The sequence below is a fragment of the Diceros bicornis genome, chromosome 7, assembly GCF_020826845.1.
Source record: "Diceros bicornis minor isolate mBicDic1 chromosome 7, mDicBic1.mat.cur, whole genome shotgun sequence".
Lineage (NCBI taxonomy): Eukaryota > Metazoa > Chordata > Mammalia > Perissodactyla > Rhinocerotidae > Diceros > Diceros bicornis.
In genome coordinates, this window is record NC_080746.1 from 18,065,152 (window position 1) to 18,209,330 (window position 144,179).

General features: G+C 42.8%; 2 protein-coding genes and 1 long non-coding RNA gene across 6 annotated transcripts; 2 read left to right on the forward strand and 1 right to left on the reverse strand.

The window, feature by feature from the left end:
- Positions 1-658: 658 nt before the first annotated feature.
- On the reverse strand, positions 659-29,285 carry CXCR5 (C-X-C motif chemokine receptor 5). Its single transcript, XM_058545082.1, has 4 exons — positions 29,052-29,285; positions 15,866-16,034; positions 11,258-11,377; positions 659-2,093 (listed from the first exon to the last, which is right to left on the reverse strand). The coding sequence occupies exons 3-4, from the start codon at positions 11,312-11,314 to the stop codon at positions 1,026-1,028; spliced, it is 1,125 nt and encodes a 374-aa protein (XP_058401065.1). The 5' UTR covers positions 11,315-11,377; positions 15,866-16,034; positions 29,052-29,285; the 3' UTR covers positions 659-1,025.
- A 23,994-nt stretch (positions 29,286-53,279) lies between these two features.
- On the forward strand, positions 53,280-55,549 carry LOC131408395 (uncharacterized). The gene is made up of 3 exons (XR_009220762.1): positions 53,280-54,229; positions 54,351-54,458; positions 55,289-55,549. It is a non-coding gene; the product is annotated as an uncharacterized LOC131408395 (long non-coding RNA).
- Positions 55,550-77,290: 21,741 nt separating this feature from the next.
- Positions 77,291-110,970, forward strand: DDX6 (DEAD-box helicase 6). Of its 4 annotated transcripts, none has more exons than XM_058545077.1 (14): positions 77,291-77,502; positions 80,792-81,265; positions 83,948-84,011; positions 84,932-85,036; positions 92,570-92,699; positions 94,171-94,317; positions 95,707-95,801; positions 96,921-97,043; positions 97,708-97,836; positions 98,935-99,051; positions 103,146-103,209; positions 106,967-107,068; positions 107,608-107,790; positions 109,056-110,970. In XM_058545077.1, the coding sequence occupies exons 2-13, from the start codon at positions 81,066-81,068 to the stop codon at positions 107,781-107,783; spliced, it is 1,452 nt and encodes a 483-aa protein (XP_058401060.1). In that variant the 5' UTR covers positions 77,291-77,502; positions 80,792-81,065; the 3' UTR covers positions 107,784-107,790; positions 109,056-110,970. The 4 variants fall into 4 exon arrangements, with proteins under 4 accessions (XP_058401060.1, XP_058401062.1, XP_058401064.1 ...); XM_058545079.1 differs by lacking the exon at positions 77,291-77,502 and adding an exon at positions 77,550-77,704; XM_058545081.1 differs by lacking the exon at positions 77,291-77,502 and adding an exon at positions 78,008-78,055.
- Positions 110,971-144,179: the final 33,209 nt, after the last annotated feature.

A 144,179-nucleotide genomic window follows, 5' to 3' on the forward strand; every position in this document is an offset into this window, starting at 1 on the left:
TTCTGACTTTTGTCTAAGTGCTCTGTGTGCTGTGGTCAAGACCCCCTCTGCTGCTCGAGGAGTTTCCCGTGGCTGTGTGCAGGGAGCGGTACCGGGAGGAACGAGTCTGCCTCCTTCCCCATCAGTGCCCAGACCACCAGGGCCCTGGTCTTGCCTCCCCTGGCCCATTCTGGGAGCTCGGCACCCTGGGCAGAGAAGACAGCTGGCTTCGGTTTGTACTTGTCCCTCCTTAGGGCTGGGGAAGGAGAATCTTTTCTTTCCCCTGTTGGGCTCCTCTCTGCTGGCTCCGTCTTAGTTCTTCCTGAGGACACTGCCTGGTCTCTGAGGGCACCTGGAGTCTGTCCTGGGTCTGCGGTCCTCTCAGGGCCCAGTGACAAGGGGCGGGCCCAGTGCTGTTTTGGTCAGAGCCGGAGGCAGCTGCCTGGACCGGGTCAGTCTGAGCTTCCTGCTTGGTCAAGACGCTGCAGGGCTGGTGGCCTGGCTGTGTTTGTTAGGGACTGACACAAGTTAAGGCCACACTCTGTTGCCCGCTGGCCTTACCTCAGCCTTAACCTCCATCGGTCCCCTGGTCCTCAGCTTTTAGCTTCTTTCAGCAGGTGGGGTAGGAGGAGACGTGGGTAGTTGTGGAGGTCAGTGGCCCAAAAGGGGATGGAGTACGTTCTGGGAGGGGACTGACTTTCCCTATTGGCAAGGGCAGAAGTAAAAGTTGTTTCTTGAGCTTTGGATGGTTAACATGAGAGAAGGTGTGAGGCGTCCTCTTGGCCCAAGGTGATGCAGACAGGTACAGGTATCCTTTGCTTTGCCTTTGGGCTGCTTTCTCCTCCCTGGACTCTAGTCTAGCACTTACTCTTAGGTGCTGAGAGAAGAGCTGGCAGGGATGTCCTGGAAAGAGGGGTTGGTTCATCTAGCTGCCCCATATGAGGACACTGGCCAAGATGAGCTCTTAGGATCCCAGCTCCTGTTGGAAGGGGTTCTAGCATCACTGCATCCCCCCAAAGAAAACAGAAACAGAAGGGAGCTGGGAGCTAGAAGGTGGTGAGGGAGGTGGCATTCTCTGACTCAGAGTTACTGCTCTTGCGCCAACTAGGCAAAAACTGGCAGAGGGAGGCGGGGCCGGCACAGCCCAGCTTGGTCAGAAGCCGTGACAGGTCACTCCGGAACTTCACGCCGGCGAAAGTGTAGAGCATGGGATTGAGGCAGCAGTGGGCCAGGCCCAGGAACTCACTCATGGTGATGGCCACAGAGAGATAGCCATTCAGCTCACAGCTATTGCCCATGGCCTTCAGCCTCGCCAGGGTGTCCAGGAAGATGACGATGTGGTAGGGTGACCAGCAGAGAAAGAAGACACTCGTCACCAGGATGGCCACCCTGACTGCCTTCTGTCGCTGAGGGCGTCGCTGGGCCTGGCACAGCCTGTTCACCACCCCTACATAGCACCACCCCATCACCAACATTGGCAGCAGGAATCCTCCGACATGGTAGAGGAAGCGGGAGGTGAACCAGGCATTGGTTTCGGCTTGGTTCTCCTGGGAGAAGGTGCAGCGTGGCAGAGAGTCATTGTGATGGGGTTGGCTGACCTTGGCGAAGAGAAGCTCTGGCAAAGCGAAGAAGAAGCCCGCCAGCCAAATGGTTGCACAGGTGATGTGGATGGAGAGGAGGCGGCGGTGGCGGTAGGCGTGGACGGCATGGACGATGGCCAGGTAGCGGTCCACAGCAATGCAGGCCAGGAGCAGGCTGCTGCAGTAGAAGTTGATCTTGTGCAGAGCAATCACAGTTTTGCAGAGGAAGGTGCCCAGGACCCAGCCTACAGAGCCCTCGGCCACAGCAAAGGGCAGAATGAAGACCAGTAGGAGGTCGGCCACCGCCAGGTGGAACAGGAAGGTCTCAGTGGAGCTGCGTGTTTGCCGGTGCCGCTCCAGGATCACCAGCACCAGGATGTTCCCCATCATACCCAGGAGGAAGATGAGGCCATAGGCCATGGGCATGAACACGGCCTTGAAGGAGCTCAGGAGGGGCCCCTCAACTGTGGAGCAGAGGTGATTTTCCACCGTGGGGGGCTCCGCGCTGTCATTGAAGCTGCCTAATTCCTTGTACTGCAGGGGCAAGGAGACAGAAGGGCAGGGAATTGAGGACCTAGGCTCACTCAAAAGGCTAACTGCTTTTGTCCCTGCACTCCCAATATGTCCCACTGACCCAATCCCAGTTTCCCTTCGTGTGTCCTTGAACAAGTCACTTTGCCTTTTCCAACTGCAGTTTTCGTCTGTAAAAGGGACCAATTCCTCACAGGGTAGTGACGAAGATGAAAGGAGATAGATGGGGAGGACATGCTTCATAAACTCTGAAGGGCTGTGCACCTGTGGGTTATTTTGTGTTTATGTGTCCTCTGGTATGGAAGGCTGCAGGCTTGGGGGCTGGAATCAAGACTTCAATTTTGGGAATGGAGCTGGTTGGGACAAGAAGCCATCTGTTCCAATTCTGAACAGAACAGTGGGCACTAAAACCTAGGATCCCGCTGAGGGGGCGGGTGCTGCGGTGGCCCGCTGGCTTCCTCTTGATTTGTTCCCTATTCCTGACTGTCTTTATTATAACTGAAATTGTGGTAACAGCCTCCTATTTTGTTTAATCAGCACAACAGCCTCAAGGTATGTAATATTTCTATTTTACTGATGTGTCCAGCTAAAGATCAGGTCTGTTTGAACCCACGTTGATCTCACTGCAGAGCCAGTGCTTCCACCACTATGCAGCCCTGCCTAGGCTTCCCTCCCTGCTACTTCCCACCACTGGCAAACTCCCTTCTCTGCTGACAGCAAGGAGAGCTTCAGAAGTGGAAAGCCCAGAGGCAGAAGGAAGTGTAGGGGGAGGCTGTTCCAAGTGAAGGGGATGTGCCAGCTTTGTCTCCGGAAGCTTCCTCCTCCCCAGCCTCCTCCTCCCCACCCCCCCACCCCCCAGCACTCAGGTTGTTTACCCAGCTAACCACAAAGGAAGACACGGTGCCTGTTTTCATACCTTTCACTCACAGCTGTCCCCATGCACCTGCTCCTCCTCATTTCCCAGCTCTGTTCTTCCCACCCCTCCCCAAACCAGATCCCTCCCCACCGCATTTCAAAACCAATTATAACCAACTTATGTGGGTTCAAAAAGACACTTCTACAAATGATGAGGCCCAGGGAGGGAGAGGATGGGAGAGGGTACTCTGCCCCCAGGCTCTGGGTCGTCTCATGCTGCCCTCCTTCCAGGAGAGTGAGGGTCCCTCGCAAGCAGGGAGTTGCACCACCACCCAGAGGCCCCAGTTGTGGGTCCTACACTCACTTTCAGTGGTGGGCAGACCCATTCCCCAATCTGGATCTTTCTTTCTGGTCCCTGGGGTAAGTGGCTTTGGGAGAAGGAGATGGGAGTATACATTAGTGCAATGGGAGAGCCGTCTGCCCACCTCCCACCCCCAACATCCCTCCGCCATCACCTCAGTCCACCCCTTCCTCACCCTAATGCTCAGGACTACTGTCTCTCCACAGGTCCCATTCCCACCAACTTTTGCACTCTTGTCCATCTCTTACACAGAGGACCCTCCAATCCCATCACATCAGTTTCCTGCTTAAAGTCCTTAACTGGTTCCCTGTTACTTATAAACAGTGGTTTTCTTTTCTTTCTGTCTTTATCTTTTTTTTCCTTCAATTTCACATTGAATCGCAAAGCCATTTATAAGAAAAAGTGACGTTTGTGATAAAGTTCATCAGTAGACGATTGGAGTAAGCCAACTCCAGTGCCTTCACACAACAGAAGGCAATGCAGTGCTCAGAAAGAAATGAGGTTCATCTGCATGTTCTCTTAGGGAGAGATGTTTAACACATATTGCTAAATTTCAGAGCCAGTTGCAGGGCGTCCCATACAGCATGATTCCATAGACTTTCGTCACAGGGTTCTCCTGGGGCCAGGGCCGGGGAGGGGGAGGCAGCCTCCAGTCCCCCCTCCTCTCCTTTAAACCAGAGCTCTCCACTTTTGTCTCATGTGGTATTTCACACATAAGCTTTTGTTTAAGAAAATTGTTCTACTTTCGTTTGAAAACCATGGACTTGCAGGGTGAGGTCTAAACTCCCCATTAGACCTCAACCAAAATCCCAACAGAACCTTTAAATTTCTATAAAATGTATATTCCTCTGACCTTCAAACCTCATCTTCTACTTTATCACTTTAGACACCCTACCCTCCAGGTTCATCATTCCACTGGCTGCCTGCCCCCAACACCCCGACACCTTCCTCTCTCCAAAACTTTGCTCAAACCCTTCCTTTTGCTGAGCAGTCCTTTCTTTCCAAGTTTACTATGTAATTCCTATGTCTCCTTCAAGGCCCCACTCAAACCCACCTTCCTACCTCCTTCCTAGCCCTTCCACTTGGAATTGCATTCTCTCTTCGTACATTACGTGTGCCTTTGTTACAGCAGGCAGGGTTGAGATGTCCGTTTCCTCACTAAATGGTGAGCTCCTGGAGGCAGGCCTTCTGTGTCTCCCTACAAGACCACGTGCTTTACACATGATGGACATGAGACAGATGTGTGCTGACCTGCTCTGAGAGCAATTTCCCAGGGAAGGCCAGGGGCGCTTGTATTCCGGGACTTTAGGCAAGTCCTTCTCTGTGCTCAGCGGCGACTCAGACACTGCTTTTTACCCTTCTTCAGTTCCTGCCTCCTCCCAATGCCCTTGACAGCCTAGAGCTTATCTTGGGTTCTCTCTCTGTACTGGGAGCTATTTCCACTATTGTCACTGAAGACAACCATTTGCTCCATCCTGGAATTCAGCAGGAGTTAAAGGGTAAAACAGTGAGATAAGCAGCCTTCATGCAGAGCAAAGCAATTCAGACAGAGGAAGGAGAGATGCAGGGCTTGGGGCAGTCACTGAGGCTGGACTCCACTTTACCTTGGCAGTGTTGGGGGCCTGGCTGTCCCACGGTGCAGTGGAGGGCTTAGGTGCACACAGCCTTTCTGGCCCAGAAGGCCCTTTATGAGAAACACTCAAGTCCTTAGCCTCTAAAGCATCCAAGTTGATTGGTTTATTGCTCATTTAGAGTCAACACAGTGGGACATGTCCCCAGGACCGCAGAGCCCCCATCTCCTGAGAACCCAGGTTTAGAGGAGGGTTGGGTGGGAGGACTGTTTCTTCCTTCTTGCCAAGAGCTATTTGTTTGACAAAGTGGTCAGGCAGAGAGGGGAACATGGGAGGAAGCTGGTCTGAGGGGTGCTGGGAGTTGGCACTACATCTCAGAGGGAGGTGTCAAACAGACATTTTGGGGGCTCGGGAGTGGCACCTGTTAAAGCCACTTCCCACACCCAGGAGATCAGGCACCCCCACCCTTCCCCAAACCATGGAGAGAGGTAATCAAGCAAGGTCAGCTCTGGTCTGGAGTGAAGCTGAGGAATCAGGAATCCTGAATACCGTGGGGAGGGGGGCGCAGAAGGGAGCCCTCTAAAACCCACGCCCAGAGGGAGCACAGTGCAGGAGTCTGGCCGAGTGCTCACTCATTCTTTGACATAAAAAGCTGCGGGAACCCAAGGCCCTCAGCATGCACACACTCTGACGGCAGCATGCACTCTGTATAGACACAGACGTGTGCCCAGGTGGGGCCATGACAGTGTGTGGCATAGGTAGGGACCCAGTGGACAACAGCCTCCACAGGGCCCAGGGACTCACGCCCCAAAGAAGCAAGAAAACACGATGACCAGATGAAGCTGAGCACAGAGCCAGGAATCTAGTAGAAAATTGCTGTGAGCACTGGGGATGGGGCAGTAGGGGCTAGAACATTCTGTGTCCTGGTATTGAGGTCCCAGGAGAAGGGAAGACGGAGGAGGAGATCAAAGTGCTTGGCCCGTGGTGGGATTACAAATGTTCCTCTTCTCCTTCCCTCCATTCCTCCTTCTGCCTGTCTCTTCTTTGCTTTCTCAGGAGCCACTGTAAGACCCAGGCCCCTCCCTGGATAATTAAGGTCTCCGAGCCCCATCTGACTTCTCCAAATGGTGAGGCTGCCTCCCAGCCCTGCTCTGGCCAGTGAGAAGCTCAGCAAACATTTGCTGACTGGTATTCTGTGTCAGCAGGTTGGGCAGGGGGTGTCCAGGGACTTCCTCAGGGGTCTGTCCTGGATCCTCTCCTCTTTTACACTCTCAGCCCTGTCTTGGATGACACAGCTAGGGGACACTTTCAGACAATGCACAGTTCTCCACAACCTGGAACTATGGGCCCGAACTGACCAGATGGATTTGATAGGGAAAAATACAGAGACCTACACTTGGTTTAAAACTTCAACTGTCCAGAGACAAGTTAGGGAAGACCTGGCTTAACGACGATTTATGAGAAAAAGACCCGAGAGTTTGTTGACTGCAAGCTTAAGATGAGTCAACAGGGTGACGTGGCTGCCAGAAGGGCTGCTGTTACCTTATTCTAGGTGAACAGAAACCTGTAGGTGGGCAGCTGGCACCAACTCAGTTTGTTTGGTCTGGACAAGGGTGACCAGTTTGCTGAGGGGTGTGGAAATCCCCGCGGTGGGAGGAAGTCTTCAGGTACTGGGGTGTAGAGTCTAAGGAAGAGAAGACTTGAGTCCGAGAGAGCTGTCTTCTTCAAGGATTGGAAAGAGCCCCCCTGAGCAAGAGGGCAAGATGGGCTTATTGTGTGAGGTTCTAGAGGGCAGGGCAGGAGGAATGGGTCTTTCTCATAGGAGAAAAACCTCTTTTTTTATTTTTTTAAACATTTATTTTGTGTGTGAGGAAGATCAGCCCTGAGCTAACATCCAATGCCAATCCTCCTCTTTTTGCTGAGGAAGATTGGCCCTGGGCTAACATCCGTGCCCATCTTCCTCCGCTTTATATGGGACACCACCACAGCATGGCTTGACAAGCGGTGCATCGGGGTGTGCCCGGGATCCCAACCTGTGAACCCTTGGGCCGCCGAAGCGGAGCACGCACTCTTAACCGCTGCGACACCGGGCCGCCCCAAAAAACATCTTAATAGGCAGAACTGTCCAACAATGGGTTGAGGCCCTTGGGAGGAAGAGGAATGTTTGAGCCCAAGTGTGTGGGAAGGAGGCTGGAAAGGAGGCTGGGCCCTGCCCTCAAATGCCCCTCGCTCACAGCTCCCAGATGCTCGGATTCTCTGGCTGTCACGCCCTGCCCAGGGCTGAGCTGGTTCTCAGCAGGATCTTCATCTAGCTCAGCGCCTAGGTGGGCGCCTCTTGCTTCTCTAGCCTGTCTGTCCTGTAGCCAGTGAATGGCCCCGCCTGATCTTGCTTCTCAGCCGCCAGGAAGGGGGCAGGGCTTCGGAGTGCATGGCTCGTTCAGGCCAAACTCAACTCCAGGACTCAGGGGCCTGAGTCATATTGGCTGCAGGAGGCGTCTGCACACAGATGTGGGTCATCACTCTGGCCATTGGGAGCACAGACAGGCTCCATCTCCTGTATGTCCCTGTCTGGATATTCCCAACCAAGAGTCAGGAGCTGTAAGTGGGGCCAGCCAGGGCGTCTCTCATTCCAGCCTTCAGTGACTTGAGGAGTGCAGGGCTCTAGAGGAATGAGATTGGGCCAAGGGGTGAGGGCAGAGGTCTGTATCCCTTACCTCATTCTTCCTTTAGAGAGCCCACACTCCCTAAAGACCACATGAGACTCTGGCTTGCCATTTGTCACATCTCCCTCCTGTCTCCTCCCCTCCCCTTCGGGAGCAAGCCTCCCCGTCTCCTCTTCTATCTCTATCCAAGAATTTTGGCCTTTAGAAACATGGTACTATTCTGAATGTGGTTCTCTGGGGGAGACTTTAAGCTATCCTTTCCTCTGCACTGAGTATTTAAGTTTAAGGGGGTCCCCACTTGGCACCCCAAATCAATTTGCACTTGGGTGACAGAGTGACACAGCCCGAGGGACAGGTAGACATGCCTCCTAGGTGTGTACAGCAACCTCTTGAAACCATCTCCTGGGTCAGTACTGATTTGAAATATTTTGTCCCATTATTCCTGAAAGAAAACTCATTCTTATGTCCTGATTCTCAGGCCAAATCCATGGCCATTTTTAATGCCATTTTGCCAGAGGAGTGGGATCAGCCAGTCTGTATCCTCAAGGACAAGAGTTCCTGATGTAGACTGTGGTCTGTGTGCGTGAACCCAGATTCACCCCAACACTGCCCCCTCCCCAGGCTGGCCCTGGGTCTCTCCCTGATCCTGGATCCCCTCCCACTAACCCCCACTTGGGGCCTTCTCCACTGGGGTTCCTCTGGGACTTTTGACCTGGTTGGGGTAGGGGGAGGTGGATCCTCCCCTCGCCCAAGGTAAAGCCCAGAAACAGCCTGAGCTGGTTTTGGTTCTTCTTCTTTACGCCTCTTTGATGCAATGAGACAGTGTGATCGGGCGGACAGGTTTTGCAGCCTGTGATGCTCTGATCACACTGAAGTCACGGTTCTTTGGGGGCCGTCACTGGAGAGAGGTTAGGGGAAGCCAGGCCCTGAGGCTGGACCGTCTTCACCCTGCTCTACAGCAGCTTCCCCTCCTGGCTGGTGTGCGGGGTGCAGCTGGAGGTGCAGTTTATGATTGGCCCCTGTAGGTGCCCCAGCCCAGGCCCCGGTTCTGTCAAGAGGAGACTCTACGCACTCAGATGGGTTCCTGTAGATGAGACTTTTCTAGGTCTGCCTAGATCTGCCTTCGCAGCAGGGTTGTCCCAGGCATGCCCACCCCAGCGACCTGACCCCTTGTTCCTGGTACCTAGCCATCTGGATTTTTCTGTTTGGATCCTCCATTCATGGGAGTTACCAGCCGGTCTTAAGAAAATGACCATTTTAAGTGGCTAGAGTTGATCTTAGAATTCAAGAGGAGGAGGGGAAGACAGGATGACCAACACGTGGCTTCTGGCCAAGAGCGCCCAGATATTAACTCAACATTGGAGTGTAGAACCCAGTGTTCTAGGAAAGTGAACCAGTACTTTGTTTTGACAAGGACAAGGTTGGGAATAGGAAGCAAAAGAAATAGAAGCTAGACCAACTTCAGAGAGAAATGATGAACTGAGACCTTCAATACATCACAAATCAATAAATGCTTATTGAGAAGCTACTACTTGCAAGACTCTTCTGCTACTCTGCCATCCCAGGGCCCGTGTGCTGTAAGACACTGTCAGGGAGACCGTCACAACTGCTCAAGGCCCTGCTGTGAGTGGGCAAGGGTAGAGGGAGAGTGTCTGTGCTTCTGAGGGGGCAACAGCCCTAGAAAGAGTGTATAGGAGGTAAGTAAAGGTGGGACGAGGCACTGGGAGCTGGTTGAAGAGGAGCTCCGGAGCCTGGATGGTCCAAGGACTCCTGGGCTCCTGGCTAGACCCTGACTGAAGGGATTCCGGCTTGCTGGGATGCCTGGCCCAACACCACTCATTTGAGGTATGACATGAAGCAAGTCACCAGGTCTCTCTCCCTGGGCTGTAGGTTTTCTTTGATATATGGGACATACCCTGCTGTCCCTCGCCACCACCTGTCTCTAGTAGGTCATGCAGTGGAGTGAGGCGTGCAATTAGGGGAAACTCTTGAGGTTTCTCAGAAGCCAGGACTAGCCAGGTCTTGAGTTGGTTACTACAATATCCAACTGGGTCAGGGCCCGTGGTCAGCTTGAAGCTGCGGGCAGAGAAAGACACCCAGTAACCTAATCAGGTGAGGCCAGGAGCCAGGACTGGGGGCCAGGGTGGGAGCACGTTGCCTTGTCAGGGCAGTGGAGTTTTAGTCTGATGTGGGGCATGGCCCAGACTCTGTGATTGGACTCAGGGCCAGCTTCATGGGTGTGCGACCCATGCAGTCACACAGGACTCTGCACTTAGAAGAGCCCAGGGCTTGGTTTAGTACTCAGCCATTGCTATCTTGAAATTATTAACAATTTTTGAACAAGGGGCCCTGCATTTTCATTTTGCGTCAGGTGCCACAATTATGCAGCTGGTCTGATTAGACTGATGGTTCTGCCTCTGCTTGTACCTGGGGATTGAATCTGAGAGGCTAGACTTTGAGTAGTTAGCCCTTCCCCTCGCCTTACCCCCATGTTCTACTTATACTTCCAAGCCTTGGGATCTGGGCAAGTGAGAGGCAGACTTTTCCAAGCAAGTCTGGGAACATGGTTGGTGGAGTTACAGTACAGACTGTACTGGGGGAGCAAGAGGGAGTAGAGAACATCTCAGGGTGAGTTTAGGGTCAGGAGAGCTGGTGGGTATAAAAGAAAGGGTTTGGATCCTTCATGATCCAGCCCAGAGTGCAGCTCAGAGAAGTCCTTTCCTACAAGTGCCACTGGCCATGGGGGAAAGGGAGAAAAAACCACAAAGAAATTTCCAAAAGATCCTTACAAACAGTGCTCTGCTGCCCGCACACAGAAGCCCTGGGGTCTCTGGTTGAGCTGCTCCCCACACAGGTCCTTTTGGAGCCCAGTGACAACCAAGCCAACTGAACCACTCTGCTTCACCAGAGAGTCTCAGGTGGGTGGCAGAGACTGAAGCGGGGAACCATTTTCTCAGCCCACCCAAGAACACCTTATGTCGAGAGATTCCAGTCCTTTGAGGGAGGCAACAACATGCTCTAAAACCTTTCTAGGATTAACACAGCGTTCTCTCACCAACTGGGCACCCCCCGCCCCCAACTTAGCCCACTGGGTCCTCTCCCTTGCTGACCACCTGGTCTCACGCTTCCTCGGTTTAGCACATAATCATTGTCTGAGAGCATCTGGTGAGCGATTTTTTTCTTCTTGGCTAAACTATAAAGTATTGGAGGGCCAAGACCAATCCCTCAACTTCTCCATCTAACAGAGAGTGTAGCGCTCTGATAATATAATCACAGAGCAAGAGATGAATAAATATACACTGATTGATTGACTAGCAATGCCAGCCTCCTGACATGCAGAAAATCTCCAGAGTACTGTCCCATCTAGCCCCTTGTTCCAGCTCTAAGAGGCAAGAAGAGGATCCCCTATTGAAGAATGGAGAGGCAAAGTGACTTGTTCCAGGTTACACAGCAGTCAGGGATGATGCAGGACCTGAATCCATACTTCCAACCCCCTCTAAAGGCTGTCTATTTAAGGCAGCAGCTCCATTCACCTGCTTCTTCCGTGGAATGGGAAATAAAATGTTAAAAGGCAGATGCCAATGGGCCTGTCTAGATCCTGCTAATCCACAGTGGGAGGAGACTCCACAGCTATCCCCTTTTCCTTGGCCCTGGGCACAGGCTATTTAGAATTCCAAGTAGGGCCTAGGCAACCACAAGCCATCTGTCCCTACTCACCAGGTCCTCCAGATTGTAGTTCGTGAGGTCCATGTCCAGGGTTAGGGGGTAGTTCATGGTTGTAGCTGTACGTCACCAGACTGGTCACCGTCTGATGTTGAGAGGTTCTTTCCCTGGTGCCTATAGAGAGGCGGCAGCCGTCAGCTGCAAATTTAAACAAATGAGCTGCGCACTGTCTCCTGGGTCTGCGTAGGACCCGCTGTCTGCCTTACAACTCATCACTTTTTTTTTTTCCACTGGGTCTTTTCTGTTTTTTTTTTTGAAGAAAAAGGGAAAATCCCCACAGCATCAGTGCTAGTCAAGCATTTCAGCCTCTTTCCCGGCAATAGTTGTCTCGGTTGGGGCTTGTGACTGGTATGAAGGCTGCCCCTCACTTCTCCTCCCTGGACCTCCACCAGCTTCCCAATAAGGAGTCGCACCTTATAATAAAAACCACCACACCAGTCAGCGGGGCCCAGAGAGAATCTCCACATAGAAAGAGAACAGGTGGACAGCGCTTCTAGGACCTCTGCTCCAAGCCACCTCCAAACCTTCATCTTTCTCACCACTAGGGCAACCAATCATCCAGTTTGCCCAGCACTGAAAGTCCCTTGTCCTGGGAAACCCCTCAGTCCCAGGCAAATTGGGACACTTGGCCACCCACTTGCCACCGTCCTTTTGCCCAGGCAAGGGCAAAACCCCTTCTCTTTCCAGCTCAAGTTCAGAAGAGATAAGTAAAAAATTTTCAGAAGGAACAACACTAAAACATTACTGGAAGTCAAAAATGAAATTTCTCAAATTACCAAGCACAAAAAGATAAAGTCACAGAGTCATTTTCTGATTCAAAAATAACGATGTTCTAGCTACAAATTAACTTGGCCAGTATGTAAATTATTAACACCATAGACTACCCAGCTCGAGTAGATTTTCACCCTGGAGGACCCTGAGGACCAGAGAGGGAGAATAATATCCCCAGGATCCACAGCTCACCAGCGGCAGAGCTGGGCCCTGAATCCAGGTTTCCTGACTCTGTATTCAGTGTTTTCTCTACTATACCAGGCTGCCACTCTTACAGGCTCATGGAACCCCTTTCCTTTCCCTCACTGTGCCCTGTCTGAGGACTCTGCTCTTTAAGAAGCCCCTTTGTAGGCATGGATCAATTTACCCCCAAGTCTCATCTCTGTGCTGCATCTTCCAGGAGAGGTCATTTCCTCTCTTGGCCCACAATGATGTGAAACAATGACTGCACACACAGACGCGCCCACACATGATGTGCTGTTTCTCTACCCCACCTCAACCCTTGTTATCATCCTCCTCTTCTGGCCAAATTACCATTCCCTGGGATTCTACCCTTTCTAGTGCCCTCCTTCACATTTTCCTCCGTATTCATCTTCCCCTTTCTCTCCAAACACCTTGCTTAGCATCCCCACTTCACCCCCAACAGATACATCTTTCTTGGGTTTCAACAACTTGAGGAGTTTGCAGCCTCTATTTGTGCTATTGAGGTCTTTCTTTCCTCTCTTCACTCACTGCCTTCAGCAACTGCTTTTAAGGAGGAAGAATCCGAGGACAAGAGGTCTAAGTTCCTCTCTTGCACTTTCAGTCCTGAAACTTTCAGGAAGAAGCTGCCCAATGTCTCCTGTGTCCCAAGTTTGCAGTGTATTCACCATTCTTCCAGCCCCACCCCCTAGTATCCCTGTCCCTCCAATCCACTGAAATATTCAACTTAGCTTTTGCTGCTCTAAGGACATTGATCAGGAAGGAATATAGTATATAGAATCACATAGGAATTGGAAGGGAATTTGGGAGATAAACCAATCCATCCTCATCCCCTCTCCCCCGCCCCCAGCAAATGTTAAGATTCTTGTCACTACATCTTCATCAGATGGGCACCCAGCATTGGTCAAACATCGCCAGGAATGAAAAACTTGTTCCTTTCAGGAGATCATGTTTCAATGTAGGATGATTTAATCATTAGAAACTTATTCCTCATGCTGAGTCAAAATATGTCTCCCTGTAACTCATCCCCAGAGGTCCTGGCTCTGCCTTCTGTCTAGACTGTCTAGCTCCTCTTCCAATAAGTATCCTCTGAAGACAGATAGCACATCCCCATTAGTCTTCCCTTCTCCAGAATACACATCCCTGGTGTCTTCAGCTATTCTTCAAAGGATGTAGTTTCTGGGCCCCTTGCCAGCCTGTTCTTTGACCTCTGGGTGATTTCTGGCTAATAATTCAGATATTATCTGACTAGGACAAAATATAGGAAGATAAAAGTTTCCTTGTTTAAGACTCCATACTTATATAACTGCAATTAAAATGGTTTTTCCTGTGGGCTCCCACTCTCCTTGACAACATGCCTAACAAATTTCATTTTGATGGTTCTAGTCCATCATCTCAGCCTATAAGGGGAAACTTTTGAAATCCTGATTCAGTCATCTGTTGATGTGATGACAACTTAGGTAAGCATGCCATCCTTAGGTCTATCCAAGTCCTGCTGGAAAATATTGACAGGACACTGCCAAAAACAGAACCCTGCTTCATGCCATTAGAGATCTACTATTCTCAAAGGTCGGGGAAGACTTCATGGAAGAAGTAGGACATGAGATGGACATTGAAGGTTTGAATAGAGTGAAGGCCTGATGTGCCTGGAGGGGAGAGTGCATGGTAGGGGGCATGGGAGATGATGAGGACTGCATGAAAAAATATGTGGAGAGGGGGCCGGCCCTGTGGCATAGTGGTTAAGCTCGGGCGCTCCACTGCTGGTGGCCCAGGTTCGGATCCCAGGTGCGCACCAATGCACCGCTTGTCAGGCCATGCTGTGACGGCATCCCATATAAAGTGGAGGAAGATAGGCACAGATGTTAGCTCAGGGCCGGTCTTCCTCAGCAAAAAGAGGAGGATTGGCATGGATGTTAGCTCAGGGCTGACCTTCTTTACAAAAAAAAAAAAAAATACATGGACAGAATTATTCAAGATGTGGATGGTGCGGTTATGGTAGTGATGATGATGATGATGATGTTGGTGGGGGCTGAGAGAGGAGGCAGGAGGAGCTTGGAGTGTACACTGGACAAGGTGGAATTGCTCTTGTGGCCTTCTCCTCTCCTGTTCTTCCACAACTGGGAATGCACAGTTGTCCATTCCCATTGATGTGTTGCAAGCCCAGAAAAGGGGTTTGGGAGGAGGCTCAGGACTACTTCTCAGGGGCAGCAGCAGGCTGTGGCAGTAGTTTCAGCTGTGATGGTGTGGGGCAGTGAGTCATCTACTAGCTTCTCAGTGGCTGACCTGGGTTTTATGAAGCAGAGGAACCTGTGACTCTCACCTGATCTCCTCTCCAGTCCCTTGACTTCCTGGTGCTTCTTGCACCGTGGACCCATTCAGATATCCCTTCCTGTCTCTCCAGATGCTGGCACATACTACACGTTCCCAGGGCTCACTTGACTGAGCCACCGACCTTTGATGGTCAACTCAGTTTGCCCTAAATGGGTAAATACCTACTGACCGTGAGTTCCAGTGTTGCCTTAGAAGGTTCAGAGAGTAACTGCCTCTGGTAGAAAAGATGATCTTATGATCTTCAAACCCATAAGCCAGACTAGCCCCCCAGGATAGCAGGGGCAATGCCTAGGCTGTGATCCCTTGACTTTAAAGATGAGATGGCAGGGGTCCCATCTGTGTGTGATGATCAGATGGAGGGGATGCTTCTAAGAGAGGCAGCCCAAATTTTATTTCAATATGCAACTTGTTTATATTTCTGTGTGGAATCCCAGTCCCCACCTCATGGGCAGCCTACCGGAGGCTGGATTGTTTTCCAGGCTTCTTATCAAAATGACTGCTGGTGGGTCTGCCAAGAGTGGGCTTGTGTCTGCCTTAGGTGGATGGCTGCTTAGCATCAGCTCAGGTGGATTTTCTCAGTACTTTTACTTCACAGTTCATGGATTATATTAAATTTGTATTTATTCCAAATACTAGATACAATCACTTGTCTTGGAGTTCATTTCCCAGATTCCACAGAAACATTAAGTTGTTCCGCAGAGTGTTGGGGTGCAGGGTATGGGTTGGGTTTTATTCCCTTATTACTTCCACTGACCTGGGACACTCTATCTCTCTGACCTGGGCAGAGATCTTCTCTTCTTTCTCTGGGTGCTTCCCAACTGTTCAGAACAGAGCTCCACAAGTCCCTACCTAGTGAGTCAGCCTGCAAAGAGTTGGTCATCCCTCTAGGCACCCAAAGAGAATAACAATAACATTTGCATAGCATTTACCAATCTACAAAGCCCTGCAATTTTTAAATTTAATTTACCTAATCTTCATGTTTAAGTTAATTTCACATTTAATTATATTTAATCCTCAAAACACCTTGTGTGGGAGGTATTGGCATCATCTCTAGCCATATTTCTGGGGGGGACGGGTGAGAAAACAGAGGCTCAGATCCTCACTCATGATTGCAGGGAGAGTAATTGGCAGAGTCAGGGTCTGAAGCCAGCTCGGTGGACACCAATACCTGGGGCTCTCTCCACCAGACCACATAACCTTCTCTCAGAGATTCAGTTTTGCAAAGGACAGGCACTTACCTGGCTACCTAAAGGAAAAACTCTGCTTAAAGCCTTTATGGGTTGTTTATCAGGTACTTACCATGTGCCATGAACTGTGCTAAGCTCTTCACACACATCATTTCCTTTCATCCTCTGAACAGTCTTTAAGTGGTAGGTATTTTTATCACATTATCACATGTGGAAACTGAGCTTCAGGCAGTAGTAGGAAGTAGTTGTGAGTGTTAACACCTCGCTGAGGCACCAGTGACCTAAAAGCACAATACAAATCAACACAGGAAGCGAGGTGGTAAATGTTCTCAGTGCCGGGAGCCAGCACCCACGCATAGCTCCTCTCTCATTAGGTAACAGGTAGGAGTCCTGTGGGGAGGAAATGGGCTGCAGGTGCTAGGTAGGCGCATCAAGGTTACCTCAAGGTTATAGGGGCCATGAGTGTGTCTGGGAACCTTGGCCCGGGGGTGGGCTGTGTGGTGGCCAGGGTTAGAGAGTGAGTCAGGTGCTCGATCAGGTGTTTTCATACTGAGTAGGAGCTGAGCCCCAGCCAGATGGGAGATGTGAAGATCAAGGGAGGCGGGATTCAGGCTCTGCCCTGGGAGCCTTTTGTCTTACAGAGAAGGCCGAACAGACACATGTCCGCAAGTTTGTACACTCATATATACATACGACTTGAGAACATTTTCAATGCAGTACATATATGAATGTACTGCATCAATGAACCTAGTGCGGCCGAGTCCAGCAATGTGGAAGGCATACGGAGTAAGGAGGATAAACCCAGAGTTCTTCACACATAAGTGCTGTGCGTGAATGTGCTGTGTAAACTGTGGAGAAAACGCTGGATTTTATATCAAAAGGCCTGGATTGGAGGCCCAGCACTTTTATTTTCCAACAAGGCTGCTTTTAGACCAGACCCTGCCTAAATATTCTAAGATGCATCAAAGATAGAATGCGAAACAAGGCACTCCCAGGAAGGCGGTTCTCAACCTATAGGCCTCAGAATCACCTGGAGGGCTTGTTAAACACAGATTGCTGGGCCTTCCCTCAGAGTCTCTGAGTCCAGAGGTTTGGGGTGGGAACCTGAGAATCTGCATTCCTAACAAGTGTCCAGGTGATACTGATGTTGACTGCCTGGGAACCACACTTTGAGAACCACTGCCTTAAGCTACACAGAATTGGTACATGGAGATGGCTTGCCCTGACACAGCTGGTGTCCCAAACTGGAGCTCCCAACACCCCCCAGCACTGCTGTCAGCCTCTCCACACAAATGCTGCCGTAGCTGAGGCCTCTCTAGAACAGCTGATAGCACCTCACGCAACTGGCACCACAACCCACAGCTGGTTTCCCCCAGAACACCCGGCTTCCCTGGGGTGCAGGCTGGCACTGCTGAGATTTAGATCATGCCTCCCCAGACCCTGGCTGGCTCCCCGCTCTGGCACTTCTCTGGTCCATCTCAGCCTCCACTCTAATTGGTGGAGGTTAAGCTCTTTTAGTTAACCTTCAGCATGCAATAACCCAGTCATTCTGACCACGGCTGGTAGTAAGAAATAGGGTTTACATCACAACCTAGTTGGCATGTACACACACACACATACACACACACATATATTTAACAAATAATACTTATTCTTAGTATGTATGATATGCTCATATTTTCTACCCTTCCTTTCTTTCTCCCTCCTTCCATGTCTCTGTCTCTCTGTTTCTTTCTTTAATGGAAATCACTCAAACAAATTGCTTTCATGGATCCATAAATAAGTCGCAATCCCCAGGTATATAAATTACAAATAAAACTTCTCTGAGTCCTACTTTCCTAAACTGTACTCTTGTGAAATGCCGGCACGGCCGATCTTGCTGTTGTTTGTCTTGAATAATATCATGTATGTAAAAGTCTTTTTTCCAAACAGAAATCCCCCATAGGTACAAAGAGCTAGTAAACACACACACACATGCTTTTTTAAAGGGAAAGGAAGGAAGTTTAGGCAGAACTTGGAGGGAAGGGAAAAGGGAATGCCTGAGCCCCAGCAGAGGTCTGCAGGCGGTACAAGCATATCTTGGGGAGAGGATGGTGGGCAGTTTGTCTGGACTGGAGCAGAGGAAGATGTGGGAGAAGGACAAGAGGCAAGGAAGGTGGGTGCTGAGAGGCACAGAGAGCCTGTCTGGGCATTTGGATCGCAGACGGGGCAACTGGGAAATACAGCAGATTCTTCAGCAACAGAACTTCACAATGAAGCTGGTATTTTTTTTTTTAATTTATTTTATTTTATTTTTAATTTTATTTATTTTTTCCCCCCAAAGCCCCAGTAGATAGTTGTATGTCATAGCTGCACATCCTTCTAGTTGCTGTATGCAGGATGCGGTCTCAGCATGGCCGGAGAAGCGGTGCGTCGGTGCACGCCCGAGATCCGAACCCGGGCTACCAGCAGCGGAGCGCGAGCGCTTAACCGCTAAGCCACGGGGCCGGCCCCCGGAAGCTGAGATTGAGAGAGGTTTGGGGGCCGGCCCAATGGCGCAAGCAGTTAAGTGCGCGCGCTCTGCTGCGGCGGCCCGGGGTTCACCAGTTCGGATCCCAGGCGTGCACAAGCGCACTGCTTGGCAAGCCATACTGTGGCAGTGTCCCATATAAGGTAGAGGAAGATGGGCACGGATGTTAGCCCAGGGCCAGTCTTCTTCAGCAAAAAAAAGAGGAGGATTGGCAGATGTTAGCACAGGGGTGATCTCCTCACAAAAAAAAAAAAAAAATGAAGGAGGTTTGTTCATTTCAACTTCCAAAAAACATTTATTAATCACCTAGTATGTTCACTTTAGCAGTGAACGAGGCAGACTAGCCTAGTAGATGTCTCTAGTGAGGATGGGTGGTGGGTCCTCAAATAACTTATCAGTTAATTATTCCTTAAGCCTCCATTACATTCCAGGCACTGAACTAGATGTTGGGAAAGTATGAGAAACAAAACTGAACATGACTCCTGCCCTATCGTAGCTTACACTACGGACAGGAGGTAGCCATGAAACAAACACTTCGCTTAGTAATAATGACAACTTATGATTACAAAAATCTGTAAGTGCTACAAAGAAAAGGAACAAGGTGCCAAGAGAGAGAATAACATGAACTCAATCTTCGCAAATAACCACAATCATAACACTTCCAGATTAATTTACACTTTATGAAGCCCTTTCACATTCTTTGTCTCAGGAGGGCTGCATCTCAAGTCTATGGAGAAAGCCAGCCAAGAGTTCTTAGCCTCTTTTATTTGTGAGAACACCAAGGCTCAGCAGTTCTCAGGAGTTGGATAAGTCTAACGATTTGGAATCGAAGCCCAGCCAGTTCTTCTGACTCTGGATCCAGCACTCTGCTCTCCAAGGAGCAAGAGATGAACTGGCCCCTAGTGGGGCAGTTAGCCTGCGTGTTCTAGAGGAGACGTAAAGTGGCAAAAAGTTCATCTTCCCCGTGGCCGTGTCCTCAGATCCTCCATGTGAGGCTAGAGAGAGGAACTGTGGTCCGTAAGGGGGTAGGTTAGAGGTCTGGTCTTGGGTGGCCCAGAGTGGGGCCCGGCAGGACCGAGCAACCTTGAAAGGCAACGGCAGGAAACGGCTGAAGCAGGATCAAGAAACGCATCGTCAAAGGCATCCGCACCGTCTCCGGCAGTGAAAGTGAACCAGGCTCAAGGCGGAGGTGATGGGCCAACGAAACTCACCACTGCCTTCACCTCCTCGACTGGGGACATGGTGAGGCCGGCCCACCTGCCGTATCAGCACCTTGATCACGGAGCTCATCAGAGAGAGGTTTCCAAATGACTCGGCCTGCTGCCCCAGGAAGGAAGCTTTCTGGGCTGCAGTGTGGGGGCTGCTGGGTGTGGGCCAGGCACTTGAAAGACAGTAAATGATGACACAGCAGTGGAGGACAGGGCTGCTGACACTGTGGTACCGGCTCTGGGGAGGAGGCTGGGAGAGGCCGAGATGGAGCAGCCACCTGGCCTTACCCACCAAGGGGGAACATTGGAAAATCCCATCAACAGCTCGCTGTTAGCAAGGAAACAAGCGCCGGACTAGGCAGCTTGGCATTTTAGGTCCCTGTGACCTGGCCCAAATGTACTGTTTTTGTTTTTCAGGTAATAAACATTTACAGAACGTCCACTGTGTGTTTCCAAACTTATATCCTGCTACTCCCCTTCAGGTGCACGGTCCTCCAACCACACGGACTCCTAGAGTCTTCCCTCTTCCCGCTCCCTCCATCCCTTCCTGCCTCCACACCTTTCCTTAAGCTGTTTCCTGAATCTCAGCAGCCCTTGCCCACATCTCTGTGGGACCAAAACCTACATGTTCTCAAGGCCCATCTCAGAGCCACTTCCTCCAAAAGGATTCTCCCAAATCAAAGTAATTTTTCCCTCCCTTGAACTTGATCTAGCACTTTACCTATATTTCTTACTTTTTTGTGTGTGAGGAAGAAATAGCCCTGAGCTAATATCCTATGCCAATCCTCCTCTTTTTTTGCTGAGGAAGATTGGCCCTGGGCTAACATCTGTGCCCATCTTCCTCTACTTTATATGGGACGCCGCCACAGCATGGCCTGACAAACGGTGTGTCGGTGCACTGCCGGGATCTGAACCCCGGGCTGCCACAGCAGAGCTCGCGCACTTAACTGTCTGCGCCGCGGGGCCGGCCCTTATATTTCTTACTTTTTACCGCGCATTGTAGTTATTTATATACTATACTATTTATATACTATTCTCTCCTATTAGGCTATGAGAGCCTTTGGTGACAAAGTCATTTATGATTCATCCTTTCTCCCCTTGCCCCAAGAGCTTTGCACCTAGCAGGTGCTCAATAATTGTCTTTGACTGACACACTGAATGAATGAATGAGTGAAGAGGGAATGGGGGGGCCTGTGGAGGAGTGGTGGGAAGTCTGGTGGGGCCCCAGGGAGTTGGGTTCTCCCTGGTGGCTTTCTGTGGCCTGAGCCTGCAGTGCTTATCCTGGGGCTGCCAGCAAGGTCAGGAGAAAGGACACAGGCTTTGAATCTCAGCTTGGTTCTCAGTAGCGGTGTGACCTTGGGCAAGTCTCTGTCTTCTTTCTCATGTGTAAACGATACAACACCTACTTCCAAAGATTATTGTGAAGATCAATATGTAATCAATACATGAAAACACTCAATACCTAGTAAGTGTTCAATAAAGATTGTTGACCAGTTATCCGAGTGAGAGTAATTTTTAACCTCTTTTTTTAGGTAGGGGCTAGGGTGGGGTGGGCATTTGCCTTACTCCTCTTGGTAGTAGAGACATCTGTGTACTTATCGGTTCTGTCCTGGTAGATTATAACCTAGCACAGCGCCAGGCAAAGAGGGTGGAGTCTGAAGGCCACCGAGGTGTGATGAATGGATGGATGAACATGCGTGACAGCTGAATCAATAGCCTCTGGAGTCTACTTCCAATTAAGCAAGGTGCTCTGGAAACTAAATGAACACAAGCTGTTGATGTCACTGATGTTCTGCCTCAGGCAGAGGAATTCTTGTCCTCTGGGTGGGTGATCCAGTCCAGCGATCCTCCAGGGCCTCCCGCTGCTTGCTGGGGCAGGGAGGGTGGGGTGCCATCGAGGCAGAGCTAAGAGAGAGGCTTGGCTTGTCCACAAGGGCAATCATCCTTTGCTTGATGGCTGATCCAGAAACAAACTGATACTTTTTGCCCTTGTCAGGTCTGGGGTGAGGAGGTGAGGAAGAGAAGGCCACAATACACTGAGCCCTACAAAGCAGCCCGGTGTGTGGAAAATGGACGTTGGCCCAGGCTTTATGGCTATGGAACTCACCATCCTGGAGATGGGCGCGGGAGGCTGAGCCCTCGTCAGCTACAAAGAGAGGACTCCTTGGGCTGGGCAGTGGGGAAAGAGAGTAATTGGGGAGATGCCTGAGGACAGGGAAGAAGGACCCCCAAACTGGCCTTGACAACTTCCCATGTACCCAATTTCTCCTCTGAGATGAGCAGAGTTTGGAACACATCACAGAGAGGTCCTCAGAACAGCAGCACAAAAGGCTTCCAAAGGGCTCCTCTCTGTAATCTGAGGCTACTGCACAGTGACACAGCGTGTGTGGGTGTAGCCTTGAGAGAAACTGGCTTCGCTGCTGCCCAGAAGTGGCTGAGCTGGAGGAATTTGTGGAATTGGAGGACCCTTGGGAAGCCACAGTCTCTCTCCAGTCTTTTTTTCTCCGGGCAGACTAAATCTGTGTGGAACCTGCTTTCAGGGCCCATCCACTCTTTCCTCCCTGTGATGGGGACCTCGGACAGGAGTTTTTTGCAGCCCTGCTGGAAGCAGAGAGAAGAGGAGAGGGTGTTCCCCTCACCCCATAAACCCTCAAACTGGCCGAGGACTTTGGGGTGTGTCACCCAGAGCCACGTCCTCAGCGGGCAGGGGGAGCTCTCCAGGTCTCTCTCCAGCCCCAACATCTGTCCTTAAGAGAAGCAGCCGGAGCGTGGTCAGGAAAAGAAAGAGGAATTTTGCTGCTTTGGGGAGCCTTTAGTTATAGACCACACTTCGTTTTCTTTAAGGATTTTTAAGTGGTTTCTTCTAGCCTTGTTTTTTAAAAAAATCTAATTACACGATATAAGAACCCATTATTTTTTTAAATAATTTTATTTATTTATTTTTTCCACCCAAAGCCCCAGTAGATAGCTGTATGTCATAGCTGTACCTCCTTCTAGTTGCTGTATGTGGGACGCGGCCTCAGCATGGCCAGAGAAACGGTGCGTCGGTGTGCTCCGGGATCCGAACCCGGGCCGCTAGCAGTGGAGCGCACGCACGTAACCCCTAAGCCACGGGCTGGCCCGAACCCATTATTTTTGTAAATGATTTAAACATTATAGAAAAATATTTAATCAATACTGACAACGTGCCCCTCCTTCTCCCCAGGAATGACCACAGCAGCAATGTCAGTGTATCGCTCCAGACCTGTTCTAGGCACGTAGAAAAGGTAAGGTGTTGTTTTGCTTTGTTTTTCCATAAAGGATGTCACGGCGTTCATATTTCAGTAAGTTAAAACCCTATTTTACTTTAAAATCCGCATTACACGTAATTGGAAAATGGCAGATAAAATCGGTCCTGACGCTATGACGAGAGCTGATATAACTTTTGTGCACCATCTTTGCTCTTATACACATCTTGCAAATTTGTAATCATAGTAGACGTGTGATTCTGTAGCCTGCCTTTTCATTTAGTGTGAGCTTACAGACATTCTTTAGAGGTTTTTAGCATGAATTGTCAATGCTTAAAATTGTTCTCATGACTCTTACTGTTTCCAAAGTGTCAAAAGAATAATTAGAGCTAACAGGTATTCATTAAATTTATTCAACCTACTATGTTGAAGGAACCTACTAAGTGCCAGGTTTTGTCCCAGGCTCTGAGGACGTAGCAATGAGCATCCTCAAGTCTTCACGGAGCTTACTCTCTAAAGGGGAAAGACAGATAATCAGCAAAATAAGTAAGTAAATTAAATAGTATATTAGATAAATAGTATCTGAGAAGGGCATATGTGCTATTAAAGAAGGTAAAGCAGGAAAGGAGTATAGGGAGGGCTGGAGGTGTCAGGAAAAACCTAACATTTAGGGGCCGACCCAATGGTGTAGTAGTTAAGTTCGTGTGCTCTGCTTCAGAGGCCCAGGGTTCGTGGGTTTGGATCCTGGGCACGGACCTACACACCACTCATCAAGCCATGCTGTGGTAGGTGTCCCACATATAAAGTAGAGGAAGATGGGCATGGATGTTAGCTCAGGGACAATCTTCCTCACCAAAAAAAAAAAAAAAAAAAAAAAAAAAAAGACCTAACATTTAGAAGGGGCCTTTGTTTAAATAGGCTCCCTCTGGATGCTGCATAAAGAATAGACTAGAGGATGGGACCGGCTCTGTAGCCTAGTGGTTAAGTTCAGCGTGCTCTGCTCCACCGACCTGGGTTCGGTTCCCGGGTGAGGACATATACCACTTGCCAGGGACCATGCTGTGGCAGCAACCGACGTACAAAATAGAGGAAGATTGGCAGAGATGTTAGCTCAGGGCCAATTTTCCTCAAGCAAAAAGAGGAATATTGGCAACAGATGTTAGCTCAGGGCAAATCTTCCCCAGCAAAAAAAGAACAGACTAGAGGGGAATAAAAATGGAAGCAGGGAGGGGCCGGCCCGGTGGCGCAAGCGGTTAAGTGCGCGCGCTCCGCTGCGGCGGCCCGGGGTTCGCTGGTTCGGATCCCGGGCGCGCACCGACGCACTGCTTGGTAAGCCATGCTGTGGCGGCGTCCCATATAAAGTGGAGGAAGATGGGCACCGATGTTAGCCCAGGGCCGTCTTCCTCAGCAAAAAAAAGAGGAGGATTGGCGGATGTTAGCTCAGGGCTGATCTCCTCACAAAAAAAAAAAAAAAAAAAATGGAAGCAGGGAAATAAAGAAGCTATTTCATTAGCACAGGTAAGAGATGATGGTGACGTGGACCAGTGTGGTTACAGTGGAGGTGATGAGAAGTGATCAGATTCCAGGTCTATTTTGAAGGTAGAGCCAACATAATTTGCTAACAGATGACTCCAAGGACTTTGGCCTGAGCAGCTAGAAAGATGGAATTGCCATTAACTGAGATAGGGAAGATCTTGACAGAGCAGGTTTAGAGAAGGAGATGAAGAGTTCAGTTTGGGGCATGTTAGGCTTAAGATATCTACTAGACGTCCAAGAGGAGTTGTTCATCGGGCAGTTGGATATTCAGATGTAGAGTTCAGAGGAAAGAAAGGAGCTCAAGATGGAAATTTGGAACTAGCCAGATGGTATTTAAAGCCAAAGAAGTGAGTGTAGGCAGAGAAGAGATAAAGGACTGTGGCCTAAGGCACGCTGAGGCTCAGAGGTTAGGGAAATGTACTCATTCATTTAATCCTCACAACAACCCTTTGAGGAAATTACTATTATTGTCACCACTTTACAAGTGATGAAATTGAGGCATAAAGAGGTTAAATAACTTGCCAAAAAACTTGCCAATAAGCAGCAGAACTGGGATTTGAACCAGCCAGTCTGGCTTGAAGTATCATACACTTAACCTCTAGGTTATACGGGTGGGTTCTGTTAATGACCACATTTTACTGGCGGGAAAACTGAGTGTTAGGTTAAGTAATTTGCTAACACTGGTGGCAGAGGTGGGATATGAACTCTCTCACTGACTCTCCACTTTGAGAGATCTCTGCTTTTTTAAGAATTCTGCCATATGACCTGCACAACATTTTAAAAGATGAGGTGAAAGCCTTCTGCATCTCTCAGATTACAGCCCTTAATGACTGCCTCTCTTACTCACACACAAGACTTTTCTGACTTGTTACTGAGCTTGGAGAAATGGGATGCCAGGTCTGGCTGCCAAGGCAGCCTCAGACCCTAGTACCCTTCCTCTTCCTCTCTCCTGGTCAGGAAGCCCATGGCTGGCGCCAGCCCCGTGGCTTAGCGGTTAAGTGCGCACGCTCCGCTGCTGGCGGCCCGGCTTCGGATCCCGGGCACGCACCGACGCACCGCTTCTCTGGCCATGCTGAGGCGGCGTCCCACATACAGCAACTAGAAGGATGTGCAACTATGACATACAACTATCTACTGGGGCTTTGGGGGAAAAAAGTAAATAAATAAAATTATTAAAAAAAAAAAAGGAAGCCCATGGCTGGACGTGGTTCCTGACTTCCTGAAGCTCAGGTCTTAGGGTGGTCCTATGGAATGGTTCTGCATGGCCATTTGCAAGTTGCTACCCTTCCCAGACTCAGTTTCCTCTTTAATAAAGCAAGGAGGGCCGGCCCTGTGGCTTGGTGGTTAAGTGCACGCGCTGCGATGCTGGTGGCCCAGGTTCGGATCCCGGGTGCGCATCGAGGCACCACTTCTCCGTCCATCCTGAGGCTGAGTCCCACATACAGCAACTAGAAGGATGTGCAGCTATGACATACAACTATCTACTGGGGCTTTGGGGGGAAAAAATAAAATAAATAAAATCTTTAAAAAAAAAAAAAACATTCTAAAAAAAAAAAAAAAATAAATAAAGCAAGGAGACTGGGTCAGGACAGTGGTTCTCAAAGCTGGCTATGTACCTGTATCACCCACCTGGGGATTGTTCAGAGCCTGTATTGCCCACAACAGACCTACTGAATCAGACTCTTCAGGGTGAGGCCCAGGCTTGTATACGGTGGTTCTGACACACTCCTGGTTAAGAAGCCCTGGGTAAGATGACCTTGAAGGTCTCTTCTCAGTTCTATGTTCTGTGGTTCTGGGGCCTCCCTCATCTTGGACTGTGCTTCTCTGATGTCCCTCTCAGGGCCAGAGCAAGGTGGAACTCTGAGTAGAAGGCAGCAAACCTGAGTTCTTATTCCAGCAAGGCCTGTGGCTTAGCTCCAACAGGTCACTTCCTCTCTCTGGACCTCAGTTTCCTCATCTGCAAGGAGAGTTTGTTGGGGAGAGTTGCCCTAGATTCATTCACCCAGCAAGTATTTATTGAGCGCCCACTCTACTATACACCAGGCTCTACGATTCACTGGGTCTGAGTCTAAGTCATGCAGAAGGGTGACATCGTAAGGGGTAAGAGTGGGAGGGGGGCTGCTGCCAGGCAACCAGTCCTGGTTGCCTAGACTTCCAGGCATGGATGCCACAGATCCTTTTTTAGCACCAATGTGATGGTCCCCTCTCCCTGGCTCTGGCAGCTCCAGCTTGTCTCCACAGCAACAAGCAAACCTGCTGGGTTCAGGAAGGGAATGATATGCAAAACTGGTCAAATAAAAATCATTGGCTCTTCTAGATAATCACAATAACCAGTTCTAAAATATTAGGTTAAACCATCCCATTCAGAATAGCACAGCTATGACTTTACTGTTCAAAGTATGGCCCCTAGCACTGCAGCGGCATTGCCTGAGAGCTTGCTAGAAATGCCGAATCCTAGGGGCCACCCCAGGCCTGCTGACGCAGTCTGCTTTTTAAGAAGATCCCCAGGTGACTGTATGCACATTAAAGTTTGAGAAGCACTAAACTAAGAAAATATAGACTCGGAAAACCCTTGACAAGAAATGCGTGTAAGACCATATTCGGGAAAGCACATGACTTCCCCAAGAGACAGCATAGAGCATGTTCCTGGATGGGGCGACTCAGTGGTGTGAAGGTGTCAATTCTCACCAGCGTGGAACATGTCAAAGTGATTTATGACATTCATCTGAAAGAATAAATGGACGAGAATAGCTTTATTTTTTTTTAAGAAAATAAAAATATTGAGATGGGATTTGCCCTATTGGACAGAAATGGTGTGAAATAAGAATTCAGATTCCGGAGGAAGCAGACCTGGGTTTGAATCTGGCTCCACCACTTCCTGAACATGTCACTATCATAGACTGAATTGTGTCCTTCCAAAATTCACGTGTTGAAGTCTTAACTCCCAGTGTGACTGTATTTGGAAATAGATCGATCTCTCTCCCTTTCTCTCTCTCTCTCTCTCTCTCTCTCTCTCTCTCTCTCCTGGGTGAGCACAGAGGAAAGGCCATGTGAGGACACAGAGAGAAAATGGCCATCTACAAGCCAGAGAGAAAGCTCTTGCTAGAAACCAAACCTTGCTGGAAACTTAATCTTGGACTTCCCAGCCTCCAGAACTGTAAGAAAATAAATTTCTGTTGTATAAGCCACACAGTCTGTGGTACTTTTGTTATAGCAGCCTGAGTGGACTAATACAGTCACCTTGGGGAAGATTCTTAACATCTCGTAGCCTCAGTTTCCCCACCCAGTAGAGCGGGAATAAGAATACCATTTATAGCATCGTTATGAGTATGAAATGAAGTACTGTATGGAAAGCACTTAGGACAATGCCTAGCCCTTAACAGCTGCTCAGTAAATGACAAATACAACGACAACAACTGTGGCACTGGGACAAAAACTCAGAGAAAGACCAATGGAGCAGAATAGACAACCAGAAAAGCACCTTGGCCTTTGTATAAGCTCCAGGAGTGAGGAGAGGGACCACTTTTTTATTCACCATTGTGTCATTTCCCCCATGCAGCATATGTATGGCACACAGTAGATGTTTTTGGCACACAGTAGAAGTATTTGTTGACTGCCTGAATTAGAATTTAATACATGCTAAAGAAGGAGTCATAAATCAGTGGTGAAAGAAATGACTATTCTTTGAATGATACTGGGAAAAATAGCTGATTTGCAATAAAATAATTAGATTTTATCATTTCATCCTATAAAGGGCCTTTTACACTTTTTTGACCATGACCAACAGTAAGAAATACGTAAGACATCTCATCCTAGTAAATATGCTCATAAATATAAATTCATAATTAAGGCAACAAGTTCATAAAACAATATTTATTCTTATTATGTCAGATGGACTTTGATGTATTCTATTCTGTTCTGTTCTGTTCCATGCCATTCCACTTCACTTCACTCCACTCCTATACTATTAAAAAGAAAATTCTGGTCCCTACCCAGTAAATTGATCTTGCAACACTAATGAATTGCTATCAGCACTTGGAAGAATACCATCTTATACCAGAATTAATTTCCAATTAAAAAAAGAAAGATAAACAATATGAAGTCTTGAGATGAGAAAGATCTTGATATACACAATGGAAGAAAAGTCACAGAAGCAAACGTCAAAAGGTTTGACTACATAAACATTTTAAATGTCTGTTACAGGGTTTACATATGAAAGAGGCAGCAATGACTGAAATAGGATGTGGCCATGATGGGCCAGGGAAGAGGCCAGTTGTTCCTGACACTTCTTTCTTCCTCATACCCGCCCACATCTAACCCATAAACAAGTCCCGTGGATGCCGCCTCCACTTGTGTGCTTTTCTCCCTTTCCACAACCCAATCTTAGCCCAGACCATCATTATCTCTCACCTGAACTGCTGCCACTGCCTCCTAACTGTCTCCCTGCTTCCACTCTGCACCCCACAACCCTTTCTCCTCACAGCAGTGAGACTGATCTTTTTAAAGAATAAATTAAATCACTCGCTTCTTAACACTCTTTACGTACAATTCAAATTCTTGGATGTGGCCTCAAAACCCAACACAGCCTGGCCTCTGCCCACCTCTCACCTCATCCTCAGTTTCTCCCCACCCTCCTCTTTCATGGGCCTTTTCTCAGCTCCAACTATATGGAACACACTTTCTTCAACTACCTGCTCCTCTGGCTTCTTCTCATCCTCCGTAACTCAGCTTCAGAGTTACCTCCACCCAAACCAAAGTAGGTCCCCCTTTCATAGCATTTTTTCAAAATGTGTAAATATTTGCTATTTGTTTGCTCACCTCTTTGTTGTCTATCTCCCCCCACCAGACTGTAAGTTCCTTGAGGGCATGGACCAGTCTTCTTGATGGCAGCATCCTCAATACTTGGCACAGTGTCTAGCACATGGTAAGTGCTCAGTAAATACTTGTTGAATGTAGTACATCCTCAAACCAAAGCAAGATCGTCCTCTACTTTGAGCCTGTGCTTTACAGTGCCCTGCTCTGGCCTTCCGTACTTCTGACCCTCCCTCTGGGGAGGAGAGACAATGTGCCCTCCAGAAGCCTCCTCCCCCACCACTTGGGATCTTGAAATTCCTTTCCCAACTGCCCTCGGTCCTCCTTCAGGCCTGCGTGGGCCTCTTCCCTAGACCCATCACCCCAAGGACAGACTAAGTCGCTTATGCGTCCATTCCTATGCCAGAAAGGTGGCCAAGGTGAGAAGGTGGGTGTGTGGTGGAACTTGGATGCGCTGGTTGAGGTGTCCACACGCATGCCCAAGAGGCCTTGTGTGGGACAGGGTGGAGGTGTGGGATTAGAAGGGGGACAGGCCAGCCCTCCCTGAACCTCCACATTCTGGAGACAAACCCTTGATACCGAACCTCTTAATCTTAAATTTGTGTGCCTGATGCACTTGAAGCCAAACACTGAGACATCAGTGCTTGGAGATGGAGAAAGATTTATTCAAATTGGCCAAAACAAGTAGGCGGGAGCCTGGGTTCACTCAAATCCACCTCCCCAGGAACAGAAAGCAGGGAGGTTTTATAGAGCTAAGGGGCTTGGCAGGAGGAGCTTCGGGGAAACAAAGGGGTCACTCCCAATAAGCCCCTGGGCAATCTGACTTCTGGGCATCAACGGCTGCTGAGAGCCGGCCATTCTCTTTCTCCTGCAAAACAACCTCACAAATCTTCTAGGAAACAAGCTCACAAATCCTCGAGACCCCTGAGTCACCCCTCGAGTTAAACAGGAAAAACAGCAAATTGGTTTAATATCTACAGCACCCCTCAGGTACCTGGCTTCACTCTGAGAAGTTCAAAAATTGTAAATTAGAGCTAGAGCTTCCTGACTGTTCTGAAGATGTATTTGTCTAAGGTAAGAGGATAGACGATATTTTATCTAATAGCCTGCTAACTTGACTTATAACTTTTAAATATTAGATATATGGGCTATGGGCCTCCATCTGCACTCTTGCCCCAGGCCTGGCTATGTGAGGGACAGGCCTGGATGAATAGACGGACATGTACTTCCTGGGGCTGAGCTCTCCTTCCTATGGATGGGGTGTGGGGACACACACAGACCCTTGGACTTAGAGCTGCCATTGAAACTGGACCCTAAAATCTTTGAAGCCTTGATAGGAATGGGGAGGACTTAAAACATTGTCATTTCAAAGCTGACGTTAATCTATTTTCATTCTAGGAAAACCACTTAAGGGGACTTTTAGTTATGCAAATGTAGAGCAGAGCTCCTCTTCTGAAATGGAGATGCCTGTGGCCCTGTGGCCCAGGAGCACCACTCCTCTGGTCACATCATGGAAGTAGCCTATGTTGCAGGCAGAGTATTTCTTCAGATCTTGTTTCCCTTTAAAAAAATTCTGATATAAAATACAATTTATACAATAATATTTAATGAACAATAATCATGTGCCAGATATGTACTATGATACACTTTACATGGATTAACTCATTCAGTCTTCATAATACCCAATATTATCATTTTCATTTTATAAATGGGGAAACTGAGGTTCATAGAGTGTAAGTAACTTGTGCAGAGCTCATGCAATTAGCAAGTGGCAGAGCTGGGACTTGAACCTACAGCTGACTCCAGAGCCTGTATCCACCTTTATCATCCTCTGGAATTTTTCCAGGTCATTAATGATCTCCTAACTTGGAGTGCCCAGACTAGAAGGCTGTTCTCGAGGTTGACTCAGACTGGAGAAGAGTAGGAGAAACCATCACCTTCTGTGACATGTGTGCCAATCAGGGCCATCCTTGCTGACTTTTGGAGGAACTTGTTCCTTGACCCAGGAGGGAGAGGGTGGAACCACTTCACCACAAGGGCGTGAAGATGCAACAGGCAGGAAGGAGCCAAGGCGCTTTCTCCCTCTGAGCCAGGCCAGGAAGAGCTAAGCCCCGGGTGACCAAGCTAAGTTCAGAAGGGTGATGTTGAAGAAGGCTGCAAGGTGATGCTGAGATGGCCAGGGTATCTCTACAAGCACACAGCCCAATGGACAGGGTCCTCTGGCCAGGGTATACTGCTGGGGTGAGCTACGTGGGGAGAGCCAGAGGAAATCTGAGAACAGCCCCCGCTGGCAGCCTGGAGCCCCTCCCCAGACAAAGCTGCCCCGTGGTGCAGACTGGGCGCTGGACACTGTGGGGGAGACCTGCGGATCCAACATGGAAGGACATCCTTGCCCTTTGGCTGTGTAAGCCTGTATGACTCAAGGGAACTTTTCTTTGTGGATTTAGCTTTCTTTTATTTAAACTTTTGAAACCACATTGTTAGCAGAGCACAAATGCTGCATGCCTCCTATCTGCCCCGCTTGCACTTTCTGGGAATCCAGGCGGGGGCTGGAGCAAAGAAAGTGTCACGACTGCATCCTTTCCCACCACTCCTCCAAGTAAGTAACCCTGCCTGTCTGCCCCAGCTCAACGGTTACGCTTCTATTGATGCTTCTTAGCGTGATGTTATAAGCTGTTGGTTCATATTTAGCTTGTGGTTGACCTAAACCGCCAGATCTTTTTCATACAAAAGAGAAGGCCAGTTCTTCCCAGCGTATGCTTCTAGTACACGTGCAACTGATTAAAAATAAAGCAAAATGTAAATGCAGGACATTCCACATTTAATTTTGTTTGATTCCAGTCTGCTGAAATAATGTAAATTTTTTATTCTGTCACCTTTTGTAATAATCTCTTTCCCGGCTTTGTATCATCTGCAAACCTGATGAGCACTAATTACTTTGTAGTTAATGAAAATCAACTACAAAAAGGTCATTAGTTTTTAATGAAAATGCCAAATAGGACAAAATAGAGTCTTGTGGCATAACATTACAATGGGGTTCTCAAAGTGTGGTCTGGGAATCCTGGAGTTTCCTGAGACCTTTTCAGAGGGCCTGTGAGATCAAAATTATTTTCATAATAATGCTAAAATGTCTTTTTCACTCTCATTCTATCACGAACTATGGAGTTACCCAGAGGCTACATGATGTGTGATATTGCAATAGACTATGTAGAAACAGTTATGAGAATCTAGCTGTCTTCTACGAGCCGGGCATTAAAGAGATTTGCAAAAATATAAAACAAAGCCACTCGTTTCTCATTATTTTTTTCCTCTTGGAAAATATAATTATTTTTCATAAAAAGTTCATGTTAACATGCAATACGTTTATTATTGTTATTTTTAAAGCAATTAATAAATAAAACATTTAACATTTTTTATTAATTTTAATTTCTAATACAATGAATATTAATAGATATAACCTACATAAACAAAAGTTCTTCAGGGTCCTCAATAATTCACAGGCGTGTAAAGGGATCCTGAGACCACAAAGTTCAAGAACCACAACATTAGAGATATTCCTTCAGGCTGGTACCTAGTCTTTACTCTATGAGTTGTCATAAATCATGTGAAAATCCTTTTCAGAATTTCTCTAGCACTTTTCTTCCAAGATAGAGGCAGCAGAGCAGGGCAGACACTGGAGGGTTAAGAGACCAGGGCTCTATCCTGGCTCTGTCACTAACTAGCTGTGTGATCCTGGGTAAACCTCTTAACTTCTCTAGACACCAGTTTCTGCATTTGTAAAATCAAAGGCTTTATGAGATTCTTTCTAAAGTAAATATTCAATTTTTAAAGAACTAAAAGCACTCTTACAACCTTCTTTAGGGGAGGAAAGAAAGGGCAGGAATTTGTTCTTTATTTTATCAACAGGGAACTTAAAGTCCAAAGATGTTAAGAAGAAGAAATGCTCAAGGACATGTCCTGAGTCAGCATCAGATGTAGCAACCGAAGCCAGGGTCCTTGTCTTCTGGTTTAAGACTTGATCCACTCAATGGATAATATTAATAATAATAGTATTTACATTTAAAAATTACATAGCATTAAAAAAATAAATTTGTAATTAGAAACCCCTCTAAACTTGTTCTGGACAGACAGAAAAAAGAACTTTCATAATTTTTGTGACTATGGTAGCCAGCCTCCAAGATGGCCCCAAATAATCCTTGCCTCCTGGTATTCATGGCCTTGGGTAGTTTCCACCCACATTCAATAGTGTTGACCTGTGTGACCAATAGGATATTGGTCAGTATGTTGAAGTGACAGTGGGTGACTTTGAGACTATGTCATAAAAGACATTGTAGCTTCCACCTTTCTTAGATTGCTCTGGGGAAAACCAGCCACAATGTTTTGAGGACATGCAAGTGTCCCTGTGGAGAGTCATGTGTGTCGAGGAACTGAGGCATCCTACCAGCAAGTAGCACCAACTTACATTCATGTGGAAGGCAAAGGGGATCCAAGGTCCTCGCAGACTAGATTATAACAGAAGTGGAGAGTTGGTAGAGCAGTAAAGATGTGTTGCTGGCCCTGCCAACTAAAAGAAAACTGTATCTGGTCTCTTTGCTAAAAGGTAGAGAGTAAAAAGTACTAGCCAGATCAACAGCAAACCAAAGAAATCATACCTGGATCGGCAGCTGCTATTGGAGACACCAAGTTTTGGATAGTCCATTGTCATTCTCCAAAGTCCATCAATCTTCTGATTTCTGACAAATAGGTGATTTGAGTGGGGATATGGTAGGAATCACCACTCTTGTATCTTTCAAGACTTTGTTGGTGGCACTAATATCTTCAGTCCTTCCAGAAATGCAATACTGCTTTTGGTTTACAATTGTAGTATGTAGACCTAGTTCTGGTGCCCTCCACTTGGCCTTTTCTACCGTGATAGCCTTTACTCCATGGGTCAGAGAACGAGTGTGAGGAGTCTACAGGTTGCTGAATATATCCACTCAGATACCTACTGAGTACATCTAAGCTGCAATATATATCCACCTATGCATTCTGCAACTGAGGAAATAATAATGGATGGGTTCTGAGAATCACTGGGCTTGCTGTGAGATGGAGCCAAGCCAAAAGTCCAAAGATCATCTGACTTTCACAAGCAGCTACTCTGAGCTAAGGTTCAGTAATCCCCTAAAAATCTGGTTATTTCCCCTTCCTAATGCATAGTCACCCTGGTAAATGGCTGCAGGTCCCTTTGGGGAAAGAGTAGGAGGAAGATTTGCAGTATGACTTTTTGGCAGTATAGCAGAGTCCTTCCTCAAGCGGTCCCAGTCTTCCCTGCATTCTAGGGCATCAGGGTTTATGAATTGGCTCCAATCTAAGAACTGATTGAACGGCTCTTACTCTATTGTCAGAAGTCAGATTTCTGTTCACCACAACTAGAGCTTTTCCGCTTATATAAACCAAGTAAGACTTTAGTAAGCTGCCTATCCATTTCTGTCCTAGGGACCCTATGATCCATCAGCCACTGCCAAAGCTCTGCAGACCAAACCACTTGGATGCCTGCTTTGGCTCTGCTGCTCATTACAGTAACTACACTAACTTTGTCTTGGTTACTAAATGCCTCCACTTGGCTCCTGACACCCATTATTCCCATTGCATTAATTCAAGGAGCCCATTTTGATGACTGCATTTCCCACTATCATGCCTTGCTCTTAGAAAATAGCCACCACAGAGCTCTTCAAGGATGCTGATGTTCTCTTTACCAATGCATTTCTCAAAACCTCGGTGAAGGGAGTGTCCTCTGGATCCTACCAAGGAATATCATTAGCTGGTTTTACATTATATATCCACTCTAGTATTCTGGATACCTTCCTCTTCAGTACTGGAAGTTCTGACATCTCAGCTTCATTCAGTGCAAACCATTTTTGGGTTTAATAGCAAACTATTAGAGCCATTCCCAACCAACTTGAGCAAATACATTGAATCCAGAATCTCTGCTTAGTGCACTCATATCAATGCATTCAGCCCAATCCAAAATTATATTCCCTCCATCCTGATCCAACACCTTTAGGATCCATTCTCATACATATTCCCTGGGTTTCTGTCAATATATATTGGCATTTGAGGGATCTTGATGAAAGGTAAAGAAAATTGTACTATTCTTGTAACTTTCAGTAAGGGTAATATTTTGTCAAAACAAAAAGTGAAACAATATGTAAACTGACAAACTCTCCATATTCTTTCGGTGTATGGGGTTCCTCACGGGTCACACTGGGGCCTGGTGTTACTTGAATCTGGTTATAGATCTAAAAGAGGTCGTAGGGTTAGGTTCCTAGGAGGATGATTCAGCAGTCCCCTACAAGGCAGCTACCTCAGGGGAGGCCATATGGGTTCTTCAGTTAAGGGAAGATTAACTTGCTTTTACTGCAGAAGGAGGTCGGCAGAATTTAGAGTTTAAGGTCTTCAGCTTCATCAGAATCTGTCCATATGTCCCCAGCCTAAGATTTAGGGCTCACTCCTTCCCAATCAATGTCTTATTTTCAACAAGACAGCCTGCTAGATTGTGAATTCAATTTGTATTGAAATTCAGTTACCTGCAAGCAGAAGTTTAGAGTTGGGTTATCAGAAATCTTGACCCTGAGGCAACAAGAGATAAGAGTTTCTTTTAGGGCAGTCATAGAAGTTTTTGGTTCCTTTCCCAGATCTTGAGCTGGGAATTTAAAGCCCTAAACTCATCATTTTCTTTCTCCAAACTCTCCAGCATACTTAGAAGCCACCAACAAAGCTCATTATACTCCTATTTCTACTAAAACGTTCTATGGCAACAAATATTTGGTTACTCAAGGGCTTTCCCTCTATATGCATTTATCACAGGTGACTTCAGGTGAGAATTTAAGCAACTGTTTTGCCACCGAATGTCATGGAATACCAATGTCTCCTTTACCACCGGCAATAATCATTAATGTGTTTAAATTTAACCAGATCAGAGAACCAATTCCAGATTCCCATCCTCAAGATTCTATTTCCCTGAGACCACGACCAGTACCAATAAGCATATCAGTCAGGGAAGCAGAACCACTATGAATTATGAGAAAAGGACTTTACTATAGGAATCAGACCTTCCGCAGTTTTGGGAAGGAGCTGAGGAAATGAAGGACCGGCAGAAAAGTCAGAGGATCAGAAAAGGAGTCACCAATTATGGGAAGTCAAGCACATCTAGCTGACATGAGATGATGAGAAAGCTCATGGAGCTGCCACCTCTATGGGTCCCCCACTAAGTTTCTGGAGGTAAGCCTGGGGTCACTGTTGGTCAAGAGGGTCAGCAGTTCAGAAAAATTTCTGGACACTGATTGGAGCAAAGCAAGGACAATCTTGAGTTCACTAACACTTCTGTTCCCAACTGTCACCACATCTAACAATAACGACCTTCGGAGAGTAATACTTGCTGTTTCACTTCTGTCTTCCAAATCTCGTACACATTCCTCTTTTGACCAACTTTAATCTGAAACCACCCGGGAAGGGGATTCTGGCAAACATAGTTCCAGCTTAACCAAGTTCTCATAGTACAAACCACCACAGTAATGTGCAATGTGTGAATCTGGACTGGATCCTGGATTGGAAGAAAAACAACCCATGAAAGACGTTTTGGGGAAATTGGGATGATTTTTAAATGACCTAGCTATTAGATGATTAAAAGAGATTAATGTTAATTTTTATGCTTGAAAGTGGCATTGTAGTTACGTAAGAGAATGTCATTCTTAGGAGTTAGGTGCTTAAATATTTAGAGGTGAAGTTTCAAATAGTTTAGCATTTATTTATTTTTATTACTTATTAAGTGAGTATGGTAAAATGTTAACTATTGTGGAATCTAGGTGGTGGATCTGCAGATGTTTCAACTTTTCCGTATGTTTGAAATTTTTAGTAATAAAATAATAGAGAAAACAGGAGACTGCTCTTATCACCTCCTCTGGAGGCCTTTCCTGCCCACCCCCTCTCTCCTCCTCCACGTTGGTTATGTTCATCCTTTTACTTTCCAGGCTCCCAGGTGTGGCTCTGTGGCATTTATCACACTGTAATTTGTCGTTTTCGGTCTCTCTCCCCCTCTAAACTTTGAAGTCTTTAAACAACACAGGTGTCTCTCATCTCTGATTCTCTAGTGCTTATTCCTGTATCTGGCACAGAGTTGGCGCTCCATTAATCTGTGTTCAATCGAGAGCAGAAGAAAGTCTAATTGAGGAATTTTCCTCAGAGATACCACCAAATTAGGATTCAAGTGACTCTAAGGAGAGCAAGTTTTAGGGTTTTTACAATTTTTGTTTCAAATTACAAAAGTTATACGTGCAAATTAAAATAATATAGAATCAAAGCAAAAAGTAACATTATTAAGTCAATTCTGTCATATGCGCACTGCAATCCCTGGAGTCAAGAGTTTAGAATGTATCCTTCCAGAACTATTTCTATGCAATTATAAATACACACACACACGCACACACACATGAGCACACATACCACAAATGTTGTTAGGTGACTTACTTTTTTTTTAACCTAATAATGTATCATGGAGTTTTCCACACCAGTGTATAAATAGATCTACATCATTCTTTACGGTCTACATCGTGATTCATTGTACGGGTGTGCACATTAGGATGAGCATGTAAGTTGAGGAACAGTTTCTACATGACACCAATAGCCTGGACAAAAAGGGATTTGGCAACTCCATAATCAAAGGAGTAAGAATAGCTCAGCCTTGAACTGTGGGTACAAAGTCAGGGTAAAGTGGCAAAGAAGGGACTTTACCAAAGTCTCAGTTTACAGAAAGTCTTGGCCTATTCAAGGAACCAAATAGAGAACATAAAGGAGGATGATCCACACATGAAACTGAATCAAGCTCACTGACAAATGTGAGACTGTGTAAGCACATAACCTGTGTGCACTGATATCCTCCCACTAGATCGACATAGTCGGAGCGCCCTGAAGCAGCCAATTGCAGATTTCACACAGCCACAGCCACCAGAGAACAAGTGAAAGTGGCAAGAGCGTGGGCCTGGTTCATCTTGGAAGAGAAAGTCCCACAGGTTTCCTGGTGACAACAGAAAGTTACCCAAGCAAGTGTTAATGAAATCCTACCAGAAGACTAATGGCTCGAGGGCTGTTCCCTCTCACCGTTGGTACTTCCAACGCTTTCGCTTTCCCTATCCATTTCTCACACACAAAAACAAGCTCTTTTGCCCTGTAGCCCTCTCTCCTTTCTGAGAGTCCTCACCCACCCTAACTATCCAATCTTATTGCCCTCTATATTTCTAATATCCACCTGGTGTTCCACTCAGACTGTCACTGTGTCAACAAAAAGATGATGGACTGCATTGAGACTATGCAAATGAGCTGTCCTATCTTGATGGTGTTGACCTATTCCAAAGCATAGCATGAACCCATCCGCATCAATTTACCTTCACTGCCACATTATGAGTGCGTGCTTGTGGCTCTGTCTGCTGCTAATGGCAAGTATTCTCGCAAATAAAATAAATATTAGTAAGTTTAGATGCCTAATTTACTTTATAGAAATCTAATGAGTGGTAATTCAAGAAATAAGATTTGGAGGCAAAGTGAATCGTTGAATTGGCAATTTCAGTCTGGGATTCTGTGCAATGCTAGGAAACCTAAATATTCCATTATTCAAATGCTACTCAATAATGTTCATTGGTATTTTTTAATGTCTTTTTTAATTTTATTTTTTACTTTATTTTTTTTGTGTGTGTGAGGAGATCAGCCCTGTGCTAACATCTGCCAATCCTCCTCTTTTTTTGCTGAGGAAGACTGGCCCTGGGCTAACATCCATGCCCATCTTCCTCCACTTTATATGGGATGCCGACACAGCATGGCCTGCCAAGCAGTGCGTCGGTGCAGGCCCGGGATCCCAACCGGCAAGCCCCAGGCCGCCGCAGCAGAGCACATGCACTTAACTGCTTGCGCCACCGGGCCGGCCCCTGTTCATTGGTATTTTTTAGCATTTGAATATTTGCTGTGGGTTACAGTCATTCGTAAATACTTTAACAGAAGAAATGTAAAGAGAGGTGAATGTTGTAAATACACTGACATGAAATCAGAAACTGATCTAAAACCTGAATTTGTAAAAGTAATACCAATTTCAACAGTAAAACTAAAATCACGGTAAGCAGACAAAATATTTCATCGTTATAAACGGAAATGAGCTTGCATGAAGCAACATGTACTCTAACGCCTAACTTAAAGATGCTTTTGGATGTATTTTTAGCAGTTCGACTGATGTCAATGCAAATGAAAGACATTTTTTTATATCTAGACTATCTGTCACGAACCAAAAATTAATACTACTAGACAGGGCAATTAATACTTTGTGTGTTTAAGTTTTTCATTTTAAGAATGCTAACTTTTTTTTTTTTAAAGATTTTATTTATTTATTTTTTCCCCCCAAAGCCCCAGTAGATAGTTGTATGTCATAGCTGCACATCCTTCTAGTTGCTGTATGTGGGACTCGGCCTCAGGATGGACGGAGAAGTGGTGCCTCGGTGCGCGCCTGGGATCCGAACCCGGGCCACCAGCATCGGAGCGCGCGCACTTAACCACCAAGCCACGGGGCTGGCCCAAGAATGCTAACTTTTAAATAGCAAATATTGGTAGCGTTATCTTTCAATTTTTAAAATGGCTTTCATTTGGCATTTATTTTGTGTTAACTTTTTAAATTGTCTCTTAGTGTTGTGTATTATCAAATGTCTGTATCAGGTAGAGAGCATGTTTACGTGTTATTGAAATATATAATCTTGTCACAATATGTTGGTTTATAATAATAATAAATGCACATTTATTATTACACTGCTTTTTTATAGCAAACCTCTGAAACTTTTAGTATAACCTTATCACAGAAAACTGATTCACTCTTACTATGATCACTCATTGTTATTTAAAACATGTAAACAAAGTGTTATGAAAAATACAGAGTAGCTTATTTTTTTCTCCTTTTTCTCCCCAAAGCCCCAGTAGATAGTTGTATGTCATAGTTGCACATCCTTCTAGCTGTTGTACGTGGGACGCCGCCTCAGCATGGTCTGGCAAACAGTGCGCCAGTGCGCGCCCGGGATCCGAACCTGGGCCGCCAGCAGCGGAGCGCGCACACTTAACCGCTAAGCCACAGGGCCGGCCTCCAGAATAGCTTATAATATCAAGAATTCCCGGGAATTTCTGTTTCTTATTGCAAAATCCTGAAGATTGTCTGTAAATTGATAATTTTTGAAGCTGGTTATACGCACATGGGGAGTCATAATACTACTGTACCTGCTGTCACCTATGTTTAGATTTTTCCATAATAAAAAGTAAAACAAAACTGGGTCACGCTACATTCCTGTCTAAACTTCAATGGCTTTCTAGTCCGCTTAGTACAGAAGCCAGTGGCTTTACCATGCACTTTAAAGATTGCTTAATTTTGACCCTTTCACCTCTCCAGCCCCAACTTCTCTCACTCTCCCACTACTTTCCAGCACCACTAGCCTTCTTTCAGTTCCTCAAACTCACCAAACACTTTCCTGACTCAAGGTCCTTGCCCATGCTGTCACTGTGCTTAGAATACTCTGCCTTCAATATTTCCCTGGCTGACTCCTACTCGTCTCTAAATATGAGTTCCTCTTAGAGGCTTTGCTTGAATCAACCTCCTCCCACCTCCTGCCACCAAATCTAAATTAGGTTTCCCCATGATCATCTCACACTATTACTTCACAGCACTTAACACAGTTTGTAGTTACATATTTATTCATTACTTATGGGTTTAATGACTATCTCCGTCACCATATGGTAAGGGCAGAGAGTGTGTCTGCTTTTCTCACCCCTGTTTTGTGTGTACCTTGCACAATACTTGGTACAAAAAAGGCTCTCAGTAAATGCTAGTTTAAATAATCCTGACCGTGCAAGGGAGATAGGTAATATAACAATTAGCAACGAAAGCAAAATTGTTCTTAGTGATTATATGACAGCTCTCAGTGACCACCAGTGTTTTTGTATTGCTCATAAACCTAATCTAGAACCTCATCCAAGATCAACATTGAGCTTGCTATTTGTTGTTTCTGGAGTCTACCTTTCTTCTTCACAGCTTTAATTAAATCTAAATTGATCCTCCAAGGTTGGCAATGGAAGGAAAACAAGCATAGGAGACTTAAGAGACGTAGCAACCAATTGCAACGTGCGGAACTTGTTTGCCTAGAATTCAAAGTCTGGCTCAAGATTTAGTTTTTGGTGCAAATAAAAGAGAAGACTTCCCTACAGATCCTACAGAAGTTAAAAAGACAACAGCGAGACATCATGAAAAACTCTATACCAATAAAAATTTAACTTAGATGAATGATGGATGAATGGATACATTCCTTGAAAAACACAAATTATCACAACTGACTCAAGAAGAAATAAAATACCTGACTAGTTCTATATCAATTAAATAAATTGTATTTGTAATGAAAAGTCTTCCCTTAGGCCCAGATGGCTTCATTGTTAACAAAATATTAGCAAGTTGAATTCAGTAATATGTAAAAAGCATAACACAGCATTCCCAAGTGGGTTTATCGCAGGAATGCAAGATAAGTTTCACATTTGAAAATCAATTAATGTAATTTACCATCTTAATGGAATAAAGGAGAAAAACCATATGATTATCTCAATAGATGTGGAAAAAGCATTTGACCTAATTCAAAACCAGTTTATAACAACAAAAACAACAAAACTCTCACCAAGATTTTTTTGTTCAAGATTCGCCTAACTTCCATGCCTTTCACTGTGCACCAAGGTTCTCCCTCCGTCGCCAATCCTGAAGGAGTCAACACTCAACCTTAAACCAATATTTGAGCGCATATAATGGGTTAGACAATGTTCTAGGAGCTAAGGATACAGTTGTGAACAAGTAGATGAGGCCTCTGTCTTACAGAATCTACATTTTTGGAAATAGGTTTGATTTTATTGAGTGTTCTGGGAGGATTCCTTGCACTGTCTTCCTACCCAGGCCACTTTTGATAAATCTATACACGTGCCTGCCTTCAGAACTTCTCTACCCCAATTCTCCATAATTTCTCACAGATTACAGGGTAAATAACGACTGTACCTACAAGTTCTTTCAGTGCCCTAGGAGGTCATTTATCTGGGCTCTGGAGTCTCGGGCCCCTTTAAAATACACAGAGGCTCGCTTATTATCTCTCTCACATCTTGGACTTCAATTCACATTTAACTCCGTTCTCTAATGGAGCCCTGAAGAGGAGAGGCATGGTTTTCTCTGTCACTTGTAAATCTGGCACCATAGGCCCAAACACTAGATTAACAATTATCTTCATGCTCTAAACACTTCTTTTTTTAAAACAATTTTATTGAAATATAATTCACATACCATTTACAGTGTTCACTTATTTAAAGTGTATAATTCAGTGTTTTTTAGTATATCTACAGAGTCGTGCAACCTTCATGACAATCTAGTTTTAGAACATTTTTGTCCCCCCATAAAGAAATCCCATACCCATTGGCAGTTAATCCTAAACACTGTTAGTGTCTTTATTACTGTCCTTACCTGCTTTTCTCAAGGCTCAGTCCAGGGAGGGTCTTCCTCCCTAGCTTCAGTCTCCCCACAACTGCTCCTATGGCTGGTGCGTACATTCTCTGATACGTAGCTTTAAACTTGCCCTTCTTTGTTTTCTTTAGGAATATAGTGGATTTTGTCTCCACAAATCCATCCCGCTCTCCCCCACTTAGGTAGCAACATGTCTAGTTGGAGCTCCAGATCCTGGGGAGGAGAGGTTCTGACTAAGCTGCACTCGAAACCTTTACTTTTTCTGTGCTTTTCAGCTAAATGAGCCAATAAATTTCTTTTGTTCTTTAAGCCAGTTTGAGTTGGATTTTTTGTTAAACGGATATGGGACCCTACTTAGGATTCATTTATCATTTTTTAACCACTTTGTTGAAATATGATTTACATACATACAATCCGTCCATTTAAAGTATACGTACAAATCAATGATTTTTAGTATATTCACAGAGTTGTGCAACCATCACCAAAATCAATTTTAGAATATTTTCATCACCCCAAAAAGAAACCCTGTACCCATTAGCAGTCACTATTCATTTCTACCCATGTTGGACTTCTGAGTTTCAGAACTCTAAGATAATACATTTGTATCGTTTTAAGCCACTAAGTTTGTGGTAATTTAATTATGGCAGTAATAGGAAATGAATAAACAGGTGCTTATTAGACATTTGTATATCTTCTTTGGAGAATTTCTATTCAAATCTTTGCTCATTTTTCAATTGGATTATTTATCTTTTTATTGTTGAGTTGTAAGAGTTCTTTACATTTTCTTGATACAAGTCTCTTATCAGATACATGACTTGCAAGTATTTTCCCACATTGTTGGGTTGGCTTTTTGCTTTCTTGGTCATGTCCTTTGAGGCACAAAAATATTTAATTTTGATGAAATCAAATGTATGCATTTCTCTTTTGTTATTTGTGCTTTTGGTGTCATATTTAAGAAGGTTTTGTCTAACCTATGGTCATGAAGATTTACTCCTATGTTTTCTTCTAAGAATTTTATAGTTTTAGCTTTTACATTTAGGTCTACGATCCAGTTTAGTTAATTTTTGTGTCTCGTGTAAGGAAGGGATTCAACTTTCATTCTTTTGCCTGTGGATATCCAATTGTCTCAGAACCATTTATTGAAAGGACTATTCTTTCGCCATTGAATTGTCTTAGCACCCTTGTTGAAAATTAATTGACCATAAAGGTAACAGTTTATATCTGGACTCTCAATATGTTCCATCGATACGTCTATTCTTATGCCAGTATTTCATGGTCTTTATTACTGTAGCCACTTATTATTCTTAAATAAAGTTTTTATTATAAACACAATATATTATCATTATAGAAAATTAGAGGAAAAAGGGGAAAAGAGAAAAATTACCAATGATTCCAATACCCTAAGACAACCACTGTTAATAAATTAGTATATTTTATCCTTTCCTTGTTTCTATGTTTTTGGATTTTATTTCTTAATGTATCTGAGATTATAATGTATATACAATTTTGCATTTTGCTCTTTTTACTTAACATTGAAATAAAAGCATTTCCTCATGTTACTAGAAACTTTTCAAAACATCTTTTCTAATGTTGCATTAATGGTCTACTGTGGGAACATACTAAAATTTATTTAACCAGTCTCTTATTTTTTGACATCTAAGTTATTTCCGTTTTTTTCAGTCTTATGTATAACACTGCATCTTTGTGAATAAATCTTTGTATATATTTTGGATAATTTTATTAGGATATCTGAACAGAAATATAATTGATATGCATCACTAGATTTCCTCTAAAAGTGGTATCCATTTATACGGCCACTGGCAGGTCATAAGAATAGCCACCGAACTGCATGCTTGCCAGCACTGGATAGTCTTTTTTTTTTTTTCTTTTTTTAACTTTTGCAGGTTTGATAGATGAAAAATGGTACCTGGTTTTTTTAATTTGCATTTCTCTTGTTATTAGTGAAGTTGAACATTTTCCCACGTGTCTTTTAGCCCTATATATTTCCTCTTTTATGAACTGTTCAAGTTCATTTATTTTTCAGTGGGGTCCTTGATCAATTCTGACTAATTACTCTATATCCTAGCTTTCCTGTCACTAATCAACTCTTAACACACCTGGATAGTTTGGTCAGAACATACAGAAAAGGGCTTTCTGAATAAAGAGGATAGATATTAAAGAACATGTAGAAATCTGGAAAGAGGCTTTTCTTCAGAAAGTGGAGGGATGAAAAAATGGGGTTAGAGTAAAACTATCCATTTCTGAAAGGGATATTAACCCTCTCGGACCAGCTCCAATAGCCAGAAACATTGACAACTGTAGCCCTGGGCAAAGCACGAAGGTCTTAAGAATTTCCATACTTAAAAATCCCCAAGTTTAAGTTCCCAATGTCTTACATATAACCTTGAACTTAAGCTCCTCAGGATTGTGATAAAGATCTAAGTGGTCTTGTATTTGGAAAAACCTTTGGGTTAGGGGAGCACTGCAAAGGTGATGTGAAGCCATTATCTCTTTATGCCCAAGACAGGAAAAGAAAGACTGTCGTTGAACTGTCTTAGGACAGATATGGGTTAGATATCAATAAGGACTAACCAACTGTGGGAGGTGTGACTCTCCAGAACAGATAATTGTAAAATCTATACAGGTTTCTTCAGTTACTTTGTAGAAAGAAATTGATAATTCCTTGATAACTCTTTGTATGTAATAGGCATGTCCTAATAGAGAATGGGATGGGCTAACTAATTTGGATTCCAGCTGGTCCATGGAAGATGATGTAAGGTGAAAGTATGATCTCATCAGGCCATGACAGCATCACATCATCCAGCCATTTCTGAATTAAAGAAGTCCATTAACATGCAGGGATATGGGCATGAGTGGGAATCCCACAAAAGTCACGCTACAAGGTTGAAGGTAAGGGGGGAATACCAGACCAGACCTGACATTTCATATTGCTTCCCTGGCAGGACCTTTTCAAAGAAACAAGAACTGAAATGTAGCTTGAACCGGCATGCAAAGCAGGCCGCTATTTCAGTCTGAATCATGAGCAGGGCCCACAGTGGGCCGTCTGAAACTAAGGGGCAAAAGAAAACCGAACACCAAGGCATGAGCTGCATATGATAAAAAAATTGAAACTCTCCAGGGCACTGGACAGTTCCAAGCATTAGCTGTGCTGGGAGCCGGGCCAAGAAGCAGAATTTTATAGCATTTTCTTCCTGGCTAGAGCCACGCAACAGTAATATTTTCTCTCTCTTTCTCTCTCTGTCTCCCCTGTGCCCCAGGATTCCTGCAGTCCCTTGGCCTGCCACAGGACTTTCAGGACAGCCGGCTTTTAGCACTGCTTTCCCTTGTACTGCAGTGTTGCCACATCACCTGGTGCTCTGCCCCTCCCCCATCCCAGCCCAGGGTCACAGCAGCCTGTGGCGTTGCCAAGGAGCTGGCATTACCCAGATCCAGAGGGCAGAATTGTGGCTGAGGTGGCCCGCCACGTCATCTGCAATCCAGAGTGCTTGTGTTCTCTGCAGTCTGGCGATGTATGGATCTGCCAATGATCCTCAAGCTTGTTCTGCTTTCTTGGGCCCTCAAGAAGTGAATAGCTGTCATGAAGACAAAGCAAAGAAAGCTCTGATGGGAAAAAAACTCAGGCTTCCTGCTTGAAGTAACTTTCCTGCCTTTTTTCTGCTAAGTCATCTTCCTCGCTTCTCTTACACTCCCCTTCTGGAAAGCCTTCCTTAACCCTAACTAAGACTTACTCAACTCCTGTTCATCTCTGCTGTGATCATCAAAAAAGAATTTTTCAGTCTAGGCCCAGCTTCCTCCTAACCAGGGAAGCTGCAGGAGTGTTTAGAGAAAGTAAATTAATTTTAATATTAGCTTAAGTTACACGTATGTTTTCAGTACATAGTGGGCACCGAATGTATTTAACTTAATTGAAATCAGGTGCGAAACACCACATGTACTTGAAAGCCAAAGCAATTTTAATTTTTAAATTATTTATGCACGCACAATTATTAAAATCTCAGGATCTTGATTTAGACAGACCTAAGTTTAACTCTAGGTTTTACCACTTGTTAGCTGTGACCTTGAACAATTCACTTCACTTTTCTAAACTACCTTATCTTAAAAGGATCATAATAACATGCTTCACAGGGCTCTTGAGGGGGTTATGTAAATGAGCCCCTTGCTGACGCTCACGAACAGTTAGTGGTCATTCTCTGTGTCCATATTCTTTCGTATGTTCTCTCTGTGCGCCTCTGCTTTTTTTGTGATCTGTATGAGGGCAGTGCCAGGCTGTCCCACCTGAGGGAGTGGAGTTGTCCAGCTGACTGATCCTATGTGCATGATACCAAGAAGAGCTCAGATACAGTCTCATGGTATTAGGGTAGACTCAGGAGAAAGGCCTCGTCACTGATTTTGAGACACAGGACTAATATCCGCATAATGAACCAAGCATGCTACATCAGGCCATGATACGTAGCTGCGAAGTTTTAGGAAACTCAATTCATTTATTTATTCCTTTATTCACCCAAACATTTATTGAATATCTATTATACCTGAGGCTACCATGTTGAAAAACGTACAAGGTCTCTTTCCACCTAAGTTTACAATTTAATTATTTAACCTAAAGAAATAATGAGAATTTAATTAATATTCATTGGAAAGCAATTCAACTACATAAGGGAACATTGTGCTTTATTAAACAAAACCAGAACCTCCAAAGCATAGCTCTTGAAGGAGAATATCAAGATAGGAAGAAATGACTGACCAAAGGGTCTTACTCCGTCCCAGTTCCCCCTCTCTCAGGTTTCCTATGTCTTTGCTGTCCCCTCTCTAGCCTTCTGGCCCAAGCATAGATTTTCAAACTTTTGTTTGTAGATGAAACGGGTTGGAGTCCTCAACAAAATACTTTACCAAATATTAAGGGAGAGCAAAAGAACATTCTTGAAAGCAGTATGAAACAATGATATGACTTTGGAAAATTCTTTGGCAGTATTTACTATAAATGATCATAATCATATATATATGCAATGACCCAGGCATTTCATTTCTAGGAATGTGAATTTTTTTGTGTACATTTGTTCACTAAAACCATATACTAGGATGTTAATGGTGGTACTATTTGTATTGGAAACAACCTAAATGTCCTTGTCCAATAGAATGGTCAAATTAGGGTAGCTTCACATAACAGAGTACTACACAGCACAACAATGAACAAACTACAACTACAGGCAACAAATGAGTGAGTCTCTCCAATGTAACGTTGAATGAAGGAAACCAGACAGACACAGAAGGTGATATACTGTACAGTTCTACTTATCTAAAGTTTCAAAGCAGGCAAAACTAATCTGTGGTGTTTGAAGTCAAGATAGTGATTGTCATTGGGGCTAATGACTAAAAGGGGCACTGGGACTTCTGGGGGCTAGTAATGTTCTGTTTCTTTGATTTGGGTGCTGGTTATATGGGAGAAAATTCATTGAGGTATACACTTTTCTACATGGATAGTATACTTCAATAAAATATTTTCTAGAAAATAGTGTGGAATGGTCTGATTTCCTGATCTTTCTCTAACTCACTCACTTGTAAGCTTGGTTTGAATGATCTGCAGCCCACTCTCCAGACTGAACAAATGCCCAAGCACTTTGCCTATGTGACTGTGGTCCCAGGCCCTTGAACACATAGTGGGAGCAGGTGTAATCTTATCTTCCACCACATAAGAGCAAACGTCAAGACAGCTTTGTCCCCTCGGTGACTTAGCTCACCACCTACCTGGGTCTCCCAGCCAGTTCCTGTCTCCCAGCTGAGGGATTTTCCACATCCCAGAAGATCGGTATCATTGGTGAATGATTCAGTGAATAGGCATATCTTTTGGGTGAGATCCTAGCCCTTGTATCTTAGAGTGACTATGCCCCTGATATAAACCCAGTAATAAAATAATACTTAAACAAAACAATAATTATTGCACTCATTCCATAAGTTCTCCCCGCTTTTAGAACATAAGCTCCACAAGAACAGGGGTTTTGTTTTATTCATTGCTTTATTTTATTTTTCTCAGGGCCACTATAGGCCCCACACCTAGAACAGTCCCTGGCACATAATAGGCACTCAATAAATATTTCTTGAATGAAATAATTATTTTCAAAGAAAAACAGCACAGCATGGAGGATAAGAGTGTGTGTTCTGGAGTTAGACTGCTTAGGTTCAAATCCCAGCTCTGCCACCTGCTACCTATGAGATGCTGGATAAATTATTTGATCTATCCATGCCTCAGTTTCCTCATCTGTAAAATGAAGATAATACTAGTATCTTCCTCCAGGGTTACTCTGAAGTTTAAAGAACACTTGTAAAGGTAATGTATGGAACAGGTTGGTGACTACTATGCCAAAAGTGGGCTTGTCCTATCTCTTAGAAATGCAGGAAAATGGAAGTCTTCTGACCATCTCTGTGACATACAATAGAATAAATAATAAAAATAAATGTTAATAAAGAGAAAATAAATGAAATGTAAAAAACCTTTAAAATTATTAAAATTCAAGATCCCGGAAAGAATTTTTGTAGGTATAGACAAGCTTATTCTTTTTTTTGTTTGTTTGTTTGTTTGTTTTTGGTCATATGAGTAGATATTTTTTCCTTTTTTTTTTTTTTTGTTGAGGTAACGTTAGTTTATAACATTATATAAATGTCAGGTGTACATTGTTATATTTCGATTTCTGTGCAGATTACATCATGTTCACCACACAAAAACTAATTACCATCCATCACCATACACATGTGCCCAGTCATCCCTTTCACTCTCCTCCCTCCCCTCTTTGCCTCTGGTAAGCACCAATCCAATCTCTGCCTTTATGTGTTTGTTTGTTGTTGTTTTTATCTTCTATTTATGAATGAGATCATGTGGTATTTGACTTTATCTCTCCGACTTATTTCACTTAGCATAATACCCTCAAGGTCCACCCATGTTGTCACAAATGCCCAGATTTCATCCTTTTTTATGGCTGAGTAGTATTCCATTGTGTATATATACCACATCATCTTTATCCGTTCATCCCTTGATGGGCATCTAGGTTGCTTCCAAGTCTAGGCTATTGTGAATAATGCTGCAAGGAACATAGGGGTGCATATATCTTTACACATTTGTGTTTTCATGTTCTTTGAATAAATACCCAACAGTTGAATAGCTGGATTGTATGGTAGTTCTATTCTTAATTTTCTGAGGAATCTCTATACTGTTTTCCATAGTAGCTACACCAGTTTGCACTCCTACCAGCAGTGTATGAGAGTTCCCTTTTCTCCACATGCTCTCCAACACTTGTTATTTCCTGTCTTGTTAATTATAGCCATCCTGACGGGTGTGAGATGATATCTCATTGTAGTTTTGATTTGCATCTCCCTAATAATTAGTGATGTTGAACATCTTTTCATGTGCCTGTTGGCCATCTGTATATCTTCTTTGGAAAAGTGTCTGTTCAGATCTTTTGCCCGTTTTTTAATTGGGTTGTTAGTTTTTTTCATTGTTGAGATGTATGAGTTCTTTGTAAATTTTGGGTATTAACCCCTTGTCAGATATATGGTTCGCAAATATTCTTCCAATTGTTAGGTTGTCTTTTCGTTTTGTTGATGGTTTCCTTTGCTGTGCAAAAGCTTTTTAGTCTGATGTAGTCCCATTTGTTTATTTTTTCTATTGTTTCCCTTGCCCAGTCACAGTACTTGAAAATATGCTGCTAAGACCGATGTTGAAGAGCATACTGCCTATGTTTTCTTTTAGAAGTTTCGTGTCTTTCAAGTCTTTAATCCATTTTGAATTAATTTTTGTGTATGGTGTAAGATAATAGTCTACTTTCATTTTTTTGCATGTGGCTGTCCAGTTTTCCCAACCCCATTTATTGAAGAGACTTTCCTTTCTCCATTGTATGTTCTTGGCTCCCTTGTCAAAAATTAGCTGTCCATAGATGTGTGGGTTTATTTCTGGGCTCTTGATTCTATTCCATTGATCTGTGTGTCTGTTTTTGTGCCAGTACCATGCTGTTTTGATTACCAAAGCTTTGTAGTATATTTTAAAATCAGGGACTGTGACGCAAGCTTTGCCTTTCTTCTCAGGATTCCTTTGGCTATTAGGGTAGACAAGCTTATTCTAAAATTTATATGAAAAGGCAAAGGAGCTAGAATAGCTAAAACAATTTTGAAAAAGAAGAGTAAAGTGGGAGGAGCCACTCTATTTCATGTTAAGGCTTACAATATACCTACGGACTCACTAGGAAGCTACAGTAATCGAGACAGTAAGTAATGTAATTCCAATTTGAATCCCAATAGGATTATTTGAACAGGATAAAATGGTCTTACGCTTTATATTAAAAAATAAATGTCTGAGATTAGACAAGATATTTTTAAAAAGGAAACAACGAGGTCAGCCTGGTGGCATAGTGGTTAAGTTCGCTTGCTCCACTTCAGCAGCCCAGGGTTCGTAGGTTTGGATCCCAGGCACAGACCTATGCACTGCTTATCAAGCCATGCTGTGGTGGTGTCCCATATAAAGCAGAGAAAGATGGGCACGGATGTTAGCCCAGGGCCAATCTTCCTCAGCAAAAAGAGGAGGATTGGCAACGGATGTTAGCTCAGGGCTAATCTTCCTCACACACACACACAAAAAAGGAAACAGTTGAGTGAGCACTTGCCTTACCAAATATCACAACATACCATAAGATCCCTAAAAACAAATTAATGTGTTATTAGCATAAATGCAAATGAAAAGTTCTGTGAAACAAAATAAAAATCCAGAAATAGATTATAAAATAAATGAGAAATAAAATACAATAATGTCAGTATTTTAATCTATGGGAAATAAATTTTTGTGAATCTATTTAGCAAAAAAAAAAAAAAAAGGACAATAAGAACTGATAGACACATAGATCAATGGATCACACCACAGAACCCAGGAATAGACTCACCCAAATATCCCCAACTGAATTTTCACAAAGGAAAAAAAGCAATTCAACAGAGGAATGGTAGTCTTTTCAATAAATGGTACTAGAGAAATCAGACAGCCATAGGCAAAAGAAAAAAAAAGTACCTTGACCTAAACCTCACATCTTACACAAAGCTTAATTCAAAATGGACCATGAATTTAAACATAAAATGCGAAAAAAGTCAATCACTGATGATTCCATTTATATGACATTCTTGAAATGACAAAACTATAGCAATGGAGAAGTAATCAGTGGTTGTTAGGGGACAGGAACTATGTGTGCACGTGTGTGTGAGTGTGCGTTGCTCACAAATGTAAAGGGATAGCACAAAGGAGTTCTGTTGTGGTGACAGAACAGTTCTTTATCTTTTTTTTGTTTTTAATTTTTTTTTTTTAATTTATTTTTCCCCCAAAGCCCCAGTAGATAGTTGTGTGTTATAGCTGCACGTCCTTCTAGTTGCTGTATGTGGGACGCGGTCTCAGCATGGCCGGAGAAGCAGTGCGTCGGTGCGCGCCCGGGATCCGAACCCGGGCCGCCAGTAGCAGAGCACGCGCAATTAACTGCTAAGCCACGGGGCCGGCCCAGAACAGTTCTTTATCTTGATGTGGCAGTGGTTCCACAAATCTATACATGGTTTACAATTGCATAGAACTACACACACAAAAATGAATGCATAGAAAAAATGGCAAAAACTGAATAAGCTCTGTAGTCTAGTTAAAAGTATTGTTCCATGTCATTTTCCTGGTTTTCGTATTGTACTATAATTACATAAGATGTCACTAAGGGGAAGCTGGGTGAAGGGCAAACAGGACTCTATGTCCTATTGTTTCAGCTTTCCGTGAGTCTATAATTATTTCAAAAGAAAAAGTTTTAAAAATGTAAAATACTTCTCACAGCATGTGATACATAGTAAGTACTCAATAAACATCAACCATTATTCTCTTTTTAATTATTGTCATTATTATTATTCTAACAAGAGAATTACTCATTTACCTTCTTTGCCTGGCATAGAGTAAGCAATCAATAAATATTCATTGAATGAATGATAGAAACAGGGAAAAGATGGAAGAGGGATAGGTTTAAAAATTGGGTCACACAGGAAGCAGCCTTCATGGAACTTCCATTCTAATGAGGGAAACAGGCACACAAACAACTAAACGGAAGGCCTCATGGAGGTGGTAGCTTTGAGCTGAGGCTTTGAGGATAAGTAGATGGAGAAGAAGGATGAAGAATATAATGGCAGATGAGAACATAAAGGTAGATTGAGGAGGGTTCTAGATGCATTTAAAGAGTTTGGTCCCTTATTTGGCAGGTGAAAGAGTGCCGTTTAAGAGCTTGTATAAGATAACTCCAGTGGCAGTGTGAAGGAGGGATGACACAGAAAGGGTGCAGGCCCAGTGAAAATATATGGTTGGTTACTAGGAGATTACAGTTTAATCCTGAGTTGATAAGGGTGTATTCATATTAACATGTCAGCAGTAACATGGCTATGACCAACTTTTCTCTGGTCTGGATACACTTGTTAGAGGAGGTAGATCCTGACCTGTTACAAGATGGAAGTAAAAAAGATGAAGAAGGGTGTTCCGGGTATCTCCATTTTGAGTTATATCTATTTTCTAGTATTCCAAGACTGGGTGGAAATGGAGTCACTGTAGAGGCACCTTCCTTCAGAGATAGTTCTCAACTTCTCCCAAACAAATGTATGTTTTGCAGGGGAAAAAAAAAAGATTTAAAGTATTAAATCTAAAAACAAGTGATTTCTATAAAGCTAATTCAAAGAAACTCTGCAACCGGCTCTCCTAAGGCCCAGTTAAGGATGTTGTAATTTGGGGATTTGCACTTCTCTTTATTTCGCCACCTGGCCTATTTCCTGTTTCTAAGGTACTTTGGTTGCCATGGAAACATAAACACATACAACTAGTTTCCTCTAATTGGACTGATGAATTTCACCCTGAGCTCTGCCCCTCTGCTTTCTCTCTCATGGCAACTCCCCACTACACCTTAATCAATCTTTGCTTTTTTCCACTTAGCTTACCTACTCCCTTCACTCCCAATTTTCTCACCAGTCTCCCTCTCCTGGTGTGGTAGCACACTTGAGTGTGTGGATAGCTTTGGGTATTTGCCTTGCAACTTATAAATCCTGTGTGCAAACTAACCTTCCACCAGTGGGAGTAACTCTTACAAAGACTCCATTTTTTTTATGGAACTATATTGATTGATCATTAGAATTAGGACTACCTTGTCAATAATTAGAATTATTGACATTTTGTTTCCTATTAAATAGCTGTATAAGGAAATAGTAATTAATTTTTATGAGTAGGAATATAAACAGCACAGACCTTCAAGGAAGTAGTGAGATGTATACAAATTGGTAGAAAATAGTGATCCAAAACAATGAGTGACCTAGGTAAAATTAAGAATTAGGTTACCTTACAACTCAAATACAAAGGAAATGGATTAGGGGAAACAATCAAAGCCTGGAAAGTTCATACATGAACTATGTATTAACCATTCTTTCTCTTTCTTTCTCCTCCTTCTCTGTCTTCTTCCTAATATAGTCATAACTTGGGACAAGGTGTTTTCACACACACTGCATGAAATGTGGTGACGGGGTGCAACACAGATCAGCTGAGAAGGAGACTGACTCTCTGAACAGAAGCTCCTGGAATGTCCTGAAGTAACAGGTAGATCTAATGTCAGTGCTGTTTGTGCGATGGGAAATGGATGAAACATTTCATCTTCTGTAATAAGCACTATCAGCACAAAAATCCATGTGTTAAGCACCTGTTTGTGTTTGTGTTGCAGGAGCAAGTTTCACCAACACACGCCCTGTTAATGAGGAAACTGCAAAAGAGAATTCAGAAGATTAAACACAGATCTACAGTGAGAGATGTGTTTACATCCTATATGTAGGTAGAGTGAGTATATTTTTAGGGTAGCAAGTTCTGGCCAAGCAAGCTTAACATGAAAACATGAGTATTGCTCTACTTCAACAGACCCACCCAATTCATTATTCTGTCTTTGAGAGTGGAACTGAAAACTTAATTATGTAGATCTTATCGTATAAATGATTAACTTAGTTCTCATTATACACTTTCTTGTAATAAATCTACACCATCTGCCCTGTTAGATTAACTTTCCACTAGGACAGAGTCCATGTTAAATTACCAGCTGTCTGGGAACTTTGAGAAACATCATTCTGGGTAGACAAGTTAAACACATAGGCAAGCACTAATTTTTTAACGTATATAAAATTTCTCTAAATTGATAACAATAGGGTGTAATAAAATTTGTAAAACTACTTGTCTACACACCAAAAATCGCACAATGCTGCACTTCTAAAGTTTTTATCTAGGATTTTTATAGTTTTTCCTATCACTTTTCCCTTTATCAGTTCCTACTCCTCTTTGCTCTTAGGGTAGAGCTTACTTATTACAGACCCTCTTCCCTTCTAATACAGTTTCTAATCTACTAGGGGCAGATGATAATTGTTACTTACATTTGCACCACACTTCACCAGTTATAAAGTGCTCATCTGACCTTTACAGGTGACATCTCTGTCTGTCAGTCATAGTCCTAGGGCCTGGGCTGACCAATCAGAATATCCCATCTCCCTTACCAAAGACTGGTTCAGGGATGGGCACATGACCCAAGCTGGGCCTATCAGAATGTATCCTAGGATTTTTGTCAGAGTGATCAGGAAAGCAGTTCTTCTGCAGTTTATCTTAATGCTATAAAAACAGATAAACCTGGAGCTGCCCAAGTCCATCCTACTGCCACAGGAAAAGAGTCTAACATACAGGAAAACAGCTGAGAAATGGAGACACACCTGACAACATCATTTGAATATCTGAATCCTGGACCTTTCAGCTTGAATGAGCTCCTGCACTCACCCCACCACAAACATCAATTTTTTTGTTTATATTTTTATTGTGCTTAATCGAGTTTGAGTTGGGTTTCTGTCATTTGTAACCAAAAGAGTTCTGACAAATACAAACTTCACATCTTTGTGATAACACTTGCGATAACAGGGATATTATTATTGGTTTTACAGATTGAGAAAGTAATGACTGAATACCCTCCGTTGTAAATAGAAAAAGAACTTCAACCCAGGTCTCACATTTCTTAATCTAGAACTATACTACATTGCTTTTCAAATAACCAAATGTGTTAAAATTGCTCATAAAACAAGAGAAATTATGCTCTGAGAAAGGGTCGACAGGTAAGACATCATGGGGTCTAAATACTCAATGCTTTGTGAACACTTGGGGAACAGATTTGCTGAGGCCAGCCTGCATCCTCTTCACCCCATAGCATGCCAGAAACTTGCAACACTCAATGAAAGATTCCAGCCAGTAGGGGCCCCAGGACAGCCTGGGGGACAGATTTTCTAAAACAAAGACCCTCAAAACAAGTTTTCAGGGCTGGCCCTGTGGCTTGGTGGTTAAGTGCGCACGCTGCGATGCTGGTGGCCCGGGTTCAGATCCCGGGTGTGCATCGAGGCACCACTTCTCCGTTCATCCTGAGGCCGAGTCCCACATACAGCAACTAGAAGGATGTGCAGCTATGACATACAACTATCCACTGGGGCTTTGGGGGGAAAAAATAAAAAATAAATAAAATCTTTAAAAAAAAAAAAAAAACAAGTTTTCAACAGAGTTTGAATGTGAACATTTTTCCCAACTGGTAAAATTTTTCTTTCTATCTTTCTTTTTCTTTTTTCGGTTTTCCTTCTATGTTTGAAGAGTCTACAAGACTTATTACAAAAAACAAAAATAGTAGTCTCTTGCTCTCTGCACCTCACTTTCCTGCTTCACTTTCTACTCTTTTAACTGATTCCTTTGCATTTTTTAGCATATCTTGGATAACATAAATTACTACTTACTGATTTTTCTGTTTTAGATATTATCTATTGGCTTCCCGATTATGGGAGATGAAAATTTATCTCTCTTTCATACACACCACCGCCACCACCACCACCACACATTTTTATGTCCCATCCCCCATTCCTCAATACAATTTTATCATAATTTTGGTTATTTAGTCTTATTAAGGTTATTATGTCATTAAGGCTGTGTAAATGCTCTTCACAAGTAAGTCATATAGTATACTATGATTACTTTTCCTTTCTTGCAAAACCTTTGCTTCCCCGATGTTAATAATGATTCTTTTTGTTTGTTTGTTTTAATGCTTAGTTTTCTATGTACTTATTAATTCAGCCCCAACTCTCCCCCAACTATGAAATCCTCACTCAATACATTAAGCGCTTTGGGTTTTCTAGTGTTTTCATTTTGGAACCATCTCTCCAGGAGCCATCTGACCCGCTCCCTTCTGGACTGGTTGCTATGACCCCGGTGCACAGCTATCTTCCCAGGATCTCCTTTCACCATGATCCTGAGATTCCCTTGGCCTTTTTCTCTGTTGCATCCTCTCATCCCACATTTTCCTCCTTGGTTTACTTCTTCGTTTTGGTGAAGTATATCTCTCAGTAGCTTCCTGAATAAAGTATAGTTGGGAAATAAATTTTTGGAGATCTTGTATGCTTGAAAATGTCTTTGCTGTCATACTTCATTGATAGTTTGGCTATACTTGGGATTCTAGGTGTAAATAATTTTCCCTCAGAACCTCCAAGGTGTCCCTTCATTGTCTTCCAGCTTCCAGTGTGACTGCTAATAGCTTGGAAGTCACTTTGATTCCTAAGCCCTTTGTTTATTCCTTTTGGGGTTCTCTTTTTCTCTTTATCGCTAATTTTCTGATGTATCGTGATGATGTGCCTTGTTGTGGGTGTGTTTTCATTCACTGTGCTGGCACTGGATGGGACATTTCAATCTGGAAACTTCTGTCCTTCAATTCTGGGGACTGTTCTTTAATTACTCATTTGGTGATTTCCTCATCTCTCATTTCTCTGTTCTCTTTCTCTTGAGTACCTATTTAGATGCTGACTCTCCCGGTCTAATCTAATCATCTTGGGGCTTATTTTGTTTTTCTTTCTGTTTTCTCCTTACTTTTCTATCTTTGTCTTTTACTCTGTAAGATTTCCTCAACTTTATCCTTTCTGTTGAAAGGATACTTTCAACAACTTTCTGTTGTTGCAAACTTTCTGTTGAATATTTTTTTAAATTTCTGCTGTCATATTTTTATTTTGCAATTATTTGTTTATGAACATTTAAGAATGTATCTTTTTATAGTGTGCTGTTCTTGTTTCATTAATTTGATAGCTTCTCTTATTTCTCTGAGGATATTAGTGATAGATTTTTAATTTAATTTTTCTTTTTATTATGAAAGTAGTTTAAATTTCAAAAAAATTGCAAGAATAGTTTAAAGAAATCTTTTCCTGAATCATTGAGAGTAAATTGCCAACATGATACCCATCATCCCCAATATTGGTGTGTATTTCCTCAAATAGGGACATTCTTTTACTTAACAAAATCATTAAAATCAACAAATTAATACTGATACATGACTTCCATCTAATCCACAGATCCCAATCAAATTTCTCCAATTGTCCCGATACTGTACTTTATAATTTAGGGATCCAATTCGGGACCATAGGTTGCACTTATTGTCATGTCTCTTTGGTCTCTTTCAATCTGGAACAATGATTTCTCAGTGTTTTTTTGACTTTCATGACCTTGACAATTTTTTACAGGCCAGTTATTTTGAAGAATGTCCCTTAGTTTGAGTTTCCTCATGATTGAATTCAGGTTAAGCATTTTTTGGCAGGAATAGCACAGAAGTGATGCTGTGTTCTTTCTGTTGCCTCCTGTTGGGTGGTACCTGATTTCAATTTGTCCCATTATTGAGAATGTTAACTTTGATTACTTGATTAAGGTGGTGTCTGCTAGGTTTCTCTATTGTGAAGTCATTCTTTTGCCTTTTGTAATTAGTAAGTATTTTGTGGGGAGATACTTTGAGACTATGTATGTATCCTGTTCCTCATCAAACTTTTACTCACTAATTTTAGTTTTTTTGGCTGAATGAATTATTACTATGATGATTGCCAAATGGTGATTTTCCAATTCATTTTTCCTTCTAAATTTATTAGTTGTCATTCTACTGTAAGGAAGAATTTTCTCTTCTCTTCATTTATTTATTCATTTATTTATATCAGTGTGGACATATAGATTCCTATTTTATTCAATGACTCTCATTATTTTGATGCTCAGATTTGATTAGTGGGAGCCCTATTCAAGGCCCTTCTACATCCTTTTGACATGTCTTCATCTTTCTTTAAGCACTTCTTTACTTTCTGGCAGAGAAAAATGGTCCAGGTTTATCTTGTACTTTCCATATCTCAGCCCTGGAACCAATTATTTCTCTAAGGATCCCTGGTTTCTTTTAGAGGAGAATGATATTTAGAGACCAAGATGTGGGCACTAGGGATGTTAATTGATATTGGAGTGTTGTTGTTTCCAAGCTTTCTCGATGAAGAAATCTAAGGAATATGTGTATGTGGATACATTTGTACGTACATACACACACATTTACATCTATATTTATTTCTTTATCTACCCAACACCACAATTTCCTCCCTTTCCACGTTTGCAAATTCCTTCTTGTTCAGTGAGAAACGTGTCTCCCATTGCCCTCAATATATGTATTTATTTGATCAATCCCCCTGTATTTTACCAATCTCCTGCTTTTGCTGCCTCAACCTGGCCTGACACTGATGACTGCCTCACCTCATTAAGCTCCAAAACCCCACTTGCAGACACTTGCCTCCCCTTCACCCCAGTCGCTTTTCTCATTCTGCTTAGGCACCCGTGACCTGTTTGGAGCCACTGTCACATACTGGCCCCCACCCCACACAGATGCTATCTTCCCTCCATTGGGCTCCAATATACCACGTTGGCTGTAGGGATGACTCCTTACTCTGCTCATACTCTTACCTCCCAAGCTATGGCTGCCTCTGTCTCCTCTGGACCGACACCCTCCTTGCCCTGCCCAGCTTCTGACATCAAGCTTAGGGCTATTGCCACACACCCCTCAGTGCTCGATGGCCCCTTTGACTCATCTGGACTAGAATACCTTGCCAGGCGGCTCCTGTTACCAGCCCCACTCCCTCAGCACATGCCCTCTTTACTCCATTTGGGCTCAATAGCTGTGTGGATTCCTAGTCACCCTCCTTAGTCTCCAACCCTCCACACCTGGCTGCCAGTGTCACTAACCCCTACCCCCACCCCACAGAAGTCCTGCTCACCCTGCTCTGATAACCCCCACCCACCCCTACATAGAGACCTACCTTGCTCCATATCCACTTTCCGGCTTTGGGACTAAATTAGGCAAGAGGAAGGGAAAGGAGGAAGGAAGACAGCAAGTAGGTTTCTACCTAGTCTTTCTTTAAATAGCCTTTTTCTTTTTGTTTTCGTGTCTCCTTCATATAAGAGGATTTCTTCAGATTCCTAGTGATTCCTTGTTGTCTGCGTGTGGGTGACTGCATGGAGCGGGGTATTTGCTTATCGTTTGGGTACTTTACTGATCTGGCTGGGCTATTTCATCGAAGAACATCCAACAGCAGTATCTTTAGGTACTTCATCTGTTTTACCTTCTCCAGAAACTAGACCTCCAGCTTTCTGCTGGAATGAGGGAAGCGGGAGGAGCAGTTGCCCAACTGCTTGGAGCCAGTGAGGGGGTCTGGGCATCTAACTGGATATTAAGCAGACTTGCAACCAATCTCCTGTTTGTAGTCCCTTCTCACCATGACTTCCAGAGGTACCTGTGCCATCAGTTCCTGAGCCTGTGGAAGTTCCATGGTGAAAATCAAGCTGCTTCTGGGCTTTCTCTCTGTCAGGGCAGGATGGAGATTTCCTGGTTCTGCAAACTGGGTTACCATTCATTCCCCTCTCCTGTTCTCTTTGTCTGTAAATGTCTTTGAAAAGTCTCTTTTCGGTCATTTTAGTGGAGTTTTGAAAGGGAGTAGAATTAAATGTATATTTAATCTGATATCTCTTACTAGAACTCCAATTTGAACTTTCAGGTTTTTAATTTGCCTCCATGGCTCTCAGCATCCAGGGTCCAGGACCCAAATGCAATTCTTTTGAGTCACGTATTCTTTTAATCCCTCATCCTTTTACTTTGTGTTTCCTTCTATTTGGCTCCCCTTATCATTAACCTCTTAGCCATCTCTTTCACTGTGTCCTGTAGAATCCTCATTGCAATGACAACGATAACAACAATAATAAGGAAATCTTGACTTCTTCCTTAGCCTCACATCAAATTTATCTCCAAGGCCTATTGATTCTTCCTCCTTAATATCTCTAGAATCGGCCACTTCTCTCCACACTTGATCCTAGCTCAAACCTTCATTTCTCACCTAGATTACCTTCTGGTCTTCCTGCCCCTAGTCTAGCTCTATTCTATGCATTCTAATTTGTTTTTCTAAAATACAAATGTGATCATGACGCTCTACTGCTTAAAACCCTTCTCCCAGGGTCCTGGTTTTAAAATTTGAATTTGAATGCTTTCAAGTGAGTGTGTACTCTCGCAGTCTTTGCAGGGCCACCACTCCCTCTTGTATTACGTTCATTTAGGTTACTTGCCTTGCCCCTGAAGGCATCTGAGCTTTTGACTGCCTGCATTAGTGACTTTCCATTGCCATAGGGTAAAGTACAAACTCCTTAACTCACCCACCACAGCCTTCATGATCTGGCACCTGCTCACCTCTCTTCAGCCTCATCTTTCCCCATAACTGTTCTCCAGCCAACCTGAACTAGTTTTACTTCAAATTTACCAAACTCCATCTCACCTCAGGGCTTTTTGTGTTGCTATTCTCATTCTCCCCCTCCCATTCATCTGGCTAATTCTGACTCACTCTGCAGGTCTCAGTTGAGCACAGTTTCCTTTGGGAAGCCATGACAGTTCTGTGCCCCTCCTGCTGGCTCACCTTGGGTACTCTTTATACTTCCTCTGTAGTAGTGCTTATCACACAATATTATAATTACCTGATTACTGTTTTATTATTATATCCCCAGAACATACCTCAGAATTGGACACATAGGAGACCCTCAATAAATATTTTTGAATTAGTAAATACATTTATTAAATAGCTTATGATAGGTCAGACCCTGGCATAAGCTTTACACATACACATTATCTCCTTTTGTCCTCACAATAACTCTGGACATAGGTACTATTATTATAATATACATTTCCTATGTGAGAAAATCAAGTCACAGAAATATAAAGCAACTTGACCCAAATCAGATAGCTATTAAGCAACAGATCCAGGATTCAAATAGAAGTCTGTCTGACCCTGAAAGCTGTGCTCCCAACCATTTAGGTTACAGCTGCTTTAATCTAGTTCAGGAAACAACCATCCTCTCCTTCCTGGACCGAGACCTGGCCTGCCCCAGGCACTTGCTCTCTCCCTGGCCCCTTGCAAGAAGACCACTCATTCTTTCATGCCCTGTTGTGCACAAGGCCTGGAGGCTGGGCAGCATTCTTGTAGCATCCCACAGCTTCTCTCAGGTAGGTTGTCAGATTTAGCAAATAAAAATACAGGAAGCCTAGTTAAATTTGAATTTCCGGTGAACAACAAATTTTTTTGTGTGTAAGTATGCCCCAATGCAATATTTGAGACATATTTATACTAAAAAGTTATTCTTTGTTTATCTGAAGTTCTAATTTAACTGTGTGTCCCGTATTTTATCTGGCCACTCTGTACCATTGCCCTTCTACCATCTCTGAAAGGCCCTCTACTTTCAAACCATCTTGCTCGCTGTCATCTGTTGATTATTCATTCAACGCATAGTAAAAAGCCAGGTACTAAGTGATGTGCTGTGATACAACACATTCCCTACAGGGAATACAGAGAAATCGTTTCCTTATAAGTATTTAGTCCTCTTATAATTTTTTTATACACACTACTCGGAGCACAAAAACATGCTCTAGACTTCCATGCCTTTAAAACTATTGTCGACTCTATTCTCGCTTCTCAGAATCACCCCATTTTTCTCCTCTACTCAACCAATTCTTAAAAGAGTTTGTCCCTACTTCCTCATCTTCCATTCATTTGAAAGATGAGATAAAGAACAGTGATTAAGAGTATGGATTTTTGGAGAGGATGTGGAGAGAAGGGAACTCTCATACACTGCTGATGGGAGTGCAAACTGGTGCAGCCACTATGGAAAACACTATGGAGATTCCTCAAAAAATTAAGGATAGAACTACTATATGATCCAGTTATTCCACTGCTGGGTATTTATCCAAAGAACTTGAAAACACTAATGCATAAAGATACATGCACCCCTGCATTGCAGCGTTATTCACAATAGCCAAGACTTGGAAGCAACCTAAGTGCCCACCAAGGGATGAATGGATAAAGAAGATGTGGTATATATACACAACGGAATACTACTCAGCCATAAGAAACGATGAAATCCAGCCATTTGTGACAACATGGATGGACATTGAGGGTATTATGCAAAGTGAAATAAGTCAGAGGGAGAAGGTCAAATACCATATGATCTCACTCATTAAGTAGTAGATAACAACAACAACAAACAAACACATAGAGACAGAGATTGGATTGGTGGTTACCAGAGGGGAAGGGGAGAGGGAGGAGGGTGAAAGGGATAATTAGGCACATGTGTGTGGTGATGGATTGTCATTAGTATTTGGGTGGTGAACATGAGAACATGATGTAATCCATGCAGAAATAGAAGTATAATGATGTACACCTGAAATTTATACAACGTTATAAACCAATGTTACCACAATAAACAAAACAAAACAAAAAGAGTATGGATTTTGTTGTCAGACGTACCTGAGTGTACATCCAAACTGACTCTTGCTATCAGTAACCCAAAGTGCTTGATCTCTTTAAGCATCAATTTCCTTGCCTGTAAAAGGAGATAACTGTGCCTGCCTCCCTTTGGAGGATTGCTGTGAAGATTAGATTAGATTATTCATAGAAAACACTTAGCATATGCCTGGTACATAATAAGCATTCAAAAAACATTAGTATAATCCCACTAAATCTATATTCTGCGCAGACTCTACTGAAAATGCTCTAACCAAGATTATCAATGACCTTATAGTTGCCACATCCAAGGGTAGTTTTCAGTCTTCATCTTACTGGACTCTTGTGACACTTGACACTACTTCTTCCTTAAAGTTCCCTCTCCCTTTAGCTGCTAGATCCCCCCTTGCTTCTTGTTATCCTCAGCCTGTCTCTTCCTTCTCAGCCTCTTTTGCCACATCCTCTTCCTCTGCCTGACTCCCTTGATGTGCTCTTCCTTGACTTCATCCTTTCTCCTCCTGCCTCAGTTCCACCCACCTTTCCTGGGAGATTATCTCCACTCCTGTTGTTTTAACTGTCATCTCTATGAAGAGAACATCTTTCCTATCTCCACTTCTGCCCCATATCTCCAACTGGATGCTTACAATAGACTGAATGTTCGGGTCCCCACAAAATTCATGTGTTGAAACTCTACTACCAGTGATGGTGTTAGGAGGTGGGGCCTTTGGGAGGTGATTAGGTCGTGAAGGTGGAGCTCTCATGAATGGGATTAGTGCCCTTATAAGAAGATGCCAGGGAGCTAGCTAGCTCTCTTTTCCACCATGTGAAGATACAATGAGAAGTCAACCATCTGCAACCCAGAAGAGGGCCCTCACCAGAACCTGACCATGCTGGCACCCTAATCTCAGACTCCTCCAGTCTCCAAAAATGTGAGAAATAAATTTCTGTTGTTGATGAGCCCCCTGGTCTATGCTATTTTGTTATAGTAGCCTGAACTGATTAAGACAACGCCCAAGAGGCATCTCAAACTCAGTACTCAACTTATCCATCTCTGAAAGTATTACTTACCATCCACACCATGAAACCTGATCTTCCTCTTAGAGTCTCTCTGACAGTTGCCGTTGCCTCCAGTCACCAACTCTACAGGCCTAAAAACCTAGACATCATTCTTTCCACCTTCTTCACCTTTCCTGCCCAAATCCAATCTATCCCATGTCCTGTCATTTAACTTACTGGTGATCTCCTACATCTGCTCTCTCTTCTTCAACCTTCATGCTGGGTAGAGAATGCATTAGAGGGACCAAGGAGATCAGTTAGAAGGTCTTTTCATGGGCCGGCCCCGTGGCTTAGCAGTTAAGTGCACGCGCTCCGCTGCTGGTGGCCCGGGTTCGGATCCCGGGCGTGCACTGATGCACCACTTCTCCAGCCATGCTGAGGCTGCGTCCCACATACAGCAACTAGAAGGCTGTGCAACTATGACATACAACTATCTACTGGGGCTTTGGGGGGAAAGGAAGGAAGGAAGGAAGGAAGAAAGAAAGAAAGAAAGAAAGAAAGAAAGAAAGAAAGAAAGAAAGAAAGAAAGAAAGAAAGAAAGAAAGAAAGAAAGAAAGAAAGAAAGAAAGAAAGAAAGGTGTTTTCAATAGTCTAATTGAGAGATGATGAGGGATCTCCAAACTGATCTCCTTGGCCATTCTAAAATCCATCTCTTTTCAGTGGTCAGAGTGATATTCCTAAAGTCCCATTAAGTTACCCTCATCTCCAAAATCTTCAATGGTTCCCCCTCACCTATAGGGTAATATACAAACGTCAATGCCTAACACACAAGCCGCTTGTAGAATGACTCCTGACTGGCTCTCCAACCTCAGCTATTGCCGCTTCTCTCCCCAACACACACAGACACACCTAGGCTACTTGTAGGACCCTACTCCTCATCCTAGTCAGCCTGCTGTTGACTCTGCCAGTAATGCTCTTCCGTCCTTGGTCCACCTGATCACTTCCCACTCAACCTTCAAAATCCTGCTCAGAGGTGGTTAAGTGCGCATGCTCCGCTGCGGCAGCCCAGGGTTCGCGGGTTCGGATCCCGGACGTGCACCGACGCACTGCTTGTCAAGCCATGCTGTGGCGGTGTCCCATATAAAGTGGAGGAAGATGGGCATGGATGTTAGCCCAGGGCCAGTCTTCCTCAGCAAAAAAAAAAAAAAAAAAAAAGAGGAGGATTGGCAGATGTTAGCTCAGGGCTGATCTTCCTCACCCAAAATCCTGCTCAGAATTTCATCTGGATACCTTCCTTGAAACACAGAACCCCTGACCTCTGCAGAATTAATTACTCCCTTCTCAGTACTCTTTCTGGGCTTAGTACATATTTTCTTTAAAAAAAAAAGTTTAATACATATTTTTATTATAGAATGCATTATTATGTTATATTTGTTTACATGTCTACCTTTGCTACTACTGGAGTGTTAGCTCCTTGAGGTCAGCAATCTGTTTTCATTCATATTTACTCCCCTAGAGTCAAATATGATGCCTGGCACACAGTGGATGTCCAGTTAATGTGTTTTGGGGTTTTTTCCCCCCCAGTTTTATTGAGATATAAATGACATACAGTACTGTATAAGTTTAAGGTGTACAGCACGATTTGACTTACAAATGTCATGAAATGATTACCACAATAAGTTTAGTTAACATCCATCATCTCATATAGGTACAAAAAAAAGGAAAAGAAAAAGAGACTTTTTCCTTGTGTTGAGAACCCTTAGGATTTACTCGCGTAACAACTTTCATATATACCATACAGCAGTGTTAACTATAGTCATCATCTTGTACATCACATCCCTAGTACTTATTTACCTTATAACTGGAAGTTTGTACCTTTTGACCACCATCCTCCAATTCCCCCTCTCCTCACCCCCCGTCTCTGGTAACCACAAATCTGATCTCTTTTTCTATAAGTTTGGTACCCAGTTAATATTTATTAAACTCGACTGAAGTTCTGTACAAGCGAGGCATGAGGGAGGGAGGGAGAGAGGAGATTAGAGAGAAGGGAGGCAGGATCTAAGGTTGGAGTGGTTGGGAGAAGGCACCATGTATGCCAATCTATGAAGCTTAGATTTTACCCTATGAAAAACTGGAACCAACAGGGTCTTCAAGCTGGGGAACGATACGGAAAAATTTGTTCTAAGAAGCCAGTTCTAATAGCAATACGAAGAGTAGATTGGAATGGGGAGAAGACTAGTGTGTGAGAGAACATTCTGAGGGCTGTTGTAATAATGCAGGGAATAGATAAAAAATGTGTACATCAAGAAAATGGTAGTGGATATAGACAAAAGAGCCAAGCTGTAAATAATATTTCTGAAATAAAGTTGATCAATTTAATTCAGAGGGGTAAGATAATGAGAGGAATCAAGGATAAGACCTCTTGTTTTCTGGCTTAGATGGCTGGTGACACCATTAACCAGGATACACAATACAAGAAGGGCAGCAGGGTAAGAGGGTTTGGACATGGTCAGAATGAAGAGCTAGTGAGACAGCCAGAACAGATAGTCACTAGTCACTATATGGGGAAACAAGCCTGGTAGCTATGCGACTTGATGGTTGTCAACACACTAATGGCTGGTGACCCCATTATTATGGGTGAGATAATCTTCAAAGGAAGAAAGAGAACCAGGAAAAGTGGACTCCTAGGAGCCAAGGAAGAAAAAATATGGAGAAATACTCAACAAAATCAAATGCTGGAGAGAAAAATGTTCTAATGTGTGTTTTATAAAACCCCTCAGGATGTTTGGTAGTATTCTGCTAGGAGTGAGAGAACAAAGAGAGCTACAAGCAATCGAGTTTGGAGAATCCTGCGCTAAACAAATTTGAACAAATTTCTTTTGTGTAGGATTTTACATTTAATATGTCCACATTGTGAGTTTCCCAGAGGGAAACATGCATTCGTTCTTTCAGTTCAACACATATTAAACATCTTTTACGTGCTGGAATTACGGGGCGATTTAGTAACAAAACTGACAGGGTTCCTGCCTTCAAGATCTTACATTTCTCAGGGAAGTCAAACATTAACTAATTAAACAAATTAACTGCAATTGTGCTAAATGCTACAGCATTGAAGCACACGGTACTACAACAGTGTCTAACAGGAGGAACATGAACACACTTTTTCACCAGAGCAGCTCAAGGGTCTAGTGTTCTGCACAACAAAATTGAGGAATTGTGCCTGTGGAAAGGTCAAGTAGGCTGAGAACTGGAGCATATGTCCTCGGATTTAACAATAAAGAGGTCATTGACGATACTAGTGAGAGCTGTTTCATAGAGTGGGAGTTGATGAAGTCTAGCCAGACAACCTACTCTTTGGTAGTGTGAGGGAAGAAGAAACAGGGCAGCAGCTGCAGGGGGGGAAGACAAAGTCTAGGGAAGGCTGTCTTTAGTCTGGGGAGTCTTATACCTATTTGCAAGTTAAAAGGAAGGGATGAGAAGAGCTAGACAGTTTGCAATTAAAGATAGTGAGGGTACTCATTCATGTATTCACTTGTAAATGTTTCTTTGGTATATTCTTTGCTCTAAGGACTGTACTGGCACTTGGGATTCAATGAGGAACACAATACACATGGTCCCTGCTCTCCTGACGCTTGTATTCTAACAGGGATGACAAACAGTAAACAAATTAGCAAACAAAGAAATAAAGTAATTAGAGCTCTGATAAGGATTATGAAGAAAATAAACCAGATCCTGTGATAGAGGACAGGGTGTGTGTGGGGGGGGGGGAAGGGGGGGTCTTTGAGAAATGACATTTTCTTGGAGATGTGAAGAATAAGAAGGAGCCAGCTGTGTGAGGGGAGGAGAGGAGTGCTTCAGATAGAGGAAACAGTAAGATCAAAGGTCCTGAGGTAGAAAAGAGTTTAGCTGATCCAAGAACTTCCAAGGGCCACTGTGGCTAGAACAGAAGGAGCCACTAGGAGAGTGGCATGTGCTGAAGTAGGAGGGGTAGGGAAGACTCAGATCATGTAGGTTCTTGTAGACCACGGCAGGGAATTTGGAGCATATTCTCAGCTCATTGGGAAGCTAGTGAAAATGCAGGGAAGTGATGCTCTCATTTACATTAAAAAATATCACTAAGGCTGTGTGGAAAATAGGTTGGGGCAAAGCAAGAAGGAGCACATAGGGAGCCTAAGTTAGGATACTACAGCAGTAAACAGGCCAATAAAAGATAGTTCTGTTTGGATGAGGGTGGAGGCAATGGGGTAATAAAGAGTGGACAGATGCAGAAAATATTTTAGAGGTTGAACTCATAGGACTTGGTGATGGGTTGGATATGCAAGATGAGGGAAAGATCTAGGGTGAGGAAGCAGAGATTGAGATAATGTGCAGGTCTTTTGGAAGAATCCTTCTTTTTTTTTTTTTTCTGGTGAGGACTATTGGCCCTGATCTAAGATCCGTTGCCAATCTTCCTCTTTTTGCTTGAGGAAGATTGGCCCTGAGCTAACATCTCTGCCCATCTTCCTCTATTTTGTATGTGGGACACCACCACAGCATGGCTTAATGAGCAGTGCATAAGTCCACGCCCAGGATCTGAACCAGCGAACCCCCGGCTGCTGAAGCGCAGCACGCAAACTTAACCACTATGCCACTGGGACAGCCCCAGAAAGAATTCTTTTTAACGGAGAGTCTAAAGGGAACATGCAGTTGACTCAAGAGCCCATTCAATAAACATTTACTGAGCACAGACCAAATACCAGGCCATGTGCTAGGTGTTGGACATACAAAGATGAATAAGGCATAGATTCAGTCCTTGTGGAGGGCACATCTACGACCAAATTAACTCTGATACCGAGTGATTTGCACAGCAATAGAAATTTACACAATGGTGGCACAGAGGTGGGGGTGCTTCACCCTGCCTGGGGTACTGGAGGGAACAGATGTCAGGGAAGGACGTAAGGCTAGGCTCTGTGGAAGATGAGTCTAGAGATGGAGAAGGGAAATTGAGGAACACTGAGCTCTATGACCTTGACTTTGTCCACGAAGTATGAGGCAGTCAGCTGCTGCGAGTAGGTAATAGGTTAGAAGTCTTGAAGGAATGCTATATATTCTTGGCTGTGTTCTCCATAGATGAGGCAGCTGGATTTGCAGCGTCAGCATTCAGCATGATCTCCTGGCTCTAGTCACAGGGCATTTTATGTTCATCCAGAGATATCATTGAGGGCATACCCCCAAAAATGTCTTAATCTCCCCCAAGTTACTTATTACTACTCTAGTAATCATTCAACAACATTTAATGAGCATTTAATGTGTGCCCGGCATAGAATAAATGAACGAATGAACAAAAGAATAAATGGTTGAATGAAAGAACAAATAAAGAATTATAGCTCGTCATTGACACTAGAAACAAGATTTAACTAAAAATTTGATAACAATTATATTTTTAGCTACCCCACCTTTAGCATTGAAACAGGCTTTGAAGCTGCCTAGATTGCCCACTATAAAAATAGCTATTGTTTATTGAGGCTTGCAATGAGTCAGGCCCTACGCTAAGCATTTTACATATATTTCTCTTTTACTTTTCTTACAACCACCCCAGAGGCACATGTATAATCCTGATTTTACAGATGGGAAAACAGGTTTAGGGAGGTTATTCGGTTTAGGAATTCAAGCCCAGGTCTCATTATTCCAAAGTAAAATCTCAACACTATGCATAGTTTTCAGTCCTCCCCTAGTTCCAAAAGACACTATGCTTTTGCATAAACATTACTTGATCATTTGAACCTGTATCCTTTTAGTTACTGAACATGTTAGGATTGGAGATATCTGAAGCTCCTACTTTTGGTGGCTGGAAGAACGCAGAGGCATGCATCCACAAATAGGGAAGGTGATCTTTGACCCTTGTGCCACTGACTGTGGGCACCTAACCTCATATTTCCTACCCTTGTCATCATTTCACTCTTTCCTGCAAATTAACCAGCCAATAAGTATTGAGCATCTCAATATCAACCGACTTATAAATATGAACTAGTTCTGCTATGTGGAATGGAGAATTATGAGAAATGATACTTGCTTTCAAAGAGCTTCCAATTTAGTAGAAGAAATAAAACCACAAAAAACTCAATTGAAGCAAATCAGCCAGTGTGTACTTGGGTACTAAATTGTGTGGTACAGTCCACAAACAAAGAGCTTGGGAGACATGACACTTGGAACCATTGGAGGCAAGGAAAAGTAACAGTTATTGAACATTTTTTTTTTTCTGTGAGGAAGATTAGCCCTGAGCTATCATTCATTGCCAATCCTCTTTTTTTGCTGAGGAAGATTGGCCCTGGGCTAGTATCCCTGCCCATCTTCCTCTGCTTTATATGGGATGCCGCCACAGCATGGCTCGACAAGTGGTGCATCCGTCCGCACTTGGGATCCGAACCTGCGAACCCCGGGCCAACAAAGCGGAGCACATGATCTTAACCACTATGCCACTGGGCCGGCCCCTATTGAACATTTTTTTTAACCTAACACACTTACTATGTGTTAGATATTGTGCTAGACTCTTCACATACATTATCTCATTTTAAGGTATCATCCAATCCTATTCAACAAACACTTCCTAAGCTTCTACTATATTTATCCAAAATACCTTAGTAGGTGTTATTGATGAAAGAAATATGAACATGACTTTCTTCCTGCCCTCAATGAGCTTAGAAATGACATGTATACAAATGGCTATGATACAGAGCTATGACAGTGACTATATAATTTATTGTCCAAATTGAGCTACTTTTGAGAACAAACAGGAGCACTATTAATAATTACCATGGAAAAACCCAGGCATAAACCCAAACTGTTCTGAACAAACCAGGTTGTATCAGCTTAGCAATGCAAGAGCTTGAAGTGGTGGGGAGGACAAAGGAGCAGTTGGGATAAATCAACAAAACCCAGTGTTAGAAGTGGATTTGAGCTGGGCTTGCTGCTTGGGAGAACACAGGCAATAAACATGTACACAAAATAATCTCAGATAGCTTGACCGGGTAGTGGGGGTGCTACTTTAAAAAGCATGGTCGGGGCCGGCCCGGTGGCGCAAGCGGTTAAGTGCGCGCGCTCCGCTGTGGCGGCCCGGGGTTCGCTGGTTCGGATCCCGGGCGCGCACCGAAGCACTGCTTGGTAAGCCATGCTGTGGCGGCGTCCCATATAAAGTGGAGGAAGATAGGCACCGATGTTAGCCCAGGGCCGTCTTCCTCAGCAAAAAAGGAGGAGGATTGGCGGATGTTAGCTCAGGGCTGATCTCCTCACAAAAAAAAAAAAAAAAAAAAAAAAAGCATGGTCAAGGAGGAGGCATCTCGAAGGAGGTAATATTTAAGCTGAAACTTGAACAATAAGAAGGATCAAGAAATTCAAAGACAGAAAAAAAAGCACAAGAATAGTCTAATCTCAGCAGTGATCTGAAGGGCAGCAGGCCCAAACTCCCACTCATGGGGTTTGGGGTGAGGAGTTTCCAGGGGCCTCCTACTTATTCTGAAGAGAGACCAGAGGATTTCATTTTTATTCTGCAGGTAATGAAGAATCATTCAAGACTCGAGTAGGACTGTGATATGACTGGAAAAATGACTCTGGCACTAGCGTATAGGGTGGGTTAGAGAGAGAAAGAGGTTGAAGTAGGAAGTCCAGGAAGCTACCGAAATAGTCCAAGAAAGAGAAAAAGATCCCTGGGTTGAGACAGCGGCAGTAATAATGGAGCAGCAGAGATGGAAATGATACCCCAGAGCAACAACAGATAGGATTTTGCAACTGGATGTCACCTAGCATAGTGCCTGTCCCTAGGAGGCCCTCAGTAAATGCTAGTTCCTCCCTCCTTTCACTCAGCAGGTAATGGGAGTGAGGGAAGACTGGTTTTGTTTGTTGTTTAGAATGGAGAAAAACTTGGGCGTGAATCCAGGTTAAGGGGAAGAACCAGCAGAGAGGGAGATATTAAAAATGTAAGGTAAAGGGGGTAACCGACAGAATATTTTACGTAAAAAGGGATAGATGTAAGGGCTGGGTTAGCCTTAGATAGGAGGTGTGATACTTTATCTTCCAAGACAGGAACAAACAGAAGTCTGTGCAAGGGTAGTGGGAAGTTAATGGAGCTTCTATGGGATGGCTTTGATTTGGAAGTGGGCTTATGGATAGAAGAAGAGATTTGGAATGCTGCCATGGGAAATAATTGTCCTTTAAGCACAGTGGTTCTCATCCTTGGCTGCACATTAGGATCTTCTTGGGAGCCTTAAAAAATGATGCCAGACTCCCAGCCCTAAGAATTCTGATTTAATTCCTCTGGGATGGGGCCCAGGCACCAGCGCCTGTGTTGACGCTAATGAGCAGCCATGATTGAGAACCACCAGTAAGAGGCTTGCAGAGCCACAAAAAGGGCTCCGCTGAGGTGTGGGAGCAGGAATTCATTGTTGAGCCAATCAGCCTGGTTACACAGCTCTCTCCAACACCAACACTCCTGGAACAGAAGCTGTGAAATTAGAGAGTGGCACTTATTCACTGAGGTTGGTAAGGCACTAGGCTAAAGAAGTAAGAGATGATAGAGCCTGGGGAAAAATAATTGAATTGGCCAACCTAACAGAATAGGCTCTAATCTGACAGAATAAGAACAGGTTCAGATGAAAGTTAATAAAGTAATAATAGCAACACCAAGTGATTTGTCTACCAACTACTAAAATAAGTGATTTATACAAATTCTCATTTACTCTTACATAGCTCTAGGTCTTATTATCCCTATTTTATAAATGCAGAAATTGAAGCTCAGAAGTTCAGAAAGGTTCCCAAGTTTATGGAGTTAATAAACGACAGAACTAGGATTTGACCCAGATCCAACTGACTCTAGAACCCGAGCGCTGGCTGGGCAGGAGCATGGGACTGGGAAGGTGAAAAGATAGTTGCATGTGGGAATCTGCTAGGATTTGAATGGGCTTTAGATAGGCCCAGAGGAAAGGAGATGAGAGGGTTTCTAAGGGAAACAATGGAAGGTTAGAGAATGTTCTCCTCTTAGCAGACCAATGTATTGGAGGATGGAGGAAGAGTGGGAAATTAGATGGGGTAGGCACATTGGCAGTCCCCATCTGTCAATGGAGTGTAGACTCCATGTGGTAAAAAGAAACTAGGAGACACTAAAGGGTTATTTAGGGGGTGGTTGACATGATAAAGAGTAATCTTTAAAATTCATCAAGGAGATGAAGAGCTAGGAAGGTCACTGAGAAGACCTCTGCATTGAAATACTTTTTTCTCCCTTTGTTCCCTGTCTTGTCTTGGTGGCCACAGATGTCACTTAATCCAAACATGGCACTCAGGATTGAAGAGGTTGCCCACTCTTTAGCCATAAACTACCTTCCCAGGGTTCATACCTAAGATCACAATTCTATTTTCAAAGACCAATAAAAGGCTCTGCAAATTGATGAGTGGAAGGAAACCTGAACTGGACACCTGGTCACAATTGTTGCTATCCCTGTAGAGAAGGCTATTCAGAAATATAATCTTGTTACAAGGTCCTGGGTATAAAGGAGGCATGGTACACACATGCCAACACCATGACAATTCCATAAGATTGTCACGGACCCCCATCAACATTACCCATCAGCAACCACCCCTGAACTCACTCAGAAAGTACCCAACGGGACCAAAGCATCATACACTGGGACGGTGTTAGATCTTTCTTGATCTGAGTAGACCAAATTAAATTTATACCTAAAGAACTAGTTTCCAGATTCCAGTGTCTTCCCAGCCACACATTATGTTCATAATAATGAATAAGTTAAAATTGCTGGTGCACAGTACTTTTAGGAAAACTGAAGAGGCAAAATGAATAGCTGGAATTCTCTGGGTGATGACTAGAACATAAACAATGCTGAAAACTGGTGGGGCCAAAAGACATCTGGCGAGCTGAGTTGGCTGGTTGTGGTGCCCTGGGAATAGGGAGATGTTATCTGTCAAAGGGAATATAAATTCTGCAAACTAAACTTGGCAGTATGGGGAAAACGTGTTTAACCCCATTTTCCTCCCTGTTTGTAATTTTCCTTTTCTACTCTTCAACTTGAGTTTACTCTGGAAGTGTAACATTTATTCCAACAAAATGTGCCTGGTGAGGTCTCTCAGTGATTAAAGACATCCGCTTAGTATGCATTAACTTCAGTGCAGTACTGGCACCTCTCTGAGGATATCTTTGCTAAGCCCTCAGTAGGCTGATATTGCTTCATTTTCTTTAGGTGTATAAACTGAAGAGGCAATTTTGGCCTGCTATGAAGTCCAAAGAAAATGATACTCAGCTCCTTGGGCTTGTTAGCCTTTACTCTTGGCTAGTGACTATCAGATATTGCTGAAGCACATTTGGAAAGGAACTTTACCTGCTGAAATTTCTTTTGGAAAATCAGAATATTATACTGTAAATCATGAAAGAGGGAAAATGCTGTACTATAAAGCTTAGCCAGGTGTGATATAATCATTTTATTGAGATTATGGTACGGGCAAATCTTTTTTCTTCTGGGTAATGGCTAGTAGTTTGAGTTTTAAAAAAAGCTATTATGTTTCCTTAATTATATAAAGTTAAAAGTGTGAAATCCATTTTAGCATGTTGAAAACATTTGGGTTTTTAAGATAGTATCACAGATGTACATATTCCAGATTCAAATTACTTGGAATTTATATTCTAAATATTGTAAATTAAAGTTAAAATGAAATCAAGTGTAAGTTAACCTGCGTTGTTTTTTTTTTTTTTTTGCTTCTAGTTATTTTTAGGTAAATAAATGAGGATAGGATGTGAGACTGGCAAACAATATTTGCTGGGAGGACCCATTATTGTGATTGAATTCCAAGTAACATTTTTTTAGTCGCATCCCATTCTCACCAAAAAAAAAGGAGTCCTGTTGTGTTTTAAACAGATACTGAAAACCTCAATTCTATTTGTGAACCTTTTTCTTTTTTAAAATATCTTACCTACAGACAGATTCTCTAGGAGCCAGCCAACAATCTAGGCCTAACACTTTAGCTTCATAGTTCAAAATACAAAAAGTAGGGTAAGGGGGAAATGAGTGACTAAAAACAAAATGAAAATGGCCAATACATCTTGGGAAGCACTTTACCACAATTAATAGGTGACCTCACCGGGGATAGCACACCCTCTAGAAACCATATTCACCACAGATCACCGAAACCATTATACTCAATATTAACTAAAGGCCAAAGGATTGGATTTATGTAATATTTTTTAAATATACATTTTATAAATATAAGGATGTTGTGTGGATTATTAAATAATACATCTGTATTCCTGATGTGTCATATTTTCTATGATTCTTGTTAATTTGCATGAACTAGAGAGAAAAAAGGTATTGAGATAGTTGGATTGGACCTATCAAATACTAAAATTGATCCCAGAAGAAAATATCCAAGGGTTCATAGCTTAATTCTAGACCATCTATGCTTCTCATCAGAAATCTGAAAAGGGCTGACATAAATGAGTTATAAGGATATCTGACTATGTTATAAGAACTTCACGCAGAATCTGTAAAGGTTTTAGCCCTGGAAGGATTCCTAGGTGAGAATGGGCAGCTATTTCATATTTTACTTTAGGTTGCCTCCTCACTTTTGTTTTTGTCATGACCTCAATCAGGCCCCTTTGAAAGGTAAGAGTATATTGGTGAATGCAAACCCCTTTTCTTTGCCTGCTCTCATTTCTTAAGTGGTCTAGGAAAAGACACCCTAACAGGCAGTGGCCTGTTTTAAATCCTTAGGTTCCCCTCCCTCCCACTGACTTCTTGCCCTCCTCCCGTTCACATTCCTGCTACTTAGAAAGACAGTGAGGCAAACAAGGCCTCACGCTTTAACATTTTAATAAGGAACCATCCAGCTATCCTCTCTCTAGTACGGGCACAAGGTGCAGGGTTATTCCCTTACAGGAGTGGGTGTTTTAAAATCTGGGTGGGAGATGACATGCTACAAATCTAGAACTTAAAAAATTGTAAGACCAGCCTTTTCACACTTTTCTACCAACTTTCCATTGGCTGTGCGGAAATAAACAAAGATCACCAAATGAGAACAGGCTACTTATTCAGAGCTTGCTATATAACACGAGAGCCGGCCACCTTCACTTGGTTTGGTAAAGACTCACAGGCAGGCAATGAAAAAAAAGGGACAGGCTCCAGGTGCGCTCTGATTGGAGACTGTTGGCATGGGGAAGCTGGAGGCGGGCTAACTAGAAGCGGGGCTTCTCATATGATTGGTTTGGGGAACATATTTGGCTCTCTCTGATTGGTCCCGAGTTGGAAGCAGGGGCAAAATTAGGGAAGCTGGCCGTCAACGACCCAGTCCTGCCGATTCGGCGCAGATCGTTGCAGAGGCTGTGGTTTGGCTTCCCGAGCTGGTTGCTGCAGAGGTTGTGGGTCGGAGTTCTGTTGTAACATATGGTGTGGCATTGTCCTTTATAAACAGTTTTTATTTTACCTTGACCTAGCTAGCTTTCTAGCTTTAAATTTTTGTTTTACCTGGAGCAAGACAGCATTGCTGTTATTTCTGTTAGGGATAAACGGAGACATTACGATATGAAAAGTATTTATGGGAACAAACACATATCTTTATAGTGAGGGTCAGGGAGGAGAAAGAATCACCCTCAGCCTTCTGCTTCCCCATTTCCTTAAAGAACTCCATTTCCATTACAACTGACTCCTCAGCAGCTTTCCCCTCCTTTAGGAGAGGCCCGGCTTCTCCCGCCTTCCCCCCCCCCCCCCGCCCCTTTCTTTGAGGATGGCCTAGCGGGGCCGGGAAAGGAAGGTCGCTGCCCCAGCCCCCGCCTCCTCCCCAAGGCGCGCTCTCCCGGCCGGCCGCCCTCCGCCACCAGCGAGCCCTCGCGGCGCGGCCCTCCCCTAACAGCCCCCTCCCCCTTCGGCTCGCCCTCGCAGCCCGGGCCTCCCCTTCGGCCGCCCATCGGCACGCCCTCTCGCCCCCCCCCCCACCCCCCAGCGCAGCGCACCCCGTTCCCCTGCCCGCCCCCGCGTGCTCTCCAGGGTCTTCCCGGTTGTACGCCCCCTCCCAACCCCGGCGTGCCCTCCGGTCCAGGCCGGCCCCCCATACCCCCTCCACACCCGGGCGCCCACCGGTGCCTCCGGGCCACTAGTTCCGCGCGTTCCTGGACGGAGGCGCGCCCCGGAGTGGCTCGGACGCGGCCCCCTTGTTCCTGCAGCAGCCTCCTGGGCCCACGGGAGATGGCAGGTCAGCTCTCCCGTCCCCAAGCCGGTCCCCGAAAGGCCGTTCTCGGAACGCCCCCTTGGTCAGGAATAAGCAGATCCTCCTCTGGTCTCGACCCCCGATTCCCACTGTGAGGGGGCGAAGGCCGGGCGGACTCCTCCCCATCCCCCAGTCGTTTCTCCTCAGCTGTGGAAAAGGCGGCCTCCCTTCTCTCAGGAAGAACTCGGTATTTCCCCTTCAACTGTCCCTAACTCGGGCGCCCGCGGGGCCGCGGGGGCAGTGAGAGCACGGCCCTCCATTTTCTTCTCAGGGAGCTGCCCCGGCCCGACTTGCTCCTGCCGCGAAGCCCGAGACGCTGTGACGCCGCGGCGGGGGCAGCGGCGGCGGCTGGGCTCTCGCCATCTTGCGAGGAGGAGGAGCCGCGGCCGCCGCCATGCGGAGAGGCAGGGAGAGAGGGCGGCGGGGGGGGGGGGGGGGGGGACGGGCGGCGGGCCGGCGAGGGAGGGGGAAGGGGAGCCGAGTTAGCTCAGCCCGGGCGGCGACTTCGGCGGCGCCATGAGAGCGGGCCGCGGCGGAGGTAGGGCTGGCCGGCCGGCCGGGGAACCGGCAGGCTCGGGCTCCTCAGCTGAGCGGCCCCCCGAGCAGGGCGGGGGCGGGGCGGGCGGAGGCAGAGGCGAGGGGCCGGGTGGGGGCGGGCGGAGGTTTCTGAAGAGGAAGGAGCCGCCGCCATTTTGGGAGCTTCGAGTCAACAATAAAGGACTGAGGGTGCCGAGCGGGAGTGGCCTCTGGGGTAGGACTCGGACCCGAGCCTCGGGGATTGGGGTGCGATGGGGGGGTCGAGGTCAGCGGTGCCGCTGGGGCTGCGGAAAGCCCCCCGGCCGGCGTGGGAGGCGCTCTGAGGCGGAGGCCTGAGGCCTGGCCGGGCCCTGGGGAGGAAGGCCAGCGGCGGGCGGCAGCTGTGTGGGGTGGGGGCGCTGAGGGGAGTAGCTATGGGGATGTCGTGGCGGCGGGGTCCGGATAAGGAGCGGGCGAAGTACTTGGAGCAGCTTCGTAGAAGACGAGGGAATGTGGGGCCATAGGGGGCGGCAAGGACTTCGGGAGACGGTGGAGGTTATAGGGTACGAGGCGGCCCTATAGGGGGCGGCAGGGATATGCAGTATTGCAGGGCTCGGTTTAGAAGAGGACCGGCAGCTGCTTGATCGGAATAAGGCCTTGTATGTAGGTCGATAACAAGAGGGTGATTATGGAGCCCCAAGTCGTAGAGGAAAGGAGGGGCTTTCTGAGTTAAGATTTCTCTTTGGGGCCTTATAGGGGAAGTCCCTATTTCCGACCCGCGGGGCTGGTTCCCTGCTCTGTGGCGCAGATTCGATTGTAGGGCCCCAACCCTTTTGTGTTTATGGTCGCAGGGAGCTGACTTGAAGTGTGTGTTTTGGGGGACGGGGGGAGTAAGAAATTACTGCCCTGCAGTTACGGGGTTCAAATCATTGGCTTGTTCCTTTCCCTTAACGCTCACTCCCTTTTCTCTTAACAGTCCCTTTTGCCCTCAGAATAGAACAGTCACTCCAACTTGCAGACCAAGCTTAGAGAAACTGCGCTGCATTTGCAAACAAAAGCTTTTGTTGGAGATGACGATACTGTTTTGGGTCTGAAACTGTCAGTTGCTAACTACAATCTGGGAAGTGCTGCAATTAACTCCGCAAGGGGCTCCTCCCAAGTAGTCTACGTTTTCGTTAGTATTTTTGAAAATCTAAATTGCAAATCTAAATTGAGAAGAGGTAGGAGGAATGTTTCCTTCTCTGAGACATAAAGCTGCAGTGCAGGTTTCATTTTAATTAAGAGAGGAGCAGTTATCACAGTCACATTTTGGATCTAGGGAGATATGAGGTCTTGCATGATGGACTGTAATGATACCATTTAATCTTTAGAGGTTGCCCTCTTCATCCTCTTAGTGCTTTGCAAACAGCTACGTGATATTGTTGATCATAATATAAACCTGTCAATACAGGAAGCCATTTACTGCCTTGAACTGAAATTAGGTGGTTGTTAACCACGGTCTGCTTCAGCCAGCCACATTCTGGGAGACTTCCAAATATACAGCTTTGTGTATGTGATAATCAGGATTTGCTTGTGAGCAACTTTATCTTCAATTTTAAAAAAAGGAAGACACACCGAAGGAGTATTTGAGAAAAATTTTAGTGTTTGAGAAGCCTTGGTGTATGGCAGAAATAACACTAATTAATAAGCTAGTGTATTTTTTGGCAAGAAATGTAAAGGAGTTAAAAAAGAACAAACCCAACAGAGTAGGCCTTTGTAAATTAAGTTTTCATTTACTACATTTTAAAATAAGAATTCGATTTTAGGAATAATTAAAAATGGAGGAGGTTGACCAGTTCGTTTTGGAAACAACTATTGGTACTCTGGCTTTCTTGGAAAGTTTGATTAGAGTTACTAGTGTGTTTAGCTGTTCACAGTTTTTTTTAACACAGGTAATTTCCTTTTTGTGTGTTTATAATTTTTTTTAATGGTAATGCTGTTTTAAGTTAGGATATACTTTTTGAAAAGTGTTATATTGAAATGTAGCTAATAGTTTTTTAGTATTCAGATTTTATTAAGGTAGGTAAAGATTTTTTTGGCTGGTTTTCAAGTCAGAAAATTTTGACGTATGCACGTCTGTATCCCTGCTTCAGTTATTGTTTTAAAGGGCAAAAACTTTGGGGAAAAAAGAAAATGCATTTTTCTTCATCAAGTTTAACTTCTGTAATTGAAATTCATAGGGGCACAATTTGTTTTTTCTGAAAGCATAAAGTCAAAAGCTCACGTAACCCTTCAAGGATTCTCAGTTGCTGTCAGAAATGGGGGAAAAAATTTAATTGTCTTGCCTTATTCGTATGTACATTTACATTAATTAATTGTGTGATGCTTCATTGAGTTGTAATACAATTAAGTGTAATGAATCATTGACTTTTAGAGGTGGCAGAGAATTTGCCAGGGAGGAAACTGAAGGAGGAGATTGTCATTTGACAACTAATGCTAATTTAATCACGTATCTTTCTATCTAATCTCTGGGTTGCTTTGAATGACAATTTAAAATATTTGAGATTGGTCAAACCCAATACGGGTTTGGTTTTTGAGGCAGTCCATCTTTTTGTGTCTCTGTTAGGCTGGCTAGTGATTTGGTGTAAGTACAGCTGTATTCTTAATACTTTAAAAGAGGAGGGTTCTTCTAAAGGAGTTCTTTATAAGGGAAACAAAACTGTGTGTTTGTTTTTTTAACTTTCCTGTATTTGCTAATTTAACTTTTTCTTTCTTTCAGATTGAAGTGAGTGAATTCAGATATATAACTCAACCTTGTTAGAGGGCTTTTTCAAAAATAAAAAGTTGATTCGGTGCATGAGAGCAAGTTACTGCTGCTTACCGTTCAGAGACTTACAGGTGCTTGCCTGCATTGCAATAAAGGACTCATATACTGAGCAAGACTTATATTTATCTCTTCGTTTTGGAGAGCCTAATAAACTGTTATTACAGTTTCTCTACTGACTTTCAAAAGTTTTAAAGTTTGAAAGAGACATCTTTACAATTAATACAGCATGAGCACGGCCAGAACAGAGAACCCTGTTATAATGGGTCTATCCAGTCAAAATGGTCAGCTGAGGGGCCCTGTGAAGCCCAGCGGTGGCCCTGGAGGAGGGGGCACACAGACACAGCAACAGATGAACCAGCTGAAAACCACCAACACAATCAATAATGGCACTCAGCAGCAAGCACAGAGTATGACCACCACTATTAAGTAAGTGATAGAATAAATAATACGCTTGGACTAAAGAAATTTCTTTTTGTTACTTAGTTGTTGACTACTTTGTCTACCTTAATTTAACCATTTTTGATTGCAAATAGAGGACAGATGACTTTGTTTTATGGCTGGTAGATATTTGCAATAGAATAATGTATTTCTGTCATTCAGGTGTATTAAGTAGTAAACATAGGCACAGATGGTATGTGTTAATTTTGTGTAGATTATTTTTTGAAACATTTCTGGCTTTCATAATTAGCTCAGATTCATCTTGTTTTTGCCCTTATGGCTTTTTCCCTAGTGTTATAACTGCACCATACCCTAGTTTAAACGGCAGTTAACGCCAATTTCAAGTTTTAAATTTAAGGACTTGCCCAGGCTTCTGAACTTCAGACATACTCACTCATGGAAAATTATCCATAACATTTTTTTTTAGTTTAGGAACTTTGCTTTTCTACTTGTTTTGTTTTTAGTAAGCTTTCTCCTCCTTTTACACACACGCACAGAAAATAACAAGCAGTTATATATCTTAGGGACCTCAGGATTTTGAACTCTTGGAAACACACATGTGTGAATAGACCCCAACCCCTTTGTTGCCTCTAAAAATTCATCTTACAGCAGAATATATTTTCTTTTAAATCTGAAAGTTTGTAGGCTACTTGTCATCTTTAAGTGTACACTTTAAATTATTTGAATGGTAACTACCACTGTAAAGATTCCATTCATAGAAAATTTACCTTTAAGACCCTTGACTCCATTTGAGATTTGGCTTTGTTGTTAAGAATCTAACCGTATAAGTTGATTTAACCTCTGGAAGTCTTCATAAGATGATGCAACTGGTTCACTGAACTAAAGTCTGTGTTTTATTACAACCTAGATCTTTTCAATGCTTAAGAAGTACTTCCTAAAGAAGAGTAGCCCTTATACCTACCAGAATATTATATAGATGATTACTGCTACATGGTTCACTAGTTACCTATAAGAATTAATTTCCAGCAGAATTGGTTTCGTCACTGGGAGAATTGGCGTTAATGCATATTCTATTATTTTTAAGGTGAATTCTTTAATTAGTATAACTATCAAGAATATTTTCTAAATTGTAGTTCATCTTGACAAACTATGAATAGGCTAGCAAAATTTAGGCTATTTTTAATTCTTAAGGCTAGAAACATAAAGCTGTGTTATTTCATTATGAGAGTATTTTGTACTTAAATTCTGATTTGAGACAGCAGTGGATTTTGCTTTTCCTAGGATTAATGGTTTCTTTTCAGTTCTGTGGGTTCTTTAAATCTGTTTAAGTGTCATCTCTTTCATGAAGGCTTGTAGATCCCATCAGCTGTCTCATAACTCTTCTAATACTTATCTCTGTCACTTATTTTCTCATTTTAAATAGTTTTTTTTTTTTTTTACCTCCCAAGAATGTGAACTCCTTGTTGGCAGATTTTGCATTGTATCTTCTGCATTTTTATTCACTGTTTATTGAATTTGACAATGTGGGACCCTGGCCTACTACTAGCATGTTCATTTGACATTTTTGCTCAGAAACTGTGTGTGGTATAGGCTGAGGAGAAAGGCTTTAGTACTCTTGGAATTGGTAGCAGGTAGTTACCTGTGTTAAAGTATCTTGGATTATGTGGGACCTAGCTTTAAGTAAAATAAGTGCTCATCTTTCTAAATCAAGACTCTCGAGATATTTGGGGGCCTCTGATTATATGAGAGTCACTATAATGAAATTAGTGAAAACGTTAATTTCTTTTGAAGACAACACAGTTGAAAGTATTGTCTGCTTTATTGACAATCCTCTTTCTGTTAGGTACTTTGGGTTTTATATTATTTGAGGTTTTTACCTGATCAAAAAGAAATTTTTCTATTACATTCTCTTTCATGGTTTCGAGCATCCTAGTAAAAAAAGATGAAGAGAGATGTTCATTAACAGCTAATACTGAGTTCTGTTTTGCCAGGCCCTGTGCCGAGTGCCTTATATAAATTATTCGATGTAATTCTTAACCCATTTTATATATGAGAGAATGGAGGCTTAGAAAAGTAGCTGCTGCAAGGTCAGAGAACTATATCAGGTCTGAACTTTCTAGAGTCCTTGGTTTTAACTATTCACCAGAAGTTACAATCAGATGTCTACAGGAGACTGTGCCAAATGAGAGGGTACTTGCCCTATTTAAAGGGGTCAGCTGCTTGACTTTAAACTCCAGTTATTAAGTTGTGTCAAACTGTTGCCGTGCAGAAACTTGGAACCAGTGTTGCTAAAGCTTCCAGTTTTTTTAAGAAAAGCCAGAATCTGGAGTTTTACATGAAATCTAATTTTTAAATACTGGCAACTAATTTAAATTAAAATACACGCTCCGTAAGTCAAACAAAACACAGGGGTTACCACTTGTGATAACAGTTGCACTGTATACTACACTACTTCTCCTAAGAGAATGGGTGCCTTATTCCCTTCTATTCTTGATTTTTTTTTTTTTAATCCTCCCTAGGTTATTCTTTGTAAGAAGAGCAGTTTTTCTAAAGTTGTTGTTTCTGTTAATTATATTTTTAAGTAAATGGCAATATATTAAACTTACTGTGCTTTTTAGAACTTATTATAATGGAGATGAATCGTCTTTGTATTATTAGAAAAGTGATGATATGAATTCTGATACTTCAATTTTACTGTATTCTCTCTAGACCTGGTGATGACTGGAAAAAGACTTTAAAACTCCCTCCAAAGGATCTAAGAATCAAAACTTCGGTAAGTTCGTTGTAAAATTCCAGTGGAAAAATGATGTGGAAACTCTAAAAGTGGAATAGTTACTTAATAGCAATAGGCATTATGTGTTTACTCTTAAGTAAGTTGAAATGGTGAATTTGATGATTTGCCAAATTCATATGGATTGCCAAAAATTTCCACTATTTGGAGGAATTCTATTAATAGTAATCTAATGTGTGTATATATTAAATATTGTGTTTATAGATGTGTATATCTGATTTAGTTTATGGAATACTTTTACGGTTTTCAAGGCATATTCTCAAAATTCTCTTTTGCACCCAGCAGCACAGTAAGATTCAGGCTGGGTATTATCCCCATTTTGTGGATGAGAAAACAGAAATTGAGAAGTTAGTTCTTTTAGCCCAGTTTCTCAACCAAGGGTGATTTTTGTCCCCTAGGGGGCATTTAGCAATAGCTAGAGACATTTTTGGTTATCACACCTAAAGGGATGCTACAGGACAGCCCCTTACAACAAAGAATTTTCTGGCTCAAATGTCAGTAGTGCTGAGCTTGAGAAACCCTGGTTTAGACTAGGACAGTTGTAGGCAATGAGTGGTGGACCTAGGATTTAACTTCACATCTTGTGATTTGCAGTTCACAGCGTGATACTTATAGAAATAAGAGTATTCCACCAGTCCTTAAAAGAATATGACCACAAGGTCGTCTTCCCCCAAAATGTAGTTTTTAAATGGTTTGCATTTGTTAAAAAGACAGTGGTTATTCTTCAGGAATAGTTGAAATATAGGTCAAGACAGAGAACTAATGTGCATATATTTATATTTTAAATGGGGTAGATAAAGAATTAGTCTCTCAAACAAACTCTCTTAAGCATGCTAACAACCAAAGGAACACAGTTGTACAAAAGTTATTCTTTTGTTGTTGTTTTTTGTTTATTTGAGTAGGATGTGACCTCCACAAAAGGAAATGAGTTTGAAGATTACTGTTTGAAACGGGAGTTACTGATGGGAATTTTTGAAATGGGCTGGGAAAAGCCATCTCCTATTCAGGTATGTTTCATCTTTTTATCACATGTTTAATGTTATGAGTTGAGCATTACATACTTTTCTTTTTGTTCTGTAGTCATGATGTAATGAACCAAGATTTCTCTCATGTTTACGCGCACATATATACATGTAAACACACACACTTTTTCTGAACCTTTTAAGGATGAGTTACAATATCATGACCCGTTACCTCTCAATATTTCAGTGTGCAATTCGTAAGACTAGGGATATTCTCTTGTATAACCATAGTACAGTTATCTTCAATTTAACGTTAATACAATATTTCTATCTCATCTGTCATTTGTATTCTAATTTTTAATTGACCCCAAAATGTCCTGGATAGCATTTTTTTTTCCTCTTCTGTACAGGATCCATCCTAGGATCAGGTATTGCATGTTGTTAGGTCTCTTTAGCCTCTTTTAATCCTGAGCATTTCCCTAGTGTTTTTGTCTTTTATGACATTGACATATTAAAAATAGCCTCCCCGCCCCCCCCCCCCTTTTTTTTCTGGTGAGGAAGATTATCCCTGAGCTAACATCCGTTGCCAATCCTCCTCTTTTTGCTGAGGAAGATTGGCCCTGGGCTAACATCTGTGCCCATCTTCCTCTACATTACATGTGGGATGCCGGCCACAGCATGGCTTAATAAGCAGCATGTGGGTCCGCACCCAGGATCCAAACCTGCAAACCCAGGGCTGCCAAAGCAGAGCATGTAAACTTAACCACTGCACCACTGGGCTGATCCCCAAGCCCCCTTTTTTTAATATAGAACATTCCTCATTTGGGGTTTGTCTCATTTCCATGTGATTAGATTCAAGTTATACATTCTTAGCCAGAATACTGCAGAAGTCATGTTGTGGCCTTCTCAGGGTATCACATTTGAAAGTATACAGTGTCCATCTAGTCCTCATTAGTGATTTTAATTTTGATTACCCTGTCAAAGTGGTGTCTGCTTTTTCTACAGTATAATTACTGCTTTTCTCCCCCCTTTCCTTGAACTAATAAGCAGTCGGTGGGGAGCACTTTAAGACCATGACAATACCCTACTTTTCATCAAAATTTCCTCTGTCTTAGTTAGCATCCATTGATGATTCTTGCATGATCTCATCTTTACTCTAATGAATTATAAGTTTCCAACTAGCACTCTTTCCACATTTGCCCTGTAAAGAAGATCCTTCCCTTATCCCCTTTTTCTGTATCTATATATTATCATTATGGAGTCACGAATTCCTTTTTTTCCCCAGTGGTGTTTTTGTGCTCACATTGTCCCAGATTTAGCCGGTATGAGCTCCTTCAAGCTGGTTCCTATGTTTTTGTAATGTGCCTTTCATTTTTTTTTTTTTCTGATAGACTATTTTGTAGCAAGCAGTTTTAAGTTCACAGCAATAGAGTGGAAGTTACAGAAATTCCCCATGACCTCTGCTCCCACTCATGCATAACCTCCCCCATTATCAACGTTCCCCAGGAGAGGAATAACATTTGTTACAACTGATGAAGCTACGTTGACACGTTATCACCCAAAGTCCATAGTTTACATTAGAGTTCGCTCTTGGTATTATACATTCTGTGCATTTGAGCAAATGTATAATGACATGTATCCACCATTATAGTATCATACAGCATAGTTTCACTGCCCTAAAAATCCTCTGTGTTCCACCTATTCACCCTCCCCAACTCTCTTCATTTTTGTTTTTTCTTTCTTTCTTTTTTTTTTTTTTTTTTTTTTGGTGAGGAAGATCAGCCCTGAGCTAACATCCGGTGCCAGTCCTCCTCTTTTTGCCGAGGTAGATTGGCCCTGGGCTAACATCCATGCCCATCTTCTTCCACTTTATATGGGACACCACCACAGCATGGCTTGACAAGTGGTGTGTAGGTGCGCACCCGGGATCCAAACCTACGAACCCCAGGCCTCCAAAGCGGAGCACGCGCACTTAACCACTGTGCCCCTGGGCCGGCCCCTCCCTTCAGTTTTCTTGAGCACCTCCTTTTTGGCATATCATGATACCAAGCTTATCTGTACCTACCCTGCCCCAACCTTGGAATCAGCCATTTCTCCAAGGAGCCCTGATTCCAATTTGTGGGGAGCAGTAGTAGAGATCAAGATCTGAGCACTGGGTGCACTCGTTGCTCCTTGGCCATTTCAGTGGAAAGAGCAAGGAAATACATGTATGTATACACATATACACACGTGTAGACATAAACATGCATTATCCATAGACAAATTTGATAAACCTGTTGTCTTCATGTAACTTGGAACTGTTGAGTTCAGTCTGTACTAAGGATAAACCCTGTGACATCATTGAGCACTTTTTCATTGAGCAAACATGTTTTGGGTGACCTAGAAAGTGTTACACGCTGGGGCTGTGGTGATGAACAGACAGGGTTCCTGCCCTCACAGTCTGGTGGCAGACAGCTGATTGTACAGATAATTTCACTGTAATCTAATGGGCCCCTGTCTGGCTGAAATTACACATATATGTAGCCATTAGGAGAAGATGGAACCAACCTGGAAGAAGTGATCCGTGTTACAAGCAGAGAACACTGGGGTGGTGATTGCCTAGGGGTGAGACTGTGCCTTTGTGAACAAACTGAAAGAAGTTTATTATGGCTGGAGAAAGTATCAGGATGAGGTTATTCATCATCATGTAAGCAATTTGAGTACAGATATTAAAAATACTTAGGAACCTACTTTTCTATAATGTAGTCATCCATTTTATATACAGGAATGAAAAATCTTAGAAGAACTCTTCTACTGTAGGGACTGTATCTTTCAACTTTATATTTCCAGTACTTAGCAAGGTGTATGGCAGGAAATAGTCCTTCAGGTGTTCAGTTGTATTGAGAATGCTTTGATGAAATTATGGTTAACATATGTCTGTAGGTAAACTTAGTCTAGGGAAGTGTTTAAGAGCCCTAGCTTTGCAGTCAGACTGCCCAGGTTGAATTCCAACTCCACTCTTTTTCTAAGTTGATTATTTGAGCTATCTCTCTAAGCCTCAGTTTCTTGACCTATAAAATTGATAAGATGTTATATACCGTAGGGTTGTTGTGAAGATTAAGTGAGATAATTCATGTTAATATGCTTAGTACATGATAAATGCTCAGTAAATCTTATAGGTTATTATTCCATATAGTAGTTTTATCAAAAAAGGAGATTGGTTCATTTAGCAGGCTTAATTCTTAATGGAGCCTTGCTGGCTCCTGTTTCCCACTTTTGTATTAAAATTTAAAATTGACTTTGTTATTTGCACTCTCAGTGTTGTTACAGCATATAGGCAATTAACTCTCCAGCTACTTAGCCAGTTTGACATCTAGCTTTTTCTGTAAAGCAGAAATAATACCTAATCTCCCTCACAGGGTTTTTATTGTGAGGATCAAATGTATAAACAAAATAATTTTGAAATGGCAAAACACTGTGTAAATACATATTAATTTAGATACGTAAAACCACCATTCACGTTACCTTTTTCTTCACTATTATTTTGCCTCAGAATCCGTGGAAAACATGAGATAATGTGTTTCTTAGAATCATTCAGTGTAACAAACCATAAATATTAGGATTTTAGAACCAAAAAAGAAATTAGAAATCCTCTAGTAAAATCCAACCTCGTGACTGGCTGCCTTCTATTCATTTTGTTCCTATGGACCTTCTCTCCTTACTTGTTTTCTTTTCTTTCTCCCTAAAATGTATCTTTTGTTTTCTGAAGTACTTAGTTTTACAGTTTTATCCAGGCATTTTTTTTCAAAATATAAAAGCCTTGATCAGATAGGTATCATCTAGGTTTGAATCTTTTTTAAGAGATGGAACTTAGTTGCAGTTTGGCTATAAGATTATTGGAAAATGAGGCACTTAAAATCATATCTTCTCAAAAGAAGATTTTACACTGACAGGCTGGAACCAGATATGCTGTAGATTGCTCCCACACATCTTTCTTTGGTGCAACCATCTGTGACTCTAGTTCTAGGTCTGAATGCTGTGCCCAGTAGCATAACTATGCCGTTCTAAAGGCATAGATAGCTTTATAGGAACACAGACTTCTTTGGAGGGCCTAAGAAGCTACTGTTTTTTCTGCTTAACATTGTGAAACCTTATATAAGTTTTGAGGTGGTTGAGAGGTGACAGCTCTTGTTTCCAGACCCTGGGCACAACTTTTGAAGATTTTTTTTAGTTAAGAAGGTGATAAAATGCCAGTAGTTCGTTATTGAGGGAAACATGGAAGTTCCTTACTGTTAGCAATAAAATTTCATATCAGCTCAAGAGTCTCAAGTTATTTTGAGAAATTATTTTATCAACGAGGACTAATAAGGATTAATAGTTTATTATTTATAGTAGGAATTATAGCTTTCTTAATCCTTTAGTAAATCATTTCTCCTAATATGGATTTATTATGGCTAAAAGAATTGTTTTCTAAATTCTCGAAGTCTTTAAATGCAGTTCCTCTTTGGTTACTATAGTAACATTGGAGTATGTTCCATAAGTTAGAGATATTATTTTTGAAATTACTGTCTTCCATCTCCTTTTTTCAGGTAGCAGCAGAGATCTGTGACAACTGTTGCTACCTCCTCCACAGTACCATTTTTTTTCCCCCTGAAATTAAGGTTCTTAAGCTCAGCTGGCTCTAGGAAGTAAGAAGCAGCTACTCTAAAAGCAGCTAGTTAGGCAGTTTTGAGCTTTTTTAGGTAACCACACTTTTATAAAATGCCTCTCAGTACTAGGAAATTGGAAAGTATACCATTCTTTGGTTGTAGGCAACAGAAACCAACTTGGACTAACTTAAGCAAAAAGAAATTTATTGAAAGAATATCAGTAGTTCACAATTAAGAAGTCTGGAGAAACATGCTTGGAATTGCTCGAGAACTGAGGCAGCTCTGAAGGGCTTAGGAAGCTATAAGTTGTTATATCACCGTAAGAATTTAAATTTTTGGAAGGGAGCGTTCAGCTGCCCTGGCTTCACTCAGTGTCTACTATTTGGCTAAGGAGGTTGGCTAGACTATCTCTTGGAGTGGGGGAGATGTAATTCCTCAGAAGAAAGTTAGGGTGCTACTAAGAAGGGGAAGTGGGTACTAGGGTAACCAAAACACAATAAATACACATTGGATCAGTCCCTAGATCTTAAGAGTGGAACGTGGACTTGGAGACCTAAGGTGGCAGAATCAGACCTAAGGTTGTAGGATTGTTGGTTTTTTTTTTTTTCCTTTTGGTAGCTTTATTTAGATATAAATCACATCACAAAATTTATACACTTAAAGTATACAATTCATTGGTTTTTAGTATATTCAGTTGTGCAACCATTACTACAGTCAATTTTAGAACATTTTCATCACCCTAAAAAGAAACTCCTTTAGCAGTCCCCCATCATTTTCTTCTAGCTCTAAGCAACCGCTAACCTCTTTTCTGTCTCTATGGATTTGCCTATTCTGGACATTTGTGACTGGGTTCTTTGACTTAGCATGTTTTTAGAGTTCATCCATGGTATAGCATGTATCAGTACTTCATTCCTTTTTATTGCCGAATAATATTCCGTTGTATGGCTATACCACATTTGGTTTATCCATTCGTCAGTTGGTACGGTTGTTTCCACCATTAGCGATTATGAATAAATCTGCTATGAACATTCATGTACAAGTTTTTGTGTGGAGATGTTTTCATTTCTCTTGGGTATATATCTAGGAGTAGAATTGCTGGTTCATTTGGTAACTCTTTAACCTTTAGAGGAACTGCCAGACCGTTTTCTGCAGTGGCTGTACATTCCCACTAGCAGTGTATGAGGGTTCTGATTTCTCCACATCCTTGCCTACATATTATTTGCAGACCTAAATTCGAATCCTGGTTCTAGCGTTTCTTGCTTTGTGACCCTGGGCAAAACAATTAATCTCTATGAGGATCCATTTTGTCCGTTGTAAAACAAAAAGTACTAACTTGGAAGGATGTAAATAACAAAGTATCTAAGTACCTAGGATAATGCCCAGAACACAGTAAGTTTTTACAGAATTTTTAGCTTCCTTCCTCCTTTCTCTTCTCCCTGGCAGCTCCCCATGATTTCCTCTTGGGTTTCTCTGAGTCTGACTTGAATTCCCTTGCTTCATATTACCTGATCTTCCTAGGAAACAGTAGTAAGAGACAGTGGATGTACTGAATTCTCTGACTGTTAATCATAACGGCCACCTTATGGGGCAAAATGTCAGTGCATCTTAACTTGCAAACAGAATACTTACTTTCGTTAAAGCCTTATCCTTAAACAGTTTCTGTAGAGCATTAGCCCTGTCAAAGAGAGCAGAAAAATAGAAGTCAGTGGCCTTACTCTAAGTCGAACTCAAAATGGAAATTAGAATACCCCCACTCTAATTCTATCCTGCCTCACTTCATTCGAAAGTTGTATACTTGTAAAGGACCTGACTCAGGAAGTCATTGGGAAACCCTTGGAGACCACCTAGCCTTTTTTTCTGCTTTAGAACTGAGTAGTGTGCAGGTAGCCTTTTTAAAAACCATAGAAGAGAGTGAACCCATGGGGGTAATGGGCCTTCAGAACAACTGAAGATTGACAGTGACTCAAAATAGGAGGGAAAAGATTAAGACCAAAGGGTCAAAGCCAAGATTTTCTTCTTTGACATACTTTACCATAATCATACTGTTTAATGCTGGCTGTAGGAACAAGACAACATTATTGTCGCTGGACCATTTTCACAGTTGTTCTGGCAGCTGTGTTGGTTATTCCGACCGTGTGGAACCCGTCTGATCCCTGTGATTGGCGTTCTAGGTAGAGTGAGTGCCGTGGTGGGAAACGGAAGTCATGGTGCTTATGACTTGGATATTTCTACAATAGCGGTTCTAAAGTGCTAGAGATAATTTCTTTTGATCATTAGATGTAGAAAGAACTAATTACAGTGATTATGAATTTCCTAATTTTTTAGTTTTAGAAAGTAAAATTTGTAGTTTTAGAAATAGAAATGTCCTCTTTCCTCCCTGTTTGTACCTGTTCCGCCGTTTTAATTTCTCTTGATATATGTGTAATTTTCAGTAATTGTTGGGAATCCTTTGCTCATGTCTAGGAAATTCATCCTAAGTTAGTAGGAAATGTTATCTTCTGCAAAACACACATGACAAAGTAAGCTAAATATGAAAACAAGTCACCTTCGGTTGATGTGACCATGGATTGAGATAACTGGAATAGAATTGAGCCTCTAATTGAGCACGTTTCACAACACAGATATTGGAGTTATAATCAAGTCCTATTTATGTGTCAGCCCAAGTTCCTCCTCTTTGTTGTTGATACTTGGCTTCCTTAGACATACACACTCACCTGTACAGTTTTTATTACATTGGGATACAATTTAATATGTAGTCTATAAGCAGTTCTGTTAAATATTGGTTGATATGTCCTGCTAATCTACTTGATCTCTACTTATTCTTGTAAAATGCAAATGTAAGACACTTTAAAGCAATACTGAAGAGGTGTACCTTCAGTGTATTTTAGATAAGAGTTTTCTTACATCTGTTTTTATTCACAAGTAATTTGCATTGTCTTGTCTCTTTTAGGAGGAGAGCATTCCCATTGCTTTATCTGGTAGGGATATTTTAGCTAGAGCAAAAAATGGAACAGGCAAGAGCGGTGCCTACCTCATTCCCTTACTTGAACGGCTAGACCTAAAGAAGGACAATATACAAGGTTAGTTGTTTGTTTAAAATAAAAATGGCATTTTAAACCTTGGAGCTGTGTAGAAGACATTACCATCTTTTTTAGTCAGAATTTACATAATCTGGAATTAGTATTTACTGTTTCTTTTCACAGCTTTTGGCCTGGTTGTCTTGTAAAAATGATTCCTAACTTTTTAAAGAGATTGCTGGTTTTCAGAGTACTTTTAAATATTACACAGTTTTGAGAATATTCCAGTGAAATAGGCAAAATAAGTATTATTGCCCTAGAGATAGGAAAGCTAAGATCATGAGAAGTTAAATTATCTGACATTGCTGCTTATAAACTATGGAACTGCATGGTTTCTTGTAGCAGTTATGTGTCTGCAAAGTTCCTTGTAGAAACATGAGCTTTTTCTTTCTAAAGCCTTGTGGTTTTGGAATTGAAGGGGAGGAAGACTGTTCTCTACCCACTGTGGGTCCTTTCTGGCTGGGCTACAAATTAAATTGACATCAGACCAAATAGCAGGAGAAAATCAAACAAAGCTTTGTAACATATATACATGGGAGAGACCCAGGGAAACTGAATATCTCAACAAATGGCGGAGGTTTTCACCTTAAATAGCATATTCAGGTAGACAAAGGAGGATGTTGGGGGTGGGGGCGTCAGCTATGGGAGAGTACCAGAAAGCACAGTAATCAAGAGTATGCAGATTTAAGTTCTCGCCTTCAGCACTGATAAGAGTTTCTAGAGATAAGCTCATCCTCCCTTCTTCCTGATACAGAGAGGGAGATACCTTTACAAATGGAGATTTCGCTTAAACAGAACATTGATATGGGCTTAGCAAGGACCCTCCCAGTCTACCTACTGCTTTTAGGCAGTTGCGGGGAAGGTCAAATGTCCTTCAGAGAAAATAATCAAGGTAAAGAGACATATTTTGAGGCGGCCCATTCTGGTCCCCCACGGAATTTTAAGAGCTTAGGCAGTAGGGAAGAAACAGATTTCCATAGTTGTACCCAGAGTAAGCTAATAGAGTTAAGTTTTCACCTCTAAAGCTTTTTCTTCAATTTTCAGCTTTCTTGGTCTGTAATTATTATTTCTCCCACCTTCTCTTTACCTACTCTCATATGATGTAAAGAGAACTTGGGCAGCAGGAGTTTCCAATTTGGGTGTTTAGTGAATCTCTCACTGAAAAAATAAATTAATAAACTTTGAGCTAATGGTTGCCAGCTCAACCCTTTAAAGATGTGTAACTAAGAAGAGTATAAGATTTATGTAGCAGTATTGGTGGGGAAAGTCTAAATCTGGAACACTATAATAGGTTCTCTCTTTTTTTTTTTTAAGGAGATTTACTCATTTGACTTTCCAGAATCAGGCCTATTATGATTCAACTTTTAATATGGCTGAGTATCTAAATTGCAAGGAGCAGTATTTCTGTAGCTTCTTAAACTCTTAAAATATATGTTCTTTTTTTCTATTTTCTCTGTTGCTTGATATTTTCCAGCAATGGTGATTGTTCCTACTAGAGAACTTGCTCTACAGGTCAGTCAAATTTGCATCCAGGTCAGCAAACACATGGGAGGGGCCAAAGTGATGGCAACCACAGGAGGAACCAATTTACGGGATGACATAATGAGGCTTGATGACACAGGTAGGAAATGATTGATATAAGGTGGCCTACCTCTCTGAGTGCAATTCCACACACTGGTGTTTCCTTTCAGTAAGTTATTAAAAATTGTTTTTGGGAATTAGTAAGGAACATAAACATTGCAGTAGAAAAATGAATAAAGGAATTGACCGTTTCTGGTGAGGAAAAAAGACAAATTGATAGTAATTAAAAGGACATTCTGCCTTACTAGTAATTGTTTTAAATGTAAATAAAAATAGCAAATTGATATTATGCTTGTCTGATTGGCAAGGCAAAAAAATATTAGTAACCAGTAATGTGAGTTTGTGGAGAAACCGGCTGTCTTGCGACATGGGAGTGTAAATTGATACAATTCTATGGTGGATAATTTGGCATTATATTTCAAAATTATAAGTATGTTTTCGAGAATCTTTCCTGAAGAAATAATTGGGCAGATGCAAGGTTGTTTACCACAGTGTGGTTTGTAGTACTGAAAAATTGAAACAGGAGCCAGCCCTGATGGCCTAGTGGTTAAAGTTTGGCGTGCTCCACTTCAGCAGCCTGGGTTCAGTTCCCAGGCACAGAACCACAGCACTTGGTCTGTCAATAGCCATGCTGTGGCAGTGGCTCACATAGAAGAACTAGAAGGAGTTACAGCTAGAATATACAACTATGTACTGGGGCTTTGGGGAGGGAAAAAAAGAGAGAGGAAGATTGGCAACAGATGTTAGCTCAGAGTGAATCTTTCCCAGCAAAAAAAAAAAAAAATTGAAACAGCGTAAATGTCAGAGGCGACTGGCTAAATACATAGAGGTATAGTCTGAATGGAACTCCACTCAGCCATTAAAGAGTGAAGCTGATCTGGATCCATTTTCATGAGGAAATACGTTATTGAGTGAAAAAAGACAACAGCAAGAATAAGATCCACTTATATAAAATTATACATAGAATTTTAGTCAGAATTTTATATATAATTGTCGTTTATTTTAATTACTTACTGTATTCGTACCGCGCAGTTACTTAAAATGATTATCTCATTTGATCCTTACAATAATCTTCTGAAGACCATTCCTCTAGATTAAAAGCAAACTGCTGTGTCAGAAGCCCGGTATGCCTTTTGTTATTCATTGGACATTGTCCTAAGATAAAAGTATGGCCCTTATTTGGAGCAAGTGATTTGGGAAGCTGTAGCCCACCCTATGTAGAGGTGAAACAAGTATTCTCTAGCCAACCTAAGATGAAATGGAAATCCATATCCTAAAACACATTTTTGCCTCTTTGTATATCATTACTACCTCTACAACAACGTTTTTAATAATGTATTTAATAGTGTATGATAATATGATAAACTTTTACTATATCCTTTTTGTCCAAGCTAAAATTAATGAGAATATGTTTTCTAATCTTGTGTAGTGCATGTGGTGATAGCTACCCCTGGGAGAATCCTGGATCTTATCAAGAAAGGAGTAGCAAAAGTTGATCATGTCCAGATGATAGTATTGGATGAGGTAATGTCTCTTCATTTAGAAAGACACTATTCTGTACTATTCTGTGCTTTGTAGCTGCCAGTGAATGAAGCAAAAGCTCTTTTGTGTTTATGACCTTCTGATAAATGCATGACTCTTGTCAGTTCAAACTAATTTGTTAATAAAACATGTTTTGCTCTTTAAAAGCAATATATGATAGGCAATTATAGGAATAGTTCAGTCTATTGTCTTTTTCCTAGGGGGTGGATACTTTAGGTTTTCTTTCTTTTTCAAGAAGAGTTGTTGTTGAAGAACCTCAAAGCCAATTTCATTCTAAGTCTTTCCATTCAGTGAGATATCTTTAAAAGGCATATGGTGTCTCTAATTTCTCATTAGCACGTACTACTTTGTATTGTTTGGTTTTTCGTCTCTGTTACATATGTTACCTCATCAGGTTATAAGTGCCTTTTAAGAACTTATTCATCTCTGTATTCTTGAGATCTGGCAGTGTTTTATACACTTTATACTTTTTAAACATTTGACACACTTTCCTATTTGGTCTGTGTTTTAGATAACTAGATCAGGTTGATCATGGTCTAATTCAGATCAAGTTTCTATCTTTGATTAATGAGAGACAACATTTTAGTCACCATGTGCTAACACTAAGTGCTTTACATCTTTTTTCATTTAGTTTTTACAATAACCCTATAAGGTGGTATCTATAAAGTAGTTACTACAGTAAGTAGACATCCTGATGTTAAAATTTTGGAAACTAAAGTATTTGGTCGTTACGTAACTTCCCAACATAGCTAATAAGTGAAGGAGACAAAATTTCAACCCAGGTAATTGACTCTGCAGCCTGTACTTTTAAGCACTATACCGTACTGCCTCTTTAATGGAAATCACATTAAAATTCTGTTATGGGAACAGGGATTATATATGTCTAGGGTTCTCCCCCCCCAGATGATGGTTATAGACATTTCCCCTTCTGAGTCACTGGGAATGTGTCTTGGTGCCATTGGACTATGGAGTGTTGTAGAGAACTTACTGTTTACAACCAGGAGCATTCCCATGAATGCTCTTATTGGATGATGCCTTATTAACGAAAGACCTTAGACATTATTTCATTGGTTTTAAAATTGTCTTCTCTTCATGCTACAGGCAGATAAGTTGCTGTCACAGGATTTTGTGCAGATAATGGAGGATATTATTCTCACGCTACCTAAAAACAGACAGATTTTATTATATTCTGCTACTTTCCCTCTTAGTGTACAGAAGTTCATGGTGAGTATAAAGTGGTACTTACAAGCAGTGCCATCCTGTTGCTCAGGAGTATAACTTTATCCATAACTACATCTTATTTTCAGTCTATAGTTTATGCTGATTATTTCACGTTTTTGGTTTTTTTTTTTAAGCTATAGTAGTAATTTGATTTAATTCCTCATTGTTCACTTCGCTTTTGGTGTTAGGCTGACGTAGCCATTGATGCTAGATAAATCAATTATAAAATAATCCTATATACAAAGTACAAAATAGTAATTTAGCTACATATCTGATATCTCCCATTTTGTAGTAATTTATTTCTTCTATGATAGATTATGTAGACTTGTTTTTCTTGTTTTTTTTGTTTTTAATTTTTATTTATTTTTTTCCCCCAAAGCCCCAGTAGATAGTTGTATGTCATAGTTGCACATCCTTCTAGTTGCTGTATGTGGGGCGCGACCCCAGCATGGCCGGAGAAGCGGTGTGTCAGTGCACACCCGGGATCCGAACCTGGGCCGCCAGTAACTTAACTGCTAAGCCACGGGGCCGGCCCTATGTAGACTTGTTTTTGAAGAGAGCTGTATACCTTAAAGCAAGAGTTTATGAAACATAAATATATATGATATATTTTGAGTTTGAGATACACGGTGCTTTCATGTAAGTGTAAGACTCTTCTGTTCTTCAGAATTCCCATTTGCAGAAACCTTATGAGATTAACCTGATGGAGGAACTAACTTTGAAGGGAGTAACCCAGTACTACGCATATGTAACTGAGCGCCAAAAAGTACACTGCCTCAACACACTTTTCTCCAGGGTAAGTAATAGGCTTCAGCTGCTGAATCTTATCCATTACTTAACCCGAATGAAACAGACAGTTGTATCAGTTTTCCCAGCATTTTCGATGTTAAAAAACTTCTTAGCTTTTCCTAAAAGGCAACTTCAGTTGTTGATCTGAAGTTGATACTGTGTGATTGACAAGGCACAGGCACTTTTAATTTTATTCTAAAATAATTTGACCTTAACTGTAGTCGATCTTCTTCATTGGCAGTAATTACAGTCAATCATCATTATTTGCAGATGCTGTATTTGCAAATTCACGTACTCGCCAAAATTTCTTTGTAACCCCAAAATCAATACTCGCCTGCTTTTGAAGTCATTTGCAGACGTGTAATATGACGAAAAAATTAGTTGTCATGTATATTCCCACCTGAGGTCGAACAAGGTGACACTGCCTTTTTGTTTCACCTCTCATACTATAGACGAATGTCCTTTTCACAGTCTATTTAATGCCACATTTGTTGCATTTTCGTGCTTTTTTTGTTGATTTCATTGTTTAAAATGCCCCTACATAGTAGTGCTGAAGTGCTGTCCAGTGCTCCAAAGCACAAGAAGACTGATGTGCCTTGCAAACAAAATGTATATTGGGCAAACTTTGTACAGGCATGTGTTATAGTGCTGTTGGTCATGAGTAGATAAGGTGTCTTTATCCAGTAACACATAAAACAGGGTTATCTGTTGATCCGTTGATGGAAAAGTTGTGACCAGAGGATCACAGGGACCTAACCCTGTGTTTCCCCTAGGAGCAATGATTCTGTATTCACTAATTCAGTGTTTGCAGCAAGTTTATAGAACATAACTACCACAAGTAATGAGAATTTGCCTGTGTTTTACTCCTGTTGGCAATTACGTGGCCCTTTTGAAATATACTCTTCTATAATAAAACTTATTATCTGCAATTATTAAGTAAATGGATAGTATTTACAATTTTTACGGTTTTGCACCTTTCTTGTGTCATGAGATTCTAAGTCTTAGACCATGTTTTTAACATTTGTTTGCTAGTCAGTATTTTTAAGATTTGGCAAAGTAAATGAAGGTTTTGTTTTTCTCATGCTTTTTCCCCCCCTGTGCTTAGCTTCAGATAAACCAGTCAATCATTTTCTGTAACTCCTCTCAGCGAGTTGAATTGCTAGCCAAGAAGATTTCTCAACTGGGTTATTCTTGCTTCTATATCCATGCTAAAATGAGGCAGGTGAGTATAAAACTAGAACTTAAACAGATTTTTTTTTTTAAATCTTTTTCTAAGTATTTCTTGGATTTTATTTTGTTTTAATTCTCCTCCAAATGCCCTGAGTTTAAGAATAAATTATTCCTTAGTGGGCAAAGGACCTTTCATTTTAACCTCTCGGGTTCAGTTTTCTAGCTGTAAAATGGGGTAATAATACATATTCTTACCTCACAAGGTTGTTAGGAAGCTTGAGATAATGTATAATGAGCCTGCTAACTTTGTAAACTGTCAAGCATGATACACATGTGCAATTTTATTCCCTTCCCCAGGTGATCTCTAGATTTGCACTATTTAATACAATAACCGCTAGCCACATGTGGCAATTTAAGTGAGTTAAAATTAAATAAAATTTACTTCTTGAGTCACACTAACCACATTTCAAGTGCTACATTACATGTGACTAACAGCTACAGTTTTGGAAAGTACACGTACAGAACATTTCTGTCATTGCAGAAGGTTCTATTGGACAACACTGCTCTAGATTTTTAATTTATTTATGTACTTCCTCAGCCCATATATTTTTTTTCTTTACTATTTGTCTTAAGAAAAAGATGCCATCTTTAAATTTCAGAACTTGATTTAACAGAAAATTCAAAACTATAACGACATTTTTTTGTGAGTTAACTATAACGTGAAATTTCTTGAAAAGAAAGCTGTGTCTGTAGACGAACAAGTTAAGAACTTAATCAACCCACGTTTGGTTTTCAGAGAAGCTTAATGTCATGGATGGGATACAGGTGTACCTCGTTTTATTGTTCGTCATATTATTGCACTTCGCAGATTGTGCATTTTTTACTAATGGAGGATTTGTGGCAATCTTGTGTAGAGCAAGTCTTTTGGTGCCCTTTTTCCAAAAGCATTTGCTCACTTCGTGTCTCTGTGTCACATTTTGGTAATTCTAACATTTCAAACTTTTTCATTATTGTATTTGCTATGGTGATCTGTGATCAGTGATCTTTGATGTTACTATTGTAATTGTTTTGGGATGCCATGAACTGTGCCCATATAGGACAGCAAACTTAATCAATAAATGTTGTGTGTTCTGGCTGTTCCCTGTCTGTCCCTCTCTGCGGGCGTCCCTATTCCTTGAGACACAACAATGTTGAAATTAGGCCAGTTAATAACCCTGCAATGGCCTCTTTAAGTGCTAAAGTGAAAGGAAGAGTTGCACATCTCTCACTTTAAATCAAAAGCAAGAAATGATTAAGCTTAGTGAGGAAGGCATGTCAAAAACTGAGATAGGCCAAAAGCTAGGCTTCTTGGCACCAAACAGTTAGCCAAGTTGTGAATGCAAAGGAAAAGTTCTTAAAGGAAATTAAAAGTGCTACTCCGGTGAACACATGAATGATAAAGCGAAACAGCCTTGTTGCTGATATGGAGAAAGTTGTAGTGGTCTGGGTAGAAGATCAAACCAGCCACAACATTCCCTTAAGCCAAAGCCTAACCCAGAGCAAGGCCCTAACTCTTTTCAATTCTGTGAAGGCTGAGACAGGTGAGGAAGCCACAGAAGAAAAGTTTGAAGCTAGAAGAGGTTGGTTCATGAGTTTAAGGAAAGAAGCCATCTCCATAGCATAAAAGTGCAAGGGGAACCAGCAAGTTATCCAGAAGATCTAGCTAAGGTAGTTAATGAAGGTGGCTACACTAAACAACAGATTTTCAGTGTAGACGAAACGGCCTTATATTAGAAGAAGATGCCATCTAGGACTTGCAAAGCTAGAGAGGAGAAGTCAGTGCCTGGCTTCAAAGCTTCAAAGGGTAGTCTGACTCTTGTTGGGGGCTAATGCAGCTGGTCACTTTAAGTTGAAACCAGTGCTCATTTACCATTCCGAAAATCCTAGGGCCTGGTGGCGTAGTGGTTAAGGTCATGTGCTTCTCTTCGGTGGCCTGGGGTTCACAGGTTCAGATCCTGGGCACGGACCTAAGCACTGCTTACCAAGCCATGCTGTGGCAGGCATCCCACATATAAAATAGAGGAAGGTGGGCACAGATGTTAGCTCAGGGCCAATCTTCCTCAGCTAAGAGGAGGATTGGCAACAGATGTCAGCTCCGGGCTAATCTTCTGCACCAAAAAATTTAAAAAAAAAAGGATTATGCTAAATCTCCTCTGCATGTGCTCTATAAATGGAACAACAAAACCTGGATGACAGTAGATCTGTTTACAACGTAGTTTACGGAATGTGTTAAGCCCAACTGGTTGAGACTTACTGCTCAGAAAAAAAGATTCCTTTCAAAATACTACTGCTCATTGACAAATGCACCTGGTCACCCAAGAGCTCTGATGGAGATATACAACAAGATTAATGTTGTTTTCCTGCCTGCTAACACAGCATCCATTCTGCAGCCCATGGATCAAGGAGTGTTAAGGCTTTCAAGTCTTATTTAAAAAATACATTTCGGGGGGCTGGCCCCCTGGCTTAGAGGTTAAGTGTGCATGCTCCGCTACTGGCGGCCCGAGTTCAGATCTGGGCGCGCACTGATGCACCGCTTGTCCGGCCATGCTGAGGCAGCGTCCCACATACAGCAATTAGAAAGATGTACAACTATGACATAACAACTATCTACTGGAGCTTTGGGGAGAAAAAGGGGGAAAAAAAAAAGGAGGAGGATTGGCAATAGGTGTTAGCTCAGGGCCGGTCTTCCTCAGCAAAAAAAAAAAAAAAGGATTGGCATGGATGTTAGCTCAGGGCTGATCTTCCTCACACACACAAAAAAATACGTCTCGTAAAGCTGTAGATAGTGCCATTGATAGTGATTCCTCTGATGGATCTGTGCAAAATAAATTGAAAACCTCTGGAAAGGATTTGCCATTCTAGATGCTATTAATAACATTCGTGATTCATGGAAAGAGGTCAAAATGCCAACATTAACAGGAGTTTGTAAATAGTTGATTTCAGTGCTCTGGATGACTTTGAGGGGTTCAAGACTTCAGTGGAGGAAGTAACTGCAGATGTGGTGGAAACAGCAAGAGAACTAGAATTAGAAGTGGAGCCTAAAGATGTGACTGAATTGTTATACTCTTGTGATAAAACTTGAATGGATGAGGAATTGCTTCTTATGGATGAGCGAAGAAAGTGGTTTCTTGAGATGGAATCTGCTGATGAAGATGCTGTGAAGATTGTTGAAATGACAAAGGATTTAGAATATTACATAAACTTAATTGATAAAGCAGAGGCAGGTTTGGAGAGGATTGACTCCAGTTTTGAAAAAAGTTCTACTGTGTGAGTCACTGAAGGTTCAGGTGATAGTTACCGTTTTTTAGCAATAAAGTATTTTTCTTAAGGTATGTACATTGTTTTTTTAGACATAATGCTATTGCACACTTAACAGACTACAGTGTAGTATAAACATAACTTTCATATGCACTGGGAGACCAAAAAAGTTGTGACTCACTTGATTGTGATATTTGCTTTGTTGTGGTGGTCTGGAACTGAACCTGCAGTATCTTCGATGTATGCCTGTACCATCATGGAGGCACTTAATAGAAATTTCACGGGAAATGAATGTATTAGGTTAAAGAAAATGTTTCAAAATGGAAGAAGGTTGCATTGAAAAGAAAGACCAGTTTGCCAGCTGCTAGATTTATCGCTTTTGCTAGAGTCATTGTGTATGTGTTTTCATTTTTAAATTGGAGAGTAGTTATTTTTAGCTTTTGTATGTAATAACTACAAAAAGGTAAATAGTAGATGTTTTGATCAAGCCAAACTTTTGGCATCTTCTGTTTGAAACATTTTAAAAGTGGTTACACAAAAACATGGTAAAATTGTCACTTAAAATCCACTCCAGCAAAAAAGATAAAAGATAAATACTTTTAAGAGTTAAGTACTATATAGAGATATGCATAATTGTGTATTAGTTGCTTATTAATTCCCATGGGAAACTAATTTACGGTTAATTTTTTTTTTTACTTTTTTTAAATTTATGTGTATTGAATTGGCTCATCTCTCATTTGTTTAAACAAATTTTGGGTATAAAGAACTGTTTGAATAGGAGAAATGATGGAAAATTTGGGGCTGTGTGTATGAGTTTTAATGAAATCAAATGCATCACTTTGTTCCTAGGAACATCGAAATCGTGTGTTTCATGATTTCCGAAATGGCTTATGCCGCAATCTTGTTTGCACTGGTAAGTGTTTTTTATTTCCTTTACCCATTGTATTTCTCCCTAGTTCTGCTCTTCTTTCTCTGTCCATATCACACGGCAGAACCTGTGACATAGTCCAGCTGACCTTACTGCCATTTCTAGAATTTCCAAAGTTAAGAATGAGCTTAGTTAACTCCTAAAATTAGGTTCCATATCTGAAACTGCAGAAGACTTGTTCTGGTTCATACTTCAACATGTCTATCTTTTAAACCAGTTTTGGTATTTGTGTGTTTTCTGAATAGTTTTAGCATACAAGAATGACTTAAATATAGTATACGAAAAATGAATTATATTAAGAAACTATGTTTTGGGGGCTGGCCCCATGGCTTAGCGGTTAAGTGCACGCGCTCTGCTACTGGCAACCCGGGTCCGGATCCCGGGCGTGCACTGATGCACCACTTGTCCGGCCATGCTGAGGCGGCATCCCACATACAGGAACTAGAAGGATGTGCATCTGTGACATACAACTGTCTACTGGGGCTTTGGGGAGGAAAAGGGAAAAAAAGGAGGAGGGTTGGCAATAGATGTTAGCTCAGAGCCGGTCTTCCTCAGCAAAAAGGAGGATTGGCATGGATGTTAGCTCAGGGCTGATCTTCCTCATAAAAAAAAAAAAAAAGAAACTATGTTTTGGAAATTGTTTATTGTGGCCTTTTTATTTTTCTGCCAGAAGCACACTAGCCTATATTTTGGTGCATTTCAGTACATGAAAAAAAGCAAACTGGGGGGAGGCAGGTGGACAGTCAGATCAGACAAAAGCAAATGGATTCAGTATCCTTCCATCTCTACACTGAGAATGTTATTCTTAGTATTGGTATGAGATTAATAATCTAAAATAGGCTTTTGGGTAGAGAGAAGAACCTGGAAATGTCTTTTTTTTAATTATTGAGGTACACACACAGATAAATATGATGATCATAAGTATATTTTGGACGAAGTTTTGCATGTGTATATACCATGTAACCACCACCCAGATCAAGATTTAGAATTTTTTAAAATGCTGCTCTAGAAGTTTTGCTAATTCACAAGAATCAAAAAAAAAGGGACTTTCAGATATTTTACATGCTTTCAGTTTATCTTGTTTCTCTGCCTTACATCTGAAAGGATGGTTAATACAGCTGTGAATTAATACATTTATGTTTACTTTATCAGCAGTTCTGACCTTTAAATATATTGAAGTACTCAAAATATAGAATATCTGATTTAGTGGAAAGGATATATACTCCTAGAATTTTAAGCTTAGAGTCCAAGTCCTACCCTTTTTACTTCTAATCATATGACCCTGGGCAAGTCATATTTTTCTTTTACGCCATTTTTTTTAATCTGTAAAATGGGGATGGCTTAACCTAAGTTCTGAACAAATATCTTGTAGTTTGTTCATTCAAAAAATATTGATATTCAACAAATATTTATTTACTCTTTGCCAGGTACTTAGCTAGGTGCTGTGAAACTAAATTTACTCCCCAATCTTATGCCATCTATATTTTACCACAATTAAAAATTTTTTAAATATATACACACACAGTCCTTGCACTTGGGGGTACCTATAATCAGAAAGAGGAAAGAGTTCATCAGTGAAATGTTTAGAGTTGTTAAGCAAATTCAGAATGTATAGGCAAACAGAAGATGTCATTTGCCATTAAGCATTTCCCTATTTGAGAATGAAAAATATTTTTTTTTTCAAGAAAAAGTTCTTCCTACTTATAGTACTTACACATAGGTATGAATTATTATTGTGGTTAATTGATTTTATTTTTAATCACTACTTGCAAGATTGCCCTCAGATACGTTTTTGAAGTGCTTTCTCCTTTCTTATTTTTTCAGAACAAATATAATATGTCATTAAATAAGTGTTGAATGACATATATGTATAAAGTGTGTAAATAAATACATGCAAAGTACCATCCCTTTCTTCAAGGGGCAGTGATTTAATCAGAGATAAAAAGATAAACAACATTGAGTCTAAGGCAGGACCTGTAAACTTTTTCTGTCAAGTGCCAGATAGTAAATATTTTAGGTTTTGCACACCACATGGTCTCTGTTACAAGCTACTTAATTTAACGCTTCCATTCTAGCTCAAAAGCATCCTTAGACAGGGGCCAGCCCTGTGGCGCAAGCGGTTAAGTGTGCACGCTCCGCTGCGGTGGTCCGGGGTTCCCCGGTTCGCATCCCTGGCGCATACCGATGCACCGCTTGGCAAGCCATGCTGTGGCAGCGTCCCATATAAAGTGGAGGAAGATGGGCACGGATGTTAGCCCAGGGCCAGTCTTCCTCAGGAAAAAGAGAGGAGGATTGGCAGATGTTAGCACAGGGCTGATCTCTTCACAATAAATAAATAAATAACATCCTTAGATAGTACATAAAACAAATGGGCATGGCCATGTGGCAGTAAAACTTTATTTACAAAAATAGGCATTGGGCTAGATCTACAAGGGAGTAAAGGTAATTTGCAAATGTGAGGTACGTATGGTTAGTAATTTTAAGTGTTCATAGGAGAAGGAAGTAACTAGTTGAGGTGATCTGAGAAGAGATGGAATTTTAACTGGCTTTATGAATTTAGACTTGCAGAAGAAGGAATTTTAAGTTTGGGGTTGGGTATAAAAAGTGATCCATAGAGGGCTAAGAAGATATGTTTAAGGAAGGATAAGTGGGTGAGTTTGGTGGAGGGGAAGGTTTGAGGAGATGTGTTAGAGAAGTATGTTAGGACCAAAGTGTAGAGCAGAGGACCTGGAATGTCAGTTTTAAATTTTATTTGCAGGCAATTTAAAATAATGAGTTACAAATTCATACAGTACGTTAGAAATACTAGTCTGACTCTCATGGATTCTTTTGGAGTATGGAGCTGATAGAAGCAGGGAAACCTAGCTATTAGCTTATTGTGGTTGTCGCTACTTGTAGTTTTCAGAGCCTACATTAGCATATTAATTGTGGGAGTAAAAAAGAGTAGAAGGAATGGCCTTGCATATTAGCTTACCTCAGACCTGTTACAAATCAGTTAGCAGAATGGGATGAATGAATTCTAAACAAAGCATGAATAATTACTGCTAGTGAATTACCTTTTTTTTGAAGTAGTCTAGGTTACACAACAAACTTTTTAAAAATAATTTACTATTTTAATCTTGGATTAAATACTAAAAAATAGACTAAAGAAAATTACTGGTTACTCCTCAGATTCATTTACGAGTTTATACCTTACCAGTCGTCCTGGTCTCTTCCTACGTTTGTACAATCACACTAGACCCTTTTTGAAAACTTTCTTGGGGCTGGCCCGGTGGCATAGTGGTTAAGTTCACATGCTCCACTTCAGTGGACCGAGGTTCAGGGATTCAGATCCTGGGTGTGGACCTACACACTGCTCATCAAGCCAAGCTGTGGCGATGTCCCACATAGAAAATAGAGGAAGATTGACACGGGTGTTAGCTCAGGAACAATCTTCCTCAAGCAAAAAGAGAAAGATTGGCAACAGTCGTTAGCTCGGACAATCTTCCTCACCAGAAAACAAAACAAAAAACTTTCTTACAGTACCTTGGAAAGAGGTAACTTGTAAGCAGAAAGTATTTATAATAATATGTATGAAAGGTAATGCCAATAATTTGCAAATGCATTTGAATTACTGAATGAAGTGAATAAACTTAGATTACACTAGAAATATATAAATATATGTTAAAGAGTATTATGGTACCAAGAAGCATGTTTAAATTGAAAGATATAGTGAGGATTCTTTTTTTTTTTTTTTTTGAAGATTTGTTTACCCGAGGTATTGATATACAAGCTGTGAATGTGGTAATAAACTTTGACTTCCCAAAGCTGGCAGAGACCTATCTCCATCGTATTGGAAGATCAGGTAAGGAAAAAGAAAGAAGATGTTCTTCATGTAAGTTTTTTGAGAAGTTTAATCACTAAATTTTGTTCCTTTGTGAAATAGGGTGTGGTAGCAATGAGAACAGTGAATTAAAACTAATTTAGTTGTTTGATATTTAAGACTAATTTCTAAATCTTTGGGAACATTTATTAAGAAAAGTTAGGATAAAAAAAAAAGAAAAGTTAGGATAACTTGACTGAATGCTTGATTTGAGATAAAATTCACAAATGAGAACTTCACTTTTCTCATTAGCTGGTACAGTCTGTAACTACTGTTTAGTGTGTTTATTTTGGCAACTTTTGACACAAATGAGTATTCATTTTGTCATTTGAAAAAACTAAAATAGAGTACTACTTTGGGCTGTGAAACGTGAAGTGGTAAAGTAATGTGTGTGTGAAGAGACCGTACGGCACTGAACAAAAACATTAATCCTGTATGGTTTTGCCACTTACACACTTACACATTCACGTTGATTCTTACATTTAACTTATTTTTTTAATTAATTAAATGTTTTTTGTTAGGTCGCTTTGGTCATCTTGGCTTAGCCATCAACTTGATCACATATGATGATCGCTTCAACCTGAAAAGTATTGAGGAGCAGCTGGGAACAGAAATTAAACCTATCCCAAGTAACATTGACAAGAGCCTGTATGTGGCAGAATACCACAGCGAGCCTGTAGAAGATGAGAAAGCCTAACAAGCATGTGCGTACCCAACAGTAGCTAAGTGAGCATAATGTTTAAAGAAAGGAAAGAAATCAAGATCCTCTTTCCTGGGGGAAATTTCATGTCCCAACTGTATACAGTCATGCATCGCTTAACAGCGGGGATGCATTTTAATGCATCATCGGATGATTTCGTCATTGTGCGAATATCATAGAATGTACTTACACAGACCTAGGTGGTGTGTACAGTCTACTACATGTCTGGGCTATATGGTACTAAGCTTATGGGACCACCGTCATATGCGTGCTCTGTCATTGACAGAAACGTCATTATGCAACACATGACTGTGTTATAGCAATATAGGGTAAAACACCTGTTAGCATAAATGATGATAAATGGGAAGAGTCTCTTGGGTGAAGTTGTGGTCTCATTGGAAAATCTGTAAAATGCTGTTCTTGAATGCAGTCTTCCTAAGTAATGTGATAGGTAAGCAGTACTTAAGACAAATTCAGACTTCCAAAATAATGAAAGCAGAAAAAGAATCTTCTTCAGCAATTCTGAATATGAAAATATTTTCTGCTCCTCTCTTTTCATTTATCACTCAGTCATCTCTCTGTTGTTAGCATTCACTCTTAATTTCTAATGGGTACCTTAATAAATTGGGTTAAATTACCTGTAATACCTTATTGGCAAATCTTTAATCAGGTTATGAGGATAACTGTCTTTTTAAATGCCCGCTGGTTTCCTGTACCACCCACTCATTTCATGTTTTGGTGACTATTACGCTCTGGTAGAAGTGCTCAAAACAAGGCTCATCATAAAGGAATGTAGGTTATTTTGGAGTTTTTTCTAAGGAAAATCTGATTTAATTTGAGAGATGATAGTTTCCAAATTAGCAATGAACATTTTACCTGTTTTTTTAAATTTTTCAAATTACTCTTTTAACTTTTTTTTTTTCCTAATTTAAATGTCAAACACAAAACCCTTAGGCAAACATAAAGCTAGCCAGTGTTTGCTAGTATGTTAGCAGGCTGTTGAGTTCACGTTAGGTAAAATAAGAAAAAAAAATTCTTGATTCAGTTGTTATGGGTGAGTGCTACCTGTTAGCAGAACTTTCAGGTTTTCTTTCTGTCTCTGGGATGCCTAGCAGAAATTCCTTAATCCTTAGTGGATTCTACAGTAGGCAAAGGCTCAGCAGAAGCTATTACAGAGAGCATGTGGGGTGGGGATTGTGAAAACCTATGTGCCCTAGTTCATATTGCTTTCACAAATGTTAATTTTAGGTTTCTTCCTTCTTTCCTTAGGCTTTGACAAATTGCAGAAGGCTCGTTTGGATCTGTGACACATCGTTTTGGGGGGGTGCTCTTCTCTTTGTGGGTTTTTCATCTTCTTTTATTTTGGAACTATGAAGACTTAAAAGAGCTCAGACATTTTTTCTTTTTTTAACTGGTGAAGAGAAAAAATCTGAAAAGAAGGAATTTACCTTTTTTGTTCCACTTGTTTGCACTGTGTGCTGACTGAACATTAGTTGCACTAACTGCTGGTTTTTAAAACGTTTTCTGAGGAAGGGGGACAAGGAAGGAAGAGAAAGAAGAGAAGGGGAGAAACCCTGAAAAGAGAAGAATCTCGATGAACACACAGGCTTGTCTACGATTTCAGAATTCTCCAACAGCTGACTCTTGAGTGCATTTCAACTTCTCCCTGATTACTCATCCGTTTTTTAAGCCTGAAGAGCTTATTACTTATTTGTGCGAAGTGCCTTATGCTATGAGACCATTCAGAATATCATCTTTTAGACACAGCCCAAGGAATCAACAATAGTAATTCTTTGCTTTTTTTCTTTTTTCTTTCTAAAATTTTTGTCTTCTCATTTAGGTTTCAAGTTGAACTCTCTCTCTTCCCTTTCTATCCGATACTCAAGCCCAGGGCTGAAAGATGAAACGTATTAGTAATGTTAAACATCATTTCTTTTTGTTTATATGGAGGAGTTGATATGCAACTGCAGTTCATCCGCACTGTAAATACATGTATTTAAAAAAACAATCCCAAGTAAAAATTTCTTCTGGGCTGAGTAGATAAAACATCATCGCTCCCAAAGGAAAGAGCCGTCTATCATTGCAGGAGCCATATGACAAGCCTTTGTGCTCTATAGCAGAACACTAAAGACTGGTTTACATACGCCTCCATTAGCAGTTATGGCACTTGATGTGTAGACATGTCAGAGCCTTGACCCTCTTTCCTCTGTGGCAAAGCGTGTCCCATAGAAAACTGGGTGTGTATACTTGTATAAACTTTGTAAATAAGTTTTTTTCTGGGTTCATATATATATATATACATATATATATTTTTTTTTTTTTGGATGAAGGTTGCTGGGATTAAGGGGATTAGAGTGATTATGGGAGCAGCTAAAGATGAGAGGGGCTCAGTTTTCCGCAACACTAAATTCTAAAAAGTACTTTGGCCTCTTACTGTAGAGAGCAGACCTCTATGCGGACCCTAAGTTGGAGAAGGGACCCAGAAGTCTGGGATTCACTGTTTGCTGCCACAGTGTCTCATCTAGTACTTTTGGAGGAGGCCTGCCAGACAGAGCGAGGAAGCTTCAAAAACTGTAATTCAAGATGTTATTTTTGAGAAGCTCTCTCTGATGTTGCTTCTTCCCCCTTTTAAAAGTTTGAGGAACTTTTCAAGCTCAACAAAAGGGGACAAAGATTAATCTGCCTTACAGTGTGGGAATTCGATTGAGTGGCAGTGTCTGAGCAGTATATGTATAAAGCATGAATTTGCATTTCAGAACATTAGCCAGTACCAGCTTTGGTAACATTAGCAGTTCTGGGACTTACTTTCTGTGGATCACCTCCCGTACTGTGTAAGTGTGTTGCCCTCTGCCCACCTTGATACATAAACTTGCAGGAATGGGCAACCCCTGAGAGCTGTTAACTTTAATGCTACAGAAAGCTGCTTGCCATCCTGCTTTGTGACGAGAATTATCTGTCATTTTGCATTGTAAATTGCTGGCAAATGCTTTACAGTCAATAGTGTTGCTTTAAATTGTGCCCCTCCCAACATGCTTGATGTTTGGCCTGATCTCCAGGCAAAAGGAGTGAGATGAATCAAAAACCAGTGAACTTTTTTTTTTTAATATTTTTAATTCCCTTTAACCCAGTGTACTAGGTCAATCAGGAGGCATCTAGAGTGAAAAAAAAAAAGCAAAAAATAAAATTTAAAAAAATTTGGTTTCCATATTCCGTTGTTTTTCAAAACCCTAAAATATTACAAGATAAGTCCTGCATACACTTTCTTGCTTAACTCATCTGGATAAAGAAATCAGTCATTCAAAGTAGCTTTTTTGACTCTGCCTAGTTATAAGCAAAACTATTTGGGACTCACCTAAAATTCTTTGAGAATCAAAATCCTGCAGATGCCTCCTGATCAGACGTAGCCCTAACTCCTTAAAAACTGTAGCAAGAGCTGCACAGTACAACCCAAAAAAGAAAAAGCTCATTTATTTGGTATCCAGGCCATATGTGTTCTATTCAGCCAACATTGGTTACTAAATACAAGCCCTAATTAAGGGAGTAACTTTTTTCCAGGGAAGGGTGGGGGGAGGGAATTTAAAAGGCATCAACTTTTGACCAAAAAATATTGCCCTTGTACTGATGCAGCTCTCTCTTTCTCCCCCACCTCTGGCGAGATGAGGAATTGTTCATTATAGAAAAAAGGCTTGTAAATGCAATTTTATATCTCGCTAGAGGGTGTGTGGGCAACTAAACGAACAGCACAGTCTTCTTTGCCATCCTCAGACTGTGCTCTGCCTTGTGCCACGTGCGTGTGGGTCCCTCTTAAAGCACAGACTTTAACTTCAAAGTATTACTGAAGTACAGCCTCTGATGAGGAGTGGCACTTAAAACTATCTGGGACACCACTATTGGACACTGTCTTGTAGAGGCAGGTGTCCAGTTTTGGTGCTTGACTCTTGAATAGGAATTGTTAAATGGAAAGATGCTCTAAGGACTAGGTCAAAGCCTAGTCTCTCTTTTTTTTTTTTTTTTTTAAAACCCCCTCACAATAAGGAGCCTTGTTACTATAGGGGATTGTTTTTGTGTTCATTGTAGTGTTGGGTGTTTAAGTAATGGTAATATTTTTCCAGTGGTTCATTTGGGTGAAAACTATCCCCTATTTTTAGTATTTAAATTACGTCCGACTCATGGTTTAGCCTTTGGTCGTATAGTTGTGTAATGGGTTATGGACTGTTAGACACCTTGCTGCCTTTGGGCCTATGTTTTGTCTTTCTCTTCCCATACATTCCAATGGAGAAACGTCCTTGCTTTTCCCTTAGGAATGAAATTTAATCTCAAAAGATCTTCCATGGTGAAGAAGTAAGGGAGAAGGAAACCTAAATATGTCTCTAAATTATTTTCGGGTTGGTCTCATAACATGGGTTGGCCCCAAAGGCTGGGGGGGGGTGGGGGGGCAATTGGTTATCAATATTTGTTTTCAGAATGAGATGGGAGCATCTTTCCTTTGCCATGTGCTTTGTGTTTGATACCATCATGCTTGGGTTAGAACCAGACAACTCAGCACAAAGCCTTGACTGTAAATTGTTGGAATCAAAACATCTCATTCTGATCACTTGGTTTAATTTTTTTTTTCTTTTTCTTTTTCTTTTTTTTTTTTTTTTTAAGTAGGGGTGGGAGGGGAGGTTACTATGCCCCAAAAGGGAGGGTGTCTGCACTAAGGATTTAGAAACACTTTGGAAGCTCATAACCTCATCAGAAACTGCCTTTGGCCACACTCCTGACCTTATAGATGAGTAACAAAAAGATGAAATAAGTTCTTGGGAATTAAGCCATGTTTTAATTTGCCACTTTTTTCAGCATTCTGTGTATCTTAAAAATTGGAATCATTTTCTGGCAAAAATACCTTTGTCAAGCAAAATTATTGGCCTCATGGGAGCTGAAGTCAGTCAATTTTTTGGTGAATTTAAGTGGACTTTGGTGAGCTTGTAGTTCTACTTTATATCCCTAAAGATGGTTTTTTAAAGCTCCCAAAGAAAATCCACTCTCCTTTCTGATCTAAAAACTCATCTTTGGGGTAAAGAGTTAAGTGTCCAAAGGTTATAACAGTTCATGAGGTCAGAGGGAGCTAGCCTGGTACTTGGACTCTGCCCCTCCACAGCTGACAGATTCCAACAGAAGTGTATTTAAATTCTCCAGTAGACAATACTGGGCAGGGCAGGGGAGGGGGTAGGGTTGGGTTACTAAGATACAGGCTACTATATTTCAACCAGTGGTTTTGGGGGAGGGATGCCTGGAGAAAACAAAGTCACTGTTCCCTTTTTTGAAACCAAAACTTGAAAAACTTTATTTTTTGTTCAGTAAAAATGGGGTAGAATTCCAATGTCCCTAGCCACAAAGGGTCAGTTCCACTGAGAAGTGAACAGTGAGGACTCAAAATTTTGAAAACATTTGGGGAAAGGGAAAATTGGCTTTCTGTTAATTGGCAAATGTTCCAGTGGGGCTCTGTTTTTGTTGGGATGTATAATGTTGTATGTACACATATATGGACCAGAGTCTCTGCTGAGTTTATAAGGTTCAGAAAAGATGGTTGATAAAATCTTGATTTTTGTTAATTTCTCTCAATAAAAGCCCACTGGAACTCCAAATGTGTGTGTGGTGTGTCCTTAGCCACAAGGTATGTTGTTTAGGAATCATTGCATTTGAGAGCACTTTATTTATTGATTGATTGATTGATTGATTGTGAGGAAGATTGGCCCTGAGCTAACACCTGCCAATCCTCCTCTTTTTGCTGAGGAAGACTGGCCCTAGGCTAACATCCATACCCATCTTCCTCCACTGTATATGGGATGCTGCCACAGCATGGCTGGCCAAGCGGTGCATTGGTGCGCGCCCAGGATCCCAACTGGCGAACCCCGGGCCGCTGCAGCGGATTGCGCGCACTTAACCACTTGCACCATCGGGCTGGCCCTGAGAGCACTTTATTAAAGTAATTCACATTATGGTGAAGCGGTAATACTTGCTCAACACTAGTCCTGTGCACCTAGTTGAGTAAAATCTGAGAGCACCGCCTTCATCCAGCCTAGATAATGTCCCACCATCCACATTTCAGTTTGTTAGTTTTCATACCTTAAACAAGAGACCCGAGATAATCATTTGGGAAGGCGATAGATGGTCCACAGTATGTCCAGGGGTGTTATCAATAGTCATCACCTCCCAGCACTGTTCAAGTGTTTCAGAAAGCTGAACATGCCCACAAAAAGTGCTTAAGAATAAATCAAACAATGTGAATGGAATTTGTATGCTGAGAACTACAAAATACTGATGAAAGAAATCAAAAGACCCAAATGGAGAAATTCAGACACTTAGAAAGCTGAACACACCACCCTCACCCCCACCCCAAAAGAAATGCTTAGGTGTAACTAAAAATACATGCAAGATGTGTGCTGAAAGCTACAAAATATGCTGATGAAAGAAATCAGGCCTAACATGAGAAGATGTTCAACATCACTAATTATTAGGGAAATGCAAATCAAGACTACAATAAGATATCAACTCACACGTCAGAATGGCTATAGTTAAGACGAACTGAGTGTTGGAGAGGATGTGGAGAAAAGGGAACCCTCTTACACTGCTGGTGGGAGTGCAAACTGGTGCAGCCACTATGGAAAACAGTACAGAGATTCCTCAAAATATTAAGAATAGAATTACCATACAATCCAGCTGTTAGTGCTACTGCTGGATATTTGTCCAAAGAACATGAAAATACGAATGCATAAAGATACATGCACCCCTATGTTCATTGGAACAGCATTCACAATAGCCAAGACTTGGAAGCAACTGAGGTGCCCATCAAGGGACGAATCAATAAAGAAGTTGTGGTATGTATACACAATGAAATACTACTCAGCCGTAAAGAAAAGAAGAAATCCTTGCTATTTGTAATGACATGGATGGACTTTGAGGGTATTATGCTAAGCAAAATAAGAGAAAGTTAAATACTGTATGATGTCACTCAAATAGAAGATAAAAACAACAAATAGAGACGGAGATTGGATTGGTGGTTACCAGAGGGGAAAGGGGGAGGGAGGAGGGCGAAAGGGGTGATTAGGTGCATGTATATATGGTGATGGATGGTAACTAGTCTTTGGCTGGTGAACATGATGTAATCCAGACAGAAATTGATATATAGTGATGTACGCCTGAAATTTATATAATGTTATAAGCCAATGTTACCTCAATAAAGAAAAAAAAAATCAGGCCTAAAGAAGTTGAGAAAGGTAACATATTCATGGATTGGAAGACTGAAGTCATGCATTACTTGACAACAAGGATATGTTTTGAGAAATGTGTTGGTAAGCAGTTTCATCGTCACGTGAACATGATAACATATTCTTACACAAACCTAGATGGTATAGTCTGCTATATACCTACACTATATGGTACTAATCTTATGGGACCACTGTCATATATATATGAGGTCTGTCAACCAAAATGTCATTATGTGGTGAATGTATGAAGGTGTCAGTTCCCCAGTTTGATCAGCAGGCTTTTTGGGTAGATATCCACAAGCTGATTCTAAAATTTACGTAAAAAGGCAAACTGTGCCATAACAATTTTGGAAAAGGACAAAATTAGAGGACGCTACCTGATTTCAAGACTCATATAAAGATACAGTAGTCAAGAAAGTTGCAGTAAATTCAGGTTTTTCACTACAATACGCTGTCTGAAGAAATGTAGGGGGACATGCATCAACCTTTCCATCCAAAGAGCAAAGAGAATGGGCATGCACAGTCTGGTCTAAGGTCAATTTTCTTTATAGATGCTATGTGGGGGGGTGTTAGTTCCTAGATCATCAGTTGCATTTCCATTATCCTATTAATCTATTTACAGAATACAGTGTACTGGGTATCTCTTTGCTTCTGGATCTGTTCCCTCCTCAGCTCACTGTCTCCGGAGATTAACCTGTGTGAACCATGTAAACATTTCCTCTGCTCTCTGGCTTCCATTTTGGCTTGCTCACCAGGGATTCCCCCTCAGGAAATCAGGAGGGAAGAGAGTGAGATCAGAGTTTGTATTCATCTAATTCCCTCCCTGCAAAATTGCCTCTAGCTGTTTTGTTTCTCTACTGAAGATTTCTGCAGCTGAGTCTATGTGACTCTCTCCCTGCATTTTCTGTTAACTATTCCCCCCGCCCCCACCCCTTGGTAGGTTTTCCTATACCTACACCTTTGTAAATAGGCCTCCTGTAGATAAAGTCTCCTCAAATTTCTCTATTAACAACTGTGTGTTCTGTTTCTTCTTGGGACCCAGAGTAATTGGTACCAGAAGTGGTTCCAGGAAACAGATTCCTAAAATGAGATTCTGGGATGGGTTAGTTATATTTGATGAGCTCGATGATAACCTCCCAAGGCAGAGGAGGGGACGTGAATAATCACGGGCCTACAGCGGTGTCACAATTCACATTTTCACAGGTGGTATGGTGGGATGAAGTGCAGGTAAAGAACAAGGCATGGGTGGAGCCAGCCCCGTGGCTTAGCGGTTAAATGCGCGCGTTCTGCTGCTGGCGGCCCAGGTTCAGATGCCAGGCGCGCACCAACGCACTGCTTCTCCGGCCATGCTGAAGCGGCGTCCCACATACAGCAACTAGCAGGATGTGCAACTATAACATACAACTATCTACTGGGGCTTTGGGGAGAAAAAGGGGAAAAAAAAAAAAAGAGGAGGATTGGCAATAGATGTTAGCTCTGGGCTGATCTTCCTCATAAAAAAAAAAAAACAAGGCATGGGGAAATCAAAGGGCTGTGACAATTATTAAAGCAACAGTAGGCCCTCAAGTGCATACATAAGAAAAATTAAAAGTATGAACATGCGATTAACATACAAAGAGAACGAGAAGGCCTCCTTGGGAGTTTTGAAGAGGGGCCCTCATCTGTAGATACCTTTGTCCTTAGCTATTTGATTACAGTGTCCCTAGAACTGAAATGGATGGCAGCCTTCTGAAATTTTACTTGATTTAGATACACAAAAAAGCTCTACATCTGATGAACAGAATTCTGACTTGAGCCAGTCTGTTGAACTTCTCTGAAGTTTCTAGGCTTGAGCTAGTTCACTGATAACAAAGCCTTTTGAATAAAAGGGAAGGGGGATCCCCCTTCTAGTCTTCCTCAAAAGGACTTGTGACCATTTACTAAGGTGACTGTACATTGGGGAAGAGGAAATAACTAGATTTTTGGAGACCTGGAGACCCAAAATGCTACAAGTCAGAGTAAAGGCTTATGGAGGTCAAGTGATTCATGGAGTTTGGGCTTGGGTCCATCTCATAGTTGACCTAGTGGGTCCCTGAGTCCGAGTCCAGACTATAGTGGGAATTGACATCCTCAGAAACGGGCAGAATCCCCAAACTAGTTCCCTGGTCCATGGAATAAGGAATATTATAAAAGAAATGACTAAGTGGAAGCCACTAGAACTGCGTCTATCAAAATAGTAAACCAAAAACAATACCACATTCCTGAAGAGACTGCAGAGATTAGTGCCACCAACAAACTTGAAAGATGCAAAATTGGTGGTTCCTACCATATCTCCATTCAACACACACATTTGGTTTGTGCAGGAGACAGATTATGGAAATGACAGTGGATTATTATAAACTTAATCAGGTGATGACTCCAATTGCAACTGCTGTTCCAGATGTGTGTGTGTTTGTTTTCGCTGGAGAAAATCAACATGTTACCTGACCCCTGGTATGTAGCTATTGATGTAGTGAATAGTTTTTTTCTAGACCTGATAGTAAAGACTGTCCGAAACAGCTTGCTTTCAGCTGGCAGGACCGGCAATACAGCTTCATTGTCCTATGTCAGGGCTCTAGTACCCCTCAAACTGGTCTGCAGAGACTTTGGACACCTCTGAATTCTACCGGGTACATGCTGGCCCACTACATTATGGACGTGGTGAGCAGAATATAGTGTCTACCCTGGATATTTTGGTAAAACTCAAGCATGCCAGAGGATAGGAAATAGATTCCCCAAGTACCATGGACCTGCCTCCTCGATTAAATTCAAGAGATGAAATGGACTGAGGCATGTTGCAACATCCCTTTCTAGGTGAAGGACAAATTGCTACATCTGGCCCCTCCCACCACTAAGAGACACAATGCCTATGGGCCTTTTTGGATTTTCAAGGCAATATATACTTTATTTGGGTGTGTTACTTCAACCCATTTGCTAAGAAATATGAATTTTTGCCATTTTTAAGGATGGCTCAGAACAAGAGAAGGCTCTGCAACAGGTCCAAGCTGTAGTACAGGTTGCTCTGCTGCTTAGGCCTTATGATCCAGCAGATCCAATGATCGTGAAGTGTCTGTGGCAGACGGCGATGCTTGTATAGAGCCTTTGGCAGGCTCCTTTAGGTGGATGACAGCACAGACCTTTAGGATTTTGAAGAAAAGCTATGCCATCCTCTGCAGAAAGTTATTCCCCTTTGAGAAACAGCTTCTGGCTTGCCATTGGGCCTTAGTAGAGACTGAATGCTTGACCGCCAAGCATTGCCAAGTTACCATGTGACCTGAGTTACCCATCATGTATTGGATGTTGCCTGACTCATCAAGTCCTAAGGCAAGTTTGGGCTCTGGTGGTGGAGAAGTCTTAGTTCCCAAGAGAAGAGTGCATCCTCCAGAGAACTCAGCAGAAGTTCCATTAAACTGGAAATTGAGACTGCCACATTGGGCTTCTGTCTATTTTGGGCTTCTCATGCTAATGAACCAACAGGCAGCTTTGTGGTGATTGATCCCGATTTGAAAGGGGAAATTGAGTTGTGATTACAGAAAGAGGATGAGGAAGAATATGTCTGGAATGCAGTGGATCTCCTGGGGCTATTCTTAATACTATCATATAATGTGATAAAAGTTAACGGAAAACTACAATAACTTAGTGCAGGCTGGACTAGTAATAGCCCAGACCCTTCAGAAATGAAGATTTGGGTCATTCCACCAGGCAAGGAATCAGGACTATCCAAGGTACTTGCAGAGGACACAGGAAATATGGAATGGGTAGTGAAAGATGGAAGTTACAGATACCGTTTGTGACCACATGACCATTTGTAGAAATAAGGGCTATGATAGTGATGAGTATTTCTTCTTTATTTTATTATTAATCTATTAAGTGTGTATCAATTAATTCTTCTCTTTTTCTCTCTTCTCATTCTCCTACCATCTAAAATAAGATGTATTAATGGAGTTCAAAGGAGGTTTTGACCCAGTAGAAATGGCTTGACCATCACCTGAAGATAAAGTGACATATGGAAATTTCTGTCCTCTTTTGGAGAGAGTGTCAGCATGTTTTTGATTTTTTGATGGACAATGGAGTATATTAATCAGAAGCATGACTTTTCTATTTTCTTTATTTGGAAATTAAATACAGTTAAAAGAGATATGACTGAATGTCAGATTAACATACGATGGAATGTTGTGGTTTTGTTTCGTCCATTTAGCTAATCTGGAACTACATTTTCTAGAATCTCCTGTCTTCTACAGTTCTATTTTGGCAGATTTGTAGTGTATTAACTTGGCTAAGCTAAAGCTAAATTTCCCAGAATCCCTTTCCCTGTTTGGCTAGTGATCAGAGTTGGCCAAAAGAAAATTTGCACAAGGTTTGGGAGGTGGAACTGAAGCAGCAGGCATTACCATCTGAAGGTCATCATGGTCAGAGGTGATGAGAGACAGAAAGGTGCCAGAAAGTTCCAGTTTCCGCTTGCTCTTTTTCCTTGCTGCACATCCTCATTCTTCTCCATGTCCATGCTTATGGCTAGCTCTGCTGGCCAACAGCAACCCCAGACCTATTGCCAGACCACTTGGCTGTGAATTCACAGAGTGTAGCAATGAAGAGACAAGAGCCTTCCATGGTCTTCTACCCCAGTCCCCAGCAACCGATGTGCCTCACTTCCAGATTTCCCCCACTAACTTGCTCAACCAAGCTAGTGTTTAAGAGGGCCAATTAGTGATTTTTTCCCCTGGTTTTCCAACACCTCCATTTGGACCATTACTTCACCAGCCTCTCCTCCAATTATATAAAGTAGTGATTCTGGGACTTTACCATGTATCTGAATTGCCTGGAGGGCTTATTAAAACCAGTTTGCTGAGTCTCACTCCCAAAGCTTCTGATTTAGTAGGTCTGTGGTGGAGCCTGGATATTCGCATTACTAGCATACACCCAGGTAATGCTCATGCTTGATGCTGCTGGTCCAAGGATCATACTTTGAGAACCACTGGAGTAAAGTTTAATTCCCATAATAAATTTCTTATTCTATAATATTCATTGTAGTTCTGCTTCCTTGATTTAACTCTGGTCAATATAGGACCCTAGAGCACATAGGAGAAGAAAAGAAAACAGAAACTATAAATTTGCAATTAGGAACATACCAGTGAAGGGTGGGGGAGGAGGATTTCTGCCTTCCACTTTCTGCCACGATGGAGTAATGGTGACCAGATCTACTCCTTTTCCTGAAACAGGCAACAATGAGCAATATATGAAGCAACAGTTTTTAAGACACTGTACACCAGGCAATGAAAGGCAGTGAAACTTGGAGACAAGATGAGCCCTATGATTATGATCACCCAGCTTACTGCCTTGAGAGAATTTCCTAGCCATGATGCAGGAAGAGGAACCCAAGTGGAGCCCAGCAAACTACCTGAGTTGAGGAAACAGAGCTGAGATTCTGAGAAGACCAGGCAGATAGAGTTTGTAGGACAGAGTGCCAAAAAGGAGAGAGTTACACAGAAAAAGAACTCCAGTGACATGCAGAGTGTCTCCCTTGAGTATTTGTCTGAGTATTGATCAGCCCAAGCATGGGCAGAAACTATCTGAGGTCAGAGAAAGAACCACCCAAAAGGATTAGGGGGACAGTGCTCAGAGCTCACATGGGGTTGAGAATGGTGCCTGTTCCCACCAGGCAGACTGGAAAACCTCATGATTCATGGGTCATTGGGTACACTACTCAGATACATCCTGCCTCAGTAGTGGGGAATAATTAGAGTTAGAATGAGCACTGATACAGTCACACCTAACAAATCTTAAAAAGCAGGACCCGAGAGGATCGAACTCTTTCCAACTAACTGAACTGCATCCCAGAACAAAGTTCAAGAATGTTTATGGGAATATAAAAAATATAACACCCAACAAAGTAAAATTCATAATATCTGGCAGCTGTTTTAATACAAGAAGTCATGCAAAGAAGCAGGAAAATATGACCCACAATAAGGAGAATAATCAGTCAGCCAGAACTGACCCAGATATTAGGATTAGCAGATAAGGACATTAAAACAATTATAACTGTGTTCCAGATAGTCCAAAAGTTAGGTAAACAGATAGAAGATGTTAAAAAAAAAACATCAAATTAAACTACTAGAGATGAAAACTACAATGTCTGAGATGAAAAATATACTGGATGGGATGACAGCAGATTAGACATTGCAGAAGAAAAGATCAATGAACTTGAAGACAGCAATAGAAACTATCCAAAATGAAAAAAAATTTTTTATTTTCAATGAACAGAGCATCAGTGAGCTATAAGACAATTTCAAGTGGCCTAATATCTGTGTAATAGGAGAAAGGGATCGAAAAAATTTTTGAAGAAATAATGGCCCCCAAATTTTTAATTTGATTAAAACTATAAACCCACAGTTTCTTGGGAAACTCAATAAACCCAAGCACAAGAAATATGAGGAAAACTACGAGGTACATCATAATCAAATTGCTCAAAACAAATGATAGAGAGAAAATCTTAAAAGCAGCCAGAAAAAAAAGACCCATCATGGGCAGAGGAACAAATGTAAAATGCAGTAGATTTCTTGACAAAAAGAATTCACGAGCGAAGACAGTGGAGCAACATCTTTGAAGCGCTAAAAGAAAAAACTGTCAACCTAGACGTCTATACCCATTAAAATACATTTCAAACATAAAGGCTGAAGAAACTTTCAGACATACGAAGCTGAGAGAATTCATCACCATCAGACCCACACTGTAAGAAATATTAAAGGGAAAGCCCAAAGGAAATTACATCATGTGGAAATATGGATCTACACAAAGGAAATAAAAAGCACTGAAAAGGGTGATTACGTGGTAGATATAAATTTTTATTATTATTTTAATACTTTTAAAAGATAAATTGTTTAAACAAAAATAATAACAATATAGTGTGGGATTTATAACATGTAAAAGGAAAATATATGCCAGACAGCAGAAAGTCAGGAGGGAAGAAATGCAAGTATACTATGGTAAGGTTCTTATTCTATACTTCCAGGGGTATAATATCACTTGAAAGTAGACTGTGATGAGTTAATGATGCATTCTTTTTTTTTTCATAATTTTTTTTTTGTGTGTGTGTGAGGAAGATCAGCCCTGAGCTAACATCCATGCTAATCCTCCTCTTTTTGCTGAGGAAGACCGGCTCTGAGCTAACATCTATTGCCAATCCTCTTCCTTTTTTTTTCCCCCCAAAGCCCCAGTAGATAGTTGTATGTCATAGTTGCACATCCTTCTAGTTGCTGTATGTGGGACGCGGCCTCAGCATGGCCAGACAAGTGGTGTGTCGGTGCGCGCCCGGGATCCGAACCCAGGCCACCAGTAGCAGAGTGCGCGCCCTTAACCGCTAAGCCACGGGGCCGGCCCTAATGATGCATTCTGTAAACACCAAAGCAACCACACAAAAACAAAACAAACAGTTATAGTTAATAAGCCAAAGAAAGGAAATAAAATGGAATCATAAAAAATACTCAGTTCATCCAAAAGAAGGCTGAAAATAAGAAAAAGTTGTACCAATGAACAGATGGGACAATAGAAAATACATAGCAAGATGACAGACATAAACCTAGCCTTGTCAATAATCACTTTAAATGTGATACTACTACATCTATTCGAATAACTAATATTAAAAAGACGGGCCAGCCTGGTGGTGTAGTGGTTAAGTTCACGTGCTCCACTTTGGCAGCCCGTAGTTCACAGGTTCAGATCCCAGGCGTGGACCTACGCACTACTCATCAAGCCATGCTGTGGCTGCATCCCACATGTAAAGTGGAGAAAGATGGGCATAGATGTTAGCTCAGGGCCAATCTCCCTCACACACACAAAAAAAAGACAGACAATGTTGGCAAGGGTATGGAGGAACTGGAACTCTCCTACACTGCTTTTGGGAATGTGAAGTTGTACAACCAGTTTGGAAAACAGGCTGGCCATTTCTTAAAAAGTTAAAGCTACATCTACCATATGAACCAGCCATTCCACTCTTACATATTTATCCAAGGAAAACAAAAATGTGTGGTCTTATAAAGTCTTGTACATGAATGTTCACAGTAGCTTTATTTTTAACTGCCAAAAAGTGGAAACAACCCAAATATCCATCAACAGGTAAACAGATAAACAAATTGTGGTATACCCAAACAATGGAATACTATGTAGCAATAAAAAAGAAAGAACTATTGATATACAAAACAACGTGAATGAATCTTAAAATAGCTGTGAGAGGTGGGAGAGAGGTGGGAGGGAGGGGAAGATTATAAAGATACAGGAGGAAACTTCTGGGAGTGATAGATATGTTCATTATCTTGATTGTGATGATGGTTTTACAGGTATGTACATATGTTAAAACATTCAATTGCATACTTTAAACATGTACAGTTTATTGTAGGTCAATTATACCTCAGTAAAGCTGTTTTAAAAAAAAGAGATGGGGGGCCGGCCCAGTGGCACAAGCGGTTAAGTGCATGCGCTCTGCTGCGGTGGCCCGGGGTTCGCCGGTTCGGGTCCCGGGCACACACTGACGCACTGCTTGGCAAGCCATGCTGTAGCGGCGTCCCATATAAAGTGGAGGAAGATGGGCACGGATGTTAGCCCACGGCCAGTCTTCCTCAGCAAAAAAAAAAAAAAAAAAAAAGGAGGATTGGCAGATGTTAGCACAGGGCTGATTTCCTCACAAAAAAAAAAAAAGAGAGATGCAGGGAATACCAGAAGTCCTTAAGGGAAGCTTTGAAGGAGTCATATGTAGTCACAGAGCACATACAGCTGAGGACCAAGCCCTGCCTCTGATTTTAAGGCCTGTAGAGTTGCAGCACCGATTTGAGTGTTCAACCCTACCTGGTCTCTTACGTTCCAGAAGGTCACTGGTGGGGCAGGAGTAGCACTCTGAGATGTGGGAGGGGGCATTTGGGCATACATTGAACCAAGCTGAAAACCTTGTACCTTTCTCCACTCTTGAAGTGTGGACTGCACATGGTGATTTCCTTCGAAAGAGGAGAGTATGGAAAGAAGGGAGGAAAGAGTAAGTTTATAACAGAAAAAACTGACAAACACCGACCTCAGTCAGGTGATCAAGGTCAAAATCAACAGTGAAAAGTCATGTTGATAGTATCCACCCTTGATATGATGTGATGAGAATAGCACTTTACCTCTTGCAGTCTTCCTCCCTAAAACCCACAACCCCAGTATAACCATGAGAAAAACATCAGACACCTCAAATTAAGGGACATTCTACAAAATACCTAGCCAGTCCTCCTCAAAAACTGTCAACGTCATAAAAAACAAGGAAAGTCTGAGAAACCGTCACAGCCAAGAGGAGCCTAAGGAAACATGATGACTAAAGGTACAGAGGAATCCTGGATGGGCTCTTGGAACAAAAAAGACATGTGAGAAACAGGAAATCTGAGTAAAGCATGGACTTTGGTTACTAAAAATGTATCAATATTGGTTCATTAATTGTGACAAATGTGCCGTACAAGTGTAAGATGTTAATAATAGGGTTAACTGGTATATGGAAACTCTCTGTACTATCTTTGCAACTTTTCTGTAAATCTAAAACTATTCTAAAATTAGAAGTTTAGGGGGCTGGCCAGGTGGCGTAGTGGTTAGGTTTGGCACACTCTGCTTCAGTGGCCCAGGGTTCGTGGGTTCAGGTCCCAGGCACCGACCTACACCACTCATCAAACCATGCTCTGGGGCATCCCATATACAAAATAGAGGAAGATGGGCACAGATGTGAGCTCAGGGCCACTCTTCCTCAAGCAAAAAGAGGAGGATTGGCAACAGATGTTAGCTCAGGACCAATCTTCCTCACCAAAGGAAAAAAAAAGTTTATTTAAAAAAATTTTTTTTCTGTGGCCACCTGGTGGCGCAGCGCTTAAGTGCTCACGCTCCGCTGCCGCAGCCTGGGGTTCACTGGTTCGGATCCCAGGCACGCACCAATGCACTGCTTGTTAAGCCATGCTGTGGCGGCGTCCCATATGAAGTAGAGGAAGATGGGCACGGATGTTAGCCCAGGGCCAGTCTTCCTCAAGAAAAAAGGGGAGGATTAGCGTCGGATGTTAGCCTCAAGGCTAGTCCTCCTTACAAAAAAAAAGAAAAATATTTTTCTAACTCATAAATGTCTCTGTCTTGGATTTAGGTCTGGGTGGGGACACTTTCAGAATCTAATGTTATAGGGCCAACAATATCTCTTAATGTCTGCAATAAATAAATAAACCAACCTCTGAGCCTCCAAATTCCCCCAAATGCACTACCCCCCACTTTCCCAACCCCTCTCAACCCTGCCTGCCAAAGAGTAAATTTTTCTTTCCGTAAAAGCTTTTAAATGCGACTCTCCCCAGGCTCCTCTTCTCATCTCTCTAGGCCCATGATGAGAGTTAGACATAACTCATTCAGTGAGGCACAAGGCCCACTTATACACCAAAGAGTTACAAGATCTTGGAATCTGTATTAGCAAGAAGTGGGGGAACACATGTAGGAGTGAATTTTCAGCGTGTTAAACTAAAGGGGATGGAATGTAACTGTTGATGGAGCCAAAATCAATGATGGGCGAGGTCACCTAATGTTTTGGCTGAAGCAGTCTCAAGTAGCATTTGTAATTTGCTAAATTGGCTAATTAAAGCCTGGACATATTGGTGGCCTACAGCAGTGGTTCTTGAGAACTTCAAAGTGTGGTACCTGGACTAGCAGTATCAGCAGCACCCAGAAGTTGGTAGAAATGCAGATTCTCAGACCCCAACCCAGACCTCCCGAATCAGAAGCTATTTTACAGGCCCCTCAGGTGATCGTGATGCATGCTGAAGTTTGAGAACCACTGGCCTACAATCAGTGAGATCAAAATGCCAGTCTTCTCTGGCATAAGCTCATCAGGAAAGGAATCCTAAGGCTCCAGGCAATGAGTGCATTGGAATGGACCTATTCTGTGCAGCCTGCTCAGCCTCCCCGTATCTGTTCTTTCTGTGAGGGCTAAAAGACATGCCCTTCACTGAGGCATTGAGAAAGGTATTGGTGAGGGGAGGACCAGCCTCCACAAAGAGCTCTGTGATAGACATTGGAGGTGACAGTGGGGATGTTGGAACTGGGTTCCTTAATTTCAGTGGGAATAATGGAGACTCTGAGAGGCAAAGACAAGGTGCCTAACCATCAGAGACAAGGTAAGCAAAGTTACCACAGTGAGCCACAGAGCCTAAATGGTCATCGAGTGTTTTGAACCACGTGGATCTGTGGCCATGGCTAGATGATCACAGGGTCTCTACTAAGATACTGTAACCTTCTAAAGTGCTGCCTAAATACACCTATGGCCTCATGGGGAGTCCCTCATGACCAGGCAATGGAGGAGGACTGCATTCTGGGGGTCAATTCCAACAGGCCTGGAATTGGCCTGAGTTGTTCAGCTGAAGTACTTGCATGGCACCGACCCTTGGTCAAGGCATGAAACATAATGATTAACAGTGTTGCTTTATAACCATGGTTCTGATAAATTTCAGGGAGGTTTATACTGGATGTCAACATTGTTTATTGATTACAGTGAGATTAATGATTTGTGCCTGGCCTCACCGAGACCCCTGGAGGACTCTGGCTTGATGGAATGGTGGAATTATCTGCTGAGAAATAACATCTTGCAAGGTTTGAGTGCTGTCCTACAAGATCTAGCATATGCCGGAAACCAGTGGCCATATGGTGCCATCTTCTTCACAGGCAGAACGTGTGGGTCTAAGAACCAAGGAGTGGAGATGAGAATGGCCCCTTTTGCTATTATTCCTAGAAAAATGTTTGCTTCCTCTCTCCCCACAACCTTGAGATTGGTGAGTTGGAGGTCTTGGTACCCAGAGAAGAAAAGCTGTTACCAGGGAACACAGTCATGATTCTGATGAATCGGAAGCTGAAACCACCCTAGCTCATTTAGGGCTCCACATGCCACTGAGCCAACAAGCACAGAAAGGGGTCACAGTACTGGGTGGAGTGATTGATCTTGGCTACCAGGGTGAAACAGGGTGTCTGTTAATGAATGGGGGCAAGAAGGACAGTGTCTGAACTGAGGGGTATCACTGGGGCACCCCTTAGTCCAATAGTCCTGGGCAATGGAAAACTGTGGCAACTCAAAAAATAAGGCAACCAAGGACTCAGATCCTGCAAGAATGAAGATTCCGGTCACCCTACCAGGTAAAGAACCCTGTCCCAAAAGGTGCCGGCAGAAGTTAAGGAGAACAGAGAATGGAAGGCGTAAGAGGGCACCTAGGATTACCTTCACCTTGGAGTCAGCTATAGAGGTGGGGACTGTGGCAGCTATGTTTCATGAACCATAATTGTTTCTTTATCTCCGTCTTTTACCTATTTCCTTATCTGAAGAACACCAGTGATTTGAGCTGGGAGTATGACCAGCTGACACCATCCCACAGTGATACGCTAGCTGGTGGGACTTTATGGGTCCCCGGTGTTGGAGACAAGCTTTTCCCTTTGACAAAGGTCTCGAGTGGATGCCGAGGGGCCTAAGGGGGAGATTGTGCCATTTACCTTTTTTTGCCCCTCCAGATCACGCTGCAACCCCCTTCGCCTTCTCCACTCTGCCCTCTGCCTCAGGAGCTGACCTGTATGGTCCACATCCTGTGTCCTCTGCATCCGGGCGGAGCCCCACAGGAGATCGGAGAGAGAGGAGAGTGAGGTCAGGTTATTTACTCCCTCCCTGTGAGCTGGCTGTGTCCCTCAACCAATGATCATGCCTTCTCTCGCTGCGGCCTTGAGGTAGAGCTCTCTCCCTGTGGATGCCAGTAGCTCTTTCCTCCCTCAGCCCTTCAAGCCTCGCGGCGGCAATGCTTGGCGGCTACTAAACTTGGGTTACTGCACCATCCCTTGCGGTTCCCTGACACCCACATTTTTTTTTGTAAATAAACCCTCCTCAAATTATCCTATTTTGAATGTGCCATCTGTTTCCTGTTGGGAGACTGACTGATGCAGTGGGTTTTATGCCAAAATTACTCTGCTAACAGTTTCGTATTTGAACTTCAACTTGTGGTGTCCTGGCATTTCCCCCCTTAAATGGGAGCTGTTTTGAGCCACCTAGGAGTGTCAGCTCCATGGCAGGCAAAAGGGTGAACCAAGACAGTGTAATCATCTAGCACCGTGCCCGGTGCGGACAGACTCAATGAATGCTAGAAGAATCTCGCCCACCTCCCACTGCCCTAGCACCTTCCTCGGTGCTCCAGGCTCCACACTGCAACCAAGGCTAGTGGGGTTTGGCATCTTTTGTGTTCCTGTCATGCATGTTAGTAATTTGAGTAGGGAAGGGTTAAACTAGAGAAATTTTGCCAAAAATGACTATTTTATTGAAGACTTGCTCAATTCTTAAATTTGAATACATTTGCAAAAGGCAAGAAGGGAAAATATCTAATTTAATACATTTGGAAACAAACAAACAAAACTGGACTCTAGGTTGGCAGGGCCAACCTAGTCACAGCAAGCAGGGGCAGATTTCCTGTGAAGTTAGTGATGCTTAAGCCCCAGGGCCCCCCACACACGTGGGACCCAGCAACAGCCCTGTACCTAACTATGTATTCATGATTTGAGTCTTTTCCTTAAAGAGGGTCCCCCAAATTTTTTAAGCTCAGGCTCCGCAAAACCTGGGGATCCACCCTGCTGGGAAGTTACCACATTTGGCCTCCTCTCTGGGACCCAGTGAAATTCTGTTTGGCACACGCACAGATATAACTGTTTGGTGGTTACCAGGGACTATGGGGTGGGGGGTGGGCACAAGGGGTGGAGGGATGCACTTATATGGTGACTGATAATAATGTACAACAAAAATTTCACAATAAAAAAAATAGAATAAAAAAAAAGAAATAAGAGATAAAAAAAAATTCTGTTTGGGGCACATTAGAGGCCTTTTTGTCTGCCAGCTCACACCATCAGAAGTCACACGCATTCTGGATGAATGCAAACAAACTAGGGGCCTTGGGAGATGTGTGCTGTGCTCCATGACAGTGACAAGGCTGCAGCCTTTGCCACACGAGAGCTCTCAGTCTCTCTGCTTCCCCCATGATCAAGACCCATGAATGTATGAGATTATAGATGCAAACTCTTCCCCAACTTCTACAGGGCAGAACGTGGGACCACAGCCACATACTTTCCAGTTATTTGACTTCCAAGTGAGAAGGAGTACACCACAACAAGCATTACCCACTTCCTCTAACCACTGCTGCTTCGCTTTACAGCATGAGATTGTCTTCAGCTGCACAATGCCAGGGCAAGGGCCTCAACTCTTGGTTGTTCAAAAAGAATGTCATCTAATCTGTATCAAAAGCCTAAGATTTTGTGAATCCGTTGACCCTGTGATTCCATGTCTAGCAATTTATTCTAAGGAACTAACACCACTGTGCCTAAAGATATAGGTACAAAGGCATTCTCTCCAGCATTGTTTATAGTAGGAAAAAAAGAGAGTAAACTTAAATGCTTCTGTTTATTAAGTGTTTGGTGATAGAGAATTGGTTAATTAAATTATGGTGCATCCATATGATAGAATGCTGTGAGGCTGTTAACATTATGTGGTAGTAGAATCCAGACTACTGTGACGTGATGTGGAAAGACAAACACGTGGTGACAGACCCCAGGGTGGTCCCCGTGATTCCCACCCCCTGGTGTTCATTCCCTGTGTAATCCACTCCCCTTGAGGGTGGGTGGGGCCTGTGACTAGCTTCTAGCCAACAGAACAGGACAAAGGTGAAGGAATTTTGCAGATGTAATTAAGGTCCCATATCAGTTGATTTTGAAGTACAGTCATGCCACATAACGACATTTTGGTCAACAACGGACGGCATATATGATGGTGGTCCCATGAGATTAGCACCATATAGCCTAGGTGTGTAGTAGGCTATACCATCTAGGTTGGTGTAAGTACATTTTATGATGTTTGCACAACGAAGAAATTGCCTAACAACACATTTCTCAAAATATATCTCCATCATTAAGTGACACATGACTTACTCAAATGAGAGATTATCATGGATGGGCATGACCTAATCAGTTGGAAGGATTTGAAAGAGTTTCTAGGCCCTCCCAGAGGGTCAGAGATCTTTCTCCATTGCTGAATTTGAAGACGTAGCTTCCATGTTATGAGAGGGCCTCTGGAAAGGACCATGTGGCAAGGAACTACTAGCAGTCTCTACAAGCTGAGTGCCGCCCCTGGCCAACCCCCAGCAAAAACTGGGGACCCGAGTTCTAGTCCTCCAAACACAAGAATTCAGCCAACAACCTGAGAAGCTTAGAAGTGAATGTTTCTCCACTTGAGCCTCTGATGAGACACAGCCCCAGCCAAAACCTGAAGCAGCCTGATGAGACCCTGAAGCAGAGAACCCAGGCGAGCTGTGTCCAGACTTCTGACCTACAGAAACTGCAAGATAATTGAAAGCGAGAGCTAAGAGGTTAAAAAATCTTCCCTAGAGCAGAAACTTTAAGATAAGCTTTGCTGACTGCAGCTGTGCATGTTCAACATAATCAACTGTTGTTCAAAACTAACTAGGTCTTTCTGTCCCTTCTTAGTATATGAGTGAGCTGTCTTTCCCAGAAATTCAAAGGCCAGACGTCAAGATTCAGTCTTCAAGGCCAAACGAAGGTTGACAGGAAGGCGCCAACCAGCAAGGCCACATGCTCCCCGTCCCCTACCTAAAACCCCAGCACATGTTCTCCTCCTGTACCTAAAAGCCCAGATAAAAACCCCTTTTTTCCCTTCAGGGAGGTGGATCTGAGTTGTAACTCCCATCTCTTCGTCTGGCTGCCTTTCGATAATAATAAACCCTCTTTCCTTGCCACAACGCTGACGTTTCAGTTACTGGCCCTACCGTGTGACAGGAAAACAAACCTATGTTTGTGTTTAGTATCATAATGTGTGTTGTTTTAAGCTGCTAGTTTTGTGGTAATTTATTGTGCAGCAATAGAAAATTAGCACACATGTGTTGTTACATGGAAGAAAAGCAGGCTATAAAAGAATATGTGTAGCAGGATCCCACTTTTGACTTAGAAAATGAGATCTTGATATATGCTTAGAAAAAAGCCTGTCAGAAAAAAGTTAAAACATTGCCCCAAGATGGTAGTGTTATGGGATTTTTTGTTTGTTTGTTTGTTTTGGTGAGGAAGATTAGCCCTGAGCTAACATCTGTTGCCGAGCCTCCTCTTTTTGCTGAGGAAGATTGGCCCTGGGCTAACATCTGTGCCCATCTTCCTCTACTTTATATGTGGGATGCCTGCCACAGCATGGCTTGATAAGCAGTGTGTAGGTCCACACCTGGGATCCGAACCTGCAAACCCTGGGCTGCCAAAGCAGAGCGTGTGAACTTAACCACTATGCCACGGGGCCAGCTCCTATTTTTTTGTTTGTTTGTTTATTTAAATTTTCTAAATTTCCTACATTAGTATGTAAGAAGTTTTCTTTATGTTTTATTTATTTATTTTTTGCTTAGGAAGATTTTCCCTGAGCTAACATCTGTTGCCAATCTTCCTCTTTTTGCTTGAAGAAGATTCACCCTAAGCTAATATCTTTGACAATCTTCCTCTATTTTGTATGTGGGATGCCACCACAGCATGGCCTCTGATGAGTGGTGTAGGTCCACACCTGGGAACAAAACCCGTATGCTGAACTTAACCACTAGGCCACAGGGCTAGCCCAAGAAGTTATTTTCAAAGAGAAGAATATCAATAAATGAAATTAAGATTTCACATTAAAAATTTTTTTAAACTGTAATCACAGACAAATTGGGTGAGGGATCCAGATTTGTGTTTCTGAAAATACCAAAAACTAGATAGCCTAAAACCCTCCCATAACAAATGCCTAAAATGTTGGATAAAATGTGGCAAAGACTCTTTTAATGTATATCTGATTTCATGAGAAAGGAGAACTCACCAAGAGCCAGAAACAAAGCTACTCTGCAGGGGCTGGCCCCGTGGCTTAGCAGTTAAGTGCGCGCGCTCCACTGCTGGCTGCCTGGGTTCAGATCCCGGGTGCGCACCAACGCACCACTTGTCTGGCCATGCTGTGGCATTATCCCACATACAGCAACTAGAAGGATGTGCAACTATGACATACACCTATCTACTGGGGCTTTGGGGAGAAAAAAGGAGGAGGATTGGCAATAGATGTTAGCTCAGGGCCGATCTTCCTCAGCAAAAAGAGGAGGATTGGCATGGAGGTTAGCTCAAGGCTGATCTTCCTCACAAAAAAAAAAAAAAATCTACCCTGTGGGGTGGTAATCAATACCACTGAAGGACTATGGAGAGGTGCAGCTGAGTCCCCACCTAAATCCAGAATCCTCAGAGAGTTACAGCCTCAGTGAAAGGGTGATCTAGAAAAGCATCCTTCCCCTAGCCAAGAAAAATAGCAAAGAGGTGTGTCTCAGCCTGGGCTCTGGTTGGAAAATGAAATTCTCCTTTTCAGAATTTCTAAACACAGTTCCGTGCCTCATGTAAGTTTGGGGCTTGAGTTTATACTAACTTCATGGTTATTTAAGTGGAATCTAGCAGCAAGACAAGAGAATAACATAAAATTTTTTTCATAGTGGGTGATTCTGTTGGGGTGCCTGATAGAAGCAATCACAAAATAACTCTGGAATATCATGCTCTCAGCCCAGGTCACACAGGATTCAAAGGATAAAGCCCCACTGAACATGAGTTCACAATCCAAAATTACAAAAAAACAGAGAAAGAAAGCAGAAAAGAAACAACCACTATGAGCAAGAGTCAGCAGCCTTAACCTCAAAACTAGACCCCCAAGAAATTCAGATGTTATATAAACACTATAAGGATATTATAGAATAGATATGATTAAAAGGTCTAGATGCATGCAAGGAATTGAAAGCATAAGAAAAGAATAAAACACTATGAATAGGCAGATATGAACCAGAACCAAATAGAACTTATAGAAATAAAAAATATAGTAACTGTGGGCCGGCCCCATGGCTTAGTGGTTAAGTGCGCACGTTCTGCTACTGGCAGCCCGGGTTCGGATCCCGGGCGCGCACCGAGGCACCGCTTCTCCAGCCATGCTGAGGCCACGTCCCACATACAGCAACTAGAAGGATGTGCAGCTATGACATACAACTATCTACTGGGGCTTTGGGGGAAAAAAAAGGAGGAGGATTGGCAATAGATGTTAGCTCAGAGCCGGTCTTCCTCAGCAAAAAAAGAGGAGGATTAGCACAGATGTTAGCTCAGGGCTGATCTTCCTCACAAAAAAAAAATATATATATAGTAACTGAGATGCAAAGTTCAATAAATGAGTTAAACAGAAGATTAAACGCAAATGAAGAGAGAAATAATGAACTGGAAAACTGATCTAAGAAAATTACCCAGAGAAAAAAGAAATAGAAATTATGAAAAAGAGGTTAAGTGACATGAAGAGTAAGATGAAAAGAGCCAACATTTGTCTAAAAGGAATCCCAGAAGAGAGAATGGCTGAGGCAATATTGAGAGAGAGAATGGTTGAGAATTTTTCAGTATTAGTGCAAGATATGACCCTTCAGATTCAATAAGCACAGTAATACTTACTTCTAAATTATTTTACCTTGTGTTTTATGCATCTTTGGAAGTGGTTTTAAATCTTTTTTTTGGAACAAGGCCAAATAGAAACAAAAAAATTAAATGAGTTTAATTAATTAATTAATTAAAAATAAACTAATTAAATGAAGATATGAATGTAAAATTGCACAGAGAAAGGACATCCAGATCTAGTGTGATGGGGTGGGGCATGTATCAGTTAGTACCTTTTCACTTGTAAATGGCATAAAAATCCATTAAAACTGCCTTAAGCGAAAAAGGCAATTATTGCTCACATTGCCGAAAACTTAATGGGTAGGCAGATATGCCCCTTGCTTGTAGGTGGGGCATGGTGCGGGTTTCAACCACGCCTTCTGGATCTGCTCTCCAAATCTCAGCTCTGCTTTTCTCCATACTAGCTTCATTCTCAGGCTCTCTCCCCCACTAAAACAGGGGACATAAGAGGCACATAACAGGTGCTCAAAAATATTTGCAGAAAAACAAGGAAGAGAAAGTGGAAGCAGTAGTGGCAGCACAATTTCTGAGCAGGAAAAATAAAGATGAGCCTAAACTACATATATTTTAGAGAAACTTAAGAACATGGAAGATAAAGAGATGATTTTAAAAGTCACCTGACAACCTCACACCTGTTAGAATGGCTATTGTCAAAAAGACAAGTGATAAGTGTTGGTGAGGCTGTAGTGAAATGGGAACCCTTGTGCACTTGTATTGGTAGGATTGTAAATTGGTGCGGCCACTGTGGAAAACAGTATGGAGGTATCCCAAAAAATTAAAAATGGAACTATCATATGATCCAGCTATTCCACTTCAGGGTATTTATCCAAAGAAAATGAAAACACTAACTCAAAAGCCATGTTTATTGCAGTACTATTTACAGTAGCCAAGGTATGGAAGCAACCTAAGTGTCCATCAGTGGATGCATGGGTAAAGAAAATGTTGTATATATATGCAATGGAATATTATTTAGCCATAAAACAGAAGGAAATCTTGCCATTTGAGACAACATGGATAGACCATGAGGGCATTATGCTAAGTGAAATAAGTCAGACAGAAAAAGACAAATACTGTATGAGCTCACTTATATGTGGAAGGGAATAAAAAAAACCAAACTCATAGAAAAAGAGATCAGATTGTGGTTACCAGAGATGGGGGGGGTGGGGTGTGGGTGAAATGAGTTAAGAGGGTAAAACAGTACAAACTTCCAGTTATAAAATAAATAAGTCTTGGGGATGTAATGTGCAGCATTGCGACTATACTTAATAACACTGTATTATACATTTGAAAGTTACTAAGAGAGTAAGTCTTAAAAGTTCTCATCACAAGAAAAAAAATTTTTGTAACTATGTATGGTGACAGATGTTAACTAGACGTAGTGTGGTGATCATTTCACAACATATTATAAATATCGAATCATTATGTTGAACACCTGAAACTAATATAATGTTATATGTCAACTATATCTCAATTTTTTAAAAATGTTAAAAAAAAAAAGGGCACCTGACAAAAGAAACAGAAAGCAGACTTCTCAACAGTAGCACTAGAAGACAGAAGTCAGAGGAATTCTAAATTCAAAGTGCTGACAAAAAATGACTCATTCAAGAGTGTTTCAGTTGTAGACTGCTGCGTAATAAAGCTCTCCAAAGTTTAGCGGCTTTAAACAACCACCACCACCCGTTTGCTCACAAGTCTGTGATTTGGCAGGGCTCAGCAGGGACTGGAGGATCCATGACAGCGTCACTCACACCACACACGTGCGGTGCCTCTGCTGAAGGGATCGGAACGGCTGGTGGCTGCCCGGGCCTCCCTCTTCTTTTGTCGTCCTTCATCTTCCAGGCCCTCTCTCTCTCTCCAGTAGGGCAACTGGACTTAGTTTCATGGTGGCTGGATCCCAAGAGGGTGAGAGTAGAATCTCCCAGGCCTCTTAAGACCTAAGCCTGGACCTGGCACAGTGTCACTTCCACATTCTGTTGGTGGAAGCAAGTCACAAGGCCAGCCCACATTTGAGGGGGGAGAATAAACTCCCCCTCGCAATGGGAAGAGTGACATGTGCATGACAGGGATGGACAAAGCAGTTGCTGGCCAGCTTTGTGTGACAATCCTCCACCACGCGTGAAGGGGAAAAGAAGACTGTTTCAGATGAAGAAGAGGGAGTTTGCCATAACATAGCATTGGATTTACAGCTGCTAACACATTTATTTTAAGAGAAAGGAAATTGAACTCAGAAGGAGGGAGATGTAAAAAGCAATGGAGAGCAAACCAGGTGGTAAACCTGTGGGTAAACTCCAGCAGCCGTGATGATGGGTTAGAGGAATGAAGACACAGAGGACCAGAAGTGCTGGATGACAACGCGGCAAGCGGAAGGGTGATCAGACTCGAAGCGTTCTAAAGACCCATCCTCCTTCAGGGGACAGTCGAGTTCCTGATTAAAGCCAGCGTGCATGTGAAAAGATGTAGAGATAAGCACTAAAGAATAGGAATGAAATCTATAATTTCCAGGAAAACAAATGAATGAATAAAACTAGAAAAATAAGTTTGATAGGAGTAGGAGACCAGGGAAGGGAAACAAACAAGCGGAAAGGCCCACCAAAATAAGATGGTAAAAATAAGTCCAAATAACAACACTTCAGGTTGTAAGTGAAAAGACGTTGATGCTCAGGTTAGATCCAGGTCTCAACATGCCTAAATCTCAGAAACATACCAGCACCAAAAAAAAAAGGCAGCAAATTGTCAAATGATACACTACAATAATCTGTACATAAGATTTTAAAACATGCAAAGCAGGTATGGTGGTTCCTCAAAAAATTAAACATAGAATTATCGTATGACGTAGCAATTACACTTCCGGGTATATACCCAAAAGAACTGAAAGCAAACACTTGAACAGATATTTGTACATTCATGCTCATAGCAGCATTGTTCACAATAGCCAAGAGGTGGAAACAACCCAAGTGTCCATCAATGGGTGAATGGATAAACAAAATGTGGTAAATACATACAATGGAATATTATTCAGCCTTTAAAAGGAAGGAAATTCTGACACATGCTGCCACATAGATGAACTCGCACTATGCTAGGTGAAATAAAGCAGACACAAAAGGAGAAATACTATATAATTTCACTGATATGAAGAACCATAAATTCACAGAGGCAGAAAGTAGAATGGTGGTTGCCAGGGTTGTGGGGAGGGGAGAAGAGGGGAGGTTATTGATTAATGGGCACAGAGTCTCTGTTTGGGATCATGGAAAAGTTCTGGAGATGGATAGTGGTGATGGTTGCACAACAATGTGAAAGTACTTAATACCATTGAACCGTACACTTAAAAATGGTGAAAATGGTGAGGCTGGCCCCATGGCGTAGTGGTTAAGTTTGGCACACTCCGCTTCAGCAGCCCAGAGTCGCAGGTTTGGATTCTGGGCACAGACCTACACCACTCGTGAGCCATGCTGCAGCAGCAGCCCACATATAAAGTAGAGGAAGATTGGCACAGATGTTAGCTCAGGGCTAACCTTCCTCAAGCAAAAAAATAGAGAAAATTCACAACAGACGTTAGCTGAGGGCAAATCTTCCTTAGAAAAAAAAAAAGATTAAAAAAAATGGTGAAAATGGTAAATTTTATGTTATTTATATTTTACCACAATCAAAAATAACATGCAAAGCAATGCTATACGTGGTGTACTATACAAATACTATACAAAAGAGTAAAGACATGCATGGGAACGGTGAACTGCAAATTCAGGAGAGCAGTGTTTTTTTTTTTTTGAAGATTTTATTCATTTATTTTCCCCCCGAAGCCCCAGTAGATAGTTGTATGTCATAGCTACACATCCTTCTAGTTGCTGTATGTGGGACGCGGCCTCAGCATGGCCGGAGAAGCTGAGCGTCGGTGCGCGCCGGGGATCCGAACCCGAGCCGCCAGCAGCGGAGCGCGCTCACTTAACCGCTAAGCCACGGGGCCGGCCCTAGGAGAGCAGTTCTGCTGGGAGGGGCAGGAATGCACGCAGGAAGGGTAGACAGGATATTTCAGTTGGACCTGTTATGTTTCAGTGCTGAAAACAAAATTTGAAGAAAATAGGACGAAGCTAGGTGGTAGGCACACTTACATTTCTTATTACACTCTAAACTTTTCAATAGGTTTTGAGTTTTTCATATTCTGAAGGAACAAGATATTATGTATGCCTGGTAAGTAGGAGTCTCGCCACAGCCCTGTCTGCACCACACACACCGATGGTCCCTCCTCATGTCACCTGAGCAGCCTCCACTCATTTGCCAAGTCTGGAGCAGAGCCTGGAAGTTGCAACGTCAGAAGATCCTTCCCGGCCCACCCTCTCCAGTGACCAAACCACATCCTTCTTGCCCAAGAATCTTCAGGAGCAGAGGGGAAGAGAAACTGCGTGGAATCCAAGCTATTAGCAAGCCGCCTGCATGAGCTGTGGCACTAAAGGCTGCCTTCTACAGGGAAACCCGGAAACATTACTTTCCAGTGGGCAGTGTCACACCAGGCTGGCCTCACTGTGTGAGGGGCATGCAGGGAGCATTTGCTCCAGCAAGTCCAGGCTCTGGGATTGATTTCCACACTGACAAGGCTGTGAAGAAGGTGGTCGATGTTCACGCTCAGCATCATCTGCCAAAGGCCCCTCCTTCTCCATGAAGACTAATGAGAACCCTCGTCCCGCCCAAGTCTGAGACAGACATGTCTGCTACAATGGAGTCCCCATGTTTCTGACAAGGGTCTCCATCCCCTTGTGCTGAGCTGAAGGCCTCTGTGCATGGGCTTGCTCTGAGCAGCCTCTCCTGTCCCTCTTCACTCTCATGCAGATGGCAAGCCAAGAGGACTGTCTGGACTCCATCCAGACAGTGGTGAGGCCCCACAAGACAGTAGTCTGTTGCCTTGAGGCGGGTCTCTGCTTGTCTGACCACCAGTTATTCTTGGAAGTAATATTCAGGTGGGCGCCTGCCAGCCCACCTCGGGCCACAGATTTGTGTTATACAAGGTTCAGAGCATGAGGGTCCAGGAGGAGCAGGCTTGTGGTGACTGGCTGACAAGGAGGTCCTCCTAGGGTGGTCTGACAGTAACTTAAATGCACCTTCTCTCGAGCCCTTGGGGGATATTTGTCAGCTACACCATGTGAGGCCTACACGGTGGAGCAAAGGGAACAGGCCTTCTCCTGGCCCCTCAGCTATTAGAATGGAGTTGACTGGGGCGCCTCTACCCGTTAACAAAATAGGCACTGCCCTTGGTTGACTATTTGTGAAACTAAAACACATCATCTCTAATTCTTACAACAACCCTCTAGGAGACAGATTATCCCCACTTCACAAATGAGGAAACTGAGGCTCAAAGAGGTCACATGATTTGCCTGCACTCATGGAGACCTAATGTGCAGAACCAGAGTCAGTGTCTCTGAGACCCCGACTCAGAGGCAGCCTGGGCCTCAGCAGTCCAAGGGTATGGGGTGGAGGTTGCAGGCCACACTCTGTGGCTGGGCACAGGTGCCCTGAGGCCCTGAGTTCCCGCACTCGCACGCGGCACTGATTGAGGAAAGTGAGTGGGCGTGTTAGACCGAAGCAGTAGTTTCACAGCAGGGAAGGGCTGCCATGTTCAAGACGAGCTTGTTCCTCGCCTGCCCTCTTATTTGTTTAACTACTTCTCACCACAATAGAAACTGCTTATCTGCAGGTGTGCACTATTCTGAGCAAATGAACAACTGGCAGCTTCGCGTTCGAGTCCACGGATCAGTCAGAGCCGCCACCTGCCCGCCCTGTGCTCCAGGCTGCTTCGCACGCTGGCTCTTCAGGCTGCTACTGCTCTCGGCCCCTTCCCCTCCCATCCAAATGCGCCAAACCAAGCAGGCTGATGGGCTCGCTCTTAAAATTTTCAAATGATTTTATTATGAACTGTAGCACAATGCAGGAAAGTGCATAAAACATGTGTGACAGGTTAACAGATCACTGGAAAGCAGATACCTTGTGATCAGGTCATGAAATAGAGCATGGCCAGTACCCCAGACGCCTAAGTGTCACTTTTCAGTTGGCAGGCACACACCACGCTGGCCTCACTGCCCGAGGAGGTTCCGGGAACTGTTTGCACCAGGGCTGATGAGAAGTCCAGGGCCTGGAATTGATGTCCACGTGACAAGGTTGTGAGGAAGGTGGTCAGGGCACCTGCTTAGCATCACCAGATATATGGCTATATAGATCTAGATGATAGATAGACAGACAGACAGACAGACGATAGATAAATCGATCGATCTGCCCCTCACATCTGGAGCCAGACTGAGGTTAGGCCAGGCAGGCAGGAGCCACAATATTACTGGGACATTAGAACACGGCTGGACACATAACCGGAATGAAAGATGTACTGACCGGAAGGCCTTGGAAGAAGGACCTGTTAGAGACTCCATTCAGCCAAAAGTGACAGACGTTTTCAAAATCTGAAAAACAGTCCCTTAAACAACTAAGGGGTTTGTTTTTCTCATATAATGGGAGCACAGGGCTGTTGGGACTCAAAGCTGCCATCGAGGACCCCCAGCCTCTCTCCATCTCTCTGCTCCACCATCTTAAGCATGTGGTTTTCAGCCTCGGGTTCATTGCCTTGTGGTTGCAAGGTGGCTTCTGCAGTTCCAAGCACTTCATCTGTGCCCATGGCAGTAAGAAGGGGGAAGGGCAAAGGGCAAAGAGCAACGCAGCTGTCTTTCTCCTTTAAGGAGCTTTCCCAGGAACCTCTTCCATTAACTTCTTCTTACATCTCTTTTGTCAGAACTGGGTCCCTGGCCACCTCTAACTGCAGGGACGCCTGGGAAATCAACTTTTTTTTAAAACTGGTCATATTGTTACCAGCTTTACCAGTTGTCTTAGTGTCTAAGAATAGACACTGAGAAGGAAAGGAGTAGTTCTTCCTCAAAAAAATACTTTGGGGTAGGGCTAATGAGAAACCCCCGCCAGCCGCCTTCCAAGGATGGCGGGGTCCGGTGAGTCTCACGGCTTTTGCTGGGTGAGGCTGTAAGTCTGACCCCAGAGCCGAGCTACTGAGGACTAGGAAAAGCTGAGCTGTCTCTCGGTGTCCCCTTCCCAGGCCTTCCCCCACACAGCCTGCAGCTTCACTGCGAAATCAAAGCTGAATAAATATTTTAAAGTGTTGTTTTCCCCACCAAAGACGCACCTGCTTGCAAATGTGCTAAGAAATACGGGGCAGACAAGCTGAGTGGTGAGACATCCAAGTGGCAAGGACATCCAAGAAGGTTAGGGCACAGACACCTGGGGGCAGCTGGGGCCGTGTCCCTGTGGGCCGTGGCCTGATCCAGATCCAGAGAAGAATAAAGAGAGCATTAGGTTTACTGACCATCTCTGGTTATTCTGTAGATTTTTTCCAAGCATAACAGTGTTCTTTCTGATTTGTAAGAGATCACTGCACATTAAGGATGTCAATATGCACCGAGTATATCAATCTAAAAGCGCATCAAATGATCGCGAGTCAACGTCCTAGGCTGAGCTCTCATTCGAGGGCAGGGTCCGGGACGCTTCCGGGGGAAGGGGCGGCCCCATGGTGGGGTCAGGTCTCTGCCTCACCACTCCTCACATGCACACAGGAATCACTCCTGGATTGACATGGGACATTGAGACACTTAAGAATTGGGGTATCTCATGTAAATATATGGATTGCCACCTTACTTTGAAAAATCAGAAGATCTAGCAAATAAGAACCCCACCTTCCCTACGTCACCATCTTCTGCCACGGAGACCCTCTTCACACAGAAATGTGCTTCCAGTGCACCCCGATCCCCATCACCCCACAAAACGGGCCCTGCCACGCATCATCCCCCTTGCCCTGTTAGTTCCCTTAGCCCCAACTTATTTCACACATTTGTGTACTGGAATTTGAGTTTGTATCCCCTAACAGCAAAGCCTTCAATTTAAATACAAACGACCTGGAATGCAGAGTGAGTTGTCCAAGGGCACACAGCCTGTAATGGCATAGTCAAGACATCACTTGGGGTCTCCTGGGACCCAGTTCTGATATAAAACACCTCTCATGGAGATTTATGGACATTGCTAATCCCGTTGATTACAAGGCCTGTGCGGGAGAAAGGCTGCGTGACCTGAGTTGGGGTCACCCGGGAGCATCTGAATTTTGCTGATACCGGGCTGTGGCAGTGGAACTCCTGGCCTGGCAGGAAGATGCCCACTAGTCCGGGGTGGCAGGAGCCCCTGACCTGTGCCCTGTTCCCACGGGGAGAGGAAGTCACAGTGGTTGAGGTGAGAACAAGAGTTTGGGTGGGCAGAGGCAGCCACAGGCAGCTGCAGCAGACTGGTGCCTGCCCAGATGCACCCTCCACACCCTTTCTGCAAAAATTGCTGCCACGTGCAGAAATGCAGAAACGTGCAAAGTCTGAGAGCGAGCACTCAGGAGTCCCCCACTGTGTCTACAGGCGGCTCTCATGACTCAGCCGCAGCCCCAACCATGCACATCTTTCAGGCAACTGAGGGTTAAAAAAAAAAGAGGTGTTTTTGATCCACAGGTGGCTGTGGTTTGAGCAGGGGTGTAGGGGGAGGGGACTTGAGGTTCCCTTGTCTTGCTCTAGGCCCTGGCCAGGGGGCAGGCCTTGCCTTGGGAGGAGGGGGCAGCCCTGTGGTGTGCAGGCTGGTGGCCAAGCTGCAAACAAGCAAGCCCCATGGTGGTCTGCCCTCCTCCATGTCCTCCCCGTGCCAGCTCCTCCTCACCTCATGCCAGGTTACAGCTCTCCCTCACTGCAGGCCCCGGCCCCCAATCCCGGTGGTGTCCTGCCTGCTCCCATTGCCCTTTGGGGTCTTTCTCGCCCCAGGGACAGCCTAGAGCAGAGACTGGACCTCCAGGAGAATGAGGATGCACCACAGGGCATGCTGTGCTGCCTCACCACCACCTCCTGGACTTTGGGCAAGTCTCCTCTGTAGCCTGTGTGTGGTCTTTATGTGGCCTGGCCAAGTGGGATGGAGCAGGGAAAGAGGTGTGTCAGCTTGGGGCCACACTGCCCCCAGAGCACAGATTGGCACTCCCTTCCCGAGAACAGAGGCCCGACCCCCTCCGTGTCACCGTCTGAGAGGTGGGGCTGTCACTCACCCTCTTGCCCAGGGGCGTTCTCATGACACTCAAACCAGAGTGAATAGACAGGAGATTGGGAGGCTGGCGGGGCAGTTCCTCACCTGGGTCCTCCATAAGGGACATAATAGCGATTCAAGACGTAGCTGTTTCCCCCTGAGCTCACCGAGATGCTCCTGTTCTCAGCCCAGAAGTCCAACTCCAAGGCCAGGGTCTCAATGTTGTCCCTGGGGTGGAGCCAGGCACCCCCTCAGCCCAGGCACACCTCCCCAGTCCCGCCCTGGGAGGTCTCAGGTATGGGGGCTGCAGGACAGCACAGGGAGGGGTGCCCACCGTAGGAAGGCGGTGTCGTTGGTGTGAGTCACATAGCGGTCCATCATGAGGGTCAGGAGTGGGGGCTGGCTCCGCTGCAGGTAGTACACGCGGGCCCCATTGGGGATATGTCCGTAGCTGCCACGAAGGAGGCCTGCTGAGATGCCTCTGCCCGGCCGCCAGAGCCAAGGCAGACCCAGCTCCAAGCCCGTGGCGCCTGCTTCTCCTCCACCCCGGCGTTGAGGTGCCCGGCCCCCTCTTACGTTTGCACCAGGTCCAGGAAGTTCTGCAGCATGCCCTTCACTGTCTCGGGCATCTCAGAGAGGAGCAGACCCTCCATCACCCAGTAGGAGTCCCTGGGGGAAGGGACAGCTCAGGCATCTCCTCACAGCTCCCTCTGCCCTGCACACCCAGGCCACGTGAGGGCACCCTGTCCTGCTCAGGACACCCCACTGACCCTGGCTTCCCCACCACTCCCGCCTCTGTGGCCCCTGGCTGCTCACCAGTAGTAGAACTCGACAAAGCGCCCGCCAGGCACAATGAAGGGGTGTTCTGAGTAGATCAGAGAGAACTGCTCAGGGTGGCTGAGGACCTCTGGCTTCACCTGCAGTCAGCAGAGAGGGCACAGCCCCCGCAGAGTGGAGGCTGAAGGAGGCTGGGGCTGGCAGCTCTGGGCTTTGGAGCCAGGCAGCCTGGGCTCGAGTTCTGGCTCTGCTGCTGCTCGGCCGTGTGGCTTTGGTCAAGGCCTGAGCTGCTGGAGCCTGGTGTGCTCGTCCCCACATGCCGGCCTCTGGAGTCCTGACTGGGGGGATGGCGCGTAGGAGCCCTGACCACTCTGCCTGGCCCTCACAGGTGCTCACTGAGCAGCGGCCATTATTAGGACCCAGGTGGGGGGCCATTTCCTCTGGCTCCCCTTGCCCCCTGAATCTCTGCTGCCACCCCCAAGCCAGGCCCAGAGACTCAGGGCCCCCATTCTCTGGCTCAGGTGTGGATGAAATCCCAAGCCCTTTCCCCAGTGAGACGGATGTGGATGAACGCGGCTGAGGGAGAGCAATTGTAGGACCAGAGGGGGGCTTGCTGTGTGTCTACATCTGGCATTTCTCTGTTCATTCCCTCCTAGTTCTAGAGGAGGGTGGTTTTAGTGGGAGAGAGGCCAACCTGTCTCAGCAATTTTGAGGGGAGCAGTGGCTCAGGTTTGTTCCT

Excerpts from the sequence above, each read along its gene's own strand:
- CXCR5 (XM_058545082.1), bottom strand. The coding sequence starts at position 11,314 with ATGAACTACCCCCTAACCCTGGACATGGACCTCACGAACTACAATCTG. Across the intron at positions 2,094-11,257 it reads ACTACAATCTGGAGGACCTG|TACAAGGAATTAGGCAGCTT; the intron begins GTGAGTAGGGAC and ends TTGCCCCTGCAG.
- DDX6 (XM_058545077.1), top strand. The coding sequence starts at position 81,066 with ATGAGCACGGCCAGAACAGAGAACCCTGTTATAATGGGTCTATCCAGT. Across the intron at positions 84,012-84,931 it reads ATCTAAGAATCAAAACTTCG|GATGTGACCTCCACAAAAGG; the intron begins GTAAGTTCGTTG and ends TTATTTGAGTAG. Across the intron at positions 97,837-98,934 it reads TCAACACACTTTTCTCCAGG|CTTCAGATAAACCAGTCAAT; the intron begins GTAAGTAATAGG and ends CCCTGTGCTTAG.